The 103,293-nt window shown below is 48.5% G+C and overlaps 2 protein-coding genes, 1 long non-coding RNA gene and 1 other non-coding gene across 6 annotated transcripts; 3 read left to right on the forward strand and 1 right to left on the reverse strand.

The window, feature by feature from the left end:
* The first annotated feature begins 5,351 nt into the window (after positions 1-5,351).
* LOC146894425 (uncharacterized) lies at positions 5,352-17,189 on the forward strand. The gene is made up of 3 exons (XR_015002493.2): positions 5,352-5,482; positions 11,951-12,133; positions 13,878-17,189. It is a non-coding gene; the product is annotated as an uncharacterized LOC146894425 (long non-coding RNA).
* Positions 17,190-20,112: 2,923 nt separating this feature from the next.
* On the forward strand, positions 20,113-82,659 carry Cib4 (calcium and integrin binding family member 4). 2 transcript variants are annotated; one of them, XM_048436613.3, is made up of 7 exons: positions 20,175-20,401; positions 20,795-20,829; positions 35,145-35,241; positions 69,159-69,300; positions 79,608-79,717; positions 80,432-80,520; positions 82,474-82,659. In XM_048436613.3, exons 1-7 carry the CDS (start codon positions 20,189-20,191, stop codon positions 82,502-82,504), a joined length of 717 nt encoding a protein of 238 aa, XP_048292570.2. In that variant the 5' UTR covers positions 20,175-20,188; the 3' UTR covers positions 82,505-82,659. The 2 variants fall into 2 exon arrangements, with proteins under 2 accessions (XP_085547335.1, XP_048292570.2); XM_085691209.2 differs by lacking the exon at positions 80,432-80,520 and having other exon boundaries at positions 20,113-20,401.
* On the forward strand, positions 56,117-56,227 carry LOC125402115 (U6 spliceosomal RNA). The gene has a single exon (XR_007232548.1). It is a non-coding gene; the product is annotated as a U6 spliceosomal RNA (small nuclear RNA).
* Positions 82,660-84,621: 1,962 nt separating the features above from the next.
* On the reverse strand, positions 84,622-102,122 carry Cimip2c (ciliary microtubule inner protein 2C). Of its 2 annotated transcripts, none has more exons than XM_048436515.2 (4): positions 101,997-102,122; positions 88,810-89,080; positions 86,916-87,028; positions 84,622-84,842 (listed from the first exon to the last, which is right to left on the reverse strand). In XM_048436515.2, exons 1-4 carry the CDS (start codon positions 102,068-102,070, stop codon positions 84,698-84,700), a joined length of 603 nt encoding a protein of 200 aa, XP_048292472.1. In that variant the 5' UTR covers positions 102,071-102,122; the 3' UTR covers positions 84,622-84,697. The 2 variants fall into 2 exon arrangements, with proteins under 2 accessions (XP_048292472.1, XP_085546222.1); XM_085690096.2 differs by lacking the exon at positions 101,997-102,122 and adding an exon at positions 101,689-101,853.
* Between the last annotated feature and the right edge of the window lie 1,171 nt (positions 102,123-103,293).

The following is a 103,293-nucleotide window of genomic DNA, read 5'->3' on the forward strand; positions in this document are numbered from 1 at the left end:
TTTCCTTTTTTTTTTTAAAAAAAAAGATTTGTTTGCCTATTGTTTGTTTATTTACTTATTTATCTATTATGTATTCGGTGTTTTGCCTGCATGTATGCCTGCACACCAGAAGAGAGCATCAGATCTCGTTATAGGTGGTGGCTGGGAATTGAATCTGGATCCTCTGGAAGAGTAGCCAGTGGTCTTAATCTCTGAGCCATCTCTCCAGTACCCCCCAGGTGCTCATGTCTTCCTGACTGCAGATGCAGTGCATGCAGCTACCTTGAATTCTTGCTGACTTGACTTCTCCATCATGGGAGACCATACCCCCTACAAGCCAAAATAAATCCCTCCTTCCCAAGCTGCTTTTGTCTGAAGATTTTTTATCTCAGCCACGGAAAGGTAATTAACATGGATGCATTTTCAAAGACGTTTAGCAACGTGTCCGGGTGGCACAGACTGCATTTACCAACATCCCTGTGTCTGGGAACCAAAGCTCAGGTTTTAAAACCCAATCCCATGTTTTCAGTTCCCAGAACATACCCCGCCCTCTCAGTGCTTCCAAAGTGGCTTCTTTTGTAAAGGAAAACTGCCGGTATTCCTATAGTTTTGCGAATAGACTGTTGTAAAGGTTGAATGAATTAGTGTAGTACTCAGACTAGTCCCCAGGATCCCATACACTAAGTGTGTCAAACGAACCCCATTTCTGCACCCTAGCCCCCTGCCACTCTTGTTCTCTCATGCCTGGGTAACTTTGTCCACACCTTCCCTTCCTAGAATCTACTCTCTTCACTGTTTTCTCTGGGAAATTCATCATTCTTCACGTCTCCTCTCGGTGCTGCGTCTTTGTCTCTGAAGATCGGTTGTTCTCTGAGGACATCCAGGGCCTCTCTCCCACAGCCCCTGTATTGGTTATGGAGGCGACAGCCACAGCATGCTGGAGCTGCCTGCTCATGGTTCTGTGTGCCTCCGAGCTCCAGGCCTCTTCCTGAGTCATCTAGAGAACTCTCAACACAAACAGATCCTGGTAAAGAGCCAATATTGTAGAGGTATAAATTTTTCCAAAATTTATCTAGAAATTCAGTAAAAACCCAATAAAAAACTTAACAAGAGTTCTAAAAAAGTAATTTTATAAGGTAATACTGAAAGTCATCTGGAGGGGAAAATTGGATAAGAATAGCCCAACGAGTTTGACACAAAACAATGAGGATGAAATGGCTCTTTTAAAACATTTGCTATAAAGCCATTAAAGCAGATTGATCTTTGTTGATGAACACGTGATCCAATCAGTGGGATCGAGAAAGTGGCAGATCCATAGACATGTGGCGCTTGCTAAAGTGAACTGTTTATTTTATCTTGTTATTTTTGAGACAGGGTCTTGCTATGTAGCCCCGAATGACCTTGATCTAGTGAGGACTCAGTGGGGATCCTTCGGCCTCAGCCTCTTGTGCACAGGGATTACAGTTGTGCACCACCACATCTGGCCTAAATCAGTAAGAAAACACTGGACACAAAACACTCAGGGACAATAGAGTTGCCATTCAGGAAAAATCAAGTTATGAAGCTGGTGATGCCTTTACTTTGTGCTTCTGAAAAGAGGATTCGTTCTAGCTGTTTGTGGAAGGTATGTGCTGCGGTGTGAATGTTGTCTGTCCTCTCTGAAAGTCACATTGAAATATGGCTGCCATAGTGGCAGAGGTTGAAGGTGAGGTTTCAGAGATGATGAGGTCATTAGGAGAGATTAATGTCTTGCTCAAGCGAGTGGGTTCTCACTCTCCAGAAACTGACTCAGTCACCAAGAGAGAGAGAGGACTGTGACAAAGCAAGGCTGCCCTGTGTGGTCTCCCTTCTTCACATGTTCCTGCTTTGCTTTCTGAATTCTGCTATAGAATGGAGCATCACGAGGCACCCTCTGGATGCTGGCACCATGATCTAGGACTTCCCTGTATCCAGAACCACAAACTAAAGAAATAAATATCTCTTCTTCTTCTTCTTCTTCTTCTTCTTCTTCTTCTTCTTCTTCTTCTTCTTCTTCTTCTTCTTCTTCTTCTTCTTCTTCTTCTTCTTCTTCTTCTTCTCCTCCTCCTCCTCCTCCTCCTCCTCCTCCTCCTCCTTCTCCTCCTTCTCCTTCTCCTTCCTTCTCCTTCTCTTTTCTCTCCCTCTCCTTCAGAAATCACCACCACAGATATTCTGTTATAGCAACAGAAAATGAAGACACACAAGAATTATAAAAAGTGTTGAAAAAGAAGATTTAGGTCGAACCTACAGGACAGTTTCCATAGCCACAGTACAGTACCAAGCCCTGCAGAAGATGGTGTCTCTCAATGGTCTGGAAGCTTCCAGAAAGTGGGAAGTTTTCGTCATGGACGCTGCGCTGTCACTGCACCAGCTCTTTGAGGATCTGTGCTAGACAAATGGATGCTCTATTGCCTTCATCTCCACATAATTCAAAGCTTCATGTGCTGTGTCTGTTGAGGAATGTAGGAAGGAGAGAGAGAGACAGAGAGAGAGAGAGAGAGAGACAGAGAGAGAGAGAGACAGAGAAAGAGACAAAGAGAGAGTGACAGGAGGGCAGATAATTTTTCAGGATAAAGAGAAGAGGGAGCAGAAACAGCAGGAAACTTTCCCAGCTTGACCAAGTGCTGACCCTGCAGAAAGGAAAAGGAGAAGGTAGAGAAGCTGCTAGAACAAAGCTGCAGACTGGTGAGGCTGTGGGAGTCTGGGCCATTGCAAAGGTTGCTCGCAGAGGAACTCCAAGGCAGGGAGTGACCAAGCTCTAGCCCCCTCTGCATGCTCAGTCATTGGCTCTAAGCCATCCCAAAACTGTGGCATTTCTAGAAGAGGACATAGAGAAATCTAGGTAATCTTGGGTTTGATGACATCTTAGACATGACACTTCAGAAGATAATCCAGAAAAGGGAAAGTTGCTAAAAATGGACTTCATCCAAATAAAAATGTCCTACCCTGTGATGGACATTGTCACAAAAATGAAGACACAAGGTATAGGTAGGCGAAAAGGTGAAACCCATGCACAGTTATAAAGAGGAAACCATTCCATCCAAAATACACAACTGAGTCTTGAAATCCAGTCTAAAAATAGTCAATAGATCTGAACAAATGTGTAACTCAAAGAAACACACAGGTAACAAGTAAGCTCGTGGAAAGATGGGCAATGATGCATCCAGGGATGAGTTCCAAATCAGAGCAGCTATGGGATGCCACCACACATGCCATCTAACGTGGCTCAAACTCTAAGCACTGACAGCGTCAAATGCTGGCGAGGAAGTGGAGCAAGAGCTCTCATTCATAGCTGGTGAGAATGCAAATGGCACAGCCACTTTCTAAGGCAGTTTGGCACTTTCCTTACAAACCTAAACACAGTCCCACCATATGCTCCAACAATTATGCTCTTAGGTATTTGCCAAAATGAGCTGAAAACGTTGTCCACACAAAAAAACCTGTATGCAAATGTTTATAGCAGCTTTGTTCATAATTGCTAGCAACTCCAAGCAACCAAGACATTCCTCAGGAGGTGAATGGCAAACTGCGGTATCTAAGTGCAATAGGATAATATTCATCAATGAAAAAAAAAAAGGCTGTCAAGCCTCAAGAAGCCACGGAGGGAATTTGGGTGCATATTGTTCAGTAAAGGAAGTCTGTCTGAATGCTTACAATCTGAAGGGCAAAATTACAGATGTGGTTTAAAAACTATTGATGGGTTGTAATGGTTCAGGGGAGAGTGGGAGAGATGAGTAAAAAAATTCAGGGCATTTTTAAGGTATCAAAATGATTCTTCATAATACGACAAGTGGATAAATGGAATCAGATGTTCATCAACCGTCATAGAAATGTACAACCCAGAGACAAAACCCTCATGGAAACTTATTTAATAGTGATGCTTTCGTACTTGATGATCAATTTGTAATAAATGTACCATATTAATACACGATATTACTGTAGGAAAAACTGGGTGTGCAGGGCTGGGCTTTCTTTTGCAGCCTTCCATATACCATGTATTCTAATCTTTGATTTAAGATCAAAGGTTTTCATTTTTGCTTTTGTTTTAGACAAAGTTTCTCTATGTATTCCTGGTTCTTCTGGTACTCACTATGTAGACCAGGCTAGACTCAAAGTCACAGAGATCTGCCTATGCTTGGGATCACCCGCATCTCCTAAGTGTTGGGATTAAAGGTGTGTGCTGCTACGCCCACGGTCTACTGACATTTAAAGTAATTAATATATTTGAAGAAAAATTGGAAGCAAACATAATAGGCAGTAATGGAGCAACTTTCCAGCTTTCTTAGATTGTGCTTATTTTCTTAGTGTTCCATCTAGACTAATATCTGTTGATCTCAAAAGTATAATAAGTGGGCAAGGGTTTACATGGTCACCATAGACAAAGGGCTATGGTTGAGAAATAATTCCTGTAAAGCAGTAGAAGAAAGATAATTTGGGAGAACAGTAGCAGTTCATAGGAACAAGGGACACTTTTAGACTATTTATAACTATATTTATAGTGATTTCTTGTAGGAAGTGTTAAGTTAGACTAGGGTTTAAAGAAAAAAACCTCCGTCTTGACCATCCATGCCTTTCAATTAGGGTGTTTAAATAATTCATGTTTAATCTTTGATTACACTGTTGGTGGTGGTTCTACTAACATCCTGTAAAGCAGAGTCCAAGCGAGGAGTGTTTCTAAGGATAAAGAACCCATCGCACAGAATCAGTTCAAGGGGACAGGGTGGCTCCCAGGGCGTGTGTGTCTAAGGAGGCTTTGGAGTGCACGAAACAAAAAGAGAGAAAGACAAACTGGTGATCAGAGTTGTGACTTCAAATCATCTTGTCCTTAGGTCATAAATTTCCATCCCTATTATGTAGGATTTTCATTGACTTCTTTAAGTGTCTAATGAACCAAAGGTTCCTTTAAGCCTGGTTCTTCATCTTTAGTCTCCCTGATGTGACCCAGTAGGGTGTCTGTCCTGGCACTGGACTCCCTTGTGTCTGAGAGATCATCAGCGGGTGGAGTTTCTTTCCTTGGAAGCCAGTAAGTGTCTTGAGTTATCAAGGCCTCTTTAGGTAATTTCACTACTGCCTGCCTCGACTCTGTGGGAATGGGCTCTCAGATCTTCTACAGTTATTACATTTGCTTCATTTTTGCTACCTAGAAATTCTCTATTCCTTGCTTTTGAGCCCATGTTATATAACATTTTGTTGTTCGGAACAATCTGAGAAATTCCCATGTCTGATTTGATTTGGGTTCTGATTAGACATTTTAATAGGTCTCCCACAACACAACCTCGACGTCAGCCTCCACCCTTCCTCTCTGCTTGCTGTCCTGAAGTTATAACATTATAATAAGTTGTTCTTTTTTTAACCAGGAGAAGAAATGGCACTGCCTTCCTGGTGGAGTCTAAAATTTGCTTGCAGAAGATACTCTTTTGTTCTGGAATTCACCACTTGACCCTCATGAAACAACCCCACCCTCCAACCCCCAGCGCCAGTCTTGGTGAGTATGGGAAAACAGCGAGGGAGCCCTAAAGAGATTTCCAACTCTGAGATGCGAATACCCTTTAGCAAAAGACGTTTGGAATTACTTAAATTGTGCCTCTGGGGACTGTTTACTCAGAACACCACCATGTCCTAATTTGGAGTCACATTATCCTATGTTCGAGGTTGGTGTGTTCTCAAAAAGTTATAGATAACACTCTGGGACCAGAGTTGTTTGCACAAGATTGGGGGCTGGGTTCAGGGGGGAAGAATGGAGAAAGCAATGTTCACTTTGTCAGATAAAGCGGAAGCTGCCTAGGGCAGCACATCCGGGCCCGGGAGCAGGTGTCTCTCCTAAGGTGCTGTTTCCACCTGACTTTTAGACTTCAGGGGAATTCCCCCATGGGTATCTTTTTGATATTCTATAATCAGTAATTCAGGGAAGAGGTCGATTCTGGGTCAGGCTTTAGACCTCAGAGGGGGAAAACAATTCTTGAGGCTGCCATGGGTGGGCTCACTTAGTCCTGGACTCTATTTAGGGACAGGCATCTGGAATCAGCCCAGCGGTGGGAGCAATAACAACCTTGAGGTAGGGTAGGGCTTGGGAAGGACTTCAAAGTCAGCTCTGGGCCTTGTGTTTCCAAGGCAGCCACCTCTGGGAGCAGTGATTAGCCATGCTGGGGTGGGAGCTATGTTTCAGGGAGCTGTGTTGTTTCTGGCTAAATTGCTGAGAAGTAGGGAAAAACCTGGCCCCTGCTCTGGGAGGAGGGAGTGGGAACTGATTGGCTCTGGTGGATAGGACCCAGAAGAGAGTAGGAATGGTGGGTGAGGCTGAGCAGGGGACAGGCCAGAGCTCAGGCTTCTTTGTATGGAACTAGTGCTTGTCTCCTGGACCATGGGCAGCTATGGAAAGATACTAAGAAAAAGGATGGTGTGATTGAACTTGCTCTATCCAAACGAAAAGTAACAGGTTCTCTAAGATTTGTAGATGGTCATGGGGAGCATTTACTGGTTTTGTCTGCCTGACACCGCTTCTGCCCTCCCTGTGTTGATAGAATCTTCCAGAAGGGATCTAGTTAATGTGCTTTAGGTGGGTCTGACTGCAGTCTTCCCCAGATCAGGGAGCAGACTCGCGCCCAAGCCAGGTTGATGGGGCCCCTGACCTGGCTATGGGAGCTGTTCGAGGACAGGACTGGGTTTCTAGTTTGAGTCAACTGGTCGGGCCTACCAACTCTTCCAACAGGCGGGTATGGGAAGACTATCTCTTTCTGATGGGGTCTCGAAATAGAATATGAATCCAGGGCTACTGATGACTAAGAAGGCTTCCTGCCACGTGAGGAGGAAATATTTGAGCGACGGTATGAGTCAGAGCCCTGAGGATGTAGTTTAGGGTACAGCTATGGATCACATAAGTGGAGACAGGCCACGGGAGAAGAGAACCTCAATGATGCTGGTAAAATGCTGGATTGAGCCTTTCTCCAGGCTGATTCAAGCCGCCCTTTACCATGAGCCAATAACATCATCCCTTACCTAAGCTACGTTGTCTCATTTCCTTCCTGCCTAGGTGAAAGTCCTCAGTAGCAGCTGTGGCCTCGCCTTCCTCTGTCCTTCTCCAGACTTTATGTCCCTGGTTCATCTTATATGTAAAATGGTTCCTAGAGCTTCTTCATTTAGGCCATTCTCCTCAGATGAAGGCGCCTATACTATCTTCCTGAGGACGCTTTCCTCAGCATGTAGTACAAGGAAGTACATGATGTGGAAGACTGATAACCCCGCAGTCTGTCTAACATTGGTAAGGCCTGCCGAAGGGCTTCTGTCATGATTTCTGTACACGTTCAAGTATCATACTTCTGTAGAGAACAAAACACTTAGAGTTGCACACAAAATTAAAACCGGAATGCCTAGCGGGACCATCCTCCCTTGTTGTGTATGAGAGAGAATAGAACAAGCCCTCAACCCCCTGCAGGGGGCACTAAGGGCAGCACCTGGGCCAGTCTCCGTTTCTAGGTGGGAAAAAAAGGAATGTATTCTTTGTCATAGTCAAAACGTTCCCAGAACTGCCCTGCGATACAGATGAAACCCTGCGATACAGATGAAACCACTCAGTCATCTTAACTGGCAGTTAATGAGCCAATCCATAATTTAAAAGTAGTTTTAACAAAGAGCAAGAGGAAGTGGGGAAACATGGAGCGCGTCTATTTATATCATATGGGAAGAGGGGTGTGTGTGTGTGTGTGTGTGTGTGTGTCTAACACAGAATGACAATCCCATTTCCTTCTCTACCTTGCAAAGGATCTTGGGTAACGTGAGCAGAGCAAAGGCCTTCCTAACAGACCCGAATTTAGAGGATGGACCTCCTCAAGGCCCCATGATGCCTGCAATGGACTTCCTGAGTCCCACTTCGTCTGTCTTCTTCCTGGCCAGTCAAGGAGTTGCACACAAAATTAAAACCGGAATGCCTAGCAGGACCATCCTGTCTTGTGTATGAGAGAAAATAGAGCAAGCCCTCAACCCACCAGAAGCCTAGGACTGTCCTGTAGTACCTTGGGGATTTGATTCCAACCCCATCTTCTCTGATATCATGCTTCTCTCTCCCACCTTCTGTCCCTCCCTCCTTTTCTTCCCCCTCCTTCCCTTTGCTCCTTCCTTCCTGGGACTGTTTTCACCTCTTTGTTTGTATCAAGACGATGTAAAGCATAGATCTCTTTTCATCGATTTCCTTCAACATAGCAAGTAGCAGAAGGCATATGGAACATATTTTTTCCACATAGAACTGGGGAAATTGTGTTGCATCTTAGCAGAAAAAAAATACCCATCAAATACCAACAATCTGTTGCATATAGGTCATGTCCCCATCTTCTTGCTGGCCATCTCAGCTCTTTGAGCCCCGGCCCCCAGCAGGTTTCTGTCTCCCCCACTACACACTCCCTCACCTCTCTGTGAGTCCTGCCCCAGCCTGCCTCTGGGCCATGTTCAGAAACCCACATAGTTCCAGCTTTGAAATTACTTTTTCCTTTAATGCAATCATCATTGTTATTAATCCTAACTCCTTCCCTGACCAGTGTCTGCAGGCATGGAGAGGTCAGTTGTCTCTTTGCTGTGAATTATTGTCAGACAAGGGACAGAAGCCCAGATTGGGGAGGACTTTCCCATCGCTTGAAGTGATCTTAGAGTGCAGCCAGCCTCTGCTCCTTGGAGAGCAGAATTAGCTGCATTACTGATGGCGGCTTAACTGGTACCTGTTTCTTGCTGCTCATGGTTGACTGTAGCCTGGAGATTGTTCCTCAGCCCAACCTGGCCAGATGACACATCCCCCCATCTGGCCCCATCACCTCACTTGTCAGCACACCCCTAAGCCCACTCTGCCTCTCTAGTTCAAGAGCTCTCTGGAGCAGCTCTGTTCTCACCTCCCAGTTCCTGCTGCCTCCCAGGCTGAAGGAGCAGCCATGGCCTTGAGCCATAAGGAAGCTGCTTTTCTCGCTCCTCCAGACCTCAGAGTCCTCCATTCACCTGGGTCAGTCTCTGAGACCACTCTGTGTGGCCAAGGGTATCCCAGTTAGCAATTCAGTCCCGTGGTCATCAGCCTCGGCATCTAGCGGAACAGCAGCTATTGGGAAGGTCTGCAGAAACATTCACTGGGTTTGCCCGGAGCTCTGTTATGTCCGGGTAAGGAGTTGGACTGGAGTTTGGACCGCCAGGTGGTGTAGCAATAGAAAGCTTGGTTTCTCTGCTTCTTTTACAGGTCCCTGACAAATGGGCTAGGCACCAGGAGCCCATTTAAATGGTGGACAGCCCTTCCCCAATCTAGGCCTTTGTCCCTTACCTGAAGAACAAGATAGTGGACTAGATGAGGCCCAGAGCTAACCCCAGTCCCAGGAATGAGATGATCTTATCCCTGACAGGAATTTACAAGGTACCTGGTGTGCTATGTATCCTGGGAGCACAAGAGGCTATCCTGAGCCTTCTTCTCCAGCTACTCTGGGGTCTGTTGCCCCAGGAACTTCAACATGCTGGAGTTTGAGAAACTGGAGAGACTACTGAAGCCAGGATGCAGCGAGTGAAGAAGAATTACTTAGGATAAGACTGAAGAGATGTGGAGAGAGGCCTCTAAGACCATTTTGAGGCATCGGTGTTTATTCTAAGTGTGATGGAAATCATGAGGAGGTTTTCATGGCTGAGAAAATCCTCTCATTCGTCCACCGACACAGCTTCAGGAACCTTCTCTCTTTGAAGTATTTCCCACTCACCACGGCTGCTCCAACTCCCAGAGGCCTTTGGGCCAACTTCTGCTTTCAGGGTCGACCGGCCAGGTCTGGCAGACAGGCACTTCCCTTCAGTTGGGTTTGCCTGGCTAGTGATTGGCATTCTTTGGGAAAAGAGGCAGAGATGGGATCCTGAGAGACAGAGAAAGGGGTAGAGTGGCAAATAAGAGCTTGGTGCAAGGGGTTTGAGGGGGACATTTGCTAAATGAAATGTAAATCCCTGTTCTGGTGACTGCCAAGAAGAGAGAGGTAGCTGATGAAGACCATATGTCCCTGAGTAAGTGACGAGGAGCCCTGCTCGGTGCATGCGTATGTGGAAGACGTTGCTGTTGGTCTCCCATGCAATGGAAAAATCTCCTATTTTAAAGCATACAGTGTTAAGAGGCACTCTGAGACAAACCACATTTCGCAATTAAGTAGTTTACAAGGTCAGTAAAGGAAGGAGAAAATAAACCAGCCAAAAAGGTCTTGCTCAACAAGAAAAAAAAAAAACTGTTTGAAAGTTCAATGCTATGGTCTCAAACTGTAACGGGGCTCTTTCTATAAGCTTGGTTTAAAGCAACAGCAAAAGCCCCACAGAGAAACTGCTGCAGGGATGGAGGGACAGCTGGAGCGGACAGAAGTGAGGCCTAAAGGAAGGTGCAGGGGCTGGGGGGCTCGCTGCTTTTGCAGAGCAAACAAGTTCGGTTCCCAGAAAAAACACCTGCTAAAAAAAATCCAGTTTCAGGGGACTCAGCTCTCTATGCTGACCTCCATGGGCACCTTCATCCATATCCATGTGCACCTTGTCTCATGCACGCACGTACACACACGCACACACACCACACATATACACACACACACACACACACACACGCTTAAAAAAGTAAAAATAAATCCTAAAATCTTTTTTAAACAAAAGTGACCAATGTACTTGAGTGGCTACTGCTCCTCCTGGTATTTTTAAGCAGTTGATTAAAAAAAAAAAGAAAACTATCAGTTTTAAAAACTGATTCTAGCCGGGTGGTGATGGCGTATGCCTTTAATCCCAGCACTCAGGAGGCAGAGGCAGGTGGATCTTTGTGAGTTCGAGGCCAGCCTGGTCTACAAGAGCTAGTTCCAGGACAGGCTCCAAAGCTACAGAGAAACTCTGTCTCGAAAAACAAAGCAAAACAAAACAAAACAGTTCTAAGTTAAAAAAAAAACTGGTTCTAAGTTGACCTTGAAACAAACTAAAACCTCTCTACTGTTCACCCTTAGTCTGAGAAAGAAAATTCTGATTTCTTCATCTAACATCTGAGTTCTGGCAGAGGGGATCTACTTGGAGTTTTCCATACCAGCTTCTGCCCTGCCTCCCTGTCTGCCACCTATCCTGTTTGCAGGCTGGACCTGTTGGGTGCCTTAGATACCTATTTCCCCTTGGGGTGCCAATCCTCCTAACTATAGAGAAAAACTGTTAGCTTTTTGTGGGGCGGGAGAGAATGGGGTGCTGGAGACTGAACCCAGGACCTCGTGCCTGCCAGGCAAGCCCTCTGACATGAGCTTTACCTTCAGTCCTTGTTAGCCATTTTTAAAAGAAGCCAGTTTCCAAATCCTATGTATTATATCATCCTTTCCACCTGCTCCATTTGATTCCATTTTCCTGTGAAATTCTGCACCTCGTCATCTATTTTCTTAACTGTATTAATCACAGCTATTTTAAAGTCTAGATCAGAAAAGCCCAAGATCTGGATCCCCCGTGGGGCGTTTCTATTATGGAGATGCTCTGGGCTCTGACTGATGTTACCTCTCATCACAGAGGATTTATTTTTGCCTTCCTGAAGGCCGTCAGGAAAGCGGAAGGTCACCCTAATCCAGTCTGGGATTGGGCTGCTATGATGCCGGCGGTCAGACTGTGGGGGCTGTTCTATTTCTGGCTCACCCTTCCTCCCACTGCCCAGCCTCTCTGGGGTACTAGGTGCAAGCCTGCTTCTTTGTTAAGGCCCTTCCTCTTAGGTGGGCTACCAAGTCCAAGAGTGTCTTCCAAGGCTCACGCAGCTGTTATCGATTCTTCTTCCCAGCTCCCCACCTCTTTATCACAGTCTTATGTGCACTTAGGAGGCTGCCTGAGCGCTGACTTAATTTCTTCCCGAGATCCTGGCCCTCAGATCTTCCTTGCCTTGTAGATTGTCCTTCACACTTGTTTCCCTACCTTAGAAGATGGCAGAATCCTCCCACTAACCCCCCACTTTCCGCTTGCTCTGTAGCTCGGCAACTCCTTGATCTCTAACTGCTCAAGAATGAACAGGACCGAGCGTCACCTCGGAATGCTTCCCCTGTGGACACTGACTCCTTCCGGTACTGACAACCTTCAAGTAGATGGCTCTGGATTTTCCTTCCAGTGGGAAAGCTGGCCTCTGATGGGCTTTCTGCCATTCCAGAAAGTACAGGTGAGCAGGAACCCTGTCTTTTCCACCCCGGGATCCCTCATCCCTTGCTGATCTCACCCACAGCTTCTAGTGCTCCCTAGGCCCAGACATTCCCTAATGTCTGTCTATAGCCTGGTGTTCTGTAATGGCCTAAATCCTAATGTCTCTTGTCACCGCCACACGTATCCGCCCCATAGACATCTCGAACAGCACATTTAAAATCTCGTTTTTCCACCCGACTCTTCAGTATTCCCTCCTTGCTTCTCTCAGGGTCAGAATCCTGAGGGTCGCACGCAGTTCATGCTCCCTCCCCTCCCGTATCCCATCCCTCTTGAGTTGTCATATGAAGTCACTAAGTCCCGTCCGACATCGGCATCCTTGTCCCTGCCATCCTGTGGCTTGCTCGATAGTCTCCTCACGCTTGTCCCCGGCCTTGTGGCCTTCTTCCAGCACATTCGCCAGCCACCCTCTGAGGAAGTGAGCCCTTGAAAACAGAAATGAGATTATGTCATTTCTCACCACGACTCCCTATGACAACTTCCCATTTGGCTTTTCACGGAAAGATCGGACAGCCATTGTGCCCCAGGTCATCTTCTGCCCTGCTCTCCTGGCTCTCGCTTGACTCTTGAGCTCTTCAACTCCACAGCCTTCTCTGTTCTTCTAGCACCTTGTTTAACTTGGAGGATCCTTCCTAGTGCTCCTCTCTTACCAGGGAGCACCACTTTCCCTCCCGTCTGCCTCTGCTGCTGTTCTCTCAGGTCTAGCTCAGTGTCCCCTCCTCAGAGAAGCCTCCCTAAGCCCTGAATGAGTTTCACAGCTATTGTGTTACCGCTGTTCAGCTCCCTGCTCAGGTGTGGTTCCATAGATAATTCAGTGATCATTGATGTAACTTTCCCTCACCAAAGGCTAATTTCTCAAGGCCAACAACTGGGTCTGACTTTGTCACCATTATCTCCAACAGTAGAAAAGTATCTGGGACACCTTAAAATGGTCAAGAATAATCTTATGAATCAATTAATACTAGGCAAGGACAAGTAGTTACTACCCGCCAAGCCATAGATACCTAGCAGAAGGGTAGTGAATACTCACCCAGTAGAAAGGGTAACTGGGAAGATTAAAGCTAACAAATATCAGAGAGGGAACTCAAAGGGAGCTAGCTCAATTGGGAACGGCTTCTGAGGTTGTCCTCTTGCCTACACCACACACACACACACACACACACACACACACACACACACACACACACACACAGCACGGGCAGTGAGGGGAGAGGAGAGGAATTCACTAGCTAAGACAGTCCTATTGTTGAGTGTGTAGCGTGGAACAGGAGCCCATAGCACAGAATTCCAGTCCCAGACCTGGTCCATATCATGACAAATAGCATTTTAATCATGCTGCATGTTTCACAGAGCATTACCATAGCAAGGATCTTTATTAGGCCGATTCTGTGACATCAAGCAAGCCACTTTTTGAGGTCTATGGGAAAGGAGAGAGCGGACTTCCAGGGCCAGCGGCCTGTTTGCCCCTGTGTCTTAGGCAAGTCCCACCTTGCACCTCAGCCTGCTTCTTCGTAAAGTGTAAGTCTGCAAAGGCTGATGGCTAAGGTTTGTCTATGACATTTCTAAATTAAAAGCTCAGACTGTTCCAATGAGAGAGCAAGTTTTTGGAGACCCCTCTCTTATTAAGTAGCTGCTCCCCACTTTCCTGGCTCTTCCTAGCATGGTGTCAAAATGAAAGCAAACTCTGATATATGACTTTTTTGTAGGTCTTTTGAGAGTTGATCCCAGAGCTGAGAGATGGGCAGGAGAGAGGACATCACTGTGTGACCACCCAGGTATGTCCAGATTCCCATCTCCACCTAACAGACCTCGGACCTCCACCAAGACCGGCTTAAAGTCATAGAACTGTCTCTACGAAGCTCCATCCCCACCAGCTGAAGGTCACCCAGAACCATTACCCTGAACTGCTTTCTACCCACAGACCATGGAGATTAATTAGTTTGCTGATTAAGAATGTATATATGTGCCTGTATATCTGTGCTCCGTGTGTGTGTGCGGTGGGGTCAGGTCCCCTGGAAACAGAGCTACAGACAACTATGTGTCGCCCTGTGGCTGCCAGCAATGGAACCCAGGTCCTCTGCAGAGCAGCGTTTCATCTCTCTAGCTCCTCAAGATTTCTTTTTTTAATAGAAGATTCCAGGGCAGAAATTGAAAACTGAAGATTTCGTGAGGCAACGCTCAGTCACTGGGGATGGCTTACGCTCACACGGACCTGTTCACGTGACAGTGCCCGAAACCAGGGTGTGACGTGGGGCACCGAGGCATCTGATGCAAGTTGGAAAAGGACAAGGTCACCCTTGTCCAGGGCCCAAAAACATTTCCTCTGTCCCCTGTCTCTAGCCTTTCATGCTCTTTGAATGCCAAGGATAGTCACCCTTTCTTTCCTGAGGAGGTTTTCGGTGTCCAGGGACATTGAAGACAGGGATGTCTGTTATCCAGGCTAAGAAAAGCATTAGGAAGTAAACAGCTGTGGTCCTTTGGGCAGGGCCTGAGTGACAGCAGGCTGGGTACTGGGACGGAATCCCTGCATCGGGCAAAGCAGTGGAAGTCTCTCTGGGTGGGAGACCCTCGCCAGCCTCTCTGGTGGCATGGTCCAGCTCCTGTCTTCATCTGTCCCTGGGTGTGTATACAATGTGTAGCAGGCTAGCGATGGACAGATGTCAACCTCTGTTGAGTCAGATGTCTCTCATGAACCCAGCACTCACAGATTGGCTAGACTAGCGGGCCAACAGCTCAGAAGAAGACGGCATGTCTTTATTTGTGACCCTCGCTGAGCTAGGCTGCATGTTCTTGACTATGCCTAGCCTTTCCCCCGCCCCCCCCCCCCCATGAACTTCTTAGATACTGGGGTTTAGAACTCAGATCCTTGCGTTTTCATGGCAGGTACTCTACTGAGTGAGCCATGTCCCCTATCCCCTTCATTTGCCTTTAAAAAATTGTCTACTTGCTTATTTGTCTCTCTACGTGTGTATGTGTGTGTATATCTGTGCGTGTGTGTGTGCACGCGTGCCTGTGTTTGCACATGCGTGATGTGTTGAAAGGCATGGGCTACTATGCCAATGTGGAGGTCGGAGGACAACTTTGTGTAGTTGGTTCTCTCCTTTTCCCTTTATGTGCGTTCTGAGGATTGAACTCATGTGCCCAGGCTTACACACGGCTTCCTTGCTGCTCAGCCATCTCACCAGCCCTTCATTTGCCTTTTTATAAACTCTAGTCTCTGCTTCCTTTAGCCTTCCTTTCTGATTGTCAAATGTCTGATTCATTTCTTAGAAAGTAAAGGAGGTGGGGACCCAAACATGGGTCACTTATTGCAGCTCCATACCCCTAGCTTTCTATTCCCCCCCACCCAGGCAATGTGAATGGGAAAGACTAATGGAAAATAGTGTCCTAGAGGAAGGTGAGTGGGGGACCATTAAAGATTAAATTCCAGGGTATTATCAGTTCACATTGCCCACACTTAGCCTTCTGGGTAATATGTGCAGTGTGCCGAGGCCTTGGGTTCCTTTCGCCCCTGGGAAAGCACTGTGGTGAACACTCTATATCAGGTGCTAGGCTGCTGAGTTCTCCGGGGCACCAGGAAACTTCTAGATCCCTGCACGATGCCATCAGACTGCAGAAGCCAGAGCCCTGCCTTGGGCACCAGTGGGTGGACTGAGCTCCTTTGCTGTGCACTGTGCTGGACCAGAGTTTAAGCAGATGACAGAGCCCGAGTCCTTATGTCTCTGCTGCGGGGAAGCAGGGGCTCCAACTCCAGATTCTGAGGGTTCTAGGAATGCTTCCAAGCATCCTGGTCTCCATCCTTGAGTATGTTTGTCCCCAAGACCAGCCTCTCTCCTGGATGGGTTCCCACAGGCCTGCTGCTTGCCAGGGAGGATCACTAGTAGGGAAGGGAGGCTGTGGGTGGAACCTCTTGGGTTAGATGACTGGGCGGAGAAAATAGATCTGAATTCTGTCATTTACACATTCTTTAATAATATTTACGGCGGCTTACTTACGTTCCAGGCATTGAGTTAGCACTTAAACACACCTTGTCATTTTTAAAATAACAGCTTTAAGGTATAATTGACGCACCATACAATTCGCTCCCATAAAGTATGTAACTTCACGTTTTTAGGCTATTCTCAGCTGTACCACCATTTAATTTTAGAACCTATTCATCTACCCATAAAGAGACTTGGTCCTCATTTGCAGCCAGTCACTCCGGGTCTCCCTGCCCCTTAGCCTCTCTAGACAACCAATCTACTTTCCTCCTGTACAGATTTGTCCACCCCAGATATTTTAAGCAGGGGGAGCCTTTTGTGATTGTTGTTAATGCATGCTGTTTTGTGAGACCATAGCTCAGCCTTCATAGTGCCAGGTAATATTCTACTCTATACGTACACACGGTTAATGGGCTTTGGGCTTGCCTTCCCTTCCGGCTATTGTGGACAATGCTGCAGAGACACGGTTATTTTTGTGTTTAAAGCAGCCATCCTGATGGGTGTGAAGAGGCGTCTCAGTGTCATTTTGATTTGCAAGACTACCCTGATGGTTAATGATGTGGAGGTGCTTTTCATGACCTGCCAAGACATTCACTTATCTGCTTGGGGAAATACCTATTCATGTCCTTGGCCCATTTTAAATTTAATTTATTTTTTAAGGCTTATTTTATTTTAAAGCGTGTGTGTGTGTGTGTGTGTGTGTGTGTGTGTGTGTGTGTGTGTGTATTTGTGTGTGTACATAAATGCAGGTGCCCATGGAATCCAGAAGAAGCAATTAAACCCCCTGAAAGCTGGGGTTGCAGGCAGTTCTGAGCCACCTAATGTGAGCACTGGGAACAGAACTGGACTCCTTTGCAAGAGCAGTAAATACCTGGTTGTTCTCTCAGCCCCAGCCCCAGCCCTCTTTTTTTTTTTTTTTTAAAGTTGTCTTATTTCTTCGTATTGTTAAGTTGTGAGACTCTTTTAAATAGCCTGGATACCAATCATTTTTCAATGACTGGAGGATTTGACAAGTCAAATAAAAATAAATTAAGTTCAGGAAGGGGCTGGAATTCTAAGAATCCATACAGTTCCAGGCAAGGTGTAGGAAACTTACCTCGGGCAGACCCTAGAAAGGCAGGATGTGGAGCTCTCCTTCCTGGAGACTCTTCCCTGCTCAATCACAGTTCTTCTGGAATTACTGTGGCACCACAGGAGTCCAGCAGCACCGTGGTCTGGGGGAGGGACACAGGTTGGCTCACACAGAGAAGGCAGAACCTCATGTGGGGAATTTTTCTTTTTCTTTCTTTCATTCTTTTCTTTTTAAATGCACAGTCTTTTGTGCCTTGGGCAAATGAGATGGTACATAGAAAAGCATTTTGGAATTGTAAAGGGATATGCAAATGTAAGGTGACATTCTTATTGCTACTATTGTTATTGGTGAGAACCAATAAAAGGCCTGTCTAGGATGAAGTCCCGGAGATGGGGGTGGGGAGTGGGTTAGGGACTGACAGGGTGGGGAGGGTGAAAGCTGAAGGAGATGGGAGGGTAGCAGGGCTGGCATACCTTGGTTTTGTGGGGGGGGGGGGAAGGAGGAGGGAAGGAGGGAGGGAGCGCATGAGCACACCCAGCACCTTGTAATTTCTGGTGTATTCCTCTACCACCTGTAAAATTATTCACTTAATATTCTTCTTTAAAAGGCTGCTATTTCTTTTCATTGAAGAGCTATGTTTACAAAGGCACCTTTATATACCAGCTGTAAATGACAAACCCGCATCATTTCAGAAGGGAAGGTACCCTATAAAAACAAATGTGAAAATCCGTACAGTGCTGTGCAGTTCTGGCTGGATTCCATGGCCTCCCGGGCCTGGAACACTGTCCTCATCTTCTCACCCCGGCTCAGTTCTGTTACTCAGACTTCTGTTCCAAGGCCTCTCCTTCGGAGGCTCTAGGGTGTCCAACAGCTCCAGCACCAGCCTTCAGCCTGTTCCTTGTTATCTGCCTCTTATCTCACCACAGCTTCTTGAGGGCTGTGGGTTCACATTCCTGGAGTGTGTCTAGGCAGGGTGTGGAGTGCCCCTGGTGTCTTCACCAGCCTCCTGACTTAGCTCTCTAGCGGCTTCTTCTCTGCTTTGCTTTGGTTGCTCTCTTTCAGCAGGGTCTGCAGAGTAAAAAGACACAATAGACTGGTGCCGAGCCGCTGCACGACGGGATGGAGAAGGGTGGCATCTCAAAGATCCCCAGGTTTCCCTGGTTGTCCCAGACCTGCAACAGAGCATTCCTTAACCTCGCCAACTCTGCAGTCCCTAAAGCAAGGGAGCAAGAGTCCCGTGAGGTGCTCTGAGCGTGACCCAAGCCAGCTTTGGCAGCTGCACCGGGAGTTAGAAGAGGTCAAGTTTGGATGGGGTTTAGTGACTGCCTGCCTGCTGAATGTCTACACCTCCTTCCAGGCTCAACTTTTAAAGCTATTTTGTTTTCCTTCCCTCAAACACTCAGTTTGGACCAGGCATTTTGGTTAAAAAGCAACAACAAAAAGAAGCTACACCTTTGTCGTTCTTTTTTATCCTTGAATTTTAGAAAGTAGGCACTTATAAGTCCCCATTTAGAGATGGAAACTGAGGCTTACAATAGTTTTATGATTTGCTCGAAGTGAGAAAACCCAGCCTTTAACATTTCAAAGTCCAGGTTCTAAACCACCGCATGTAATAGATAAATAGCTATGAAGTGTCACTATCTATAATCAGGCAAGTCTGGCCTACAGCTCAAAGGCTACATGTAATCCAAGGACCAGAAAGTTAAGAATTTACTTAAAACATTAGGGATGCTCTCTCTCTCTCTCTTTCTCTCTCTCCCTCTCTCTCTCCCCCCCCCTCTCTCTCTTTCTCCATCTTTTTCTCTCCCCCTCTCTCTTATAACTTGAGTGTTTTCAAACCTGAACTTCATAGATGTTATAATACCAAGGGGTTGTCTGTGCCTGTCTTCTTGCTGTATATTCATGCCCCTGTAATGTTACTTCTGGGGACACCGGCTTCCAACTCCAGGGACGTGCGTGTACCTGATGTATGTACATGGGGCCAGGCGTGTGCAGAGGGTGTGTGTATGGAGAGCAGGTATTTCTTCGAAGTTGTTTCTAACTCTACAAGTTGTTCCTCTCCAGAGCCCAGTGACATGGCTGGTGCTGGTGCTGGTGCCTGTTCAGTTACTGAAGGGACCAAGCTTAGGCTTCCTTCTGTCACCCTCTTCTGTGGGGGCCAAGATAAACCACAGTGTGCAGTTCCATTTCTAGAGAATTCTCCACCTCAGAGACCCAGGCTCCTCCCCGGACAGTTTGTGACCGAATGTGTTCTAAGCTGAAGGGATTCTCACAGGTACTATGGAGGTGGGTATACAGAATACCCTGGAGGATTTCAGGGGGACCCCAGAATTTTAGCGCCAATGGCAGTGCTGCTTATCTTCTCTGTTTTTCCCCCTGATCCACAGTCTCCCCTTTCTACCCAACTTTATGTCTCCCAGAAATATCATAGAGTGATTCTGGAGTGCTCCGTCCATTTGTCCTTGGCCAGAACCACAGCGGTTCTGGGGTAGGAGCCCTGACTTCTGCCCCAGCTTGGTCGAAGCCTTTGACTTCATCTTTGTGTAGGGTCCTTTCGTGTTGTCCAGATTTGAATGCTCCTTCTGTTCCCATGGGAACCGTCTGATGGTGTCGAGTACCCTTCTGTATCTGGAGGCCATTTCTGGAAGTCAAGATCTATGTTTTTCCATCTCAGTATCCCACACCCTGCATGGCACTCAAGATCCGGTTAGAACCCTCAGTGAGCACTCTCTACGTGTCAGTCATGGCCGCCTGCATCCACTCGGTAACGCCCACGGCAGTCCTGTGATTATTATCCCCTTGAAGAGGGAAGGGTACAAAGCAGGGCAGAGGTCGCGGAGCATGCCCCAGGTCACGCAGTGAGCACGTGGCAGGTCTGGGATTCCGTCCCAGGCATCGTGACGCCCTGAGTCAACAATCTTAAGACTGCTTTTGGCCTGCCTTCCCGTTTGTTGTTTTGGAGGTGATGTTTCTTCGCCAGGGCACCAAAAGAACCTGTTTGCCAACTCAGGGGCAGAAGGTGGAATGCTGGTCACCATGGCAACGGAATCAACGGACTGCACCAGCTGCTGAGCCCTTGGGGCGGAAGTTCTACTGCTGGCGAGGAGGAGGCTGGGTTGGCATGGGGCAGCAGTGTCTGAGGTACCAGATGCAGTGGGAGGACCTGGACGAGTACCAGGTGGGTAGTTAGGTCACAGATTTGGGGCAGAACTGGGGGCTTCCCGGGGCAGGCGGGACAAAGAGAAGAACTGTTGCTTGAAGCTCTGGAGCGTACCCAGGCTGGCAGTGATGTCTCTTGCCTCTGCTGAACTTGTGTCCATGTGGTTCAGACCAGCACTCTCAACCTCTTGTCCCCTGCCCCTGTCCTGGAGCCCAGGGGTTGGTTTGGTTCTGACTGAATCTCCCAGTCTGGGCGTGGCTACCACCACAGGCCTGCTCCTGTGGCCTGCAGTACCTTCCTTTCTTACAATACAAATAGTGAGGATTCCTCCTCCTCCTGAGGCTCCATGCTCTTCCAGGGCCCATGGTGGGACTGGATTGAGTGGCAGGTCACCTCTCTGATTTGTTGCAGGCTCTGACCTTCCTGACGAGAAATGAGATTCTGTGGTGAGTAGAAGCCCCGGGTCCTCCTTTCTCTTCTCTTAAGCCAGGTTTTTTTCTTGCTATGGCATGGCTCTGGCCTTGGGGTGTGAACCCCTGCTCAGAACCACAGAGCCCTGAGGCAGCATCTGGGATGGACAGGAAGTTGTGAGATTCCACTGGAGTAGAAGGACACACCAGACCTGGGCTGCAATGCTGATACTACCACCAAGGAAGTTCTTAGCAGCTGGGACTCCTTGGGACAATGAGGGAAATGAAGAAGGCTTAGAAAGTGTAGGGTGAGCTTACTCGGGCTGTTCACTGGCTCAGTGAACTTGGAAGCATCATGGACACTCAGTCTGCTCCCTGCCCCCTCTCCCTCTTGCCTGACCCCCAAGTCTCTTTCCAGGGCCTGCTCTGTGCCAGATACAATGACAGCAATATGTTCTCAAGCAGGACCCCTCCCTGCAGGAAAGCTCTTGGCCAAAGACCTCATGATTCGGAATGGAGATGTGACAAATGGCTTCACAGGGCATGGGTGGGATGGCCAGAGTAGATGTGTTTGGTTAGAACCAGGTGCTCAGCAAACCCATGTGGTGTGCAAACCTGTGAGGTGTGCAAACCCGTGTGGCATGCAAACCCATGTGTGTGCAAACCTGTATGGTGTGCAAACCTATGTGGCATGCAAATCCATGTGGCGTGCAAACCTATGTGGTAAAAAAAAAAACAAAACACCTGTGATGTGCAAACCTGTGTGATGTATAAACCTGTGTGGCATGCAAACCCGTGTGGTAAACAAACCTGTGGTGTACAAACCTGTGTGGCGTGCAAACCCATGTGGTGTACAAACCCGTGTGATGCGCAAACCTGTGTGGTGTGCAAACATGTATGGTGTGCAGACTTGTGTGGTGTATAAATGAGCTTTGCAGAAAACTCTCAGCGAAGATGAGAAAGAGGAGAGCTTTTAGACAATATCCTGGACACACACACCTCTTGACCTCACTGGTTCTTCCTGGACTTAACCTCCCTAAGCCCCACACCCAGCCAGAAGGCCACAAACATTAGACTGTCCAGGCACAACAGTAACTAAGTGACAAAGAACTAGGAGACCAGGGACAATCTTGAGGCTGTGTTATTTTCCTTTTAAAAATTACTATTTATTAGATTTTATCTCTATACTGAGAATCAAAGCTACGGTTTGATACGTGTAAGCCAAGGACTGGTGACTGTCACCCTCTGAACTCAACTTTTTTACGCAGAGAAAAAAAAGGCAGAACTCCAAACGAGGTGTAGCCCACCGCTCACCTAATCCCTGCTGATAGCATCTAAGAAGTGATGTAGGTATAAAAAACAAAACAAGATGAAATGAAACAACACTTCGATACGGCTAGAAAATTCAAATAGTGAGAAGCAAATGACTCCCTTCTCTCTCGTGGGCCTTTCCTCTTACCTCAGCTCCTGCTCACTGTCGGTTTAGCATCCAGACTCCCGCGAGAATTGTGCACGCACATCCCTCCATGAATCTCACCAGCTCACATCACTGCATCCGGTGCCCGTACCCTAGTCCTTTTGTTCTCTGTCCTCTTCGCCAGTTTTACATGAGGCATATCGAGCCACCCATCCTTCCTCAATGGCCCTGGGTCCTTCCCTTGCTTTGATGAACTGTAATTCAATACCAGATCCCGTTATGGATACTTAGTCTGTGGGGTGGTGATGGGGAGAGAAACTGGAAAGCACCCCTGTTTTCGCCCTTGACCACTTGCTCCCCCCTATTTTCCTTTGCTCTGTGCTAGTCTCCTGAGAATGAGGTCCTTGGAAGTGAGCCATCCTTCAGGGCCTCTTCTCATGTGAACGGACCACCCAGGACTTCGGGGGGCAGCTGGTTGCATCCTCTTTCCACCCTGCTCCCATCCCCATCAAAGGAGGTTATGACAACTTGAATGTAAATGCGCCAGCAGGCGCGTGTGTTTGAACGCTTCATCTCCCGCTGCTGCTGCTATTTCAGGAGGTTATGGAACCTTTAGGATGTGGGGCCTGCCTCGCTGACGAATGTAGGACTGTAGATCCTGAGGGTTCTGCTTCTAGACTGCATTGCTTCCTGATCTGCTAGGGATTTAATGGGCCAGCCCGTAAGTCCCCACAGCTTCAGACCCAGCATCCCAGCTGCCCGTCCAGCCATCATACTTTTCTCTACCACAAAGGGCTGTATTCCTTTCAACCATGAACCAAATAACCCCCCATAAATTATTTCTGTTAGGTATTCTGTCAGGGCAATGAGAAAAGACACTGATACCATGTCCTTATGCAACAACCCTGGCAGAAATGAAGATATCTCTCGATCTCTCAGACTGTTCAAACGATGCATCTCAAAGAAACGGGAATTTCTCCCAGAAATCCCTTGCTGAGAGAAGGAAAAGGTGCAAGCCATAGGCGGAACATGTCTTCCTGAAGGAGGTTTCATATAATTCTATCCGCTTGTCAAACCACCTTACAAAATGAGACTGAAGCCCAGTTAATGATGGGTCAGTGGTGTGTGGGGCCACACTTGACCCGTACCGTTTAGATGTGTGTATGTGCTTATCCTTGGCTCTCCATCTGAACTTTAACCTGGCTGAAGATGTTTTGGAGAATCACTGGATCTCTCTGTCCCTCTTCCCAAAGTGGTCACGTTGAGTAAATTGTTTCCTGCTTTCCACTATTAGTTTGATTCTTTTAATTGGCTTACGGAGAACATGTGGCTGAACCCAGTTTGGACACAGTCTGGGTGACCCCCCCCCCACACACACCGTTTGATAACACGTCCCCTGGAAAAGGTGCAGTTTTAACAGTCCAAATGTTGCTTGGGAAAGCTCTGCATCCGCTAAGACCCGTCCCACAAACTTCTCTTGTAGTTCTTTCTCTGACTGATGGGTTCATTCCTGAGCCCAAGGCACCCATGCCTCACTGGGTAGCTCTTGCAAGGAGGCATCTGTCTTTGGAGCCATGGAGAAGAGGAATGGGCCAGTGTTGGGTAGGGGACACCCTGTCTAAGGAAGACATAGCGGAGGATGTGGTCCTCAATTCCTACTCTACATCTGTCTCCACACTGCACCCTTTAAAGTAAAATGGACAAGAGCAGGGGACAGGAGCTCCAAGATGGCAGGTGATACTGGAGAGGGTCCTGCTCCTTCAGGAAAGAAGACACGGACAAGGACCTTAAGCAATCAAGGTGCTTAACTGCTATGATTCAAGATGAAAAAGGCACTTTGATTTGATTGTTCTATTTGCATCACGATGGTCCAGGAAACACTGGTGTTGATCCACCCACCAGTGGGATGCTGTCTTGAGTGGCTGGAACTTCCACAGAGAGCCTTAGAAATATTCAAGATTATAAGATTAAATCAGGAAAGCAAATGCATGGAACTTCCAGTTAATATGGAAACAGAGTATCACCCATGTCTGTTCCCTCTACTAGAGGGAGAATGAAGGTATGTTTTTAAAAGAAGAAACAGGCCTGCAAGCACAAGAAGAAAACCATAGCTGAGGAAGGCCACCAGAAATATGAGAAGTACCAAGTAGATAGCGCCTGAGACAGACTTAGCTGAGCAGGAAGCTGAGAGAACTTGACCTGCAGGGTCTGCAGGGATAGAATCAAACCCCAGAAAGACTGAGGGAGCTTGGAACTATGTCCCGCGCTACCGTCTCGCCAGCAAGAACCACGCGGTACACATAGGATACTTCTGCAGTAAAGCTTTAATGCCCCTTGGGAGAGCGGGCATCAGCCAACATGGCGGAGACCCAGATAAGATGGAACCCAACCCTTATAAAGGAAACAGTTCTCGCTTCTGACGTGTCACTCTTGGATGGGTCCACTGCCCATTATCCCAGATGATGCCTCGGGAGTAGGCAGGGACGCAGCGGTTACCAAGCACGTGCGCTGGGATTAAAGGCGTGTGCTACATCACCTTGAACTCACAGAGATCTGCTTGTCTCTGCCTCCCAGGCATTGGGACCAAAGGCGTATACTACCACGCCTTGAGGTCACAGAGGTCAATCTCTACCTTTGTTCCTAGAAGCAATGGAGAATGTGGTCCGGCCCTCCACATATCCCCCTTTTTTTACTTCTTTGCAGAAAGGCAACTCCCTAGGAAGGTAAAGATAGAGGTCGCACTTCCCAAAATGAAAACATTACGATGGGCTTGCACGGAATCTGTCCCTAGGCTCATGACACCTGGAACCTATCCAGCCTGCCCTCTGCCAATTTTCTGGGAAAGGGAATATACGGCAGGAAACCCTTAAGCAAAGCGACTTATCTCTCAGAGAGGGCCATTCTCTGTGCGATGCTCTTCAGCTCGACAACCTTCAGGGCTAGCTAAGCCAAGCACTCCACCCTGTGCAATGGACCACAGTCCTAGGGGTGCAGGAGCTGGTTGGCTTAAACCTTACTGCTTTAACATAAATAACCACACATCAGTAGAGGCCCCTGTTCCAGGGCAGCCAGCGCTTGTGCAATAACCACTTTGTCCCTACGATTTTGGGATTTGAGTCAGCAGACCATCCAGAGGAGAAACACTAATCCATAGCATAGGACTGTTCCAAAACATTTCCACCCCCACCCATTCTTTGAAGTAGGGGAAGAAAGATACGACCCAGGACTGTAATCCTATGGCCAAGCTTATAAATCATCTCTAGGACGGTAGGGGGAGGGGGCCCAGAGTCATATTGGTTGTAAAAAGTCAAGGAAACACCGCCATCCTATGGCTGACTGGTAACAGCTTCGGGAAAGCTGAGAGTGTCCTCCATCGGTGCTCTGTCATCCATCCTCAAAATGGCAGGAGGAACAGCAGCCAGGTCCTCAGGCGAATCCGTGTGTTGTGGATCACTCTTCACTGTTCGGGTCAATCGCTCTGGCAGCCAGAATGGGCTTTCTTGATCCTGTGGGAAGACACAAACAGCTCCCCTGGATCTCAATAAGATGGGATCCGGGCCTTTCCATTCATTAGAAAGCACATCTTTCCACTTAACCAAATCTTTGGGCCGCTGCGGATCCGAACAATGTCGTGTTGCAGCATTTTGGCCATTATCATCCAAATTTTAAAAATTTATGGTGAACAGAGCCATGGCGATGGCCATTCTTGGCATCGGGGGCAGTTCCTTTATATTATTCCCCCCCTTTTTGTTTAAATAGATATTTATCCAATTTTTAATTTAAATAACCATGGCATTTTGTAACCTATCTTGAAGATACCCATAGTGTTTAGTAGAAATAACTGACAGGATAAGGGAAACTGATAGCAAGCAATAACTGACAAAACAAGGGGAAATCTAGCAGCATAGCAATGGCACAGCAACAACAACATTGCAATGTACAACAACAACACAGCAATAACTGACAGACCAAGGGCAGGAGCTGGACCATCCCTCAGGAACCCGCCAGCTCCGCAGCAATTAGGTCAGACAGCTCCATAGCAGAGGCTTTGTCCTCAGGCCTCTGGACAGATGAATCCATAGCATGAATAGTAGCATTTCTAGAAAAAAAACATAAACTCTTTTCCCAAAATAACATTTAAGAGTATTAAAAAACTCAGTGTTAAAATTTAGCACAGTCAGTACTGGAAGTAGGCTGGTCTTGAACTTAGAGACCTATAGGTCTCTGTTCTAAAGAGCAATCTTGTTTGTCTGTGTCATTATAGTAGGCCTTAGAATTAAACCATTTTAAATCTGGCACAGATGAGATTATTGTTTTAAAAATATGAGAAAACCGTTTTCCTGTTTCCAGCCTGGAGTCCTAAGATGACGTGGCCATTGGGGAACCCATATGGGGATCTCTGTTTTTTACGGTATGGGCCGTGTTGCCCCAGTGGCGCCTAGGAACAACCCAGGCCCTGTTTGTTGATATTAGATTTAAGGTTTATTGGCTCCCGTATTTCTTGCCGGTACGGTGGCCTTGGGTTTTAGAGCCCATCCCTCCATTTTTCGAGGCCCTGGGCCTGTTTGCTGTGCGGCTACGCCTGTCCCGGGCCAGGAAGTGGCGGCTCCACCCCTAGGCGCCCCTGCCTTCCCCGCAGGGCTAGCCTAGTTCTCTGAGGCTGTGTTGGTGGCGGAGTGTGGCGGGAGCCGACACCCAGACCAAGGCTGCACAGGCCGGCAATAACTCAAGGTCCGCGCCAGAGCCTGCGGCTCAAGGGGCCAATGGGAGAGGCGGCGAACAGGGCCGCTTCCCTACTAGCCAACTCTCAACATCTGTGCCACAGCAAAAGCGGCTGTAAACTCTCACAGATCCAGCCAACGACCCAATCACCCCAAAATCCAAGGGCCCTTCGCATCCACCTCTCTGCGGATCCTGAAACACCAGACAAGCCAAGCGTACACACAGCAATCTTTCAGGAGGACTTGAGTTCTTTAAAATGTTAAGCAGTTCTTAAAAACTTAAGTCACACTATGTAGATGTAATACGGTACTGCCTGTTTACTGCATTTAAACCTTAATTGCGCTTTTATTATGATAAATACGACCAGCCCTGCCTGAAGTCAGCATCGTTTAGCATAGCCAAATGGAACCAGAGCCATTTTACCCTCAGAGACCCTCACAGTTTTAGGTACATTTTAAGCCTTCTGACCCGGCTGCCTGTGGCACCGCTGTGACATCCTCCAGGCCAGGCACCAACCGAGCTGCACCAATTGAGCCGGCGCAACGTGCTCCCCACCATAGCCACAGAGCAAAGCTCCGCTCCAGCCGCCCTCCAGCCCCAGCTGCACCCATTCCGAGCCCAAACCGGTGTACGGACAAAGCTGAACTCAGAGAAGCAGGCTTGAAAGGACCTCATTTAATCTTTTAGGGAATTTGGGCGTCGTTTAGTCTCTTTGGCTGCTTCCTGCTGTTATTGGGCCGTTGCATTCTTAGGGGTATACACTACAACATTTCAGGAGGTCTCGGTGATTCAAACCACGTGGATCTCAAGTACACCCTTAGGCTCTCCCCCTCCGTGGAGATGAAAACAGAACCTCTCTCCCAAAACACCACATCCTCAGCAGTCTCCAAGTTCAAATATCCCTCTCCCATCCAGTACACAAAAGACAACATGAACAACACAACATAAAGCTTTTGACCCTGCAAATCAGCCTTCTCCCCCATCTCCACTCTCCCAAAATCACCGGGAGGTCCTTTTTAACTTATTTTCTTTTTCTTTCTCCCCCATTCTTTACCGGAGGGTCCTTTTTAACTTATCTGGGTGCGCGCGCACAACCTCCCACTGCTGCTCAGTTTCTGATATGCTCTCTGGACTTTAGAGCGTACCTCTCTAAGCTTGCATGCCTGCAGTTCTGAATCCTCCTTGTGTCCAAGGGGTCTCCGGCGGTGCAAAGTTCTTCTTTTTCTTCTTCTTCCCGGGTTTCGGCACCAGATGTCCCGCGCTACCGTCTCGCCAGCAAGAACCACGCGGTACACATAGGATACTTCTGCAGTAAAGCTTTAATGCCCCTTGGGAGAGCGGGCATCAGCCAACATGGCGGAGACCCAGATAAGATGGAACCCAACCCTTATAAAGGAAACAGTTCTCGCTTCTGACGTGTCACTCTTGGATGGGTCCACTGCCCATTATCCCAGATGATGCCTCGGGAGTAGGCAGGGACGCAGCGGTTACCAAGCACGTGCGCTGGGATTAAAGGCGTGTGCTACATCACCTTGAACTCACAGAGATCTGCTTGTCTCTGCCTCCCAGGCATTGGGACCAAAGGCGTATACTACCACGCCTTGAGGTCACAGAGGTCAATCTCTACCTTTGTTCCTAGAAGCAATGGAGAATGTGGTCCGGCCCTCCACAGAACTACTCCCTGGTGCAGTCAGGTGAGGACAGAAAGGGAAACAGGGGTTATCAGAGTGTACATCCCTTGCCCTGTGTTCCACTTGGCAATCCTGCCCCTGCTCCAGTGGAGGAAGAGGCCACCATCTGGATAAGAGCTATAGCCAGGCTGACTGCTGGGGTCACCAAGAGCAACGACGAGCAAGGGGATCTCCACTTAACCTTCAAAGCCTTGCTGTGAGTCTGACTTGAAGGCCAAGGACCTCTACATGTCAAGAGCGAAAAAAGAGCTTACATGTATCATCCTGCCAACATGGCATTTCAGGATGCCGAGATAACAGGGAGGAAAGAGGGAGGAAAAGAAAGAGTCCATACACAGGAGGGATGGAATCAGAACAGCGTGGGGCTCACATTTGGAAGACACAAGTCCTTCAAAACTTTCAGGAAAAAATTTCCAGTCTAGAATAAAGTTCCTGGATAAACTATCAATCAAAAATCTAAGTGGGATAACAATATTCTTAACATGCAATTAAAAAATATTTGAGACAACGTTTTGAGGATTTGCTTTGCTGAAATTAGTAATCATCCTCAAAGAAAGACACAGGACCCTTGGAAGAAAGGATTCTACCGTAGAGGATGGAAAGATCAATTCCAAGGACGGTGACAGAGACAAGCTGCTCAAGCAGGACAACAGAGATAGGCCTGGAGGAATCAGTTCTTTACAGCACTGGAGAAAGTCTGGTGGGTGAGCTAGTGATAAGTGTGCTACAGTCTCAGAAAATGAAAACAGAGCAATGGTTAAGTCTGGGAAAAACAAAAGGCGTTGCAAGAAAGAAAATGCTATCATGTTACACAAGGGAAATCAGCTGTGAGAAATGTTTGAATAATAAATAAAATGTAATAGTAATACGGTAAATACAGAATATCGATTCGGGCAAATTGTTTTAAATTGGGACATCGGGAAAGGAGACTTATATAGAGAAATAAATCCTCCTCTTAATAGGGGCATGTCGCAAGATAATGTCTATAATGAGAGGGTCCTGACAAATGGGAACGTTGGTGCAGTACTAGAAGCGTTATATAAATATTAAGAAAAACAACAAGAGAAACAATAAACTGTTTGTAAAATGCCTCTGGAGAGCAGGGTAGATAAGTGTGGGGGTGCAGAATATAAGTCATAGGTTTTATACTGTTGATGTTTTTAGCCTATTGTAGTGTCTTGCTTTGGTAAACTAGACTGAGAGATACAAGATGCTACCAGTTTCTGAAGTGAGAGGTGTTCACACACAGAGATGCAGGATAATACCACCACAGATGCAGGGCATAGACAGACTGAAAACAGCCTAGCTTCTCAGAGACAACAAGGGACTTGAGCGTGACCCAGTCAGGGGTGCATCGTGGGTAAAGGAAAGATACAGCTTAGATGCATGGTGTGGGCTCAGAAAGTTCTCGGCTCACGGTGTGTAAGAGAAAGGGTCATCATGAGTTGCTAAGGTCAAGCTGGATCAGACCAAGTCCTGGTCACCTTTGAACAGTTTTGCTTAAGTGGCCTCAGTGATGGTCCAGTGGAATTGTGGTGGTCTGCTAATAAAAACCATGAGGAGATGGATAGCAGGCAGGGAGGCAGGGAGTCCGTGTGAGATGTCTCACCTGCTCAGCCACATGAATAAGCACATGAAGGCCAAGTCACCAGACCCACATGCTGTGATTGGAGCTGGGTCAACCCGGCTCAGGCTGAGCCCTTTGAATGAATCTGTGACACTCTAGAATCTTGGTTAGGGTTGGATCTGTTGAAGCATTTGTTCCTAGACCCTGCTCAGGCTGGTCCTTTCTTCCTTCCTTCCTTCCTTCCTTCCTTCCTTCCTTCCTTCCTTCCTTCCTTCCTTCCTTCCTTCCCTTGTTCTACCTATTAGCCTCCAGGGCTCCCTGGAGCAACTGAAGATCCAGAACATGAAACATTACAGGTGTTTTTCTCTGGGAGCCAAAAGCCTGGGTTTGAGGCTCAGCTCTGCTGTTTTCTAGCTATGTGACTGGGCCTCAGTTTCCATACTAGAAAACAATGTTAGAGGATTCAGCAGCCAACCTCACAAAGCCATCACAAGGCCAAGGAGATGACATGTCATTGTGTGAGCACCCAGCTCAGGGCTGAGCACACACAGTGTTGTTACCATATCGTTTCCCTTCTGCAGAGGAAGAGACTGGCCCAGAGAAAGACAGTGATTCTCCCAGGGTCACACAACTTGGAAGTAGAAATCTACATGTTTGGGTCTTTGAGCCCAGACAGGGACCAGGGACTTACATTAAATCTCTGATCTTGGTCTTGCAGGTCCAGGAGAAGCACCCGGAAGCATGTAAAACCTGTGCATTGCCCTGGGTTTGACTAGGAACTCCAAGGCCTAGTACAGAGCCATTTACAGATTCCCCACAGGTTTAAACAGAGCCCCATTTGAGACCCTCTAAACTAAAAGGTCTCAGAAACAGCAATGGTGGGATGTCAGAGAGGGGTACAGGCTTCAGAGTCACAGGTGCCTGACTGGAGGGATTCGGGCAGCAGAGCCACCATGATACTTGTTTCTTATGAGAAACTGAGGCTGTAGGGAAGAGAGGGGAGGGGAGGGGCAGGTCCAAGGTCACGTGAAGAGGTAGCTCTCAGCAAAGTAGACTCTGAGCCTTTCTCTCGTCTGGGAGCCAAGAGTGGAAGCAAGCCCCACCCAGGCTGCCTGGCTGTTGGCAGGCTGAACGTGTGAGTTTCTCAAATGGCTTTGACTTTTGAGTCCATTAGTGATTAATTCAGAGCTCCATTTCGAGCTGGCTGATCCATATTTGGAGGAGGAGAACATTCTGTGGCAGCCGAGATGCAGCCGTGATTCATCTGTGGACAGCTGGTCCCTGTGGCCGTCTGGGGAGGCATGGAGTCTGGGCAGGGCTCCATTCAACAACCTTGCTCAGAGTCTGGGAATGGGTGCATAGGATCTCTCACCTAGGGGCAAACAGTGAACCCTTGAAGGGGAGACAGCACAGATCAAATATTCCATTTTAGGGTTCAGTCATCCATTCTTGTTTCTTCCCAATTGTACGACCTTAGGCATGCTAGGTAAACTCCCCAAGCCTCAGCTTACCCATCCACAAAAGTGGTCACTTTCACATCTCCCATGGGCACTATGGGGAAGACACTAGGAGGTGACATGTCTGAGTCTGCCCAGAGCACAGTGTGTGGTCGGAAGAGAGGTGGTGACACCTGCGGGGCCTTGCCAGCCTTCCTTCCCTGGACTTCCAGGCAAGAACTCTGGTGTCTGCGACATACACTTTAACATCCACACCCATGTGACTTTGGGCAAGTCATCTACCTCCTGTTTTCTCTACTGTTGAGGAGTGGTCCCTGCCTTGCTAGGTCCTCTCTGTGGGATGGACAGAAGAGTGCTCACTCTAGGTACGCACTGCAAGCATGTGTGGCCAGGAGGGCTCAAACCTAGTGAAGAACCGGGGGCATGGCTCCATTGGTAACATGCTTGCCACACAAGCATGACACCTGGAGTTCCGTCCCTAGAACACACGTGAAAATGCTGAGCATTGCTTTTGACTTGGAGGTGGGAAGACAGAGACAGAATCCCTACAGTTCCTTGACCAATAGTCTAACTGGTGAGATCTGGGTTCATCGAGAGATCCTGTCCCCCAAAATAAGATGAACAGTGGTAGAATAAGACAGTGGGCTCCACATCTGAACTCGGTAGGTACATGTATTCTTAGTACAAACACAGACACACACCCAGCACACACCTAGTGAAAAGTGAGTCTGTCTTTTGCCTGGACGTGATGGTGCACACCTTTAACGTCAACACTCTGGAGGCAGAGGCAGGCAGATCTCTATGAGTTCAAGGCTGGTTTAATCTACAAAGTGAATTTCAGGCTAACCAGGGCTACACAGTGAGACCTGTCTGTAAAAAGGAAAGAAAGAAAGTTGGTTTGCAGCACTTCTAACAATGATCGTGAGAAAATGCTCCTTTGGCCTGTGACTGCCCTTGCCGCTTAGAGGTCAGCAGGGAACCTCCAATAGGAATGTTTTTTCTTTCTTCCTGTTGATCTGAGATGACCCTTCTTCCATCCTAACACCTTTAGAATTCTCTCCTAACCTCCCCACACCCTGCTTTTTTGACTCTCTCTTACACTTAACACAGAGCCCCTGGGGACAGTTTAGTGTCCTTTACTAGACTGGCAGGATTGTCTGTCTCTCCATGCACCTACAAAGCCCTGATCCACCTCCCATATTCCAGGCCCTCCCAAGTCAGCACAGAGCCTACACGGAAAGCGCCTGCCTGCCATTGGGCAGACAGGAATAGAACCACGTCTATGGTCTCTGGTACCCACATTTAGTAGGGAAGGAAAAGGATTCACATGGGTTTGTCTATCTCATTAGTCGGCATCCCAGAAAGACAAAGGCAGCATCCTGAGCCTCATCTCAAAGGTAGCATCTCATCCTGGGAGGTGACGGAGGATGGAGAGGCACTACAGAGGCTGTGGGAGGTGTCTGAACACCTACCACCCCTGCCCAGGGCTTGAGGTGCTCAGGTCAGATGGAAACTTCTGTAGTTGGCCTCCAGGAAGGGCACACTCGGCTAAGAGTTGTGCTGAGGTCGTGAGGATAGGGAGATGGACCCTAACTATTCTCTCACGGCCTCCTACTTCCTGCTGGGGCTTCCCCTGGGCCCAAGCCCATTTGGAAGGTTGAAGGCCAGGGAGTCAGTGGCAACGGATGGAGATCAGCCTCTCAAAGTGCAATGCTAGGCAGAATTGTGGACAAACAGAATCTTGGCTTATTTTTCCTCCATGTGGCCATGGCTGAGACTTACAGGACACTTTTCTAGTCCATGAGCTGTGACAAGAAGAGTGACTGAAAGGGAACCAGACGACGGCTCAGCATTCTCTGTTGTTGGGCACTGTCATGGCCTCCTTCTCTATCCCCGATTCTCTGATCATAGGCTCACCCTTGAATTCTTCACTTGGCCACGTGTCCCTAAATCCCCACTGACTAAAATTCATCTGTGTCATCTGGGGATGCCAATGGAGGGGCTGTGAGTTATTTGCTCCAGAATGTGAATTTGACTGCTAGCTCCTGGAACTCAGCAGAGAAAGGCAGACTAGAAAAGGAGCGGAGAGAAGGATAATTTTGAAGCATAAGGGGGATCATAAAAGAGGCTTGAGGGCTGGTGGGATGACTTAGCAAGTCAAGAAGTCACTACCAACCCTGGAAACCTGAGTTCAATCACTGGGACACAAGGGAGAACTAGCTTCCAAGGGGTGTCTTCTGACCTCCACAAGCATGCAGTGGCATGTGCTCGTGTGTGTGTGTGTGTGTGTGTGTATGTGTAGATGTACACACACACACACTAAAGATATAATAATTAAGAATGAGGCTGGAATGAAAGTCTGAGTGAGGTGAGAGGCTCCTCCATCGTTATCTAGCTTTGAGTTGTACAACAGCCAGAAGGAACTGAGTGCCAGATGCGCAGGAGAAAAACCCAAAGAAGAGAAAGAGACGTACATTTATCTGGGTAAAAAATACCCATATTTTAAACCATATTTACACCTTACATACATGCACACATACATTCATGCACGCACACACGCACACACACACATGCAAACACACATGTGTGCACACGCACACACATGCATACACACATTCACATGCATGTGTGCACATGCATCACACATACACACACAAACATGCATGCGTGCACACGCATGCATGCACACACACATGCACATACACAAATGCACGCACTCACACATGCATGCACTCACCTGTGCACTTCATTTCACTTACACTGAACTTGCACAGCAAGAGAGGTCCTGATGGCTCTTAACTCAGTGATGAAGACAAGACTCAGAACCATTAAGTCGCCCAAGACCCCGCAACTTTGCCCAATCCGCTGTCTACTCTCTCCTCCATGGGCCGCCACAGTCCCTGGCCTTGTAGTCCCAAGAGCCTGCTGGTGAACAGAGCCTGCAGTCCAGGATGGGGTGAGAGGCTAAGAGATCATCTTCTCTCCGCCTAGGATAGGGTTCGTCCTTATTGCTTGTTCAGGTTTTTAGTCTGCAGGGACCACTTGTCACCAGCTGTCTGGCTTGGAAGTCAGGTTTGCCAGCTGCCAGTACATGGATTTTAAACCTGGCTCCTGTGTTCACCAAGTGACCTCTTTTATACATGCTGAGGATGTGGGTATCTGGATGTCCAAAAGGGGACCTGGATATCTCCATATGTACCTGAGGGGCTGGAAGGAGCCACGGCAGACACTCCTGCCAGCTTTGACATTCCAGAGTGAACACTGTGGAATGTGGTCTACGTGACAGAGCATAACACGGAGCCTCTCTCCTTTCCTTGCTCCCAGCTCATTTATATACCCCAACACGGAACACAGGAGGACTGGGGATATTTCCCGTTCCATGTCAGCCCACAATTAGTGTCCTTTTCTTACTGAGACAGCCCTACACATACAAGCAGGCGACTTCCATGCCCCTTTCACTCCCGTGTGATCACTGTGCCTCTCTCCTTTCTCCTCAGTATCCACAAGACCTTCCTGAAGCTCTGCCCCTCAAGGAAGCACTATAAGGAGGCCACACTGACCATGGACCAGGTCAGCTCCCTTCCTGCTCTGAGGGTGAGTCCAGGATGTGGAGGGGCTGAAGGTATGGCAAGCGGGCCTTCCATGTTGAGTGTTGAAGGGTCTCATCTGACTGTCATTCCCAGGGGCTCTGGGATTTCTAGGCAAGGGGCCCATCAGGACATGGCCTTCACATTCTCCTCACTCATATCTGTCTCCCCGACCCCATCAAACCTGGCCAGACAGGTGTACTGACCATTGCCCTCTCTCAGGTGAGGACAACCCAGCCAGGCTGTGAGAGTCACCCCAGGTCTCTCCGTTAGAAGGTGGTAGCCCAGCTGGAAACTCTTACTGGCCCCGTTCACAGGCCTCCTACTCCCAATTCCATTAGTCCCTGATCCACCCTTTGGGGCTTACCATTTACTCCACCCCTCAGTGACCCAGAGACCCTTGTACTTTCTCGTTCCTTCTACTGCCCTTTGTACCAAACACTGGGGAGATTAGAAACGTAGGGGAATCCCACACAGGACCACCAGGGGCCATGGGGCTCCTTCAGGCCCTCTGCCCAGCCTTCTTCTGTCCTTCCTGTCTTTTGTTCATGCTATATCAAGACGAGAACTCTTACACAGCGTCCTCAGGTTCTCCTGTGAGAAGCTGGGAAGAGAGAGGCGGGGAGCCTGAGATTGTCCCCTAGCCTGCCTTTGTCCATTTCTAGGTGTTTAAAGAGAACACTCTGATTTGAGCTCCTCCATTAATTCTCCATCCATTCATCCATCCATTCCTCCCTTCCTACATCCATCCATCCATCCCTCCATCCATCCATTTGTCTGTCCATCCATCCATCAGTCCATCAATGTTGCCAACCTTCCCAAGGCAGAAAGCTCCTCAGACGTCTAATCTGCAACCTGACTTGTGCAGCCAGTGACAGCGTTGAATGAAGTCCCTCACCAAACCCTAACCTCTCCTGAAACAGTATGAGTTTTGTTTTTTGTTTTTATTTATTGGTTTGTTTTGATTTTGGTTTTGGCATTCTGGAATACATGCAGTTCTTAAGTATGACGTTTATGGATGACTACGTCATTTCACAATGTCAAAGGCTGAACACACTGCAGGAGTTACCTGCCTGTTTCCCTCTGGCTTTCTCTACTTTACCAAGGCTGAATCCTATACTCCATATTCCCAGGACAGACAGACAAGCGGGTGAGTCCTCAGTTTCCCCCTGTGTAAAATGGGAGGAGTGGTGGGGTGGCTTGGAGGCTCCTGGCTCCCCACACCCTGCCGCTTTTAGCACTACCACCACACTTCTTGGTTCCTTAGGGACAAGGGCTTGAGACTTTCTCTGCTATGAAGAGACCTTGTCCTTCCCCAGGGCAGCTTGGCCAGGCCCAGAGGTACACAAGGAAAGGACTCCCCAGTCACTCTGAGGTTTTAATTAAAATTTGTCCACAGTTTTTGAGAGTCAGGGGTGGGATGACAAGCCACAATACTCAGACTTCCGCAGATGTCATTTGGATCCTGGCGGAATAGTGATCGGAGCTATCATTATGCAGTGAGGGCCACATCTTCCCTCTGTCTGGAACAGGATGGGCTCTGAGGATAAGGCTGCCTCAAAGATGAGGCCCAGGGACCTAGGAGGAGGAGCTGGCTACTGAGTGAGGATTTTTGTAGTTATTCAACCAATGCTACATGATCCTTCCTAAGTGGCAGTCATGGCCCTCAGGTGCAAAGGTGGCTGGGAAACCAGCACCCAGATGGGTTTGAAATACAAGGATGGAGAAGGTCGAGGAATGAGAAAGTGTGGGCAGGAGTAGAAGTGCCTAAGGGCTGTGTAAATTTCCAACAGCACAAGGAGATACGTTCTAATGGCCAAGGTTGCACAGGGAATGAGCCCCCCACCACCAGAAGGAACCAAACAGGACATGCTAGGAGGCCCTTGGCAGGGGTATTCTGGCATATGCTTGGTACCAAAGGGAGCCTGGACTAGGTGTCTCCTCGGAGTCTGTAGCTCTGGCTCTGGGGTGAGCCTTGTTCTCTTCGGGATCGTCCTTCACAGTGTATCCCAGACTTTTTATCCCGAAACTGAAGTCTATTTTCAGCAGGGACTGGAGATACCAACCTCCAATTTTCCCAAGTAAGGACATTCGAAAAAAATATGTCACCCCTAATCACCATCAATTCACTTTTAAAATATGTTAATTTCAGCCAGACCTGATAACATATGCTGTAATCCCAGAACTTGGAGCTGAAAGTAGGGGGTGGGGGATCAGGAGTTCAAGGCCAGCCTGGGCTACAGGAGATCCTGTGTCAAAACAACAGCTGTACACCACAAATTAATTAATTAAACACACACACACACACACACACACACACACACACACACACACACACTCTCTCTCTCTCTCTCTCTCTCTCTCACAATCTCACCCCAGGGACAAGAGCCTTGGTGGTAGTTGTTATTGCTGTCATCGCCTCCCTTTGTCATCAGCTGTCAACCACCATGTCACTGGCCTCAGGCTGGACTGAAACCTACATTCCTGTCCCCTACACTCCTGTCGCCTTCCAATCTTGGGCAAGTGGAGGAACCCTGCAGCCCAGGGATGGGAGCCTTGTTACTCACACTACCCAGGACCTTTTCCGGGACAGACTTGGAGAAGGTGGGGGACAGGGAAGGCGGGCGGGGGGGGGGGCAGGGAACTTTAGGGATTGGTTTAACTTGGTTAGGGGACTTGGATGGTCTGAGACGAATGAAGCATTGTTTTCTTAATTTGAGTTTCATCATGGAAAAAGCGGGCTGCTGACTTAGAGAGCAAGGCATGAGAAGGTTCCCGGTAGCAGAGATAGCCGGCAAAGCCTGCGGACAAGGACGCCTACTGGTTGGGACACTGCGCCCCTTTTCCACGTGGGGTTTTATGCTCTGTTTGTCTGCTGTATTTGATGTCTTTAAAAGTCAATTAGCTCAATGTTTCTCTTCCTGTAAATAATGATCTCGCTTTCTGTAAACACTGTGAGTGTGGCATGGCGTGACTCGGGTTTCTGGTTTCCTGGCCCGGTGCCTTTGTGTCCACCTGGGGTGATGGGTGGCAAAACCTGCGAGAAGACAGAGTGGTCTGAGGGAAAGGGTAGGGGGACAACTTGCGCCCTAGCCAGACCATCGGCACCCTCTCCCTGCCCCTACACCCAGGATCTCTAAAGAGAACACTAGATTACTCTTCTCAGCCTCTGACCCTCCTGGAGGTAGGTGTCTAGCTCTCTGCCCTCCCCAAGATGTCCCATACGTCACCCCCACTCCCATGACTTCCCAGTGTAGTGATTAGATAATCTGAAGCAAAAGAACATTTGGCGTTGGGTAGTCAGTCTTTTTGTTATTTTTTTTTTTAATAAAATGCTTGAAACAGTCTACTTCACTGAGAATTCAAGAAGTTTATTTAGTTCATTTCTGGAAACTGCAGGCTGCAATGAGGGGCCTCCCCTTGGCTAAATCACATCACGGCAGGAGCTCTTGGCTGTCTCTCCCTCTGCTTTGAAAGCCGCTAGAATTCACTCACAGGGCCCCACCTGAATGATTTTATCTGATCTAATCACTTCCCCAAAGCCTCACTTCTGGGCTCTGTACTAGGGTTGCTTTCTACTTCCTCCACACCATTAACATAAAGCTTCAGGGATTAAACTCCTTCAGCGAGCAGAAATGGGAGACAGCCGTGTGCAAACCCTTAGCAGGTGTCTCGGTCACCACGGCCGGCCGTGTACCCTCCCCGGAGCTTAGCTGTGAAAGAAAATGTGACAAGCTTTCCTTTCTGCACATTTTTGTTGTTATTTTTTTCTGGATATAATAATTGTTTTTGCTTAGTTTTCTTTGTACATATCATTAGCTCATCATCAAGGCTCTACCAATTGTCTAAATCGCCAAGAGCGTTCAGAAGGGAGGGTTTTCTATTTCCTTTTCTTAGGGAAGTTTTTCTTGGTGCCTTGTAATTGCTTTTGTTGGGAGAGGGTTGCACTCACAGAACAAGCCAGCATCCTAGATATTACTGCTTCCCCATCCTTCGGATTCTACATCTTCTCCCTTCACTCCCGTGCTTCGGTGGGGCACATCCTTTAGTAGCATTCTGGTAGAGACCACTGGGAGCTAAGTGTTTTGTGACCCCTTACACATCTGAAAATATCCTTATTTTCCCTTTACACCTGACTGAGCATTTCGATAGAACTGGATTATAGATTGGAAACCATTTTCCTTCAGGATTTGGGAAGTATCACTTGATTACAGTTTAGCTCTTACTGTTGTTAATGAGAAATCCAAAGCCTTTCTGTTTCCTGATTGTGTGTGTATGTGTGTATCCATGTGTATGCCTGTCCGTGTGTGTGCATGTGTGTGTATGTGTGTGTGTCTATGTGTATGTCTGTTCATGTGCGTGCATGTGTGTATGTGCATGTGTGTGTGTGCGTGCATGTGTGTGTCCTGCTTTTTTCGTTTCTTCTTTCATGCTCACTTTCTTTCTGAGAACGCGTTGCTCTCATTCGTTGGCTTTGTGGTGTTGGGATTACAGGCACATGCAGCCATGCCTTGGCTTTTTAACAGGAGAGCTGGAGGTTCAAACTCAGCTACAGGACAAAGGACACTTACCCACTGAGCCGTCTCTGTGCAGTGTTGTTTGGGTTGGAGTCTTTCATTGGTCTGGCGCTCATCCCTAGGTCTAGGCTGACTATCCTGTCAGCTCCAGGAATCTGCCTGTCTCCACCACCCCAGAGCTGGCATTGCAAGCGTGGACCACATGTCTGGCTTTTTGACAATGGACTCTGAGCCTCACACTGAAGTCCCCTGTTTGCACCACAGACACTCACTGCCGTCTCTCCTTTCTAGACTGTGTCTTCAGCTCTTATCTTTTAGCCACAATGTGGTTTTCACTCTCCCCCTTAAGCGTTTGGTTTCCAGGAGCTCATTTGTGTTCTGTCTTCTCCCTTTCTTGAGTAAAACCCTCCCCGTTTCCTTCCCCGAATGCAGTTATCTCCTCTGATCCTTCCCTTTGAGGTGCTTTCTGCCATTAGCTGCTGTGAGCCCTCCCTTCATGCCAGAGGCTGCCCTTGGATATCTGGTAATCGTTTGCTCATAATGAAGAGTGCGAAATGGTTGCCAAAAAACTGTTTCAAAGCTTGAGCCCGTGGGTGGTGTCTGTCAACTGGAGTGCCAATGGAGAGTGAGTTGAAGGGGCCATTTTTCGGAGGATTCCCTAGAAACACAGGAGTGTTCTGTGAGCCAGCATCCTAGAGCCAAGTTGAGAAACAGGCTGGATGAGTCTGAGTTTAACATCCACTTATTCGTTCACTTCCCAGCCTTCAGCGGTGTCTGGTGTCCCCCAGGCGCTAATTGGCTCTCACAAGCAAAGCCTCCCTACCTTTGGTAAGGCTGGAGATGGCATTCTCTCAGCACACAGTGCAGAAAGCTCCAGAATTCTAGATGCTCTGAGACACTTGCCACCAGCCGTCCACATGGGCGGCCTCTTTTTCCAGCACTACCAGCGCGTGCAAACCCAGAGCCTAGAGGGTGGGCTCAGGTCCTGATCTCTCTCTCTGCTGGTCACTCCTCTTGTGGTCTGTGTTTGTTAGTAACTCTGAGAAATCTCTTTGCGTTGCATTGAGTGCCAGAGGGTGTGAAGTTAGGTGCAAGTGTCCGCTGCTGGGGGGTAAAGTGAAGCATCACAAATGCCAATCTTGCTGTCACTCCCGCATCTCCCACACATGGCAGTTATTGCACCGACTTTTGTCTTCTCCTCCCGACTCCACACTCGCCAATGCTCTGCTTGGGTGGTGTTCTCAGAGCCCCATGTCTGTGTGGTCCTCATTCTCTATGGTCCTCCTTTCCATCCTCAGCCAGATGCCCAGCAGGTCACTAGGATCCTCTCTCACCTCCAGAAGGGCTATGCCCAGGAACCCCTAGGGGATGCTGCCCCAGCTCTCTGCTTTCATTATAAGATAGGAGGAACTATGAATGAGGGACTGTGTTTTTCTTTTCTTTTACGTTTTTGTGGAGAATGCCTGATGTAGAGGGACTCACGTACATCTCACCACTACACCCAGGATATTACCACCCGTAGTTGACTGTGCACTGCGTACAATCTCTGGCCTTACAGAGCCTCTTGTTGGGAGCTCTGGGAAAAGAGCAAGGGAGTCATCAGTTACTTCCTCTTTGCCAAGCTCAGTTTCCAGATCGTAGTGCCCAAACGTGGTGCCCTGTTAGTCTATACAGCTCACCTTGTGGTCATGGCCTCTTGCAGACAGATCAGGCCGGACACACCTCAGACCTTCTCCATCTGTGTCCTTTCCCACTTCTTAGGGCCTCGGGGAAGGCTTTCTCGGGGTCAGACAGGTCTCAGGGTGGCACACCTTCCCCTCCACAGGAGCTTCTTAATATGTCTTAATATGTCCTGGGACTAGGCCAAGGCAGTGGCTGGGTACTCGGAGAGCCTGTAAATAGACTTTGCTAGTGGACCCTGCTCCACTGATGTATGCCCCAGCCTGGCTAGAACCCTTGACTTAGTGCAAACTGCTACCATAGGTGGCGGTCTCGCTTCACCCTGCAGAAAGAGGGGCTGGAAGAGGCCTTCGGGTCTCTGGGCTCCTTTTCTAAGGGAGATGACTCAGGTGATTCTTCTAGTCCTCTGGGGAGAGGTGGGGCAGGAGGAAGCTGGGATCAGGACGCTAAGGGTCTCCCTGAACATTTAGCAATTGACTTGCTCACAATCGTCTCATGGTGGCCACTGCGTGTGGCAGAGGGGCCTTCACAAGTGAAGTCAAAGTTGGCAGATGAGAAGGGACACACAACATGACAGTGCCCCTTTCCCCTTCCAAGCATAGGCGGTGTCCACGCTCTGTCTTCAGAACATCTCCACACCCTGAGAAAACACGCTATCAGGGCGTCCCTAGATGAAGAGCTGACAGGACTCCCCTAAAACCCAGGACAGCCCAGGGAGTGTTATTGCCATCCAGCAAACTCAGCGGCAGCAGGAGGGGACAGCTGGGCCCGGTGATAATCCTTAGACTGTATTTAGGCCACTGTCCTGAGCCCCCCTCATCCTCAGCTATTTTTCCTGGCACGCTATAAAAAAAAATAAATTTAAAACAGCAACAGATTGGATGGGTGCAACAATCCCAGTGCCTAGCTCCATATGCCTGCCTACTGCCCTGGGTCATATGGTTGTGAGCTGTTTCCCAGGCCGCCTGTTTGAGTCTCGTACTCTTTGAGACACTTGAATGCCTACAGACAAGGAAACTGAGTGGTCAAAAGCCTGACCCAAGGCCATCTAGTCCCCCAAATACACTTAGACACAAGCATTTCATTTGCTTTTCTCCGTCTTCTAGGGGAAATGGCACCAAAGTGGGTGTGTGTCGGGAGCAGGAAGCAGGACGGTAACAGTTATTGGCCTGGGTGGCTGCTGATTGACTCTGCAGGATACCTCCTCAGGCAGAAGGTCACACTTGTGTGTCTCTGAGTTGTCAGGGCTTCTATATAAGTCTCCATATGATGGTAGCCTCTCAGCCCTTAGCACCCAGTCTCTCTGGCTCCTGCGGCAGGCCTGGGAATTGTCTGATTCCGGAGTCCCCAGACTGGACTCCACCCCTAGTACCCAGACTCCTGAGTGGGGCAAATGTTCCACTGAGAAAAAAAAAAAGAGAGAGAGAGAGAACAAAGAGCCTGCTGGACTCCCAGGCTCCCACCCTGAAGCACCACCTCCAGGGCCCTGAGGTCACTTGGAGCTTTCCACCCATCCAAGACAAGCAGCTGGATCTGAGATAAATAAATACTAGGGGTTGACCAGAGACCCATTGCCTCTCCAAATGAAACCCGCAATCTTGGTTTCTCTGCTCCCTCAAGGGCTGCAAGGCACGGTCTACTAGGCAGGGCTCAGGCCAGCTGGCTGCTCCAGCCCAGCCCCTAACAGTCCTGAAACTTGAGCTGTGCCCAGCAGGGTGTAACTCAAGCCTCACCTCATTTAATCTACAAGGTAACTTTGAGGAAGAAGTAGTTCCCTCCTTGGCAGCAGGGATGATCAAAGCTCATCAGTCCAAAGCAGGACCGAAGTCAGCCTCAACCTCCAGCTCCTGCTCCTCAAGCTCCCCGCCCCCCCCCGCCCCGCCCCGCCCGGCCCCAGTGGGAGGGTCCAGGCTCCCTGATGTAGAGTCAGAGCTGGGAGGGCAATTTGGCAGCTGGCTCACTCCCTGCATTTTCAAGCATCATTAGATCTTTTTTCTGACAACTTCATCAGTTAGCAGGGCTTGGAATTGGCAAAAATCCTTATTTAGACATTCAGCCAAAGAATTAAGGGGTTTGTTTCAGAAAAAGCTCAGTGCTGTGAGAGGCCATCTCTGTTCTGGGCTGAACAGCAGCACAGGGACAGGTCTGACATCCAGGCTTGGCCTTGCTAGCTGCACCCAGCCACCCCGAGCACATCACTGGTCTCCTCCAGGCCTCAGTTTCCTCAGCTTTCCAGTGGATCCATTCCTACCTCCTACCGAGCATCTAGGGGAGCGGAGAAGGCAAAGGGAAGGTCTGGGTTCTGGGTTTGGCTTTTCTCTTCTGATTTTCCTCAGTTGGAGATGGAAAGCCCACAAAGATATCAAGGGCTACTTTTCCCTCATTCCCTCTGGGGGAGTTTTGTACCATGCAGCCAGTGAGTGGACCCAAGAAGAGGGTAATGGATAGAATTCCCCACAACCCACCTAGTGCAGTTGCTTAGCTCATCTTTCACCCGTCTTGGAGGAGGAATAGAAAGGTACATGTTTTCATGTGCACAGAGTTCAGCCATTCCCGTGACTCCTTTCATGTCATACCTTAATGTAGCATCTCAGCCACCCTGGGAAATTGCCTGCTGTTACTGTCTCCAGAGAGACACATAACAGCATTACGTGTCTCGGGGCACGGAGTCGCTAAGTGACCTGCCCGCAGTAACCCAGCTAGAATCCCGCAAAGACCAGAGTTCAAATCAGGATGCATACCCAGGGTCTAACCATCCTTGCCACTTACCACACTTAGTGTGCCCTGGATGTTCCCCCCAGCCAGGCCCCTGATTCTCTAATGATTCACGATTCCTCGGTTCCCAGAGAGTAAATTCTCTGTCCTCTGAAGACCTAAGAGGCATTCGGTATTACAGAAAAACAAAACAAAACAAAACAAAAACCATCTGGGCAAAGCACCCAACTTCTCAGCACCCTTACCTTTAAGATGGAAGCAATGCCTCCTCTCTTTCGGTTCATATAAGGATCCTGTCACACTGCGTACATCACTGTGCTTGCGGCTCCCTGGGAGAGGCTCTGGAGTTAGGTTAGGATAAGTACCACGTGGGAAGGTTGAAGGAACAGGAGACCATATGGAGGAAGGGTCTCCCCAGGTATCTGAGGTGGTAGGGGCAGCCTGTGGCCAGGTTAAGACAGGGATTGTATGTGTTGCCTCTGTGTGTGTGTGCATATGTGTATATGTTGCCCGTGTGCGTGTTGCCTCTGTGTGTGTCTGTGTGTGTGTGTGCACATGGGAATATGCTCACTCGCCTCTCTGTGTGTGTCTGCATGTTTCTGTGTGTCGGTTGCGTGTGCATGAGTCCAGCGCACTATCAATTGAGAACACAGCAGACTCCTCCTTTCCCAGTGCTTAGAACACACCGCTGAAATTCTCTTGACTAAGACTTGGGTCCACATTCCCAGCAGTACTGAGGGACAGGGAGTTGAGAGCCTGAGGAGGGGCCCATGGGCCTGGAGGTTTGCTTGTCCAGCACCCCAGGCCCTGTCCTGCCCTCAGAATACAAGATAAATAAGTTCTCCTCAGCTTTTCAAGAGTGCTGGTCTCTAGGGCCTTCTCAAACCGCTGGCTGGAGGCGCTATTCCCCTCATGTCTTTGCTGATAACTTCATTTGCGCCCCCAGAGACCTCAGACTGGTTTAAAAATAGAAAAAAATAAACAACATTGTTCCTCATGCACCCCCCTTCCCCTTCAGGCTTCCTAATGAGGTGCTGGCTGGGCCCGCCAGGGCTCTGTTCCCAGGGTTTTTGACCCTCTGCCTGCTGCCGCCTCCGCGGGGACTAGACGCCCTGCAGCTCTGAAGGGCTTCCCGGTGACCTGAACATGATGCTAGGAAAAAAGACACATCACCTGCCGTATGCTATTGGTCACATCACCCTACACAGACGGAAGCAGGGACATCTCTCAGGTATAGAGGGGCAGGCTCAGCTAAGAAGGGACTCCCACTTTTGGCTCTGGCCTCAGCCCCTTTCAGAAGGACCAGAGAGCCCTCTTTTGAGTACCGGCACCTCCTAGGCAATCCTGGCGTGCCATTTGGCATCTTGACCTTTCACTGGCAGCCTGGGTCACACCTCAGTTTGCTCCTTCTGAGAAATAGAACAGATGGTAGTAGCATCTCAGCCCACCATCTTTCTGCCGCCTGGAGAAGTGGTCTTGGCAAGTGAGTGTAACACGGGGGTCAGCAGTCCTAGAGGAGTGGCCAGAGAGGGAGGCTACGACTGTCTTCTATGGTTGGCAGACCCACTGTGGGAGCCTCCCACCTCCCACACAAGAACTGGAGAGAAGTTATGCGTCCCTGAAAAGTCGAGAAGGGACTCAAACCCCTCCTAGTGGGAAGGTGACAGAAAAAAATCATGGTATTCCACCAGAGAAGGACTTGAGACCATAACCGCATGAGTCGGCTGTTGTCCTGCAGGGGACCAGACTCCTGGTGGGCACCTTAAACTTGCCCTGGCAGTTGGTGGTGAGACTTGGAGCCAAGGTGATGAAAGTCCTGTGGTTTCTGAGAGTCCCGCACCCTAGTTCAGCTAGCTTCTGGGAGAGACGCCACCCTTTCCCTCACTCTGCCTGAGGCTGAGTGTCAGAAGTAGATGGTGGCCTAGCTAGAGTCAAGAGAACTGAAGGAAGAGCCTGTGGCTATGGCACAGCTCCTCAGGTGGCAAAACAAAACAAAACAAAAACACCCTTCCCCATTAGAAATGACTTTTCTCCGGAGGTGGCTAAACGCTTCTGCTTCTCATTGTCCCCAATTGCCATCCGCGAAAGTCTATCTTTGTCCTGTCCCCTACCTCCCATGAACTGGTGCCTACAGGGGGCAGCTAGGGGAAAAGCTGACCAGCAGCTCTGGGGCATGGACGGGCTTCCTCTCTACAAAGCAAAACCGTGCCCTGCCAGCTGCCCTTATCCCCTCTTCTTCCGATACTAGAGGAATTGCCAGACTCAGGACAGAAGCTAAAGTGGTCCATTCTGTTCCCCTGAGTGTCCACCGCCTTCAAAATGTCCCTGGGTACCGGGCAGGGGGTTATGGGAAAATGGGGAGAGACTACGTTTTCCTGGATGGGGACCATGAGATGGAGACCAGCACAAGGCCCAGTACGGCTCCCAGAATACTGCAGAAAGCATCAGAACTGCTAACTGGTCCTCTGCTTTCACCATTGGGAATGTCTCTGGAAAGGTATAACACAGATGCTCTGGGACACAAATGACAGAAATGGGTCACATTCCAATGACCTTCCCTTCTCACCACGCTCTTTCCTCAGCAAGACTCCAGTTCCGGCTGCCACCCTTACAATGCCACCAGAAAGTTTAGGGTCAAAGGCTTCAGCCTGAGCAGCTCTCACAAGCCAGGCTTCCCCACCCCACCTTAATATACCAATTAAAGACACAAATGGTAGTGAAAAACAGGGAAAGGAGATCTATTCAATGCAGTGGCATTGGGAAGTGGTACAAACAGGTTTGGTGACTCCTGAGATTTAGGCTTAAACAGAGCAAGAGATGTGGAGAACCAGATAACCTGGACAAGGTGTGGACCCTACTTCAGCTCTGCTCCCCACTCCCCGCAGCATGAGGCCTCTGGGGAAAATTCTAGTTTCTTATATCCCATTCTTTAAATAGTCTGAGAGCCAAAGGGGGGTGGGGGGGAACCAAGTTTCTCTCTTCAAAATACCTTTGCTCCTGCCAGGATGGCTACAACAGAAGGGGCCAGCCTCTTCCTGGGTCTGGAGGTGGGAGATCCGGCCCTGCCTAGCCCAGCCTTTGCTTATGAACAAATGAAGCTGATAAGCAGCCAGTGGGAAGGGTAACAGGTTCTCGGAACACCTGTTGTTTTCTGGTTTGTTTTTGATTTGTTTTTAAGAGTAGTGTGTCAGTAAAACACAAGCTTTAAAGAGGAAATCAATTCCTTGGCACCCATTAACCACAGCGCAAATTTTCATTTTCTGTTTTCTCTTGCCGTCTTTTTCCCTGGTCATGCTTTATTTTGCAACATGGTAGATGTGCCTAGATGCAATTTTATTTTGTGTTTTTTCTCCCCATTAGGCATAAATGCTTTTTTCATGTTGCTGAATAGCCGGCGTGATTGTGGTCTGATGGCTGCATAATTGCATTGGGTTCTAATTGACCAAACAAACCCTCCCCTCATGGCTGAGCAGTAAGGCTCTTTCAAGGGGTTAGTTATTTTTCTGCTACTATAAATAACATCACAGTAAACATCCGCATGTATTATTTTCTTCATTTTTTGAAATTATTTTCTGAGTCTAGACATCCAGTTTCTCCTTGGAGGCGGTGAGTAGACAGGGCTGTCCACTCCAGGAACTAGAACGAAGTAGTCATTAAAGTGAAAATTGCCTCGACTATGTAGCAATATGGGAAAACATTTATGCCTTGTGTGGGGAGGTAAAAACACAAAGTGAAAGACTGGGGTGTTTAAACATCCTCAACTCAAATCAGTGTGGAAAGAGAGAGCACTGTGGCACGTAGCTAGAGACTTCTCTTTAAGTAGCCACGATGGCCGAAGGTCTCTCTGCACATGGATTTTCAACCCAGAGCTGTGTATTTATTGTCTCTGATCCGTTTTCTCCACTCCGTCACGATGTCATAATGAACAAGAACATTCTCAGATGTGACAGTGTTAACAGGGACCCAGCACTGAGCTGGGGTCCACAACTTCAACATCTCCTGCTGTGTAGTGGGCCCAGTCTAAGTACCCTGCGTCACTCTAGCTAGTACTAGAGGAGAGGATGCAAGAACTGTGTGTCTGGGACAGATTAGCTCTGCTGCCCACTGCACTCAGTGCTGGCACCCACTGGCCACTGGCCACTTCTTGCCTGGTTCCCCATGAGCTGGTGCACTCAGCCTGATACTGCCACACACGTTCCAGAACATGCTGGGAAAGTACGGGTCAGGTAGACTGGGGACCAGATTCCCAATTTTCCCGCTTATCGGGTCCAGTTTCTTCCTCCTTCACGCCTTGATTTTCATAGTCAGTGTAAAGTACTCATTACTGCCTGGGTTGTAGTATAAACAACAACAGGGACGCACACTAGGGCAGCGTCTGGGAGGTAAATCTAGAAGTTAGAGTTTCTTCCTTTCCTTGTTGTCAATCTTGGGCCAGCAGGAGTGTGGAAAAGGCAAGGTGCCCAGAAGTCTGAGTCAACAGCTGGCACCAATAAATACCCAGATAGCGATGCCCCATCGTTGGTTAGGCCCTTCGTGTGCAGGCTAGCTCCTGTTGACTGGACATAAGCTGGAGTTATCTGAGAAGGGGGACTCTCACTTAAGAAAATGTCTTTGAAAGATTGGCCTGTAGGAATCTTTTAATAACTAGTGGAACATTTTAATACTAGTGATTGATTTGGTAGGACCATGCCCTGGCCAGGTAGTTCTGGGAGTATAAAAAAGCTAATGGAGCAGGCCATGGGGAGAAGCCAGTAAGTAGCGAGCACTCCCCCATGGCCTCTGCATCAGTTCCCGCCTCAAGAGTTCTGATTTCCCTAGATGATGAACAGCACACTGTATGAAGACAATAATCCCTCCCATCCCCAAGCTGCCTTTAGCCACAGCGTTTATCCCAACAACGGGCCACGAAGACATCAGTGATCAAAACCAGCTTGGTGGGAGTCTGGTCATGAGGCAGGGTGGGGAGAGGACGGGTGTGGTGGCAAACACCTATGATCCTAGCACTTGCGAGGTACAGGCAAGATCCTGAAGACATCAAGAACGTCCAAGGCTACATGCCTAGGCTCGAGACCAGCAAGGTTTCATGAGACTCTGTCTCCAAACGCAAAAAAATAAACAACAACAACAACAAAAGCAAAGAAACATAGATAAACAAAGGCATCTGGAGGGGTTATTTTCCATCAAGGACTAGCGTGCAATTCCCAATGTTTTTTATTTGAATTTTGTTTGAGACAATGTTAACTCTGCAGGCCAGATTAACCTCCAACTTGAGAAAATCCTTCTGCCCCTATCTCCCCAAGGATTGGGATTATAGGTATGACCCACCTTGGCTAGCCCACTTCCATTGCTATCTGTTGATTCACAACGAAATCAAAACAGATCACGTCTCTTTTGCTTAGACCTACCAACAAAAGGGGTTTGTTGTGACACAGAGAACTACATCTTACAGAGTTTACAGTGGCACGGCTCCCAGGGTGCCCTGGGACAGGTGACCCCAGAAAGCTGCAGAAGCAATGGTGCTGCCTTCTAGATGCTCTGACTGGGAGTAGGGGCACACTAGCCAGACCAGCAACTTCCTGGGCAGCAAAAGGCCTGTTCTGGAAACGTCCTATGTCTAGGCTGGCCTTTGGCAGCTGGTTTCATCCCAATACTTTGTCTCCTGGTTTGAATGAACTGCCTGCGGACTACAGGTGCAAAGTGTATTATAAATGATTTTTATATTGGCTGTCCTGGGCCTTGTTCGTATTTTCTTCAGAAAGCCGTAGAAACTGTCATTAAGCTCTCGGCCTGTACCATGGGAACTGTCCCCATTCACCTCAGCATGCAACACTGCTAAAACACAGAAACAAGCCCTGCACCCAGAGTTGCAACTAGGGCACCAGGAGCCACCTGCTCTGAATGAGACCTGGAGAGACGTGGAGTTGTAGTGGTGTGAACCTTCTCACCCCATTCCTCACTTTGTGGGGTACATGATCCTCTCTCCCATTAATTCCTCACTTTGTGGGGTACACGGCCCTCTCTCCCATTACTTCCTCACTTTGTGGGGTACACGGCCCTCTCTCCCATTACTTCCTCACCTTGTGGGTACACGGCCCTCTCTCCCATTAATTCCTCACTTTGTGGGTACACGGCCCTCCCTCCCATTACTTCCTCACTTTGTGGGTGTACACGGCCCTCCCTCTTCCTTGCCTTTTGTGCTTCTTCCTGGGGGTAGAGGGCACAAGGGACGGAGAGGAGGGGCTCGTCTTGTTTCTCCTTATGTCCTTTCTGCCTCCACTTCACATTTACCCAAACAAACTCTTGGCCTCTTAATAGAGATTCATAAACACTGCCCTAGACAAGCTCTGAGTAACCACAGAGGTCTGGGGAGAGGTTGGGTGGCTACGAAGAAGTGTCCCATCCTGAAGACTTGCATCTATCCAGTCCTCACACCCTCTCTCTCCAGGTTCTGCCCTCCTCCCCTCTGCCTCTAGAGAGCCTCTGGGCCTCCTGCCTTCCTCTTAGGCAGTAGCTGTTTCCCCAGCAAGTTCTCCGAGCAGAGGGGCATCCCACCCCCAGGACCCACCCTCGCAGGACCAGTGGCTTCGGAATGTCAATAGCAATTTTTTTCCCCACTGTCTTCATAATTAGATGAAACGGCAAAGCTATAGCACTGAACTAGAGAGTCATTTCCACAATCCCAGCACTTTATTGGGTGTTCTGGCAGAAGACAGCCAACAGAAATACATTTATTTATTTCTTAACTAAATGCGGTAAACATTGGAAAGAGAGAAGGAAGGGAAGGGAATGCCTGTCATGTCACAGGGTGCGTTTGAAGGAGAGCCAGCTTATCAGAGGTGGAGTTAATTGCAAACAAGAGCACACAAAAGGAGCAGCCATGGGGAGCAGGGCACCTGTGTGACAGTCAGGGTCTTTGTGAGACCTGATTGTAAAATGGGGGCCGGGTATAGGGTGTCTGGGCTGAACCAGGGTTTTCAGGCTGGGTGTCTGCCCTGTGCCCCCAGCTCTGTCCGGCCTTGTTGGGTAGGGGCAGGAACCACCAGTGTTATCGACCCAAGGGCATCCTAGATTTTGCCCATTTTCTGGTATTGCGATAGTCACTGGAGCCTTCTGTGCTATCTGATCATTGGCCACATGGAGAACGCCTGTGTGCCAACTGATAAAGGCTGGCTCAGAAGGACCACTGTGGTTAAGGAATTGGAATTTCCACTGCAGAGCCCTTTGGGCTCAGAGCTGCCTGCAGCAGGCACAAACCTCTGTGATTCTCTGCACAATGAAGCAATGCATGGGCAGGTATGAAATCCACGAGTGTCATCCTGGCATGCTGGCTTGATTGGCACTCACACCACACAGTTCTGACTTTGACAGGGTGACCGCGACACTGACAGGAGACAGGCAGTGTGGGCTGGACTTACAATGCTGTAGAACATCCATCGAGGAACTGCCAGTACCAGACGCAAATATGGTCTCATTCAAACTGCACAAAAACCCGAGAGCAGAGGTCTGACTCTGCTTCTTTTACAGATGGGGAAATGGAGAGGTTGTGTGGGTTACCCGAGGTCACGTGGCTTGTTGCTATGTTATTACCCAGAATCTTGAATATTGTTTAATATGTTGTGTGACACCGTGAAGTTGACTTATTAAAAATGCTAATGGAAGCCAGGTGTGGTGATGTGTACCTATAATCCCAGTACTCAGAAGGCCGAGGTAGGAAGGCTGCAAGTTCCAGACTGGCCTGGGCTATAACTTGCAAATAGACACTTAGTTATGGCGTATGGAAGGCTTGTTGTTCTTGTTGCTAATAGATGTTGCTAATCAGGCCAGGCAAGGCACACAGGTTTGCTTGATTTCTTTCTTTTATCCTTTTGCCTGTTCAAGTTGTACAAATAAAACACTGAAACTGTATAATCTGGTTAAAAGCTGCAACATAAAAAAAAAATCTCGTCGATATCAAATTAAAAGTTATTATGGAGCTGGTGAGACTGCCCGGTGGGTAAAGGGACTGCTTGTTGCCAAATCTAATGATGGTGCTTGATCTCTGGGACTCACAAAATAGAAGAGGAGTTCTTCTTTGAACTTTGTATGTGTGCAGTGGCACATACACACAAATGTGTGTGTGTGTGTGTATGTGTGTGTGTAAAAATAAGTGTAATAAAAAACTTACACTATGCTGAGTTTGGTAGCTCACCAACCCTTGAGAGACCAAGGCAGAGGATCAAGAATTTGAAGCTGTCCTTAGTCACACATCGAGTTTAAGGCCAACCTGGACCACATGAAAAAAGATTTATACTAGCATTTTGGAGACTGTCCACTTCTAGAACCTCTGCTTGGTTCACTAGGAACCAAGTCTTCCACAACATAAGGCCCAGCTTCTGGATGACCTCTGCAGACTGAGGGTCTTTGACCTCCACCTCAGGGAAGGTCTAGGGCAGATGGATCTTCTGGAAGGTTCCTCAGGGAAGCATGGCATATCTATGGGCCTGGAATCTAGGAAGAGACTGGGCTGGTGGCTCTGCGCCAGGCTCAGACCTCGTGAGTCCACGGTTGTTTAATAATATTTAATGTTTTTACTGCTTCGCTCTCGTATTTGTTCCGTCAGTGATCTGCCTCCAGCTGCCGGCAGGACACATCCCCGGCTTGTCCCTGCCAGCCCATCTGTTACCAGGAGACAGCTCTCACAGGACCTTTAAGAAGGGTGAACTTTTGTGGCACAGACCAATGGGAATGAGGCCTGGGGATCTGGCCGTAGAAGAAGGGTGTCCACCTACGTCAGCTTCATCCTCTGAGTTCCCACTCCCGTCCCTGGAGTGGGCATGCAGAGTAATCCTGGCCTCTGAGGGGCTTCAGGGTTCCCAGTGCAGCTCCCCCGCTGTTCTGAACTCAGTAGTTCTACTCATCCTGCGGAAGCTGGGCATCTGGGAGGAGAGGCAACCACGAGGGACCTGGAGCAGGAGAGAGCCCTTGGCCTCACCCTGTGTCCTCTCTCCGCTGGTTTCCTTCCGAGGCTGTTTGTCTGTCCTTCCTCCCAGGACACGCTGCCTGTCCTAGTTCGTGCCATCATGCCTTGCTGTCTGCAGTATTTCAGCTCCTCAGCGATTTTCCTTTCCACAGTTTCAATTATCCATGGCCAACTGTGGCCTACCAATGGTGTTACTTACATGGTCTGCAAACAAATAGCTTTTGTTTTGTTTTCATTTCTTAAAAAAAAGATTGTGTCTCTGTGTGGCTATGTGCACATGGGTACAGTTGTCCTCGGAGGCTGGAGTTGTTGGATTCACCCGTGTAATGGGTGCTGAGAACCAAACTCAGACAGACCCTCTGCAAAGACAGCACAAGCGCTTAACCCTTGAACCATCTCTCCAGTCCCCAGAAAAGGTTCTTATGTTTCAAAGAGTGCGCCGTTTCCGAGTAGCCTGGCGGCATCTTGCTTTCCAGCCGGAGATATGATCTCCCCTGTGCCCAGTGTGCCCACACTGTGTGTGCTTCCTTCCTGCTGAACACTCAGCTGCCGTCCTGGGCATCTGAGCAACTTGGGGTATCAGGGAACTGTGCGAAGCGTCAGTTCTAGCTTTATTTTCCCTGGCCCTTGATGATAAGGGACTGCGGTATTTCTTCCACATTTTCTGTGTCTGGAGAGACTCTGTAAGTGCTAGGAGCCTTGTGGAAGAGGCACAGGTAGCTCCCCTGTCTTTCTGGGATCCCCCAGGTTCTAGTTCTATAACTCACGCTTACACACTCGCTACAGGAACTTGAGTTCAGATTAGGAGCTTTGCTCATGCCTGCAGAAGAAGTGGTATTTTCACTACCACTGGCTTGTCTCTGGAGCCCCTAACAGCTAGAAAGGGATTCTCGGCAATGTCTTGGGTTCACATGCCTTGTTCGTGGAACATGATTTTGAGAAAGTTTCTTGGGCTTTAATTAAATAGCTGAAGGATTTAGAAGCTCTGTGCCGCAAGGCTCTTCGGGGCAGTGACACATAGTTGTGGTCCGGTTATTCCTGTGAGCCCTTTCTCACTGTCCAGTGGAAGGCTAGGGTCTATTCTGCCACCTGTCTGCATACAGCAGGCGCTCACTTGTGTTGGTTGTACCAACTGACCATGTGGGTCTGACCTAACACTGCCACCTTCTGGTAGAACTGCCCTGGTGCTGAAGGGCTATTCCTGGGTTCAGCTCAGAAAGTAAGAATTCCTCCCAGGCAGAGGTCGATGGAAGGGAAGCCCACACAGAAGCGTCACCGAGCTCCACTGCTCTCGGGGAGCACAGAGCTCCATCAACCTGTGGCCCCCATGCCACTGCTTCTGGTAACAAGCTCTTCCATTCCTCTGGGACAGTGACATCCCAGGAAGCAGATCACTCAGAAGTGGCATGGTGATGGGTTCCCCATCCACCGGCCAGTGACCCCAGCGGCCCTCTCCTGCAACGGACAAAGGACCTGCCAGATGCTCACTTCAGCTGTCCTCTCCTTCCTACTGTCAGCGCTAATTTCCCCGCAGGCACCGTTTTCACTAAAACCCACAACTTCGGATATGCTTTTATTTTCATTTAGCTCAAAGTTATTTTCTCATTTTTTTGAGGGTTTCCAAGAGGTTTTCTCCATTATTGATTTCTAATTTAATTTAGTTATGGTCAAAGAACATAGTTCATATGATTTGTGTCCTCTTGAATCCAGTGACTTGCTTTTTATCCCAGAATCTGGTCTGTTTTGGTCAGTGTTCCAAAAGCACTTGAAAAAATAAATGTATATTTTCTGTGAGAGGTAGGAGCTTTCTAGAAAATGTCCATTGTATCCAGTTGGTAGAGTCTTTATATTCTTCATGACTTTGGGGACGATTTACTTGTTCTATCAATTATTGGCTGAAAAAATGTTGGCATTTTCAAATGTAATTGTGGATTGTCTCTTTTCAAAGGAATTTTCTCATGTGTGTCTCATTTCTGGTGTCCTTTATCCCTTTGTGTAGATCCAAGTTTCTTACTGGTGTTTTCTTCTGTTTATTCTGTTTTACTTCCTGGAATGCTTTTTCTAGCTCTGGTCTGTGGCTACCAAATTCTCTCCTCTTTGTTTGTTGGGAAGAAATAATTCTTGTGTCTTCATGTCTGGAGGTCATCTTTGCTAGGTATAGAATATAGCAAGACAAGAATCTCCCCCCCACCCCCCGAGAATTAAACAATAGTTTTATTGTCAACTGATCTTCCCAGACAAGAAATATGGTGTCATTTTATCTTTGTTCCTGTCTAGGTCTTCCTTGTCTCTGGAAAAAGATTTTTTTCCTTAGATCTTATTACTAGTTTTTAGCATTTGGTTTTTCTGATGAGCATCTATCTGTGGAGCGCCTTGAATGTGTGTGGTTACAGTTTGCAAATCATTTCTTCTCTAATGCTGGCTTGCTTGCTTTGAGAAATGGACTCAGTTTGTTGGCCAGGCTGATCTCAAAGTCCCCGGTTCAGGCAACCCTCCTGCATTAGCCTCCCAAGTAGCTGGGTTTATAGTATGTACCTCTGAGCCCTGCTTCCTTTCCCCGCTAGAACATAGAGAGTGTGACGACAGTTGTTTTACTATTCATGTCAGCTCTATCATTTGTGTCGAGTTGGACCCTGTTTCCATTACATGATCTTTTTCTACTGATGTGGCTCTTTAATGTTTGGCACTTTTGCATGACTGTCTTTGTATGTGTGTGTGTGTATGTGTGTGCGCGCGCTCACGCGTGTGTGCTAAATATTGTAAATTTTCTACTGTAAGTAGCTAGTGCTGAAGTTGTTCATACATTCTTGAGTTTCATTCCAATTGTGGTTTGCTACTGCAACCCTTTGCTCCTGGAATCTGAAGGCCCTCGCTGAGGTCAGTGTTTCACAGAACCAGCACACCTAATCAAAACCAAGAAATGTGGAGCTTGGGAGCTAGTTCAGTCAGCAAAGGGCTTGTTTTACAGGAATCTCAGCTCAGTGCCCAGAGCCCATATTAAAAGAAAAACTGGGCACTCACTTGGGCCGCACACATACTAAACTTGGAAAAACACAGAGAATATTAGCATATAGCCCGGGGCAAAGGGTGACACACAAATCTGTGAGGCAGTCCATCTTAACTTGTCATCCCAGGGCTGGGGAAACAGAGGCAGACAGATCCCTGAACTCCCAGCCTAAAGGCCATACCTGCTTGGCATATTCCAGGCCTGTGAGAGACCATGCCTCAAACAAACAAGGTTGATATTACGTGGGAGCGACAGCTGAGGTTGACCTCTGACCTTCTCAGGCAGGCACACACATGTGCAAGCAGTGTGCACCTGCAAATGCAAGAGCACACTCCCTGATGTCACCCATCATCATTAGCTTTTGTCGTTCTCTGTTTACATATGGTAAGATGCCACGGAGTTCACTCTGCTGCCATGACTATCACCCCTGGCCCCTACCCCCTTGCTTACTTGTAACTTATCTGCATTGTAACTAACCTACCTGCAGCTTATGTGCTGAACTCTGGTGTAGTCTCAGAATGATTAACCACACCCCTGTGAGAAACAAACGCCCCTGGACCCCAGAGTACAGTGTGGGTTTCTTATTCTTTTTGCCTCTCCAGAATCCAACTGAAACCCTCTTTCGAAAGTCACTCAGTCAGTGTTTCTCTATCTCTCTCTCTCTCTCTCTCTCTCTCTCTCTCTCTCTCTCTCTCTCTCTCTCCTTTCAGTGAGGTTTTGGCGCCTGTTTGCTATGGTCTCATCTGTTGCGTTGAGGGACCGGCTTCCCTCCTGAGCTCGCTGCTACCCTGCTGTTAACCGCTTTTAATTTGCCCCGGTGAGAGCACACTCCTGTGGAGCGCGGTGCCCAGGCTTTGAAAAAATACCTGATGGGGTGGGGGTGGGGGAGATGGCTCAGTGGTTGGAAGCAAACACTGATTTTGCAGAGGGCCTGAGTTCGGGAGACCCAGCACCTTCTTAGGCAGCTCACAGCCCCCTGTAACTGAGGGGGAACCTGACACCTCCAGCCTGCACATATCCACACACCGGCAGACAAGAATGCACAGAGGTTGGACCCGCCCCCTCACCGTGGCACCATCTAGAGTAGATCCTGCACCCTGAAACTTTCCTTGTGAAACCCCTTAAAGTTAGTTTCTCCTTCCGCAACCAATGGCTATCACTCTTCTGTTTCTCCATTCTGCATTTTCCAGAATAGACTCCTTCATTATACAGCCTCTCCCTCCCTTCTTTCTTCTACCTTTCTCTACTCTTCCTTTCTTTCTTTCTTCCTTCCTTCCTTCCTTCCTTCCTTCCTTCCTTCCTTCCTTTCTTTCTTCTTCTTCTTCCTTCCTTCCTTCCTTCCTTCCTTCCTTCCTTCCTTCCTTCCTTCCTTCTTCCTCCCTTCTTCCTCCCTTCCTTCCTTTCTTCCCTTTCCTCCTTTCTTCCTTGCCTTTCCTCCTTCCTTCCTTCCTCCCTTCCCTCCCTCCCTTCCTTCCTCCCTTCCTTCCTTCCTTTCTTCTGGAAATTGGGTTTCACTAGTAGGCTCAGATGAGCCCCGCTGAATACTTAAGCCTCCTGCTTCCGCCTCCTGAACGCTAGAGTTACAGGCATTGTGCCAGTCTCAATATGTCGCCTTTTTAGTCTGATTTCCTTCACTCAGCGAAATCCATTGAAGGATCTTCGGCATTGTGGTGTTCATCAATGGCTTTTCCTTTCTCCGAGTTGCATTCCATCTTCTAGCTGCGTCTCTGCTTGTTTATCCATTCATGGCTTGAAGTGCGTATTGATTGTTGTCGCTTGCCCTTTTATTCCCTGTAATGATGCCTTTCAAACAATATAATTTTTCAATTTTAGTATACTCAAATTTATGGCAGTTCCCCTATGGTTAGTGCCTTTGTATATTGTTAAACAATCTTTGCCTCAGGGTTAAGAAGATTTTATGGTTTGTTTTTTTTTTTTGGAAAAAAAAAGTTTCTGAATTTTGACTACTTGTCCTTTCTATTAGATCATGGCTCCACCTGGGTTGGTTTTTGAGTTTTATGTGAGGTAGGGATCAAGATCCATCATTTCCCCAGGTCACTGTCTACTGGCCCCAGGGCTTGCCGACTCCCTGGCTCCTGAATGCATTCTAGAGCCTTCTGGGCCAGAGATCATGCACATCTGGCACTGGAGCCTGTATCTGGCCCTGGTTCATTGTTCTTACATTTAACTCACACGTTCTTAGTTCCCAGTGCTCCGGCCCCAGTCTTCATGCCTCATAGACCCGCCTTTGCTGTCCTGAACTCCTCTTTGCTTCTCCACGTGGAGAATCCGCTTGTCAGTTCTCATGGAAACAGCAGCTGGGAGGGCTTCAGCTAGAACCGCAGTCACAGTGTGGATCAACCTGAGAAGAGTCGGTGTCTCATTATTGAGCCTTCCATGACTGTGATACACACGGGAAAAACATGTTAAAGACACTGAGACAGAGTTTACTTTCACCCTTCTCCTGGGCCCCAAAGACTGTCCACTCAAATGTGTATGACCGAGTAGGACCTTATGGGCAGAGCTTCCTATGTTGAGGGTCTTGTCCAGGTAAACTGAGGCCTCTATTCAAAACTGAGGAGTGATGTCTGTGCCCTTCCTGTCAGTTACTCCAGCCACTCTTTTTACACCTGGGGGTGCAGGTGCATAGACACAGTTACCTGAAGACAGAAGCAGGAGGATCATAAATCAAGGCCTTCCTTCCTGGGCAACAGTGAGTTCAAGGCCAACCTGGACCACTTATTTAAACCATATCTCAAAACAAAAGTTTTTAAAGTTAAAAAAAAAATGAGAGTTGGAATATGACCTCAGGGGTAAAGTACTCTCATGAGACCCTAGGTTCAACTTCTAATACTATGCAAAAATGCTTATATGCATTAATAATAATATTGTTTTATTTTTAGTATTGTGTGTGTGTGTGTGTGTGTTTGCTTGATCATGCAAGTGCACATTCCACAGAATATCTATGGATCTTAGAGAATAACTTTGGGGTGTCAGTTCCTTCAGTCCAGCACGTGAGTCCCGGGGATTGAAGTCACATCACCTGGGTCTCAGGACTGATCTCAGGTAACCAGGCTTTGCCGCACCTACCTGCTGAACCATCACACGGCCTGATCAGATCATTTTAGTGAGAGTTGACGAAAGGTACAGTGATCAAACATATAATATTCAAAACCAGGGGTCGGGGAGATGGCTCAGTCGCTAACGTGATTACTACAAAAAGATGAGGACCTGAGTTTCCCCCTCAGGACCCGTGTAGAAACAGGGCACAGTGTCAGGGCACATCTGTAACCCCAGCTGGGGTGAGTTGTGCAGAGACAGCAGGTGTCTGGAGTTCACTAGCTACCCAGACTACCTAGTTAGTGAGATACAGGCTCAGGGAGAGATCCTGTCTCAAACAATGAAGGAGGATGAGGGCGGAGATGGTCCAGCAGCTAAGAGTGGGAACTGCTCTTGCTGAGAGCCCGGGTTGGGTTCCCTGCACTCACACTGTAGCTCACAACCACCTGTGGCTTCAGTCCCAGGGGATCCGATGCCCTTTTCTGATCTCCCCAGGTTTCTGCACACGTGTGGTGCACACCGCCAACGGGGAAGCATTTATGCGGGGCATATACACTTTCAGCAAACATATAATAAATAAATCTTTTGACAGCAAGGCGAAAGGAAATGCCTGATGAGGCCCTGAAGAGACGGCTTTGTGGTTAAGAGTGTGTACGTGCTCCTGCAGAGAGCCTGAGTTCATCCCCAGCACCCATGCTGAGCAGCCTAGAACCCCAACTCCAGCGGGAGCTGATACCACTGGCCCTGAAGGCCCCTGAAGTCATATGCACACACACACACACACACACACACACACTCACAATTAAAAATAAAAACAAATCTCAAATGTATTTTTTTAATATTTTTTATGGTTTTATTTAACTTTATTTTATGTGCATTGGTGTGAAGGTGTCAGATCCCCTGCAACTGGATCTTCAGACAGTTGTGAGCTGCCATGTGGGTGCTGGGAATTGAACCCGGGTCCTCTGGAAGAGCAGTCAGTGCTCTTAACCATTGTGCCATCTCTCCAGCCCCTCAAATATATTTTTAAAAAGAGAAAATACCCACTGTTGACCTCTGACCTCCACATGTGCACAGGTATAGACCCCACATGAACACATACATGCACCGCACATAGGCAAAATAAAATAAAAAGAAAACAAAATTTAAACAGAGAATGTTTAAAGATAGCCGCCAGAAGTTAAGATTTGAATAGCAATGAGAAAATTTAAGTGAAATATTAATATTTGAGTTCTTTTTAAAAACACAAGCTCTTAAAAATCCAAGTGTAAACCAGGCAGTTGATGATGCACAACTTTAATCCCAGCACTCGGGAGGCAGAGGCAGGAGGATCTCTGTGAGTTTGAGGCCAGCCTGGGCTACAAGAGCTAGTTCCAGGACAGCCAGGGCTACACAGAAAAACACTGTCTCAATAAAAAACAATTCAAGTGTATCCATGACGTCATTATTGAGTCACTGACATATTTTATGAGCATTTTTTCCAGCAACTGTAAAAAGTTCTTTTTGACTAGGCATTAGCTAGAGAAATGGCAAGGAGATATTTTTAATCTAAGTCCAAATATTTTTCCCCTGACTATCATTTTCAAATCAAATCTCTCATTCAGTAACTTTAAGAGGATCTTATTAAAAACAAAATAGAAGAAAACAACAACAAAATATGCTTAATTTGGGGAGGGCAGGGGCTGCAATCTTTTTTATCAACAAACTGTAGTTTCTGTTTCAAGAAAACAATCTGCTAGCATTTGGGGTTTGTTTTCACCTTTCTTGGTCTCAGCAAGCAAAAAGGAGATTTCGCTGCTGAGTTACCTGTGTAAATTTCTGCCCTGACATGTTTATGCTCCCCTTGTTCAAACGCCTTCAAGCTTGGGTACACGTTATTCTTGAAATGGAAGCATTGCTTTGTCAATTGTCATTTCCTTCCTCCCTGAGAGGAACGAGGATTTTTAAATGAGTGTGAAATTTAACGCAGATAATAACTCTCTGGATGCATCCCAAAATGTATGGGTTTGGATTTCAGATTGTTAGCATTAATGGAAAAGAAATCTGGAATGTGGCAAGTTACACAGGACCTGGGGTGGTTAAGTTGTGGGTACTTGGGATGGTGAAGAAGTGGGGACCGCGGATGGTTAAGGAATCCTGCAAAGCCTTCCTGACTGTTCTTGTCTGCCCCAGGGGACTAGGCCTAGGGTCCCCAGTCTCCTGCCATTCAGCTCAAGGTAGAGAGCCAGCTGCATTTTCCAGGGTCTTAGAAGCCTCTCTGCAGGGCCATTTCCACCAGACTCCATTTGGAGCTGTGTGGATTCTAAGTGATACTTCATCACACTGTCTGGCCATCCCTCCAGGAAAGAGAAAGGCAGAGAGCCTGGGAAAGAAGGAAGCTGCCTTTGGTTGGAATAGAAGCAGACATGGGACACTACTGGTGATACGGTAACTGTTAGGGTCAGAGCCTGGGCCCTGGATGGCAACCTTAAAGAGCTAGGCTCCAACACCTGTCCGCAAGAGGCCAGTTAAAGAGGCAAGTAACAGCAGAAAAAGATTTATTCAATGTGGCTCCATTAAGAGGAGCAACAAAGCCATCCAGCACCCCACCAGCACCCAGCTCATCTATCTCCCGGGTCCTGACATAGGGTTCAGGTTCAAAGCAAGATGTATATGTGCCAAACTGAGTAGTCCTAGCAAAGATGTATTCCTGCCCATCACTGACCATTTGTCTTGACTCCAGTCTCTCCTTAAGTGTGGTCTGGTAGAGATAGCTTCCTCCTCTGCTTGGCATCCACCTGCAGCCTTTCCCTTCTCTCGGCATGAGATTCTTGGGGAAAATTCCAATTTCGTGGGGTCCAATTGCATCAATAGTCTGATAGTCCAAAGGAGGGGCCCACGTGTCTCTTTAATATATCAGGCTTCAGGGTTGACTGGATTAGCAGCTCTTGACTCTTAGAGGCTGCTCTGACAACATCATCCTACCTTGGCTTTGACTTAACATCTGTCTTGCTGCCCTCTGGAGAGCAGTGCCCCTTGCTCCGTGCTCTGGTTGCTTCCCCTACCCAGTAAAGCAAAGGGTAGCCAGCCATGTGATTTTATTAAAAGTAAGAAGTTTGGGGGCTGGAGAGATGGCTCAGTGGTTAAGAGCACTGACTGCTCTTGCAGAGGACCTGGGTTCGGTTCCAAGCACCCACATGGCAGCTCACAACTGTCCATAACTCCAGTTCTGGGTGATCCAGTGCCCTCTTCTGGCCTCTGAGGGCAATGCACACATGTGGCACACACAAGCAAGACTCTCACACATTAAAAATAATTTAAAAAATATTTATCCTGTGAGGGTGTGTGCACTGTAGTATGCATGTGGAGATCAGAAGGGGATTTGTAGTTCTCTCCTTCCTCATGTGGGTCCTGGGAATTGAATCCTAGTCACGGAACTTAGCAGCAAACCCTGCTCTGCCTTGAGCCGTCTTACACCACCCCCTGCCTGCTGCTTCTCTAAAAGTCTGATTGTGATGTTTTGAAATAGAGCTGTGTAGAGAGTTGGGTCTGGCTTGGCTGTCTCATTTTTTAATTGACACATAATGTGCATAGTTATGGGGTACAGCTAGTTTGTTTTATTTTTAATAGCTGTCATAACTGATTCGAAGAGGAGAAGGGCATCATGGGACCGCATGTATTAAATCACAGCTCTCAGTTTTCAACCCCATCTACCAATTAAAGGCTTTTTATTGAACTGAGCTAGGCGTCGTGTGTCTTCCTTTCTGTCAGCCAGTGGTTTTACAAGCTAATTGGAAGCTTCACGTTTTTATATTTTTAAATAAGCAGATTCAATATCCGCCTACATTATTTGGGCAAATTTCAAAGAGGTTAGGAAAAAAATCTGTTTTTAATATTTAAAGGTATGTCCATGTAAACACTTTTTATAGGTGATACCATATATTGAAATGCTACTTCAAAACGGCCTCTCTGAAATGCCAGTTGCAATGGAAAAGCATCCCCGTTACAATGAGTCACCTAACTTCTCCTGAGTAGTCAAATGAAGCTGCATTTCATCTTGGTGAGCAATAGCTGTGTATACATTACAAATAGTATAAAATATTATTAGCAAAATAAAAGGTTGAAAATGCCAACCACCACTTGTCATCATAACAGGTCAACAAGTGTGAAACACTTGTTTGTGCAGGGGAAAAAATGTAACTCATCTATGGGTGTACAGCTCTTTTGAGAGCGCTGTCTCGAGACAGTCAGCAAGCCTCCCTGTGGTTGGAAAGATGCCCAGTCACGCTTCTCTGATCACAGAGCCTAGTGTATGTGTTGCTACAAAACTCTGAAAAGTAAACCTAAGCAGATCAATGATTCCTGCTGCAATTTCTGAATGTCTGGACTTACTGTCCTGGTCACAGTACCCTGAGGACAAGGAAATTAGCATCCATTCACTCTTTTCTTTCTGTCATAGACAGACTTTCCATCAATGATTACACTCCATTTCACCCATAAGTAGTGGTGCAGTGTGTGTATGTGTGTGTGGTGTATATGTGTACATGGTATATATGTGTATACATGCTTATGTGTGCATGCGTGTGTATATGTGTGGGGCAGGTATATGCATGTACATGTTTGTGAATGTGTGTGTGCATGTATGTGTACATGCATAGGTCAGAGGTCAATGTCAGGAGTACTCCTCACTTACTCTCCATTCTAATTTTTTTTTCTGAGACAGGGACTCTCATTGAACTTGGAGTCCACCAATTCAGCTAGGCTGGCCAGCCAGTGAGCTCCCAATACCCTCCTGTCCCCAACTGCCTAGCACTGAGATGACAAATGTGATCTGCCACCCCTGAGTTCTTTTGTGGAATCTAGACTCAGGTTCTTGGGATTGCATGGCAAGCACTCCACTGACTAAGCCAGTTCTGCATCCCCTGGTTTTTGTTTTTTAAGAATGGGTTTTGCCATGTAGTCCAGGTCAGTCTTGAGTTCAAGGTCCTCCTGCCTCGACCTCCCCTGTGCTGGAATGACAGGCCTGTACCACCACACACAACTAGAAATGATGTTTTTATTATTATTCTGTGACATCTTCCTCGTTAGTGGCTCAGAGACACAAGGCTCTTCATCGTTAAATCAAAATCTAAGAAATTCAAGTTAGAAACATCTGTGCTTTTAAGTATTTCACAAAGGCTTGGCAGCGTGAGACCCATTCCTTCTCTTCGTCTTCAGAAATACCGTGTCTGCATTTTCCAAGGTTGCAGTGCATGTGCCATTATTCTTGCTGTCGTCAACTACCAGCTTCTGGGTTTCCAATCTAAGCGGGGATGTATATCCCTAGAATTCCTTCTCTGGGAAGATATAAACATATGCACTTGCCTTATAAAGCCCCAACAACAAAAAGTCCAACCTAAGGGACCAAGGAGTTTAGTGGACTTCCAGAGTCCGGATGAAGGATTGCTTAAAGGACCATGAGTGACCCTGCCATGCCAGAAAGTCTTTACCCAGCATGAATGATAGCTTCCCTATAGTCACACAGATGGGGGTCCCTTTCACTAACCACCCCAAGACCCCTAGGTCATTTGCTGATAGGATAGAATTGCATGCAAAGGGCTGGGAAGCGTGGCTGGAGTCTCAGAAGAGGGTTCCGGCTCTCCCAAATTCCTCCTTCTCTGAGGAAACCCCAGCAGCCAGCAGGCCCTAATACTATGCTTGTTCGAAAACAGGCACAGCTGGCCTAATTAAGATGGTGACTGTTTTGCCTAGAGGATACCACACTGCCAACCTCCCCTCTCCGTGGTGTGTGTGTGTGTGTGTGTGTGTGTGTGTGTGTGTGTGTGTGTGTGTGTGTGTAAGTCAAGTGAGATGGGTCAAAGGGAGAGTAAATTGATCTTCCAGCAACCCCCCCTGTGCCCCCCATACCATCACCCCCCTCACTCCCAGCCAAGGCCAGCTTTGGAGGAGTCCCCAGGGAAGGAAGACTTCATCTCCTTCCGAGCTGGAAATGTGCGGTGTTGGAGAGCATGGTGACCTGCCTTGTGCCTGACTGAGCACAGGCTCAGAGAATTGAAGCAAGGACATCTTGTTTTGTCTGCCTGGATTCTTGAGCTTTCTCCGTGTGGAGCAAAACTGCATTTCAAGTAGGAAAAGACCTCACTGCTGGCGCTTTCTCTGTTTACTTTTGTCTGCGTTACAAACATTGCCTTCGGTTATGGATTCCTTGCAGGAATCCTGTGAAGCCATATATCCATTTGCGAGAAGAGTTAAGGTAGCTAAAATTTGGTCACCTAATTGATGAAGTCACTTAGCTAGGTACTTGGAACACAACCTAGGAGTTCAAGCTCCCAGTGTCCATTTGAGATAGGAGGTGTTTCTGGGCATGTTAAAGTAAAAGAAGGGAAGCTCCAGCCTAAAGTGTGCTTGGTTTTTCGGGCGGGTCACTTCTGGAACATGTATATGACATATGTATACATTTCTCCATAATACATTATATATGTATGTATATGCCTATGATGCACATATATATATATATATATATACATGATGTATATGTATGTATGTATAAAACGGGCTCCCATGACCTGAGGAGCTTACAAAGCATGCTGTTTGGTGCATTCATTTACTTAAGTACCACACACTCTGCGACTTACACAATAAAAATGTTGTCTCATAACTGCCAAGGCTAGAAGTCCAAGAGTGTGTAGACAGGGTTGGCTCCTTCTGAAGACTGGGACGAAGAGTCAGTTCCAGGCTCTCTCTACCTTCTGAAGGGTTGCTGGCAATCTTGGGCATTCATTCTTCGCCTTATAGAAGCATCCCCCTGATGTCTGCCTCCATCTCCATGTGGCAGTCTCTGAGAACACGTATGTGTCCAGTCCCTTCATATAAGGACAACATTGTATGTCATGAGGATCCTTGCTCTGTGATGTCCCTTCAACCTCGGGAATTGTACCTACAACTCTATTTCCTAATGAAACATATTCTGAGGTGTGGTGATTTGCTACTTTGACACAGGAATTTGGGGGGACACAATTCACTTTACAATGCTGACCTCTGCTCTAGACCCCCTGGCACAGACCTCAGAAGGTGAAAGTGTGTGTGATATGTGTGTAGTACATGCCATGTGCTCACCATAATCTGACAATCACACTCTTCATGATTTTTAGAAGATTGTTCTGTTTTGTTTTGTTTTTGCGACAAGGTCTTGCTATACATTCCTGGCTGGACTGGTACTCCCTATGTAGCCAAGGCTAGGCTCCCAAATTCTCCTCCCTCAGCTTCCTGAGTACTGGGATTACAAGTGTGCACCACCACATTGGGATTGAAATTCTAGAACACTTAGCACTAGATCTACCCTCTTAGATATTCAAATGCACAGTGCAAAACTGGGACCTACAAGCATCACGGTGAATAGCTGGTTCTTCATCTTGCACGGATGAAGCGCTACAACTGACAAACATGAATTCGTGCTTTTAAGAGTGACCCCAAGTGACCTGTATGCTGAGTAAAATTTGAGAGCTGCATAGCCACCTGAAGTGACACACAATGTCTCATCTCAAATACAATGATGCACAAAATAAACCCACACGGTTAAACGTATGGCTGAGTTCTAGGAGAAGAAAAGAAAAAAAAATCTGAAATTTCAAAACTGAAGACCTGAAGCAAGAGAGCCAAGCATTGGCTGATCTGGTGGGAGCTCTAGAGAGTGGGGTTCTCAACCTCCCTAACACTGTGCCCCTTTAGTGCAGTTCTTCCTGTTGCGCTGACCCCCAGTTATAAAATTATTCTGTGCTATTTCATAACTGTAATTTTACTACTGTTATGAATTGTAATGTTAATATTTGTGTTTTCCAATGGTCTTAGGCAATCAACTAAGGGGGTCATGACTCACAGGTTGAGAACCACTGGTATAAATCCTTAGCAGCCGGCTCATGCCACGTGATAGGTCATTGCACAGCTGAAGCAGAGAGGCGGAGCCAAACCCCTTTGCATGAAACACGGGGCTCTGAAGAGATGCCTTATCATAGGAAAGAGCTGGGAAAACTCAGAGAACCACTCCAGCTGATTAGAACTTCGGGGGAGCTGGACTCTACTGTATGCTCGCATCTGCTCTGAAGGCTTACAGGGTCAGGAGGCTTCATCAGGGTACATATAAGAACAGGGATTTGAGGGAGGTATGAGCTATTAGGGTTTGTTTTGAAGTATGAGAGAGCGAGAGAGAGAGAGCGCAAGCGAGCTGGAGTCTGATAAAGTCTGCTGGGCGGTGGCGCTGAGCTACTGGGGAGAGGCATCCTGGGATGAGGGAATGGATCAGAGCCCCAGAGAGTGAGCAGAGGGTGTGACAAAGCTGAACTTGCTACTTTAAAAAAAATGTTATTTTTTATATTTTTCTCCACTCCCCTCCTTTCCTCTCCCCTCCCCTTCTCCCCTCTCCCATGATGGCACACACCTTTAATCCCAGCGCTTGGGAGGCAGAGGCAGGAGGATCTCTGTGAGTCTGAGGCCAGCCTGGTCTACAAGAACTTACTACTTTTAAAGATTGCCAAGCACCCTTCTCTGTGGTTCCCTGTTGAGCTCTATACGAATCAGCAGTCACTATAATAAAACACCGGAGAAGATGTTAGAAGGGGATTACAGCTTTGTAGTTTCAACCCTTGGTCAATTGTCCCCATTGCTTCGGGGTCTGTTGCAAGACAACACAATATGTCAGGAAGGTGTAGAGAAGGAAGCTGCCCACCTCGTGGCACCTGGGAAGCAAAGGTAATAAGAAGAACTGGAATCCCATGATCCTCTTTGAGGACACATCTCACTAATGTCTTATCACCTTTCGTGGAACCTACATTTTAAAGTTTCCGTTGCTTCCTGGGGACCACACCTATAACACACAGGCTTTGAGGAGACAATTATAATTTAAATTATTGCAAACTCTGATGAGCCCTGCCCCAGAAAGTCCTCTCACCACCTGCCTGTTGCTGGGGACTGGAGGGACAGACGCAAGCTGCAATAGTGAGCTGTATCCAAACTGGCCAATGGTGGCTGGGATGTCACAAGCCCACGTGGAGGAATGTCAGCAGAGAAAGGAGCTCACATGCCAAGGTCAGGGCAGTTTGAGGAATCAGAGTTGCTAAAATAGCGTGGCCCTTGGTAATTTGGGACTCTGAGTGAGTGTGTGTGTGTGTGCGTGTGTGTGCGTGTGTGCGTGTGTGTGTGTAGGTGTGTAGGTGTGTAGGTGTGGGGGGGTGGGGATTGAACCCAGGGCATCATCACACATGCTAGGCAAATGCTCTACTGCTGAGTTTCATTTCCAGCCTGGACACCTAATCTGAAAACTGCTCTATTGGTTATGACATCGGTGGTGGTTAAGGAGCAACTAGCAGCTCCCATTGGCTGAGTTTCTATCAGACACTGGGTTATTCTTCTGCTCCCTCCTCATGTCAGTCCCGCATGGCAGCCATAACTACTATCTCTGTACTTTAGAGAAATCTTTAACCCTGAGGGGGAGTCGGTGAATGTCTCTGTATGGCAGCTGCTCCCTAAGTAATGACAGCTTTAAACCTAGGTCTGCTGCCTGCTGTATCAATGCTACCAGTTGCTACCTCTGGGCAGTCGGTTATAGATGGCTTTTGTTTTATTCTTTATCTACTTTTTAAATTTTCTGAGTTTTAAATGTAAAATGGAGGGAAATTTGATAGCTGTAAAAAACCCCAATAACACCACTCAAAACCACACATACACACACACACACACACACACACACACAAACACACAAACATTTTGTAAACACAAAATGGCTTGTGTTTACAAGCCATTGGAATGTGTGTGCAGGAGGAGACATGAACAAGCAGAGTGACGTCAAGCAGGGTCCCTGGTCCTGGGTTCCTCCGTCACACCCAGGGTCCTCCTTTACTCTTGAGCTTGTTCTTTTTGCCTCAGCCCAGGACAGTGCTAATGGCAGGTGGGAGAGGCTCAGGGAGGCAACAGTTGGACCCTGATAAACCTCGTCTCCCTCGCTCCCCTCACAGGTCAACCCTTTCAGAGACCGAATCTGCAGGGTGTTCTCCCACAACGGTGTGTTCTCTTTCGAAGATGTGCTGGGCATGGCGTCGGTGTTCAGTGAGCAGGCCTGCCCCAGCCTGAAGATCGAATATGCCTTTCGCATCTATGGTGGGTACCTTGGTTGGGGCGGTTGGTGGTGCTGAGTGGGGAGGAGGAAGCGGTCAGAGAGAATCTGCCGCCTCTGAAATCCAGCAATGTTAGCTCACTGATGGTATGGTACAACGGGGATTCATCAGGTCTTTATGAGTATATACTGTGTTTCTTAAGTACTGTGAAATAACAAAACTGGTTGGGAATCTCAGCTCTGATAGACCTTCCCTCCATGTCATCAATATAAGTGGCCTTTATTATTGCTGTCACCAGCATACGTGACAAGAAGCAGGTGAAGGTGGAGTTATTGAGAGTGTCTGAAGGCACACGGTCCATTGTGCAGGGACAGCGGGTGACGAGGCCACAGGAGTGGGGTCGTGTCGTTGAGACTTCTCACCTCCTTACAGAGGTGACACAGGATGCTGGGTGGTATTGGAAGCCTCCAGTCCTGCCCCTTAAGAAATCCATGCCCTCTCCAGCTAGGTTCCTCCTCCATAAGTCCCACAGTCTCTCAAAGCAGTGCCAGTAGCTGGGAAACAAATGCTCAAACACGTGAGCCTGGAAGGGGCTATTTCTGTTCAAATCATAACACCGTCTGAGGGCACTGGGGTCACCAATGTGGCTATTTGGTGATCTCTCTCTGGGCAAGCCAGCGAGAAAGGGAAGACATTGCTTGTCTAGCAGGAAGAAGATTGGGTGGGAACTTGAGAAACATGAGTACCCGAGCCAGCTCTGCATGCGGTGGCTGCATAGTCTTGAACGAGTCATTTCATCTTCCCGAGAACCCGTTCTCTCATCTTGAAAGTGAAGGACTTGAGAAAGATGATCCGTGATGTCTTTGATATCTGCCCTTTACCCTTTATTGTCCCCGTAGCCCAGTGGGATACTCAGATCTCTCCAAAGCAACCAAAAGGAAAGAGCCAAAGAAATCTTGAGACGCCTTCCAACAGACCATAAACATCTCTGAGTACATCATGGTAGCTCCTTTGCTTGTACAGGCAGACTGGCACAGATGGCCACTGCCCTTTCTGTTTAAGTAGGCCATCCGGCTCCTCCTGTCCTCAGACATCAGTGAGCAGAACCATGCAGGCTGAGGAAAACCTAAACTTGCTAGGTATGTTGGCACACATGCTGGTAATCAGAAGGCTGAGGCAGAAGGATTACAAGTTTGAAGACAAACAGGACTACATAGTGAGACCTTGTCTTAAAAAGCCAAGGGCCAGTGTGATAGCTCAACGGTAGAATGCTTGCCTAGGATACACAAGGCTCCAGACTGGATCCGAAACTAAACAAACAAACAAAAGTCCCCGCACCCTCTCTAATCTGGAGAACCGAAACGACAGGATTGCAGGCTGAATTAAACCAAAAATGTCAGCACTGTTTTTGGAGAACTGTAACAGAATTCAGCATCTCTACATCGAGACATTTACAATACCCCAAAGTGACCTGATATGCAAGAAAATTCCTTTAAATCTTGCTGCAGCCTCCAGAAGGAAGACTGACTCTGACATGACCCAGATACTGAAATTCACTGATAGAGTCTTAAAACAGCTGCCGCCACCGCTGTCGTCAGCTCTTCAGAGAAAGAGAAGGAGAAGGGAGAAGGATGCAGGAGTCGAGAGGGAAGGGTGGAGGGAGAAAAAGAAAGAAGGACCTGTAGGGGTTGACTTGGGGGACACTGGTGACCATCAACCACACAGTCTAATATGAGTGGGACATCCGGGAAAGACAGTGATTTAATTCAGTCCAAAGGCACAAGAATCAAGAGCGCCATTGACCAAGGACAGAGCAGAGACAGAAAAGCTCCTCCCACCTCCGTTTGTCATCTTTTGGGCCCTTATTGGGCTGGATCATGCCAACACACAATGATGAGTGTGATCTTGTTTTTAAATTTTTATTTATTTTTAATGTATTTAAAAGATTGTGTGTGTGCGCGCACACACGTGTGCATGCACACACATAGTACTCAAGTTGGCCAGAAAAGGGTGTTTAATCCCCTGGATTAAGTGATTGGGAGCCTCCCAGCGTGGTTACTGAGAACCAAACCAGGTCCTCTGCAAGAACAGTACACACTCCAAACACATGAGCCGCCTCTCCAGCCCCTATTTTTTTTTATTCTTTGATGACTTCAGACCTGTATGTAATGTATTATAGTCATTTCAACTCCTCACCCTCTTTCCTTTCTCTCCCACTGTACCCCTCCTTACCAGCCCCTCCCATCCACAGGTATATGTGTATGTGTGTGTGTGTGTGAGAGAGAGAGAGAGAGAGAGAGACAGAGAGACAGAGAGACAGAGAGAGACAGAGATTCATCGTATTTAATTGGGGTTGCCTACACAAGAGTGGCTGAAGGGTTGTTTACTGGCGCATGGGCAGTATACCAGTGGCTACAGCCCTGAAGAAAGTTACACCCAGCCCCTCCCCCCATAACTGCCAATAGTTCCTGACTCAGGAGTGTGAGGGCTCATGAGGCCACCATGCTCCCCCAGCCACAAAAGGACTGTCTTCTGCACATCTCAATGTGACCTTCTTTATTCGGTTTGCTGATTCAAATGCTAATCTCTTCCAGAAATTCTCTCACAGACACACCAGGAAATAATTTTTTTTTCTGCATTTATCTGGGCATTCCTCAGCCAAGTCAAATTGACACATAAGATTGACCATCACAACAACCATTTCCAATAAAGTAAAAGAAAATCCTCTCTCTCTCTCTCTCTCTCTCTCTCTCTCTCTCTCTCTCTCACACACACACACACACACACACACACACACACAATGAGTAGATATGAAAGCTCATCAGAAAAATACAGCTATGGAGGCAGTGAAGGAAAACAGACAGCTGGTCAAGATGTAATTAAACAAGGGAACCATGTTCTAGCCCCAACAAGCAACAAAATTTGGCAGCTTCGGCCCCATGGATCTGGTTTTAAGGATAGAAGGAAGGGGTAAGGGAATATTCCTCCATTATTCCTCAGCGACTAAGGAAAGTCGCTGAGATGGGCTGTGTAGTAGGGTGTCCCTGAATGGAGGCCCAAAGAGGTCATTGTGTGAAGCTGTGAAGGTGAAGCCTGGATTGCCTTAGAGACCCCAAGATGTTGGAGATGCCAGAGCTATGGGATACCAGCCGACGAGAGCTGCTAACAGGGAGTGGACCCAGCCCAAGTGAGAGAAGTGTGTTGCAGTCAGCAAAACTGAAAGGAGTTGGAGATCTGAAGAGCATTTAATATCAGACATGGAGACGCAGAGTTTGGAGTTTGCCCAGCTGGTTTTTGGTCTTACTCTGGTCTGGTATTTCCTCGCCATGCTCCCTTCCCTGTGTTTTGGAATTATAATGTCTATCCTGTGCCATTATATGTTGGAAGTGTGTGATCTGCTTTTTGATTTTGGTTTATAAGGGATTACAGTTAAGAGATTCATGAATCTCAGAAGAGACTTTGAACTTTAAAACATTGCTGAGACAGTGATAGACTATGGGGATTTTTGAAGTTGGACTAAATGCATTTTGTGTTATGGTATTGCTACAGGAGTTTGGAGGTCAGTGATTGGAACTTAGTAGTTTGAATGTCCCCATAAGCTCATAGGGAGTGGCACTATTAGGAGGTGTGGCTTTGTTGAGGTGGGTATGACCTTGTTGGAGGAAGTGTGTCACTGGAGGCAGGTTGTGAAGTCTCATATATACTCAAGCCATGCCCAGTGTCTCAGTTCACTTCCTGTTGCCTTTGGATCAAGATGTAGAGCTCTCAGCTCCTTCTCCAGCACCTTGTCTGTCTGCATGCCACCATCTCCCGCCATGATGATAATGGACTAAACTTCTGAAACTGTAAGCAAGTGCCCCAATTAAATGTTTTCTTCTTTAAAAAAGAAAGAAAGAAAGAAGAAAAGAAAGGAAGGAAGGGAGGGAGGGAGGAAGAGAGAGAGAGAGAGAGAGAGAGAGAGAGAGAGAGAGAGAAAGAAAGAAAGAAAGAAAGAAAGAAAGAAAGAAAGAAAGAAAGAAAGAGAAAAAGAAAAATACAACTCTGAGAAGGGAGTTAAATAGGCTGGGCCCAGTAGCATCAGCCTGTAATTCCAACTGCTTGGTAGACTGGAGCAGGAGGCTCACATGGTCAAAGTCTGCCTTGGTAAGTCCATCCAAGGCTAACCTGGGAAACTTAGCAAGTCTATATTACAAAATAGAAAAAAAAATAGAGTGCTGGGGGTGTAGCTTAATGATAGAGCCTCACCTAGTAGGCAATAGCCTTCAGGTTGGTACCCCACTCCCAAACAAGCCATGCAAACACAAAAACACATCTGAAATCAAAACTTCCTGGCTGGACTTCACAGGGGGATTTAGATAACAGAGAAAAAGACCAATTTGAAGACAGAGGCAGAGGAAAAAAATCTGAATAACAGAGGGCAAACATTGAGAGAATGAAAGAACAGGGCCTTTGGGACAGGCAGAGTTAGAAAGGTCGAATATGCAACCAGTTGATCCAATTAGAGTCTCAAAAGCAAAGGGTAGAAAAGATATTTGAAGAGGCCCCAAATATCTTAAATTTGGTACAAGACGCAAATTCATAGTGAATCTCAATCCAAAATGAAATCACACACTTGTATATTGTCAGTGTGTCAGTGCAGCAGTTCTGCCTGGGGTGTGTGTGTGTGTGTGTGTGTGTGTGTGTGTGTGTGTGTGTATGTGTGTGTGTTCTCCTACAGCTTCCTTCTTCCTTTCCTCAAGCAGTCCCAAGTGTCCCAGGAGAATGCTTTTGATCCCAGGAGCCTGTCCTAGCTCACTAGTCACAGACACACTTCTGTCAGAGGTGGCAGCTGTGCTGACCGAGGTCCTTGTCACACTCTCCAGGACAAGACACCTCTAGCAGAGTCCCGGCCCAGCTCAGCCCTCCAGTCTCAGCCAAGAGTGCCTGGCTTGCAAGTCACAGAAACCTAGCTCATGAAGTAACAGATAAGGGACAATGGATCCCCAGTCTGCCTGGGCTGGGTAAAAAAAAAAAAAAAAATCCCCCAAAGTTCAGTGACCTCAGGTGCCACACTTTATGGTTTCAGGGTGCCTGCCAGTTAGGAATCCAGGCTTGGCTTATCTGATCCTTCTTCCTTCTTCCTTCTTCCTTCTTTCCTCCTCCACCCCCCGCCCCACCCTCTCCTTCCTCCTGCCTCCTCCTCCTCTTTCCTCTTCTGCTTTCTTTTATTCTTTTTGTGGCAGGGTCTCACTATGAAGTCCTGGCCAGCCTGGAAGTCACAGAGATCTATCTGCCCCTGTTTCCCCAGTGCTAGAATAATAAGAATAAGAGAGGACCCCATCTCTTAAAGTCTCGCAAAATTCCAGCCAAAGTTCTAGCCAAGCTGCTTCCTATCTGGGGAAGACCCTTCAAGCAGCTGGCAGAATACAGTTCTTGTGTTCATGAACCTTTGACCCCCAGCTTTGTGCTAGTTAGGAGCTGGAATCTGCCCTCAGCATCTGAAGACCACCCCAACCCCTTTGTCACATAGCTTTCCCGGCATGGCCACTTGTCTTCAAAGATAATGGGGGGCAGGGAACAGCCCTCGAATCATCTCCTGTTAGAAAGAAGTCTTCCATGGCATTACCTGACCATGGAAGTGACACCCATCCTGTCAGGCCTGCCAGATTCTGTTGGTTGGAAGCAGGTTACAGTCTCCGCCACACCAAACAGCACCAGGGTTCTACAAAAGCATCCACACCAAGAGATGTGGATTATTCAGTGGAGGGGCCTGAGACAGGTGCTCATGTAGTCCAGGCTAGCCTCAAACTCATTGTGAGACTGAGGATACCATGAAGGTCTTGATTTTCCTGCCACCACTTCCGGAGTACTGGGATTAAAAGCCAAGTCCTGTCAAACCAGCTCCAGACATCTGTCTCATATGGAGTATGTCCACAGACAGAGGTACAGACCCCATGAAAGAAGGGAAGGCCTGGGATAGAAGCCAGGCAGCTTCTCTGCACGGCTTCTGAGCAAACCTCTTACTTTCCAGTTCTGAGGTTTATTCATCTGTGCCCATGAACTAAAGATGACTCCCCTCGTACCCACATGTCCTATAGATCCTACGCTGAGTAACTGGCCACAGTTTCAGTTTCTCAGCAGGCGCTGAATGGCTCAGCGAAGCTAATGATCTGATACCATGGTTGGAGGGTCAGCCTTGCCCAGTCACCTATGGCCAAAAGAAAAGCAGAGTCTCCTGACTAAATGTGGCCCCAGAGATCAAGCACTTGGGAACAAAGACATTTCTCAGAGACAGAAAAAGCTGGGTGTTACGTCTCTTGCCTGAAAATCTAATCTCTGCACTCAGGAGAGAAAGCTGGAAGAAGCAGAAGTTCAAGGTCATTCTCCCTACTTAGTGAGTTCAAGGCCAGCTGGAGACACAGCAGGCCTTGTCTTGACAGAAGGAGGGAAGAAAGGAAGGGAAGGAAGGAGGGAGGGAGGGAGGAAGAGTGCTTTGCCATCTTCCCATGGTTTCCAGAGCCTAATAAACAAAATTCCCAAAGCCCATCGGGATAGTAGATGCCCACAACGTCTTCTCAACACAGGGCCAACTTTGCTTAGCTTTATAAATGGGAATGTTCAGTCCTCAGAGGCCAGACTGAGTGGTTGGGGTCAAGTCAGGGAGCAGACGACCCTTCACTCCTCCCCAGTGTTCTTATATCTGTCTTCATTCATCTCCAAGCCCCTAACACACACAGTTATTCCCCTTCCCCAAGGACAACAAGCGCGAAGAGCCTTCAAAGTTCAATTAAATCTTCAGCAGAAATAGATGCCTGGGATTTGTGCCCCAGCCTGCATTCAGGACACCCAGACAAATCAGAATTGTCTTTGGGTTCTGACGATTTGTGACCATAGGCAGCTGTCAGCTCAGTGTGAGACAGAACTCCAGGATCCTTGCATCTAGTGCCTGGTACATAGAAACTGCCCAGTAAGTCCGAAGTAAGCCCATAAGGAAGGAAGAAGGGGAATTAAAAGGAAGAGCAAAGAGGCAGACAGAGGAGACCAATGTATTGGTAATGGTCATGGTAGTGGATCTTGTGAAAGTCCAAAGACCTCTTGATGCTCTTGACCTGATGACTCTGGGTAAAGTTCAAGAGGGGATCAAAGATGTGGATCCTCTGGCCCCACTTACACCTCTGAATCAAATCTCCATCTTAGCAAGACACACCCCTTGTGCTCCCACCAATCTCAGCCCCTGAAAAGTCTAGAAAGCCATGCTTTAGCCTCCTGCCTCCCAAACCTGACTGCATACTCCAACCACCTGGGAGTTAAGTCACAGCAATAAACAACTTGATGGAATGGTATCTCCTGGCCTCCACGCTTTTGCAAAGCCCCCTGGGCATTTTTTAGGTGAAGCAGGTTTGGAGGTCCCTTCTCTAGCTCGCTGTATAGCTATATCCGTTAGGATTACACCCAGCAACACTTAGCAGTGTCCCTGGTTATAAACAAACAAACAAGGAAAGAACACACACACACACACACACACACACACACACACACCACCACACACACACACACACACACACACACACAGAGAGAGAGAGAGAGAGAGAGAGAGAGAGAGAGAGGAGAGAGAGAGAGAGGTCTGAGCTGGACTGATGACTTCAGAAAGCAGGCAAGGGCCCAGAATCCTTTACGCTTCCTCAACTGTAAAGTCCTGGTACGAGACTGCTGTCCTATTGTCCTCCTGGTCACAAAATGGCTTCTGTGCCCACAGACTTCTCATCTTTATTCCAGGCAGGGAGAGTGGTACAGAGGGACGGGGGAAGGAATAAAGGTGAAATCCACATTCAAAGACACAAATAAGTCAGCTCTTCCCAAGCTTTCTTGGAACGCCACCAAGATACTTCAGTTTATATTTCTGGGGCCAGAATGATGTCATACGGCCACCCATGGCTGCAGTGGAGATGGGAAAGCCATCCGTGTATTTTCATCTGAACCCCGGGGTCATCTTGAACAAGAACTGCTTAGAGAATGTCTCAGCAAGGCTACAGCACTTTAAGGCCCGGAACTCACCTCCTGGACACCAGTTTCCGCCCCGAGGGATATTCTGGCCTCGTTGTGATCAATGTCACATCTCTCCACACCTTCAGGAAGATTTATCAGTTGTCAGAGACTGATGTCTCGGCCACGTCTTCCTGATCCAGGTGGCACCAGCTGTGGCTTCTCAGGCAGAAAGCAAGTTGCAGGTTTTGCCACACCTTCCTGAGACCTGAGCCAACCTCAGGGATGTCAGTGGCTAGGTGTGGCCACGGAGGAAGCCTAGGGAAACTATTGAAAGCTTGCCGTTGGTCTGCAAGCAATGAGTTTTAGCTCATTTCATGGAAAGCACGTTTGGGGGGGGGGGGCTCAGAGGCTAAACCTTAACCAATCTAGTTCTCTAAGCTTACAGTGTGAGGCCCCCACACCCACCCGAGGGGTCCGTCACAGGCTGTGAGTTCTAAGACTGCTGTGTTAGCATAGACTGGGAGCCAGCCAATGCACAGACTCCCTGGCCCTAGCCCTTTCCCAAACTGCTCTGCCCTTGCATCCCCAAAGGACAGGAACCACCCAGGACTACATTTACTCTAGCAAATGATTCTGTTTTCAGATGGCTTGGGACCAAAGCCATGTCATTTTCTGTAGTCTCTGCATATGGGAGCTAGGCCAGCAGGATGCCTGGGGACACTGCAGGGGCTTGGGGAGAGGGAGGAGTTTCTTACTGGCAGTGTGGTATCACTGCGGCTGCTCGGCTGGGCTGCTCGGTGCGGTGCCTCCTCCGGGGGACCTCCCCACCCCTTTCACCTGCTCTGCTGATTCACATCCTGCGCAGGGAGAGCGCCCAAGATCAGCTAGGACTAGGGTTCCAGTATAGACAAAGAAATACAGTCAGGGACGTACCTTACCCTCCATATGCACTTTCTGCCTTTGGGGACAGATAATTCTTGGCTCTGCCATAAAAGGACTCTGCGGTACCAGCAGACTCTGGGCCTCAGTTTCCCTAATAACCCACTAACTCTGTTGGCCGTTCTTCAAGGTGGGATGTTATAGCTTCTCAGGTTTTCATTTTTAGTACTTAACAATGAAGCACCTGGTGGAGAATTAAGCCCTGGCTACAGCTGACAGGAGTCTTCTGTACTCTAGACTCATGCCAAGGGATGGCTATGCATTTCCCATTTAACCTTCACAGTGTAGAGGTACAACTATTGTACCCATTTTACAAACAGGGAAACTGAGGCTCAAATAATGAACGGGGATTAAATATCTATCTTGTGGAGAAGCCACAAGGAGTTGTCCACAGCGGTTCTAAGGCTCTGTAGCACTAAGGATCCAGGCTTCTCTTTCCTGTGGCTTTGCCTTCCAGTCCCATGGTGACCTCATTGTCTCAAAGACCTTTCCGTAAGTCACTTGCCCTCTTCTGCTAATACGTCACTGGGCAGAGCTTAGCCATTTGGCCACCTCTTGCAGCAAGGGAGGCTGGGAAACTGCTTTCTTTGGATGATCCTCTGCCCAGCTAAAAATTGGTGACATTCTGGGATAGAGACAGCCGTGAGGCGTGAGGAGCCCAGATTCCCTGTTATGTCTAGATGGTGGGGCTTATTGTGCTCCATCACTTACCAGGTCGGACATTCATCCATTCATTCACTGAGACTCTGCTCTGGGCTGGGAGAGCCATGAGCCCTCCCAGAGACTAATGGGAGCTGGTCCCATAATGTCCTCAGACTTAGGGTGCCAAGCTGTAGGGAGCATTGCTCCAGCCCCTGACTCATTCCTGAAGCCAGCCCATTAGCTGCACGAGCTGTAAGAACCACCATGCCACTTCCCTGAGAAGCTAGGACCCGCATCCAGGTCCCTCAGGCAGCTACCGCACAGAGACAGAAGCATGGGATGATGCCCAAGGCTTTTGGTCCCAAACCCAGGTCACCTTTCACTCTTCTACTCTGACCATAGACCTGAGTGTGGGGCCAGGTCAGCCTAGCTGGGTTTGAACTTCGCCCTTCCATTTCCTGGACGTTTGAACAAGCTGTGTCACCCCTGAACCTTGGTGTACTCTTGACAAAAATAAGAAATAAAAAGGTGGACAGTGAGGATCCGATGTTAAAAGAGACTACATCCGAGCACACAGTAGGTGCACAGTCGATGTTTATAATATTGCTATTATTGGTGCCTCACTTACTTGTCTACAGCAGGCCCAGCTGCTTCACACCTCACCCTCACAAGTCAGCGAGCTGTGCCCCCTCATGTCCCAGATTCTCGACACACTAGGAGCAAATGGACCCTCCTTGGTCTCCCAGAGACTAATGGGAGTTGGTCCCATGAGCCCAGGACTCAGCCTCTGTCTCCTCTCTGCAGATTTTAATGAGAACGGCTTCATTGACGAGGAAGACCTCCAGAAAATTGTGCTAAGGTTGCTGAAAAGTGACGACGTGTCTGAGGATCTGCTGATGGACGTCACGCACCACGTGTGTATCCAGAGGGTGGGGCCCTAGGTTCCAGGTGACCACACAAAGCTCCAGGATATCAGACCGCCTTCTTGGGAAGGGATCCAGGGTCAAGCCTAGAGCGGGCAGCACATATTCCGCGCCCCTCCCCCGCCAGCAGCCGCCACAGGGATGGGCAGCACATAATGCCTGAGAAATGGGCACACAGCGGAGAGAACTCTACCTCAGAAGTCTGTTCCTCCAGTAAGGGCCTTCTATCTTCCTCCCTTCCCTCCTGAGAGCCTCCCACCTACAGGGGTCACCAAGGGCCTCCGGGCCTACAGCAGCTTAGCACGTGATGAACACATCACAACATTCCCCTGCTCACATTGCTCATCAAGGCATGGGCACAGGCCCATGAGCTCTCAGGCTATGAGAGCCCCTGAGGATTTCAGGGCTGAATGGTGTCACTTCCTGCCTGACTCGGGCTTCTTACAGTGTGGGGCTCATGCCTGTGTCTGGCTGATGGGGTGAGTGGGGACTACTGTCCTCACTGCCACATTGGTGCTGGGGGCCGCTGAGGAGACTTCTTCCAAAAGGCTAGCCCGTGATGCCTCCTGCACCCCGACCTTAGTGCACACACCTCTCTGTGGGGTCCCTGAGACATCTTCCCATATACTAGCTCCTCTACGCTGTCTGTCTCTCCATGTTGAGACCTATCTCCTGGGTTTCTCTCTGTCTCCTTCCTTCCACCAGGTCCTGAGCGAGTCAGATCTGGACAATGACAACATGCTGTCCTTCTCCGAGTTTGAACATGCAATGGCCAAATCTCCAGATTTCATGAAGTAAGGCACTCCTAAGGGGAGGGGCTCTCCAGCAAGATTGGAGGCAGGAAAGGCTCCCTAGTCTCCGCTGGAAGAGTGCCATGTCTCTGTCTTGCCATGAAAGTCATGAGTCTCCTGGCCTCCACTGGTTCTTTTAGAAGTAGCAAAACCGAAATGTCTGAGAAATCTGTCAACCTTGGGGAACCAAGACAGGAAATGACAGGATTCCAGGGTTTGCAGAATGACAGGATTCTGGGGTTGGTGCAACCTCAGAGACATTACTCCTAATGGCCAGAACATCTGTGTACATCTCCCAGTACCTACTGGGCTTCAGATATGACCTGAGTGTTGCCCACTATTACCCAGATACACTAGGAGCTGGGGGGGGGCACTGTTCAGCAGTGTAAAGATGCCAGAGGAAGAGCTGACGAAAGAAATGTCACAAGAGAAGCAGCTAATTCTACCCGGCAGAAGGGACCTCGCTGATTTCTGCTCCAGCCTCCCTCCAGATGATGGCCCTCTCTATTCCCAAGGCTGCATTTGTCAGTCTTCTGCTTCCTTCCAGTTCAGAACAAATGCATCCTCTCCAGAGGTAGTCCGCGTCATGACTGAACAGTCCGGCGAGAACAGCCTTCCTTGTGCTGAGTCAGCATCCCGTGACGTGTCTGGCACACTTGCCCCTGACACTGCCCCTTGATCTCACAGACAGATGATTTTGATGAGGAGGAAGGATGGTGACTCTGGAGAATTTTACAAACCAACTCAAAAAAAAAAAAAGGACAGAGCGGGGTTGAGCAGGAACCCTGGCAGAAGCCCAGGCAGCTGCATGTTCTCTCTCTCTCTCTCTCTCTCTCTCTCTCTCTCTCTCTCTCTCTCTCTCCCTTCCTCCCTCCCTCCCTCCCTCTCTTCCTCCCTTTCTCCAACCCATCTCTACCTCCATTAACCCTACTTCTCTACTCTTCCATGCCTACCTTCCGTTGCACACCAGCAACCTCTGGGTTACCAGACACGGGCCGGCATGTGTCACAGCCTCCCAACAGTTTATGATATGTTTGATTGAACTTCAGGGACCCTTAAGTGGTGTCTCAGCTCAACTCCAAATTCTCAGAGTGATTCTGATTGTCCCAGTTGGGTCCACATCTCTTCCAACCACAAGGATGGAGATGAAGGCTCCTGACTCTGTCGTGGCTACCATCAGAGGACTGTGGCTAGGCAGAACCTACATAGGTCTCTCTTGGGATCAGTCCTCTCCAAGGGAATTCCACTTTCTCCACATCAGCCCCACACAACATTGGCACTGGAACCCTATTTTCCTTGTTCCTGTGTCTAAATCGCTCCCATTTCTTTCCATTGGCTCTGGCATCCCCAAATTCAGAAATCTTTTGTTTTCTGGTGATGCTAAGAGAGGCTTAAAGAAAGTTTAGAGACTGGAGAAATAGCTTAGTCGGCGGACAGCTTGCTATGCTATGCAATCATGAGGACCAGAGTTCCATTCCTGGAATCTGTAGCAGAAGTTGAGTGTAGTGGCGTATGCTTGCAATACCAAGGCTGGGGAGGCTGAGACAGGGTGCTCACAGGGCTCCCTGGTGCCAGCAGGAGACTTTGTCTAAAACCAAAAAACAAAAACAAGGTAGATGACTCCTGAGGAACCGCACTTGAGGTTGCTTTCTGGCCTCCACACATGTCCATGAGTGCACATGCACCCTCACTGACTCTCACACACATACAATCATACACACCCACACACAGACACACACAGAGACACACAGACTCTGACACACATACAGGCACACACAGACACACACAGAGACACAGACATACACAGGCAGAGACACACATAGACACACACCTGCAGACAGACACACACACAGACACACAGACACACGGTTTGAGTTGGCTGGGACCATTACCTACAGAAACAGGCCTGATGGGACAAGGTGGGGCTCTCAGATATCTCTGGATTCTTTTTTCCAGCTCATTTCGGATTCATTTCTGGGGATGCTGACATGGAGGTACCTTCTGGTCCAGCAGCCTTGAGGGAGACTACTGGACCGCCCTGCGTCCTGGCACGGTGGAATCTGACTTGAAGGATGATGTGTCCCTGTCCCTTCTTCACCTCTAGAATGTTCACTAAATAAATAAAAAGAAATGTTTTCCTCAGCTCCTCCATGCCCACCGCCTTTTGAAGGCAGGGTCCTGCACAGGGAGTTGGTGTTGAGAACTGCTCATTCTAGGGCTCAGGTTTGCCAAAAACTCCAGACAAGAAAGGATGGCAATCTTTTTTAGGACAGAGTTCAAGCCTCAACCCGTGTCAGAGGAGAGGACTGAGCCAAATAGAACAAAGTTCAGAAGAAAAATATTCGACCTTCCCTTCTCTGGAGCCCACCCGTGACCCATTCTCTCCCAGGGCACATCAGGGATGTGCACATAGCTGTCATTCCAGCTGGCGCCTGGCTTCTCCATCTTCCTCCCACAGAGAAGACATCTTGGCCCTGCTTGCCGCCCTTGGGCTCTGGGGATGGGACCATGTGTGACCAGCATTTAGGGCTTATTTGCTTTGCTATTCAACCAAGTCCTGCCATGAATTTGGCCACTCTGGGGACACTTTGGGGTCCAGCTGGCTGGAGACTCCAGGACACAAGAGAAGTGCACCATGGGAACTTGTGGGGGCTGCCAGATGGCTACCTGCTGGGCACGTGGTTTTTCTCATCTCTGGGGTCCCAAGGGAGGTAGATAAGCATGGGTTACACAGGAAGGGTTACTTTCTCACAGTGTGCACTTGAATTCTGTCTTATGTCGTGACTCATCCGTTTGGAGGCAATAGACACCCAATGCTCGATGAAGTCACTTTGGTCTAATCCAGGAGGGTTTGGAAGGCTGGGGGAGCCCAATGGTATAGCACACTCCTGAGTGGAGATTTCCTCCCCAGAGCCACCTATAGGGCCGTTACATCCTACCCTCTGCCCTGTTAAAGTCTCCCAGGAGGTTGGAAGCTGTCACATTGGCCCTCAAGATCACCAAGGCTTGTGACCTTGGCATCTACTCCCTGTGGCCAGGTTGTTAAGAGTATTTAGTCCCAGCTCACCCCTCCAGCTCTTCAACAAATAAGCTCGTTGGGTTGTGGTGACACAAGCCTTTAGTGTCAGCACTTGATAGGCAAATGGAGGTAGATCTCTGAGTTCAAGGTCAGCTGGTCTATGGAGCAAGTTCCAGGACACCCAGAGCTGCATAGAGAAACCCTGTCTCAAGAAAACATTAAAAAAAAAAAAAAAAAGACTTAAGCTCAGGGGTAGATGCCCACTCAGCTAGCTCCTGACAGCCCGTGCTGAATACTGATGTTCAAAGAGTTTCTCTTAAAAGCTGCACCACTGCCAGACCCCTTGGGATCATAAAGACCTCTTCTGTCTCCACACTGACTGTAAAGACCTCTTCTGTCTCCACATTGACTGTGTGAGAAGCCAGGACGGTTCAAATCTTGTCTGTGTCCTTTCCTTACTGTGTGCACTTGGGCAACTTTCTCAGCATCCTGGAAGCTGCACATCTTCAGGGAGACGCTGTGCTTACAAGTTATAAGGGTCAATTAAATAATGTCAAGGCTCCAGTCCAGGGGTGATTCCTTCCCGTGAGTGAGGGTTATTTTGACTGTCAATTTGAGTGGACGAAGCAACACCTATGGAGTTAGTGACACACACCTTTCATACATCAGTGAGGGTGTTTGTGAAGTCAATTAACCGAGGGTAGAAATGCCACTCAGAATGTGAGTGGCAAAATCCCACGGGCTGGGGTCCTAGACCGAGTAAAGAGACAACATTAGCTAAGCATGAACACTCAGGGCAGTTGTTTGGGAGTCATGGCACCCACTTCCAGACATGGGCTGAGTGTTCTCAATTATGCTAGCGAAAGCGAATGTGAGATCTCCATGCCCAAGGGACCCGCCTGGGCAGACTCGTGAGCTTGACCTTTGTCAGACCCACCAATCCCACCTGCCTCAACTTGGGAGCAGTTGGGTGACCCACTGCAGCTAACGCCACATCTTAGTTTGAATCTCTTAGGCTTAGCTCTCCCAGGTGCTCAGGATACCTCCATGCATGGTGACAGGATCCAAAGGAGAGGCACATGGGATGGCTGTGGCTGAAGATTTTATTTCAAGCAAGGCAGCCTGGTCAGGCCCAGGCTCCCTGGCCTCAGCCACTTGGTTTCAGGCTCTGAACTCGAAGTAAAGGTCCCTCCGTTGTCGCTCTTGTGAGGAGACTCTCTTCCCTGATGGGAAAGTCTGGTAGGTCTTCAGGTAGTCGGGGGACACTCTTAGAAGGTGCCACTTATTCTTCGGGCTCAGAGGAGGCCTGGGGGTAAGGATGGGGCCGTTGTCAGGCAGTGTGCCTGGTGGGAAGGGTAAAGAGTGTTCACCATAACCCCATGTACCCACAGTGGCTTTGTGGCCCTGTGGCCATTCAACAGTGTGACATCTGCAAAGTCACATGGACTTGGGTATGGATTCTGGTCCCATCTCCTGCTGGAAGCAAACCCATGTGACAGTGAGCTGCTGTTACTGTTATTCTATTGACTTTGTTCTAAATGAAGCTCTGCACAGAAGGCACCTAACAGACGGCAAGGCAAGGAGGAAACACTCAGCTGTTCCAGGAAATGGTGGCCAATGGTGATGTCACATTAAGGATGATGGTGGTGAGGGATGGTGAATGTGATGGTGGTGATGATGGTGAAGGTAATGGGGGTAATGGTGGTGATGGTGGTAACAGTAATTGTGATGAGAGGAAGGTGAGGATAATGGTGATCATCATGTTGATGATGGTGAAGGTGATAGCAGTGATGACGGTGATAGCAGTGATGGTGGTAGTGGTGGTGATGATGGTGGTAGTGATGGTGGTGGTGATGGTGATGGTGGTGGTGGTGGTGGTGGTGGTGGTAGTGGTGGTGATGGTAATGGTGGTGGTGATGGCATTTATGGTGGTGATGGTGGTGGTGATGGTGGTGATGGTGGTGGTGGTGATGGTGGTGGTGATGGTAATGGTAGTGGTGATGGCATTTATGGTGGTGATGGTGGTGGTGATGGTGGTGATGGTGGTGGTGGTGATGGTGGTGGTGATGGTAATGTTGGTGGTGATGGCATTTATGGTGGTGATGGTGGTGATGGAATTCCAAAAAGTAGAGACTCTCCAGGCTATAGAACTGACCATTGACCTTCCCTAGGCACTTAAGATTAACTGTCTGGGTCAGGCATGGCACTGTCTTATGGACTACCAGGTAATTTGGTGAAAAAACAAGATCCAGTGGTCTTGAAGATTCAAGAACACACCTGGTACAATGCCAGGAGACCTGTCTCCATGGAGACACGCTCAGAATTGCCTTATTAGAGAGAAGGCCAACTCAAAGGCTGAGTTGATGGTAGCAGACATGGGTCTCTTCCCAGACTGGGCCTCCAGCCACCAGGCCACCTAGCACAAGCTCCCGAGGTTCTCGCTGGACTCAGTTTACCTGTTTATCCACAGAGAGGCACTTCTAGAGGCAGTGGGACAATGTCTGCAAAATCTATCGAACGGTGTGTGAACAGTTGCCTATTGACACTTGGATGCTGAGGCCGGGACTCTTGAGGTGTGCAGGGCTTAAGGAGGGTTGAAGCCCCAAACCTGCCCACTCCCAGAAAAGGGAGGTAGGTTGCAAGAGTCGGGTGAAGAATGAATGGGCTTGGAGTGTTGCATCCCTAGCCAGGCACAAGTCACCACTCTACCAAAGCCACAGGCACCTAGGAATAAGCTTGTGATCCCTTGAGTGGCAGGAGGAAATACACTGCCTGGTTCACCTTGCAGGGCAACATAGGTCTGATCTGGAGGTGGGTCGAGGCTCTCCCAGATAAGCCCAGGCGTGAGGGCTAGGCTGTAACATGCTTTCTTACATGTTTTTTACTTGGTTAGTTAAGCTTTTAAGATGTTTTCAAGTTCTTAGTGTGAAACTAGGTTCCCAGAACAACCCAGACTGGGCTCCGTAGGAAACAGCAAGAAGGTGGGGGTGGTAAACTGACAGCGGGTCTCTAGTGGGTGTAGTGTCCCATTCAACCACCAGAGGGCAGCAGCAGCTCCAGGTTTGGACTGGTGCAGCTTTGAGACCCAGCCTTTGCAGAGGAAGCAGGGGGCAGGTTCCCACCAGCAGAGGCTGTGGAGTATGCATCTGGTCAGGAAAGCACTTCCTGACCGTGCCCACACAGGTTCCTGGCATTCTGCCTCCATCAGTTCCTGGGCCTGGGACCTTCTCTGCAATGCAACTGCTTCTGCACGGCAGGCACCACAGGTTAGATTGCTAATTGGTTTTGAGTGTTAGGGCTCTAAGGGCCCGATGAGGAGGTGCCCTGTGGATGTGTGTGTAGGGGTATTCACAACAGGGAGGAAGACAGGGACACTCACAAGTCAGTGGGTAGGGGGTACCGGTTCCGCTCCTTCACAGGCAGCACGAAGTAGGGAACACGGGGCACCGTGCCAGTCTTGTCCTGGTAGTAGTTCCGCTGCTGTTGTGCTGTCTACAGCTCAGTCAAAGAACACACAACGGGGTGTTACTGCGTCACCCGTTCCCGGCTGTACCTAGCCAGGAGTGAAAAGTCTCCTCCCTGCTCCTGGCAGAATCTCCAGGGATTCTGGGACTCAGCTCAATGGCTAACCAGCTATTGTCCTCAATGCCTCATGCCCACACAAGCATGCCCTAAGCACACCTACCATGCCCACACAAGCATGCCCTAAGCACACCTACCCATGCTCACACAAGCATGCCCTAAGCACACCTACCCATGCCCACACAAGCATGCCCTAAGCACACCTACCCATGCCCACACAAGCATGCCCTAAGCACACCTACCATGCCCACACAAGCATGCCCTAAGCACACCTACCCATGCCCACACACGCATGCCCTAAGCACACCTACCCATGCTCACACAAGCATGCCCTAAGCACACCTACCCATGCCCACACAAGCATGCCCTAAGCACACCTACCCATGCCCACACAAGCATGCCCTAAGCACACCTACCATGCCCACACAAGCATGCCCTAAGCACACCTACCATGCCCACACAAGCATGCCCTAAGCACACCGCTGTCCACACACGCATGCCCTAAGCACACCGCTGTCCACACACGCATGCCCTAAGCACACCGCTGTCCACACAAGCTCTGCTTCTTCACTCCTGGAGCAGCTGTGTCTGTGTGAGGAAGAGAAAGGCTGCCCCTGACCCACTGAGATGGTCCCATAGCTTCTCAAAACCTGGGATCGGCTACTCATCCTGCCCCTGGGGAATGTCCCTCACTCGGACAAATCCCCTGCTCTGGCATCAGACATGTCTGTGTCCTTCCTACCAGGCTGTGTGTGTGTGTGTGTGTGTGTGTGTGTGTGTGTGTGTGTGAGGGAGTGGGGTATGAGGAAAGATGCTGCCAAGAACAGGGCTCCTAGATTCAGCATGAACCAAACCCTCATTCCAACCAAGACCTGTGTGCTGTGCTGCACTGGGGGCACCTGATGAGCCAGGGAAGCAAAAATACCAGGGGTGTGGCTAGATCCCCTTCATCTTCATCTCTTCATCTGACATTTTGGTCCAGTGTGGGCTAAGGATGACCTGGGTCGCACTCTAAGGGGGATGGGAACTGTGGAAGGTGAGTGGGTACCAAGAAATTCCAGTGGAGCCTTTGATGGCATATGGTTTTCCCTGGGGTTTGTTGGGGGTCTTTTTTTCAGGGAAGAGGTAAGCAGGCTGGCTAGTTTCACATCAGTTTGATACAAGCTAGAGTCGCTGGGGAAAGGAGAACCTGAGTTGAGAAAAAGCCCCCACCAATTTGGCCTGTTGATTGGTGACTGATGTGAGAAGGCTCAGGACATTGTGTGTGGTGCTATCTCTGGTAGGTGGTCCGGAGCAGCCACAGGGAGCAAGTTAAAATGCAGCATTCCCCCATGGCTTCTTGCTCCGGTTCCTGCCTTCAGGTTCCTGTCCTGACTTCCTTTGATAGTGGACTGTAATATGGAAGTGTAACCCAAATAAACTCTTACCTCCCTAAGTTGCTTTTGGTATTTTTTTTTATCACAACAAGAGAGATTAAGACAGAGCCATGGAATCAAAAGACTAGAGGGAGCAAAGGAAGGGGCTGGGGCATCTTGAAGGTTCCCCAGCTACACTGGCTGTGGACCGAGCATGACAGAACTGCAGAAACCCCTGGACTACGGAAGATCTCAGGCCCTGAAACTTTGAAAAAGGCACAGCCACCCCTCCCCAACCATCCAGGCCTTTCCAGGTTGGGGCTGCGGGCAGCTCACCTGGTAGAAGTTATTGATCTCGAAGTTGCGGCTGCTGTCCAGGTTGAACCGGGTGTAGATGGGCAGATGCAGCCAGCGATCCCAGCTCTGCACTTGACTAGCCAGCACCAGGGAGGGGTTAGGGGAGAAGATGGTGGGAAAGCGGCCTCCACTGAGGAGTGCATAGCTCTTCTCCAAGGCTGTATTGCGGAGGTCCTGGAAGTACTTGAAGGTGGTGGTGCCGTAAGGGGAGCCGAAGGAGGAAGCCACACCGGGGACATGGCCTTTATACCTGCAGTGACAGTGGGAAGGGGCGGGTGGAGGAAGATGCAACTTCATGACATCCATAGCAGCTCCCAGACAGGCCCTTGGCAACTGAGCGTTCTTGCGTCCCTCTGGTTTTGAAAGGATTCTTAAGGAGCACTAGCCTGCTCAGGTCTTTGGGGGAAGGTCACGTGAACAGGTCTCTGGGACGCTTCTTTGGCACAGAGGGGCTGGCTGGGTTGTTGTCCTCCAGACCGTAGACCTCTGAACCTCTCAGGGGGCCTACAGACAAGAAACCCGCACACAGATCCCCCAGCTCTTTAAGGACTGGCCAGAAGATCCCTGCAGTCATCTCATTATAGGAGACAGGAGAAGTTGGTGGACTCAGCTGTGAAATTCTGTGCGTGTTTGGTTTTCTGCAGCACAGGCCTGTCTGGGTCTCGCTCCCATGAGCAAAAAGTTCCCTAAAGTCATTGCACCTCCAACTAAACTTGTTCTCAAGGCTAAGTAGAGCTGATTCCAACTTTAATGTTTTAATGAAGAGACTGGAGTTGGAGAGCTTGGAATGTTGCAGGTCCAGAGCCTAATCACATTCTGTCTTGGGCTATTAATAGACCACCAAAGAGCCATTCCTTGCCCGCCTTTGTGTCCAACCTAATATCCAGTGACTAATAGGGAAAAACAGTATTGAGGGCATTAACTTAAAACCCTATTTTCTACCAACCAAAAGGCTAAGTAACAACACCATCAGATAAGACGTGGGGACTGTAACAGAGGCCACTTTACCTACTCCAGTGCATTTTTAAAGGGTCTTGATTTGTGACTTTTTTTTTATTCTGTTACTATAAAAACTATCAAATCGTTATCACGTTGGAATACAAAATTCAGGATAACCTAATGCTGAGTTCCGGGCCCACAGGCACCCATATTTGGCTCTAGAATAAGCTCTCTTCTCTCCTTTGAGGTGAGAGTTGTGTGGTTTTTAAATTCTTTTTGAAAAGGTCGTACTTGAGAGCTAGATGTCCTTCGTGTCCAGCCGTCCCCTTCCAACTCCTCCCACTCCTGGTAACTGTGGTTTTCAGGTTGACACCCCCATGCCCTCACAAGATGCTTGTCCAAATGGCCTGGGGGGCCTTGACCAAGGATCTGTGGTGCCAGACACCCTAGAACAACTCTTTTGATGCCAGGGAGGCCCAGCAAGAGGGACAGAAGATGGGCTTAGTGACCCTTCTGAGACGGGAGACCCTTGACTACACGAGGCTTACAGAGAAGGCTGCCCAGCACGTCAGACAGACTGAAGCTTTCCAGTCTACGTGGCCCCTATCGCCTTCCTGTCCTCACATTCCAGCCCGATTCTCCTGCAGGCTGCTCTTGAAATTGCTGATAATGACTTCCCTGCTGTTGGTGCAGAGGGCATCTCCCCTCCACCCTGGAAATGTCACTTTCGATTACCCTGTTCTTTGTACCCACTTCCCTGATCATTCTTTTGAGTCTCTTCATCCTTTTCCATTTGTCTGAGGGAGAGAGAGAGAGACAGGGAGAGAGAGAGAGAGACAGAGAGAGCATACATGTGTGGAGGTCAGAGGTCAATGTTGGGTTCTTCTTCCATTGCTCTCCACCTGATTTTTGAGACAGGGTCTCCCACTGAATCCAGAGCTTACCTGGTTGGACGGGCTCTCTAGTGAGTGCTGTGAGCCCTCCAGACTCCCACTGCTCAAGTTATTGATATGTTCTGCCATACTTGGACTTTAAGCTTTTATGTGTGTGCTAAGCAGCTGGACGCAGACCCTCAATCCACCTTTGTCTCAGTCACTATTCTATTGCTGTGACGAGACACTATGACCAAGGCAACTCCTTTAAAGGAAAGTGTTTAAATGGAAGCTTGCTTGGAGTTCCAGAGGCTTAGTTCATTATCATCAGTAGCCTTACGGGAGTTACGTCCTGAAGCATAAGCTGAGAAGAAGAGAGAAACACTGTGCTTGTATGAGCATTTGAGACCTCAAAGCCCACCCCCCAGTGACACACTTCCTTCAACAAGGCCACACCTTCTCCAACAAGACCACACCTCCAAATCCTTCTAATTGTGAGGATATACTGCCTCGAAAAGCAAGACCTAAAGCCAGCAGAACAAACTCCAAATTCAGCATCTCCATGTCTGATGTCAAAGCATTCTTCAGCTCTCCAATTCCTTTGTTGACTGCTTTGTTGACTGCAACACACTTCTCTCTTGGGCTGGTCCCACAACCAGTCGGCAGTTCTTCTTGGCAGGCATCCTATATTTCTGGCATCTCCAACATCTCGAGGTCTCCAACAAAGTCCAGCCTTAACTTCACAGCTTCACACAATGGCCTCTCTGGACCTCCGTACAGGGACACCCTTGATGTACATCTGGCCTCAGCAGCTTTCCTTAGTTGCGGAGGGAGATTCCACAGCCCCTTTCCTGTATATTCCTTTGTAAACCCAGAACGACACAGTCAAATCTGCCAAGTTCTTTTGCTTGTCGGGGTTGGAACTTGGACCCTTTGTTCCAATGCATGTCTATCAGTTTTCTGTTGTTAATGGGTTCCTTCGCTGCTTAAACTTTCCTTTAACTCCCTCTCACAACCTCTTAAGGGTTGGGGTTTCTTTGGGGTCTGTTCTGACACACAAGCCATGGCCTTAACCATAATCTAGTCTAGGAGTCCTCTTCAAGCGCAAAGTACACTACACATCTCCCTTGGTCCTTCCAGAGCTCAACTTCTCACTCCTACATTGCCCAACAGTCTGGCCTTAACTCCATAAAGAGTTCTCCCTAGCTGTCCAGGCGAAAATGTAGACATCTACCCCTCCCATCCGGCCAGGCAGCAAGTCCCATCATCCCTCCACCTGAATCATTTAAGCCTGGGTCTATCTCCTTCATTGAAACTTTGGTCACAGCACCCTTGCCCTCCTAGCTGTACCCGAACCTCGGCTCCTTGAATCCATTTCCACAATCCAGACATGGCACTGCCCAACATCAAATCCTTGGTGAAGTACTTAAAAGCCTACCCACCTGTATTCTCAAGGTCACCTAGTGTCCCAGGACTAAAGGGCCACTGTGACTCTATAGGTGTCATGTTTCCTTGCTCTCTGTGCCCTCTCTTCTTTGCCTCCTCCTTCTCCTGGGTTCTTATTCTGTCTCCTGAAATCAGGATGTCAGCCTATTTATTCCACTCCCTCCTGTGAATCATTGCCTTCCCCCCTCGTTATTTTTTTTTATAGACTTGGTTGAGTTGAAACTTACTATATAGACTAAGCTGGCCTCAAACCCAGATATCTTCCTGCCTCCAGGTCCTGAGTGTATTACCCTGTTCTGTTTCCCAATACTAAATGGTTCCTTAAGACTTGTCAAATACCGCACCTAAGAGCTTCTTCCTCTTCCAGGTCTAAATGGGTATATCTGTTCCCGTTGTCCCTTTGCACCCTAAAGTTCCCTCCATCACCTGCGCCTCTTTCTGTGCTGCTCAGACCGCTACCCCTCTTAATGCACTCAGATAGCAAGCTTCTCAGGTGCGGGATGGGCTTGTGTTTTACGTATTTGAGTCCCTGGTTCTTCATAGTTGGTTTGGCACATGGTATGTGGGGAGAAAATGAGCTGTTTATTAAACAGATAAGATGATGAGTAGATAGAATATCTGCAGTAGCGGTGATGGACACAGTTGGACCTAGATTATCAAACACGAGAAGGTCAGTGACCATGTTCTAGAGACTTCCAATACATGTCCTAAGATGACAACCACTCTCCATGAGAATTGGTGGTCAACCACACACCAGGGAAACCCCAGTTAAGCCCTGGTGATGCAGCTTGTCTGTTTCTACATTCCTGACTCTTATCCAGACCCAAGAGGGCGCCTCAGACCTTTCTGCCTCTTTACAATGGGTGCAGGCCTAGAATTAATCAGTAATACATGACTTCTTTCCTTGCATTTTCAGAAAAAAAATGCAAGAAAACCATGTAGAGTGGCAGGCAAGCAGACCTGCTGGTTAATTTCCATTGTGAGCAAAACATCTCAAGTCCCTCCCGTTCCTGGTCCCATTATTCCTGCCAGTGGGCCTGCCTGGGATCTGGTAGCAAGGAGGATGTGCCTGGCTCAGAGTGGCATGAAGTAGACCACAAAGGTGGGCCAAGCTAGGAGATCCTGTCACCGGCTTCGTGGGTCTCTCTCCAGCCCTTCCCGCTAGTCTTTGACTCCATGGGCTCTTGATACTTTTCCATCCACTCCAGATCCCTTTCTCCTGGACTTCCTGCTGACAGCCATGCATCCTCTGGTAGAAATTGAGGACTTGGGAGTCTTTGCTGACCTCTCCTGAGAGCCTGTGTGGTCACCATGGCCATTTCTGGAAGACAGAATCCTCCTTTCTACCATGGTGCACCCCACCTGTGTCTGAAGTCTACCTTTCTTGCCTTCTGTTTTTCTCAGCCTCTGCCCTTCCTCCATGCCATCTTTTTTTTTCTTTTGAGACAGGGTTTCTCTATAGCTTTGGAGTCTGTCTTGGAACTAGCTCTTGTAGACCAGGCTGGCCTCGAACTCACAGAGATCCGCCTGCCTCTGCCTCCCGAGTGCTGGGATTAAAGGCGTGCGCCACCACTGCCCTTCCTCCCTGCCATCGTTAATGTCTCCTTCTCTCCTCACTTCTGATCTCTGCCTAAAGATGTGCTCTAGTCTTTTCTAGACTGTGAAGTTCTGTAGGAGACTTTGCTGCCGCTCACATCCTACCCTTTCTCCTTCTTTCTGGCTCCATCTCTCTAAGGAATGCCCCCAGAACTTCTGCCTTTGTTTCTTCAACCCTGCTCTTTCCTGACCTCTCTCAGTCCCACTGCTGTCCCACCACTGAACCGTAAACCTCTACTGGTTGAATCAAGGCCACCCAGGACCATCCAATGTCTTTGGCTCACACTGGTCCTCTGCTACATTTGTGCCAACGATGATTCCTGCTTGGAAGGAAGAACTCTGAGAAGCACAAGCAGAGTTCCTGAGATGGCTCATGCTGTAGAGGAAACCTCCTAAAAATGTAGATCCAATAAGCTGCAAAGCCAAAGACAACAGGTATGAAAGGGAGGTGTTGCTTCACCTGTCCTTAGCTTCAGTGAGACTAGAGCTCCGTGACTCTCTTGCTGCTATGTTTTGGGGTGAGCTGACTGGGAACGTCGGGATGCTTGCAGCTAGCTTTCTCTCCTCTTCTTTGAAGGAGAGACACATGCTTTGACTCACCATGCCAGAAGCCTCAATTAAATATTTTCCTTATAAGAATTGTCGTGGTCATGGTGTCTCTTCACAGCAGTAGAAACCCTAAATATGACACCACACCAATATAAAAGAAAGAAGAGAATGGAGGGGGGGGGAAGGAGCAAGGGAGGGAGGAGTGTGGGTCGCAGAGAACACTCTGCAGGAAGCATGACTTGAGACTATGTCACCAGCCAGGTGGCCAGTCAGTCCTTTCCGAAGATGTGAGAATAAAACAGTCACAGCTCTCCCTAAAAGAAGAGTTGAGTGACAAAACCCTGCCAATCAAGGGGTGATTCAAAGGAAGAACTAAGCTCAGTCAAGCAGGAACTCTGCGAGAACGAGGACTGGTGATCTTCCAACCTATTCACCAACACGGCTAGGAATAGCAGCCAGGTGAGCACTGCTTGCAGAACAGAAGCGAATGTTATAAAACCTGTCAAGGCAAAAATAACTTGAGCAACCAAAATTGAAAGGTGGGTGGAGGGGAGATGGGAGCGCACCGAGAATATCTCCGAATAGTCAACCCATGCCATCGAAAATGGAAATGCCACCAAAAGTACACGACGTAATGACTCCGTCAGCCTCTGTTGGCTTTCAGTTCCCCTCTCGCTGCCCACCCCCACCCCCACGCACCCCAGGATCCTGGAGGGATTAATATCTTTTTCTGATGAGCTGACATTTCTCTAAAGTCTGCCTGATCTTCCCTTTTACTTCAGTCTCCTTCTATTATATCCTAGTGAGATTAAATTTCACACTTTTCATTTCGAGGTAGAAAATCAGGGCTGATTGTGTTCTTTTACAAAATCACTTTTTTTTATGTGGCTTCACATCTGGCCTTCATCTGGCCTCTTTTTCAGGCCTAAGGTAGGGGTCACCAAATGGTAGCTTTGGGTGTTCATCCACTCCCCAAACCTCTCTCTGCCTTCCTCTCCCCAACACCTATACTCACCAGGACAACCTCAATACTCCTAGAGTCTTTCTTCAACCAAGTCCCTCCCGCTGTCGTTCGGTCCATCTTCTCTACCACCACCACTATAGCCTGTGTCCAGGTCAGGGCAATCTTCCTCACCATGGTCCACTTCCCTCCAGACACCCAGGCCTAGCAAAGGTGCACACCGTGTTGTGTCCTTAGTCTCTGATGCCATCAGCAGCTCCTCTACCTGCAGGGCTGCTCTTCTGCCCCCAGAGGATTTGCCACCTTCTCTTTTGGAAAGAGCCAGTACTCCAAGCTGCCCGCCTGATCTCACCCTGCACCTCACTGTGAACGCTTGCCTCTGGGATTATCATCCTTACGTTCAGACTCAAATCCACACCTATCCTGGTTAGTATTGTGTTTGGTTTTGTCAACCTGACACAGCTAGAGTCATGTGGGGAGAGGGAGCCTCAACTGAGAAAAGGCCTCCATCAGATTGCCTGTAGGCAGGTATATGGGGGTACTTTTTTTTTTAATGAGTGATTGATGTGGGAGGTGACACCCAGGACAGGTCAGGTCATCCTGGGTTTTATTTAAAAAAAAAAAAAAAAAAAAAAAAAAGCAGACTGAGCAAGCTATAGGGAGCAAGCCTGTGGCAGCTCCTCCATGGCCTTTGCTTTAGTCCCTGCCTTCAGGCTCCTGCTTGGCTTGAGTTCCCACTTTGACCTCCCTCCATGATGGCCTGTGATTGGGTTGACAAGGTAAATAAACCCTTTTCTACTCAAGCTGCCTCTGGCCAGTGTCTTAACCCAGCAATAGAAAGCAAACTAAGACAACATGTATCTACCTCTGTGTTCTTCCCGAGCCGCACCCCAGCCCCAGCACTCAATACGTGCCCATGGGAGGAGCGAGAAGTCCCGATCACTGGGGTCCCGAGCGCTGAGGGCACAACGTCCCTGGCCTGTTCTAAAGGGAGTTCAGATTTCCAGGGTACATAAAGCATCCCGCCCCCAGGGCAGTGGGCTCCCCAGAAGATAAGAGCTGTGGAAATGAGACTTGCCCTTAGGATTCTTCTCCTTGCCTCCCCCAAGCTCCCTGCCATCCTCCTCCTCTGCTCCCTGCCTTCCCACCCTCGCTGAATGCCAAGACATTTGCATCCCAATAGAATAGAAGCCCCCTCCTCCGCAACTCTCTTAAGTTCTGCCTGGCTTTCATTCTGAATTCACAGCTCCGCCAGGTGTGTGCCTGTGCACGCATTCTCATTAGTTAGCACTCTGAGGACACAACAAGAAGCGAGGCGTGTGTCCCTTGGCTGCACCTGGCTGTGCGGGCTTTCAACAGACCCCATAGGACTCCATACTAGGACCTTCTGCTGTCCTGTTTCCGTTGGCCCTGTGACAGAGGAGATGACAGTGGCACAAGCTCATCTCCTACCCACCCCTTCTTCTGTCCTTGCCCATTCATCTGCCCCCATGTTTCTCCATCTACCTGCATATACAAGCTAGGAGATGCTGAGCCAGGCTCCCGGGCCAAGACCACAAATGGATTCTAAGGCCCATTGTGGATCACTGTGTGTTCAGGGAGCAATCCCATCCCTGCCTCTTAAGAGCACTGACTGGCCCCATAGCTGGCATTAAAATTAATTACCATGAGCATCAGAGATCCCTTGAGCAGCCTTATTAACTAATTAACTTGCTACATTCGCTGTGTTCCCATTCCACGCACAGCCTCTTCTCTGCTATACCTTGCAGTGAGGATGGAGCTGAAGGCATCCTCCCTCCCCGCCCCATCCCCTGGCAGAACCTGTGAGGGCTCCCCACTGCCTATGGAATTAAGAAGAAAGCAGGCCAGCTCCTGGGGGTGGGGGTCCCTAGCTGTGGGCCTGCGTGAGGAATCTTGCCAATCTTGTTCTTGTTCCCATAGAAGCTTTCACACACTAGCCAACTAGACTGCTGCTTTGAGAACACAGAACCTCCAGCCCTTGCTTTTGCTGAAGCCCTTCCTCCATCCAGAGGGTACCATCCCTTTCATCCAGAGGGTTCCCTCCCCTCCCTCCTCTCTTCCCCCTCCATCCCCCTCCCTCCTCTGCGATCATATCTGCCATTCCAGGAGATGTCAAGTACACTCTTTTTCTTAAACAGTGCTGTGAATTGAACCTGGCCTCACGCACACTAGGCAAGTGCTCTACCATTGAGCTAAATTCCCAACCCAAGTACTCTCATGTCCAGGAAGCCTCTGTTGATTAATTCCAAGGCCCTGCTCACCCACTGTTCAGCTGTCTGTTCCTTGACCTGTCCACATTCTATTGTATTTGAAATGGTCTGAGCCCTTGGAATAGTCTTTCCACGGCTCCTATTTGTGCTCCCACCGTTCCTGACCTAAGGTGCTCTGTAAGTGTTTACGGGACTGAATTGACAAGCAGGGGCTTGTTTTAAAGAGCTCATCTGTCTCTAGAAAAAGAGGAGACCCTCTGATACATAGTCTGGGTTTCCAGGCTCCAGAGGCTCTGTTCTCAGGGGCTCCTTAATGTCCCAGCAGGTGTGAGAGGCACCGGTTACCTAAGAAACACCTCAGATTAGCTCAGGGCTGAGATCTAAGGAGGAGATGGCTTTGGGTAGAGGTGTTGAGAGAAGAAAGGTAAAATGGCTTGCTGGAGGACCACAGCAAACGAGAACAGGCTCCCACCGGGATGGGGCTCCCTGAAGGGCAGAGTCCAGAGGAGGTGAGTGGGGTTTCAGAGTCTGATGTCTGCTTGAGTGCCACCTATGCATGTAGCTGAGACGAGAGAATCACAGAAGGTAGCTGCCCACTGACCTTAGACCCCACAGCCTAAGGCTGAGCCGTCAGAAGGTTGCATGCTGGGAGAATCCTTTTAAAAGACGCTTAGGCTGGGGCCCACCCTTTCACCAAGGTCCTCCACACTGGAACCACCGGGGAAGGCTGAAAAACCTCATTCTTGTGTGTAGTCCAACCAATGGCATCAGAACCTTTACCTTGATGCATGGCCCAAGGAAGGATACAAACAAAAGCTCTCACATCTAACATGGAGGCCCACATCTGGTTGAGACTGCCCTTGTTTCGTACTCAACGATGGACTGGCCCATCTTGGAGGCAGCACCTCCAAGTGCTAGGCCTGCCATCCGCTCTGTTCCACCTTTTCTTTCTGATTCCAGAAGCCATGGGCCCTAGGGAGACCGCAGGTGAGGGAATGGTTGTAGTACTGGCTTGACTTGGCCTCAAATGAGTGGTTGCAAAAACTTCAGTTATGTATCTGTGCTTAAAAGGCTAGTTTAAAAAAAAAAACAAGTGAATAAATCACTAGTGTAAAAAATTGAGTTATTTAAAGTTGTAATTAAACAAATGGTATGAAAACTAAGATAATAAGTGTGAAAACAATCAACACAGAGTATATCATCTGTGTTCTCTAGTTTTTATCTATTGGATTTTACAGTGCAGATACAGACAAGCCTCCTCTTCCAGGAAGATTTATCTGTTTAAAAATCTCCAGGTATTCAACTCTCTGTATTCACTTTCTTCCTATACATATGGGCTTATGATAACGTTTAACTAGAGATTAGCAATAACTAATGGTGTAATGAGATAATTGCAACAATACACTAATAAAAATTATTTAAAACTTGTGAATCGTTTGTCCCTGGAAGCTTCTATTCTGATTTTCAGATTGAGTTGACCTTGGGAAACTGAAATTGCGGAAAGTTGATATCCCATGTGGTGGTGTGTTACCTCACACCTTCTTAGATTTAGAGCCACCATGGTGATGTCTTGAAACTAGCTACCTGGAGGGCTTCTGACACAGATCCAGGAGAATGCTACAAACCCACGCTTTCTTCTCTGGAGTGAGCTTCAAGAAGAACGTTGGGCATGAATGAGCGTACAGAGAGCCTAAGCATGCTGGTGGGTGTAAAGGGCCACACCTGACCTGCGCAGAGGGCAGGCCCTCACAGGAGCTGGTCTTAACCCTTCAAGAGGTTTATGGTCCCAGGGCCTGTGAACCGAGAGTTCTCTGCCCAGCACAGTGTGGCACCTAAGCCAGATACGTACAGATAGCATCTACAATCTACAGAAGGTGTCTGGACAATGGGCTACTTCGAAACAGCAAAAAATGAAACAGGCCATCTTGACAGCCATCTGAACACTGTCATCCTCACCATCATCGTAACCGTTATCACCATCATCATCATGATCGTGATCCCCCTTCTCTTCCGGGGCTGCCCCCTGTAGCTTCAGGCGCTGAACACAGCAGTGTTGTACGAACAGTAGATGACCGCTACCAAGCACAGGGCTCTGTGCGCGTCGATTTCCTTTGCTCTAACTTGCACACACACCTTCATTAACAGATGAGGTAAGTAGAGCAGAGCAGGGATAAAGACTTCCCCAATGTAATGGATGATAAGGGCCCATTCAAGCCCTGCTGGCCGACTCCAGCATCTCTCTCACCTCCTCCTCTGTTCCCTCCCTGCCCAGTCAGTGGGACCTGTGATGGACTCTAGGAAGGTTCAGGTAGATATTGGGATAAAACAGAATATTAAAGTCCTGAAGGCATGTGGAGTGCCCTGGGCAAGAAGCTCATTCCTTCTCTTGGTGGCTACGAAATCTTTTTTTACTTCTTAATTTTGGGGGGATGGTGCCGTGTGTGTCATGGCCAGTGTGCGGAGGTCAGAGAACTGTCAGGAGAGTATGTTCTCTACTCCTGCCACCATGTGGGTCCCAGGTATTGAACTTGGATCATCAAGTTCCTTTACCCATTGAGCCATCACATTGGGCCTTAGAGACCTTTTCATAGAGGGGCTTGGAATGGACATATCACAGTGTGAGCCTGGCACATAGTTGGGGATTTAGGGCGTTACTGCCAGGTACCAGAGGCCTGGCTCCACCCCAGCTCTTTCAGTCACCAGAGGGAGATTATGCATAGGTCCCCATGGTCGTATCTGAAACAGGAAGAATGTGGGCTATGAGAGCTGTGTGATCCTCATCAATTCAATATTCTCTGCCTGTGTATAAACTACAAAGGAGGTGATTTGAGTGTCCGAGAGAGACTGGCTGTTCTTTAAAATCTGTGATTAATGTTTGAAAAAGAACAGAAAAAAAAATAATAATTATCCAGGCGAGGTAGGGGATCCTGGATTCCTTCATTAAGTTAACAGAATTGCCAGTGAGGTGTAGAAACACCAGATGGCTTACTTCATTCCTGGTTCATGGGGACCTTTAATGAAAGCACCCCCTCTCCCAGCAAGATCTTGACAAGAAAGCAGTAGACATGGGTTCAGCTGCTCAGCCTAGTCCAGGCTAGTGAAGCCTCCTTTATGGCCACTCGTCATTACTCTTTCTAAAGGCATCATGGGATAGGATGTGGCTCTCAAGGGAGCTGTAGATAGGCAGCATGTTAAGAGGGGCACTGTGGGGTTTGCCCTGAGATTACAGCTCCCACAACTTCTAGAGTGAGGGAATTGTGGGGCAGGGCCGCAGGCACACCAGGTCTTGCTCAGCAGGCAGCAAAGAACCAAGGGGTCTCACGGCAGAGGCTCTTCCAATAAAAGCCTGTGGAGGCTTAAGAAAAATAAAGTATCAGTGTATCAAGCCAAACCTCATGGCAGACACCCAGAATATGACAAAACCACTGCTAACTATGGCCGCAAAGATGGATTTGCACTAAACCTTACATATTTATATGAAAGCCAGACTTGGTGCCATAGGCTTCTAACGCCAGCACTCAGGAGACTGAGGCAGGCGCATCAAAAGTTCAAGAACAGCCTAGCCGACTCCAAGAGCGCAAGGTCTGTCTAGGTAACTTCATGAGACCTTCTCTCAAAATCTAAAGAAAAGATAATCTAAATAGAAGGCTGGAACCCCTCAAGGGTAATCTCTCCCCATATCTGTCTGTTTTCCCAGGATTCTAGAACGCCTGGCAATGCCCCATAAGCACACAATATCTTTTCCAAGTGAAAAAAGAATGAACAGGCAAGCTCCAAGGCGAGCTGATCAACACTCCTGGTTTGCCTTTGGGAAACTACCGTGCTTTTGTAAAACCACCTCTGTCTGGTGGCTGTCAGAGCAGCTTCTGAGCTGACTGAGCACCAGAGAAAGGCCCCGTCCACAGACAGGCTGGTGGAAACTAGAGACCCAGCCTCCGGTTGCAGCTACTTCAGCGTGTGTTGTTTCTAAAATTGACGGTCACGTGACCGCCCCTACAGTGTCTTGCTGCATCTTCTGGAAGACAATTCAAATTTTATACAGAATATGCTGTTTTCTGTTGAGGCTGGGGGTTTCCCTTTTGCAGTCTGCTCAGTTTGCAGTAGGGAGTATGTGTAAAAGTCAGGTGGATAGTATACTCTACCAACTGTCAAATACTGCCCTGCCAGGCTCTGCCAGCCATGCCCACCCAGCCTCAGTCCCGCCTTCAATCCATAAATACTCATCTTCCTGGAAAACCCAGCATGCCCTCCTACTCCTCCTTACATTATTCCTCTGCTGCTCCAAACACGCTCGTTTTCATCTTTTCTTTCCTCACTCTGGCCCCATCCATAGCAGATGGCATCATCCCGGGCTAATTTTCAGCCATCAGCTTCTCCAGTCCCATCACTTGCCTGCCTGTTGTTATAGCAGAAAAGTCATGAAAGCCAAGAAGGAAAAGTGGCCAGGTGGGGTTCCTTGAAGTCCCCCAGATTGAGAGGGTGGAGCATCGGCGTCCTGGCAGGTGTGTACAGTGGGGAGGAAGAGGGCTCTGACGGGCAAGTTCAGGTGTGCCAGAGTGCCTGGCAGCTTACCCGGGCATGAGAGCGGGGGGCACGAAGGCGGCATTGAATTCGGTCAATAGTGTGCCTGCGCTACGGGAGGCCATGGTGAGGTGCTGCGAGCCCCAGCGCTGTGGCTCTGCTCAGCCCTGTGGTAAACAGCCAGCTGGTCACCCGGCAACCACGTGCCTGGCAACCCGAGTTCGTTCTGGGACAGTGAGTCCTCGGCAGTGTGCTCCCTAGACGGCCTCTCTCGCCCCATTATCCCCACAAGTTTTCTACATGACTCCCCTAAGTCTCCCTGGCATCCAGCCTAGGCGTTCATATCTACGATGCTCACATTTGGTGCGGAAGTAAAAGGGCTAGGTCGCTCCTGAAGAGGTTCTCAATGATTCAGTTTGGGCCACTAGGACGCTCAGGGCTCCCTTCATCTTTGAGGCTCCAAGAAGTGGCTCCGTAATGGGCCGCCACTCGGCACTAGGTGTGTGGTTTCCCAACCCTGTCATTTCAGAGTTCTGCATTCATTTCTTCATTACTCTCATCGTATCCCTTTGAGCTTCCTTTCCCACGTTCCTCAGACAGGGTGAGCTGTGTCTGGTGATTTGTACCTGTAATCCCATCTTCAGAGGCCGAGACAGGAGGATTGCTAGTTTGAGGATAGCCTAGGCAACTTGGTGAGACGCTGACAGGAGCAGAGGAGGGACCGGAAAGGAGAGGGAGGGTGTGGGTGTTATAGTTTGAGTCTAGAATATCCCTCACCGGCTCCTGTCTTGAGCCTCGTTCCCCGGTGGTTTTTGTTTTTTTTCTGTCTGAAATTTATTAAATTATAAAAGTTTCCATTTCCGCCCCTCCTCCCAACACCCTCCCACTCACTTTTCTTATAAGAGATGGTCCCTGGCTGGAGTGAGTGGCTACTAGTGGCCACCCTTGGAAAATCATGCTTTGGGCTCTGGTTCTGACCTCGCTCTGTTTTCTCATCACTGAGCTGTGAATGGAGCTGTCCTTTCTTGCCTTCCCACTATGCTGGGTTGAAACTGTTGTCTAAAATAAAGCCTGGCTCCACTAAGTTGTTTCAGTCCGTTACTTTGTTAGGGTGATATGAAGGTAAAACACTGAAGGTGTGGTTTCCATTTGTCTCAGTTCATTCTGGGCAGGAATCTTCAGGGTTGAGTTTTTCCTCCAGTCATCAGAGCCCTAAAATCCACGTAAGATTTGCTTTACATAAACTGTCTCCCTCCATAAGACTTTTCCAGAGGCAAATCTAGGTCCCATCAATTAGCCGGTCAATGTCAATCACTCCCAAGTCGATCTCTTCTCTCATATCAGACTG

This window comes from Myodes glareolus, chromosome 6 (assembly GCF_982192425.1).
Source record: "Myodes glareolus chromosome 6, mMyoGla1.1, whole genome shotgun sequence".
Lineage (NCBI taxonomy): Eukaryota > Metazoa > Chordata > Mammalia > Rodentia > Cricetidae > Myodes > Myodes glareolus.

Excerpts from the sequence above, each read along its gene's own strand:
- Cimip2c (XM_048436515.2), bottom strand. The coding sequence starts at position 102,070 with ATGGCCTCCCGTAGCGCAGGCACACTATTGACCGAATTCAATGCCGCC. Across the intron at positions 89,081-101,996 it reads CCCCCCGCTCTCATGCCCGG|GTATAAAGGCCATGTCCCCG; the intron begins GTAAGCTGCCAG and ends CTGTCACTGCAG. Across the intron at positions 87,029-88,809 it reads AGATCAATAACTTCTACCAG|ACAGCACAACAGCAGCGGAA; the intron begins GTGAGCTGCCCG and ends ACTGAGCTGTAG.
- Cib4 (XM_048436613.3), top strand. The coding sequence starts at position 20,189 with ATGTTTCTTCGCCAGGGCACCAAAAGAACCTGTTTGCCAACTCAGGGG. Across the intron at positions 20,402-20,794 it reads AGGACCTGGACGAGTACCAG|GCTCTGACCTTCCTGACGAG; the intron begins GTGGGTAGTTAG and ends GATTTGTTGCAG. Across the intron at positions 79,718-80,431 it reads TGATGGACGTCACGCACCAC|GTCCTGAGCGAGTCAGATCT; the intron begins GTGTGTATCCAG and ends TCCTTCCACCAG.